A 110,658-nucleotide genomic window follows, 5' to 3' on the forward strand; every position below is an offset into this window, starting at 1 on the left:
TAGTTTTTTTTAAAAAAAATTATGATATATTAATTTTATCCTTTTCATTAATTATTTTTTTTTATAAGAGAAGTAGAAATATTATTACATATTAAAGCTTATATATCAATAAAAAAATTGATAAATAATAATTAAAAAAATTTAAAATGAGAGAAAAAATATTTATTTATCAATTTGTTTTAGCATGCAACAAAAAAAAATACATATTCTTAAATTCTTTAATATGGATAAAAGATGATTTTTTTAATATTTTAAAGAAATTATAAAATATTTATAAAGAAGATAAAAAAATATTATTTCCTTCTAAATTATGTTTTATAATAAAGATTAGAGAGAATATCCTTATTTATACTTAATTTTTTTAATAGTCTTATTAATTTAACTTTTTAATTTATATAATTAACAATATTTTATTTTAGTATGTATATGTATATATTTTTTAGTTCTTATAATTTTATAAATAATTTTATATTTTAATTTCTAAAGCAACAAATGACAAAAAAAAATCAGTATGAACATGTTTGGATAAAAATTTTATAAAATATTTTGTGAAAATAATTTTTTTCATAAATTAAAATTAATTTATTTATAAATTAATTTATAGAAGTTATTTTCTATTATTTTTAAATTTTCTTTTTAACTTATGAAGAAACAATTTTTAATTTATAAAGAAATTTATTTTAATTTTTTAAAATATTTTTGAAGAAATTTATGTACAAAAATTAAGAATAAAGTTGATTTTAGAAAGTATTTAAACTTTTTATATGTACTCTCATTTATCATATGCAGCAATGACGTGGGATTCATCGGCCCATCGTCATCATGTACAACCATTTAGCCTGAATTGGAACAGTCCCCAGTCCCCACATGATTGAGTTGTCCTTTTTCTTAGTTCTCTCTTTTATACATTTGATTTTGAATTGTCCACTGTTGTTTAAAATACATCCGATACTTTTTAGTTCAATTAATTAACTTGAGAGATATCTCAAGAACACGAGAGTCGTGCACGATTTGAGAATAAGATGTGACTAGTAATTTTGTAATTGTAAGATTATATTAAGGGCTAATTCCAAATCTTTATCCTTTTATTTTTTTTCTTTTAGTAATTTTATGGTAATGAGAAGATAGAAATATGATGACAAACTTTGAAAAGACACGAGTTTTGTATGAATAAGACATAATATATAAGATAACAATTTTAGTTGAGAATGCATCAATCAATCCTAACTTAAAATTGAAAATTAGAAGCTACATGTTATGACAATCATATAATTGAAGTATCTTAAATCAATCATATAAAACATATAGTGGGTGATATAAATCAAAAGATTGTGAGGGGATGAAACAAAGTATATTTAGTTTTATACATGTGTTTATTGAGAAAAAAAAATCATAAATAAAATAGAATATAAGATGATTTAGGTGATGTGGAGAGAAGGGTATAGGACTAGAGTGACAAAGAGATGGTGAGTTTTGAATCTGTAACTGATATAACGCATTGACTTTACTAAAATTTGTTAATAAAAAAATAATAAATATTTTATATTAATAATATAATCATTAAAAAAATAGAACAAAATCGATAAATATTTGATAATATACTTTTAAAAAAGGATAAAAAAATCAAATACAATTATAATATACATAAAAGTATTAGTAGCAGAAAATAAAAGTGTTGGAATGTTGTATTATAATAATTAAAGGAACTAATATTTTAAAATAATCAAATTAATATTATTTATTATTAATGGACCTTATTTTATCTAACCAAATTAAGTGAAATTGTTTGAGTACTAAAATAGATTTCATGGACTTAAAATGAGCAGTGTGAATGTTAGCTTATTAGAAAATAATAAAAACCTTTTAAGTTAATACACTTCAAGAATGTTATAATCATCAATATACTGACTTAAAAAAAATCATACTCTCTTCTTCACATGCGAACAAAGGCTATTGTCCAAAGCTTGAGGCATAATCATAAAGTTTAGGGTTTACGACAATTTATTGGTGTTTACAACTAACTGTCCTAAGAAACTGCAATAATTACTAAAGAATGTCTAGAATATTACAAATGGATACTATAGATCCAAATATTCATTCTATTAATTCTTAATAATTATACATGTAAATCATAAGACTTTTGTTATTCTAGGATGCAGTGTGTAGACATGTAAATTTTTGGCTTCCACAGAAAGAATAAGGAAATAAGGATTAAAATTTCTTTTAAAAAAAACCTTTGATTACTCGATGTAACCACTTCTTAAATTTGATCTTTAGAGCTGTGACAGGTAAGAATTACTCTGATCCTTCTAAATGCCATAAGGGCAATTATTTTAAGGCAATGCTATAGCTAATAACAGAACATGAGGCCCTTTGAAATGTGAATATCCCAACTTCTATACTTCAAAATTTTTATTGTACATGATCTCGATTTCAAATGAACATTTTCAATCCTGTTGCCTCTCTTGATAATCATCAAATAATATACAAATGATTTAGCATATTATTGTTTGTTTAACACTTTCCTTCAATACCGACCCAATAGTATGATGATTAGAAGAAAAAAAAAAGTGCTACTCAAAATTGAAAGGAAATATTGTTGCACAATTAATTATGAGAGGATTAGAAAATAATGCATCAGAGTTTAAGTGGAAAGAAATGCTACTAAGTTACATAAGGTGGCTTGTGCATGGACTGACTTAAAGAAGTCCATGTAAGATGACGTATTAGGTAATAAGAATAAGTATAATACGTGATTTTTTTAAATATTTTATATTAATCTTCTTTATAGTGGTCATAATGAGTTTAAATAATTTATATAACATTTAAGGGAGTATTAATATAATATTTTTCAAACATTTTTTTTGTTTGACATATTTTTTAAATAATTAAGAGAGAGTCTTTTTTCTTCTTTTTTTTTGTACAATTTCACGAAAGTCCAAGAATATCAAAATTTAAGAGAAAGAAATAAGATATATGGTAATAGGAAAGACATATATGCAGCGTTATAAGAAAAAAAAAATAAAGTTTTAAATCAAATGTTATTTTAAGTTAATTAATGTAAAATTAATCTCTTTTTTTTGTCACGAATCTTTGCTCTTTTTTAGATTTTTTTTATATCAAAACAATGATATTTTATAATTCCAAAGTCTAACTAATATTTTTTTTATTATATCTTTATTTAATAGATTTTTTTCCCCTATCATCTGTTCGCTTATTTTCAACGAGATAATGAAGTTATATAATAAGATATTAAATAAAAGTTTTTTAGTCTAAATTAACATTAAAGAACTAAATATTTGAAATTGAAAAAGGTTTTGTTTTTTTCATTTATACTTTCAATAATACTATTTTTTACAATTTTATGTTGTATTATTTTCTGTATAAAAAATTAATTCTCTCGAATGATAAGAATTATTTGACAAAATTAAAATTTTTCATCTTTTTCTTTCTTAATTTTTATAAAAGCTTAAGACCATACTTGTTATAAATACTATATGGTTTAATATTTAGGATAAAATACTTTTTTAGTTCTATAATTTTACTTATTTTACTTTTTAGTTCCTATAATTTAAGATAAATATTTTTAATTTTTATGCTCATCTTGTTTTAGTTAAGTAAATAAAAGAATTAAAAAGATTTATCTTAAATTATAAAAATTAAAAAATATATAAAAAGGATAAATATAAAGACTAAAAATATATATTTTAAACTATAGGAGTTAAAAGGTAAAATAAGTGAAATTATATGGTCTAAAAAAATGTTTTAACCTTTTTTTTAATCTAATAAGCAAGATTATTTATAATTTTACTTTTTTGTTTTGTTTTTAAATTTTTTATATTCCTTAAGTAAGTTTTCTAATTCTTTAAAAAGAACTTTTTATTTTTATCATTTTAATATTTGTACATTATTTATGACTCATATAAAATAATAATTTTTTTAATTCCTATAAAATATTTTTTATATCATATTTTTATTTCTTAAAAATCTAAAGTTTTGTTTTAAGGAACGATAATTTTTTTTAGAAATATCATATTTACATGGTATCGTATATAGTTGTAAATACTAGAGATGCTCACTTGAAGTTTTAATAAATAAATAAAAGAGCTAAAAATAATAGTTACAAATTTTAAAAATAAATAACAATTAAATTATAAAAATTAAAATTGAAACTTACTTATTTGAAAATTAATTATATTTTTACTTTTTTTATTTTTCAAATTTAAAATTTATGCTTTTATGTTTTAATCTCCGTAGTTTCAAAAAAACAACTATTTTGATTTTTATATATATTCTTTTAGTTCCTCAAACTTAAAATGTGTTTTTAATCCTCAAAAGATAAAAAATATTATTTTAGTCCTCAAATATTTAGTCCCTTAAAATTTGACATTCTAATCTCAATAATTTCAAAAATATTACTCTAGTCTTTTGTGATCATTGATAGCATAATTGATATTGATAAATTAAGACAATTTTATAACATTAATTAGCCTAATGTGATATTTTTACTGATAATTAATGATACTAATAATAATATAATTGACACTAATATATTAAGACAACTTTGTAATATTAGTAATAATGTAATTGACAGTAATAAATTAGGATAATTTTATAATATTAATTAGTTTAATATAATATTTTTACAAATAATAATACTAATAAAAAAAATTGTACGGCAAATTAACTAATGACATTTGAGCATAAAGACTAAAATAATAATTTTTATATTTTAAGAGATAAAAACACATATTTTAAATTTGAAAAACTAAAATAATAATTTTTTATGAAAAATATATTCCTAATAAAATAATTAAAGGTATATTTAAGTTTTTTAAAATATTCATTTGTAGATTTATATATAAAAATTGTAAATGTTCACTCAATGCATATTAATTTAGTCTTATAATTGACAAAATCCGTTATAATGGAACATATTTTATTGAACGGATCGGAATAAGTGACAGAAAGTTACTCCATACAGTCACCTGAACTTGTTATCATTTCTACGTTTCTAGAAGTTATATATATATATATATATATATATATATATATAAATTATTATTATATTAGATTTATGTACTATTGGAAAAACTTTACACTATCAATTATTAAAATCATATGTTAAATAAAATTTAATATAATTATTATAATAATCAGTAATTCAATAAAAGTGTAAAAGCAAATAATATTAAAATTAGTTTTATTTATTTATTATTATTATTTACGTGTTTATATATATATCATGGTACGTTCTACTTCAACCCACCATAGTGAGTATAAATTATATTTTGCCGACATGTCATGAAATATCAAAGTCCCACTAACATGTGACATTGTTGTCACGTGGGAAACATTTGTTTTCGCTATTCTAAATAACGCGTGACGAATGCAATGTGACGACACCAGCCCCGCTCCAATTATAATCAGAGAATTATAATCTATATAATACACTTATAAAGCTTAAAAAATATATAAATATTATATCGATAATATAATTCTTATAAAAATTAATAAAATATCACAAGTATATTTAAAAAATATAAATATATTTATGATAACAAATATAACATAATGATATAAATTTATAAACATATTAGTATTTTAACATGTATAAATTATGTTTTATATATAATTATGATTTATAATAAATAAATATTTTTAATATATAAATTTTTTATAAAAAATTTAATTTTAATTAGTTTAGTTATAATATAGAATAAATTATTTAAATTAAATTCTAAATTAACTTAACTTAGTATATATGTTAGACTTTTGATAATGTACCAATTGTCACAAATAATAAATGAATAAAAGTCTAAGTATAAAATTTACAAAAGCTTTCATAATAATTAATTAATCTAATTTAATATAAATTATAAAAAATATAAGAATTAGGTTTAGAACACATTAACTAAAAATAGTAATTTTTGTAATATCTTATTTTTTTATATAAAATATAATATAAGTATTTTATTAATAATTTTGTAATATTTATTTTATTGTAAAAGTTATTAAATATTTTATTTATTTATTTAATTATTTAATATATTTTAGAATATAATATATGGTATTTTATTAGAAGGTTATTATAATATTTTATTAAAAGGGAAGAATTTTGTAATCGTGATTAATATGTTTTAATTACAGAATTAAAAGGAGGTTACGAATTTAAAAAAAAAATAGATTTATGATCAAGTCCTTTCTAAGTTTTTATTATTAGGTATAGATTTCAAAGTTTAAAGAATAGGAGCAAGAAGGAAATTATCCTAGAGTCGTGCACTCATCATCTAATGCTTATCCAAGTAGTGGGATTGACCTCCAATCTTTGTGTATGTTATATGCTCATGTATGAAAGATTTTTTCCAATTGTATTTGTTTTACTTTTTATTCTTCTTGTACATAATTAATGACATGAATTATTTGAATGATTATCAATTTTGTGTTTTGGATGATAATTGTATGATCTGAAGTCCCTCTAAGTTCCCATGGAAAATCTTAAGGGAACTTGTTATGATGGTAGCGTAAGGATGGTGGTTGTATGTGTAAATTGAGAGATATAGGATGTTAATACATGTTATAGAACATTTTTACTAATTGAATTGTGTATTTTGGTGAAATGAGTAGTGACTTGTAATTCTGCATTTTTTGATGGATGTGGATTCTAATACGTCGCCAGGCACCACTTGGGACGCGTTGGGCGTCATCGAGGCAAAGAGAAAAGTTTTCTCTTGAGATCTCTCACATCAAGCATGAGATGACCCTCGTTAGGGGTTTCTTGTGACATTTCTATTGGACGTGAGCTGACTCACGATGGGCATGGCCACTCCAAAGACCTCTCGGTGGTGTTCTTGTCAAGCGTGGGCTTGGTCACGTTGGACATGATCCAAACAAAGACTAATGTGATCCTCTGGATATATCACACCGAGCATGGGATGTGTGTCCTTGTACGTCATTCTACCTGTGATTCTTCTATTATTCTTCTATTTAATCCTATGTTGTAACTCTTGTTATGACACCCATTCTACCCCAGCATATAATATAATTAAAATAAGGAAGAAATTCATTTATAACTTGAGTAAAACAGGTTCACATGTAAATCACTTATGAACATCCCATCAAATGAAAATAAATATAGGACATAAAATTATCAACAATTTTAAATAAGAAAGAAATAGTAAAATCAATTTGAAATATAAATTCCTATTCTAATCTCGTTGTCCCAATGTCACATTATCAAAGAAAATTCATCACTTCAGCTCTCGGCACTCAAGGTGCCGACTTCATCACTTACGCCATTACCTAAAATAAACCATCATCTATACGAATGAGAAACATAGGCATTTATATGTATGACATAAGAAAAGATTTCCACCCAAACATATAATCAACCTTTATACAATTCACAATAATAACCAATCACTATAATATTATCATTACATATATCTACCGACTGAAATCATTACGATCACATCACCATATAGCTCATGCATCATGCTTATGCTCACATCAATGCATATGCAATGTAACCTCTTAAGAAGCATCAACTCAAAATGTCACACAATGGGGGAACTTCATCAATATCCTCAAGCATCGCCACACATGGCCACACCATTTACATCACTTATGATCGGTGTCACACTATTAGTCACCACTAGCCAGTGTATAAATAATGCATCCCACACCGTTTACATTACTTATGACTAGTGTCACACTGTTAATCACCACTTATGGTCAGTGTATAAAGATGCATCACTTGTTAATCACCACTTATGGTCAGGGTAAATGTGTATGAAACATGCAACATGCACCCATGCTCATGTCAAGTCACCTCATCCATTCATCATTTCTATCCATGCCAATGCACAATTAATGATAAGCCACATCCAACCACATTTCCACTCATCCAGATACACACCATTTATACTTAATCATACAATAGTCACTAATGGACATCATACAACTCACAATCATCATCAAGATTCATCAATATATATAGAACATATTCATAGTTTGTGCCAAGCTCCACCAAGTTACGTCCGACTTTAAGCCATAACAAAGAGCACACAACAATTTCATGTCTGGTATAATTATAATTTTGCTTAATGCTAAGAGAAAACAGAGAGCACTAGGTCTCTCTCACGCCTGACGTCAAGGAGTCATGTCTGGCATCAAGGAGTCAAGCCTCGCGCCAAGGCCAAACAGAAACTCCCCAAAGTGGTCACATTCACCAGTATGAATGCAAACCTAGCGCCAAGGACTCAAGCCTGGTGCCAAATGCGTTTTCCAGAAACACAACACGAATAAAACATCCCAAAAACTCACAATCAATCATACAATCATCCTTTTACTAATCCAATTGGTCAGAAACACTTATGTTACCACAAAAACACATCATACAACATTAATTCATGAATTCACATATCAATTAACAATATCCCAATTTTTCAAGAACCCTAACCCATAGAGACATTTCAATAAATTCAATTATCTCTCAAATCAGCAATTTTACCAAATAAAACACGTTCACAAATCAATATAGAACCTAATTGGATCGTGAATTTTAGCTTCAGAATAAAAATAGAAAAATCTTAAGAATTTAGGAATTTCTCCCACTAATCTCTTGTAATTCCACACAAGAATTACTCATTTCCTTCCCTCATACCTTATTGTGATGATAAGAATAGTTTGATGCAATTTGAGACAATTCTAAACACTTTTCCCCAAAATATTATTATTATTATTATTATTAATTAATTAATTAACTAATAATATTACAAATTATTTTTCCCATAAAATTATTAGAACTTTTTTGTTTCATAAAAATATTATGGTTGTGCTTAAAAAATAAAAAAGCTATCTAATTTAAATCAAAATATATTTGGACTAGATTAAATTAAATTTATTTTTTAAGCTAAACTGGTTAAATTAAAGAGATTGAATCAAATACCCAAACATCACCTTAACCAATAAGAACCTTTGAATTTATTCACAAGTCTTCAAGATCTTCTACGACTAAAGATATGGCATAATTGTATTGCATGTGAGTTTATAAACTTAGCATTGACTTCAAGTCAATCAAATCGAAACGTTGAGAAAACGTGTTCCTGTTCCTAATCAAACCCAGAACAAAACGGTCTAATTAACACCAGTAACAAATTGACTAAATCACGAGTCCTAAACAATAATTGAACGTTTTGTTATTAAACTAAAATTTTTTGACTTATTTTATGTACTTTTACTAATTAATAATAGAGAATATGTTAAAAGAATTTAATTTTAATAAATTATTACTATAAATAATTATTCAACTAGAGTTCATGATCTTAAACATGTTATTTATTTATTTATTTATGAATATGCGTTAATTTTAATTTATGTAACAAAGTGTCAACTGTTTTTTAAAATTTGCTAAAATTTATAGATTTAATCAATTTGTTGAAAATTAATGATATGGAAGTTAGGTTGATCCAAACTTGACATGAACGACCATGAGTAGGTACAAAGTTGGGGTTGATGATAATCTTTAATTGAGTGTTGAAAAAGTGCTTATATTTAGAAGATAGATGACAAACTAACTTCATTTAGGACTTAGTTTATGCATGTAAATATTGTGGTTGATCCATACTCAAGTTCTACTATACTTGATGGTAATACCAAAACCTCATAATTTTAAACATTGACAAAACCTCATAAACCAAACTTTGTAAAGTTGTGTGCGTTTCAAGTGACCCATCATTATGTTAGTGGATCAAGTGACCTACAATTATTATCAATTCAATAGAGTTGCACCACTTAAATTGCTCAATGTTATAAAAGATTTCCATGTAAAATATATGTGACAACGAATTAAAGTTTTTAAGTTATAAGTTGAAACACGTTATTATGCGGATGATGTTAAGTTGTAATGTTGTGAATGTTGAAAATATTAAGATGTCTAAGCTGTGTTGATTTAACATATTCGTGTATATGTTGTTGTTTTATGTATAAATTTTATCCTTATTTTTCTTATGTTAAACTGCGATGATTGTATTTAATACAAGAGCAAGTCAGGAGTTGGTTCGAGAAACTACATGGAGGTGTGCGCGCGCACACACATATATATATATATGGAGAGAGAGGGAGGAAGGAACGATCCACTTACTTCAAGAGTAAATTTATTTAGACTTATTTCACTCAATAACTCATATTCTACATTAAGTTTTAACGATTCAGCCACTAAATCAAAAGTTTTTAATGCATAGGATAAGTTTACAAAGTTTTAAAAAATTTAAAAATTATTTGATACTATGTTTTATTAATTCAAATCAATATATAAAGTATTTTTATGATTATTCATCAATTTGAATTAATGAAATGAAGTATCAAATAATTTTCAAATTATTTAAAACTTCTTTATATATAAAACACAAACACACATGTGCACATATATATGTTGAAGCCCAGGTGTTAATGTTGTATGATAAACCTAAGGTAGATAACTTATATGTTGGTTGATATCACATTGTACTCGTATAATGATTTGTCAGGTGGTTGCACTTGGTGTCTATGTTTATCTTACTCATTTTACCTTTAATAAGATAACTCCACAATTAACAACAGAAAAATTTGTTATTCTCTTTTATTTAAATTAAATATGGACATGAATTGTCTTTTATATACTAATATAATATAATATAATATTCATATTCTAACTTAAACATGATAGATAGCCTATTCTAAATAATAAATTCATCATAAAAAATTGTCATACAGTGACATACAAAGTATAATATTACAATACTTGTCACTAAAAACTATTTTTACTAATATTATAAATATAATATATGTTGTTAAATCTCATTTAAAATTAACATTAAAATAATATATTATATATCAAATAGATATGAAACATTTTATTCAATAATTTAATAATGTAGATTATGAGTTCTAATTCTAGGAAAATAAAAAATAAAAAATTCTACACACTTTTATCATTTAATAAATCTCATATTTCGTCGGCATATTGGTACCTCACCACCAAAAAGTGAATTTGATATTTGCAGATATATGTTTCTCAAATATCTTGACCTAGTTGTGATGGAGCAAAAGAGTACAATTATATATGTACAATTATGTGGAGCAATAGGTTGGCCTTGGCGTGTCTGGGGGGTCAGTTTTAACTTGGATTTTGGTTGGATGTCTCCTAACATAAATATTTCTGGTCCATTGGTTACTTTTCATCTTAGACTACTTTTTGTGGAAGCCTCTTGTCTGAATACTCACATCAAGAACATGTGCATGCAAAACTCACACGTTACGTTTCTGGTCCATAGTCAAAACTGGACCTTTAAACAAATGAAAATGATTTTAGACACCCATGTGCTAGTCTAAATCTATCAAAATAATAGATATATGATGTAAAACATGCTTGAAAATCAGGAAATCCATTCGTGGATCACGTATTTGATAAAGTGGGTAGAATATTAGAATGTTCAAATATCATCGTTCAAAAACAAAAGCTTCATGGCCAAATTTCATAGTAATGTGAAATAGTAATTTCTCAACCAAATATGCACAGCTTCAAAGGCCTCTCAATTGACTTAAAAGTATAAGAGAAACTATTTTTTTCTTCTTTTTAATTAAATTGATAGGATGATAAGACACTTATAATATTATTAGATAGGATATCAATGATATGTTGGAATTATCAATAAAAACCTATTTAAAAGATTACTACTACACAAGCTGGAACAACAAACAATTTCATTCAATTACAACTATTCAAATAGTTTCTAAATGCTAGAGGATTTCTTTGGAGAGTTATCAACCAAATAAAGAAAGTAAGAAATAGAGTCATACAATTCAAACTCATACCCGAAAGGTGAAAACTAATTATGGTACAACTTAATTATTAATTATGCATGTCATGAGGCACAGTTGATATGTTGTGTGTATCGTGGGTTTCAAATAATTCAAATTTCTCTAATGGGTAATTATTATCTTGTTTAAGCTAATTGGGTATTGGGAAATAACTCCATTTGCTACTATCTTTGGAATCATGCGATGTCACATATATCCAAGGCAACCACGTGACACGTTTTTGAAATGGGGATCAACGTTGGAAATTGTTAGAAAAAGGGAGATAATGCTGCGTACCTTTTCCCTTCACATTGCTCATTCCAACAATTTTATGAAGATCATTTACTTCACTTTTCATCAAAGGATTTGTGTCTCACCAAATACGTTAATCTGACTCTCTCTATGATGGAGATATCTCAACATAATATCCAGTGTGAGAAGTTTGAATAATAAGAACTGACAACCGAACATGAAAGGCATCAAAACTTTGTAGGAAGGGTACAATTTTATTTTTTATTTTTTACGTCAAGATATATTTACAGGCCGAGCTAATATCTTGGATACATTAAAATTTATTTAAGAAGCTATCTAATATTTTAATAAATATTTTTCTATATAGTTGTACTTAAAATTAATTATCAACCAACCATATTAGATAATATATTGGTGGATGATGATTAATATATTAAACTATACACCTATCATGGAATATCGTGGAAAACCTATATAGAAGGGTATACTTATATAATGTTATTTATCGAAAAAACTAAATTATAGACGTAATTATTGTAAAATTAAGTATTAATAAATTTATTTTACTTAATAACTTATATTCAACATTAAATTTTAATAATTAATTATTAAATTAAGAAATTTATAATTTTTAAAAAAATAAAAAAATTATATAATATTTTGTTATAAAAATTCAAATCAATATATAAAATTATTTTAAATTATAGGAGAAATCCACCTATTCTAAGAATAAGCTTTGGTCGACCTATTTCATTCAATAACTTATGTTCTATATTCTATTTTAATGATCAAATTATTTAATTAAAAAATTTTAATCCATAAATCAAGTTTATAATTTTTTTAAAAATTAAAAATTATATAATATTCCGTTTCATTAGTTTAATTTGACAGATAATCATAAAAATATTTTATATGTTAATTTAAAATTATATAATAAAATCATATTATTTTTAATTTTTTAAAATATTTGTGAACTTTATCTATTCATTAAGAATTTTTAATTCAATAATTATATAGTTGAAGTTTGATATATAATATGACTTATTGAGTAAAATAAATCTATCAAAACTAAAATCAATCAACTCTTTTATTTTATTAAACTTAATTAAGAAATACTATAATAATTTATTACTTATTTATTTTAAAAAAATAAAATCCATTTCTCCCTCCTATCCATCATTCATTGATTTCTCTCCCTGTCAACTCATTTTCTTCTCATATTCATTTTTCATCCATTTCTCTCTCTTGGAAACGCATTCCCTCTTTTTTTCATCAATGAACGAAAGAAAAATAATCACTCTAGAAAAACGAGAGAAATGAGTGAAAAAAAAAGAGAAAAAATGAAAAAATAAATGAGTTTATTTATTTAAAAATAAATAAATAATAATTTATTATAATATCCCTCAACTAAATTTATTAAAGAAAAAAAATTGATTGATTATTTGGTCCAAAAATATTAATATAAATTATTAATATATTTAAATTAAAATTAAGATAAAAATACGATAGCAATTTCATATATATAATATAATATAATATAATAAGAATCCCTCAACTTTTTCAACAAGTTGCAATCACGCCATATGAAGTTTTACATTTTTTTTAATACATTGACGTAGTACAATTTATTAAAGTAAACTATACAATTTCTAGGGACAATGTAGTCCATGCACCCGAAACTTTACTTTCACCTTACTGACAAACAAGTTTCGAGAAAAACATATCGGGAAAATTGCCGTTGTGATTTTCAGTAAAAAAATTCTTTTTAAACAATCGACATAATTCAAAACTATTGAAAGTGTTATTTAAACAATCAACATTGAAAGTGTTATTTTTTTTTTCTTAATAACCTATACGTTTTAGTGCATGTTTGGTTTTTAACTCTAACGTGAATTTTCACGTTTGCTTGAAGCAAAAGTTTTTATTCTAAACCCTAAACCCTAAAATTGATATCTAACGTAGAGAGAGAATGTAGAATCATGTTTCAAAAGCTAATCCAAACATGTACTTATTATTTTCCTTCTATACTTTAGAGATCAACTCTATCTATTGACTGTCCACAGTTATTGCTTGAGGATTAACAAATATTTAAGTTTGGAGTTATTTAGTATCTGCATTGAATCATTATTTGCATTAGTTACATACTTAGCTTAATAAAAACACCTTTTTGCATGGAGTATTTGAAATTGTTAATTTCAGTTTCCCTTTGAATTTGTTACGCCTTCTTTTGGGTAAATTGAATGAAAGAAAGGAGCTAAACTTGGTTGGAGACGAAGAAAGAAAAAGATGAATTGGGAAGCTAAAAAGAAGAATAAGAAAGAAGTTGGTAGAGTGTGTCATGGTGAGGGCCTCTGCCTCATGAGAAATTTTGCACCAAAGTAACGATTTTGTAATACCTATTATACAACAGGTCTGTTATCCATAATTCAAATTTTGAAGCCCCTTATTATTGAGGGATCTTTTTCATAAGATACTGTACCAACCTCATCAGTATTATGTCGAGATCAACCGAGATCAATATATAGGTTCTTGTATATCAACCTTATTGGTATTATGTCGAGCTCAGCCAAGATCATTCTATACATTGACCTCGGATCTCAGGCTTATACAATGATTTACCTTATATTGATATGGTACATACATACGTTTTATCTCGGTTACCTTAACCGTTGACAGTTTATGAAAGGTAACCGTAAAGACAGTTACATCAGAAAAAGAGATAGGTATGTATTAATATAAATATAGGATGATGATTGATTTTCCCTGTTAATCTTCAGAATCCTTTTTGCAGGTACCCCAACAATTTTCGGAAAACATGGAAGGCGAACTCAGAAGAACCTTTAACCATTCATGATCTCATCAACCGACCTTATTCTGGTAAGAACAGATACCTTTGGCGTATTTCTTTTATAAATACCTTTTAGTTTTCATTAAAGGGCACACTAGTGAAAGAAAAACTTTTAAAATGGGTTATTTTTAACTTTTAAAATCAGTTCCCTAACCGACTTTAAAAGAACTGATTTTAAAAGTTAGATTTTTAAAATCGGTTAAATAACCGATTTTAAAAGTTAACTTTTAAGATCAGTTATTTTAAAAGTCTTGGCTTTGTAAAAATTAAACTGGAACGGGCCGTTCCAAGTTGTTAAAAAGGCTTAAAACTGTAGTTTGGAACGGGTCGTTCTAGCATAGTTTGGCATGAGTTAAAACCAATCCAGAACGGGATGTTCTGATTGCAGAACGGAGCGTTCTGATTGCTGAACGGGCCATTCTCATTGCAGAACGTTCCAGATTTGAAATTTATCCTGAATAAACCAACAACGAAACTAGAGACACGAGAAGAGCATGAGAAGACGAAAACGAACCCGCAAAAGTACCAAACGCAGGCACAGACGGTGACAAGGTCGTGCTCCCGGTGCCCACAGTTGAAGCAGTGGTGGTTGTCACCATTGAGAACAGCGACGCCGAAGACGAAAACGAACTCGGTGCCTTCAACCCTCCTACATCCCAGAAAATCAAAAACCCATTCTTTGGCTTGAAAAGAACCCTAATGTGGCCAGCTATAATCAAACAGCAACATACCTTATGGGAGACTTTAGAAAATGAGAGCGTGAGAGGGTAAAAAAAGGAATGGAGGGAAAGATCAAAGAGAATGAGAATGGAGGGAAATATAAAAGGTTTCTAACGATACTTTTAAAATCGGTTATTTAAGAACCGATTTTGTATACTACATACAAAATCGGTTCTTAAATAACCGATTTTAAAAGTAGCACTTTTAAAATCAGTTTTAAATAATTGATTTTAAAAGTAGTACTTTTAAAATTGGTCATAAAATAATCGATCTTAAAAGTACTTTTAAGATCGGTTAAAATTTAACCGATCTTAAAAGTATTCACATTATTTACAAAATTTCCACCGCGTGACTTTTAAGATCGGTCACCTTTTAACCGATCTTAAAATCCCGATTTTAAAATTAATTTTTGCACTAGTGACACCTTTTACTTTTATGCTTTCATAGATTAATTTAAGGTGTGGTTGAATACTCATCTACACATATTTTTATGCATTCAAATAAAAAAGCATGAGTATGGATTGATTGAATTGAACGTACATTTAACTATTCTAAACGGTAAAAGAAACATGCACTTAAATATTAGAAATTGACGTTTGAGTTCCTTTGATTCTTTAAGTTTTTCTTTTATATGTTTTCTTTATTTTTTTAATGGAGAGGGAGAATTAACATAAACATACTTGAGTAACTTTTTTTTAATCAAGATTTAATCTTACAAAATCTTAAAATTTTTATAAATTATTAGGTTATTTATTTATATTCAACTTCTGATCTAATCTCTTTGTAATTTATAAAAGTCAAGCGAATGATCATTGTTTTTTCATAATTTTATATATTATTTAAGATAGAATTGAGAAGTGAAGCTAAACATTGAAATCCTAAGAATTAGAATTAGACTTTAAACTATGGAAGTAAATTTAATCATTTGAGAGTCAACTAAATTAATATAGAACTCAATGAGAGTTTAATTGAATATAATTACCACATAAAAAAAAATCAATCCAATTAAATACATATTTGTATATCTTAAGAGTAAAAGAAGGATATCTTAGATATATTTTTTTTAAATAATGCTATCTTAGATTAATTAACCTCCAAAGAAAACTAATAAATACCGAATAAAACCTTTAAACCATTGTGCGAGTACTTTCATTCTTTACCAAAAAAAAAAAACCATTGTGCGAACCCCGAATCTTAAAAATTTTCTTTTATAATTAATTACCTTAAAACTCTTTTATCATCACATTATATTCTTAAATTTATTTACAATCAACTTTCGTAGTTTCTCTCAACTTAAATTCTAAACACTTAAAACCTTTTTTAGTTTAATTAAATATTAATAATTACACAATCAAACACGCAATTTATGTAAACTAAATAACTTATTACATGATGAAAACTCTATGCTTGCAATTTTTCTCTTTTCAGAAACCAATATTTTTGTGCTATCCAATTCTTTATCTTTTAGCAAATCAAGGGTATCCCCAGTATATAACTGTAGCCTGCAGTGTTAAAATGTTAACATGCTCTCTCTCTTCCAACAATAACTGTGTCCTGATTCTTGATCTTAATTCATCTACTTTTAACTTAAAATACGCATATTATTATCACTATGTTTTAGAGATAGAGGATGTCACAAATAATGTTAACGCATAAGAATGCAATTGAAAAGTAAAATCGTGATTTGTTCCCAAATGTTTGCATGTCCGAACACAATTATCTTTAGGATCATCATATGACCAACCTTTGATCTTCTAACATGTCTTAAAGCCTGAGCATCTTGTTTGCCCTTAAATTCCAGGAACTCCTCCAATTAATGCATACTTTTTTACCTTTGAGTTCCACCCTACAAACTAAATAATATGTTTTGTTAGTGAAAAATGTTGATTTGGTAATATTCTATGATACGAACAAAGCTCCAAAAACACGATATTATGAAGGCATGGACAACTTATAAACCTTTTACCCTCTAATAATTCAAAATCTTTACTCTCACTAGTGATAAAATTCACTTTGAGTATGATATATACCACTCTGAACAAACCGTAGCTTACTCTAACTAGTGATAAAATTCATTTTGAGTATGATACCATTCTGAACAAACCGTAGCTTCAAAAACTTGTTATTTAACATCCTACTTTTTTCAAATAGATTAAAATATTAAATAAATATTTTTTGATTAATTAATTGAAGAATTTGATATTATGAGTGATTTGATTTAATAATATGTATATATATATTTTTTATTTTTTTAAATTTAAATGTCTGAAGTTAATTAGTTGGACTTTTTACCGATGGATTACGTGTGTGAGAGTTATAATTTTGTTTAGGTTAAATACTTCTTTTGGTCCCTTACAATATTTTTTTATTTCAATTTAGTCCCACTTTAATTTTTGGTCTTAATTTGGTCACCAATAACTTAAATTAGTGCAATTTGGGACTTCTGTCCAAATGATTTAGACGGAGTTAACTGTTGGCCACGTGACATCTACGTGGATGCCACGTGGATGTGCACGTGAACGCAAAATTCTTGAAAAAACCTAAAACCAGAACGACCCGTTCTGAAACCAGAACGACCCGTTCTGAAACCAGAACGGCCCGTTCTGAAACCAGAACGGCCCGTTCTAAAACCAGAACGACCCGTTCTGAAACTAGAACGACCCGTTCTGGTTTTAGAACGGGCCGTTCTGCTTTTAGAACGGGTCGTTTTGAATGCAGAACGACCCATTCCAAAACGCTATGCTTTTTATTTTTTTTAATATTATATCTATATTAATAAATATATAATAAATAAAAAATACAATAAATTAATATTCATTTATGAATAAAACTAAAAAAAAATCAAATAAGATAAGACTTTCCAAAATATTTCTTTGATTTGAATTTATCCAGTTCAAAATCTTGATTAAAATGCCGCAATGTATTTCAAAAATTGAAAATAAAATTCAGGGTTTAGGGGTACCTCCTTAAGAACAGGTTGTTATTGTTGGGGTATACATCGTCAATGACTTTAAGGAAAAACACTGTTTCGTTTTATCCTTGACTGTATAGTGTCAATTTAGTAGTAAGTGGTTCACTCCAGTTTGACTAACAATGAAATAAAAATTGTTACCATTGTCCTTAGTGATACACTGCATCATCCTTAATGATATACTGTATAACCCAAATATTTAGCGATTGAAGTTATTAATCCTCATTAACAATATTACTAAATCTAGTGTTTGAAATGCTTTGTATTTTCCCTAAAAAAAATGCTTTGTATTTTGGTTTTTTTGTGCAAGAAATTCTGGACCAGAACGGTCCATTCTGAAAGCAGAACGACCCGTTTTGCAAGCATTGTTGATGTGTTAATTTTGGACCTGGAACGGCCCGTTCTAGGTGCAAATTTTACACACCAATAATGTAACCAAAACGGGCCGTTCTACTTTCAGAACGGGCCGTTCTAGTTCCAGGTGTATTCAAGTATTTTTGGATCCACCTACGTGGCATCTACGTGGCATCCACCTGGCATCCACGTGGCCACCAGTTAACTCTATTTAAATCATTTAGACGGAAGTCCCAAATTGGAATGATTTAAATTATTGGGGACCAAATTGAAACAAAAAATTAAAGTGGGACTTAATTGAAACAAAAAAACATTGTAAGGGACAAAAAGAGGTATTTAACCTTTTGTTTAATTACATTAGTAGTATTAGGTCTGCCTCGTACATGTGATCAGATCGTACATTATATGAAGAAGGAAGCGAATTGGCATAGTTGGAGACGAATTCAAAGAGTTGAATCTTGAAATTACCACCGATCAAGGTAAGGGAAAAGTGAAAATCTTGCTTCGAGATGCGAGTTATTTGTTAGGTAGCGGGATTGACTCTCAATCCCATGTTACACGTGTTTGTATGCTTAAGGGATAACACTTAATTTCTTGTTGTTGATTGTAATGTATATATATTTTTACATAACGTGCTTATTTAATTTCTAATATTTGATAGAGGCACATATTTTTATATTATCATATGAATGGTTAATTGTCAAATTTATTACTTTTTTTTATATAATAATTACTTTAAAATCTTAATTGGTTAACCATTTGTAGTATTATTGTATTATTAGAACTTAACTAAAGATTAAATTGAGAAACCACCAACATGAACTCAAAGAGACAAAGATAATTTAAAGTATAGACTAATTCTCCTAATTTTCCGGATAAAGAATGTGCAAACAAATTTCTTAATAATTTGAATTAGGCATATACTTAAAAAAAAACTTATTTGCGTAGCTATACCGAAAAGAATAATAAAAGTAAAATTGAGTATAGAATATAGAGATGTTATACATCTTAAGATGATTGGAATATTGAACTTCCGTGCCAAATCATTTGCTTCACACTAATACAATTTGATTTCTTTTTTTGGATTTGAATTTACTCTAAGTTTATTTCTTATTTCTTTTTTTTTTATTATTATTATTATTTGCTTGCATTGTTTCTTAGGAAACGTAACAATATGGAGAGTTTTTTGTCTTTTATTTACACTACGGTGATATTAACCATGTTCTTTCTTCTTTTTATATATTAAATTGAATACTTTGATCAATTAAATTGATGCATATATTTATAATTTTTTTATAATTATCACTATAACAAAATTGTCATATAGTGACAGATACCTTATAGTGACACTATATATGTTACTAAAAATTACTTTTACCCACACAATAACTACAATATATGTTGATATATTATTAAAAAGTGTCGGTATAAACTATAGTGACACATAAAATATGTTGTTAAATCTCATTCAAAAATCAACACTAAAATTGTGTATAACTATATGTCAAATAGACATATACCTAATTATATTGTACCTATAGTGACAATTTTTATATGTCATTATATGTAATATTTCTTGTAGTGTATAATTTATTTATGATCAGGTAATTTTATTAATTAAATTAGTTCGCATTATATATTCATAATACTTCTAGCTAGATTTTTTATAATTATCATTGTTTATAATTGGATATTTGAATTGGTGCGTGTTATCTATTGATAATTTTTATAATTTGTTTGTAATCATTAATCATTTATAATTGGATACTTAAATAATTTATTATTAGTTATTAAAAATCTAGATGTATGATGGGCATGTGAATGAAAGTCTAATATTAAGTTAACTATGTGAAAGTTTGGTGAATGACCCAATAGTGAGGAGACTTGTGTAATGTGAAATATGTGTGATGTGAACGCGATTTGTTGGTTGTATATGAAAGTGATATATGATGAATTGTGAAGTGGTAAAGTGATGGGTGATAAAATGTGATGTGTTAGGAATGATATGTGATAAGTGAATTTGTGTGGTAATGCATTGAGTTTTGAATACCATGCATCATGTGTATTTGTGTTTTGTGATGAGTACAATATGGAATATACCACTAGGGAAAATCCCCTCGTGTAAAAGCTTGGGGATAGTTTGGTTTGGGAAGCCTCAATATCGCTCATTGTATGCATCGGACGTATCTTATGCAACTCAATTATCTTGACGAGACCTTAGTAGTATATTTTTCTAGTGAGAGTGTTGTGATGGCTTGACCCGACATATATTCCTAGACTACTGAATCTTAGGACAGGGAAAAATGTTTTTATCAGTGCCACATGCATATAGATTATTAAAGTCTAGTCTATGTACAATCATGACATCTTGCTTGTAATTAAATTGTATTATGATTGATATCGTGATGGAATGAGATGTAAATCAAGTTTAATTATTGGTTATTATATATTATTTGTGTGTGTAGCTATCCGACCTTATTCTACACTACTCTGGTCAGAGTAAGATATGTTCTCACTCCCTTATTTTCCTTGTGATTGTAGAAATTTTCCTTTTTGGAGGAGTCTAGTTGATTGAAGGGGGAACTCTGATACCTATGATACTTGAGATATTAAATTATGTTTCATGCCTTTTGTTTTAGGAATTTTAGTTCTTTAAAGTTGTAATAGTTAAGCATCGATTTAGTTTTATTGGAGTTTCGAATGTATACTCTTTACCTTTGTTTGAAATCATCAAATATGATATTTTCTTTTATATTTTTTATATTATGCATACAGAGTAGAGAGTGTCACAATAGACATAGTCTTCTAAGTATTTATCCAAATTCTTCTAAATTAAATATTCATATCTTCTTTAAAATGTTAATGTTGAGTGACATAATTATAAATAACCTAAAGGAAGGAACTAGAAAAAAAAATACTAGAAGGGATAAAAATTGATCACATGAAAGATAAAATTAACAATGATTAAAATTATTTACAATAGTAAAACTCATTTGAGTTCTTAATCTACTTTTTATGAGCCACTGGATGCCATGTAGGGTTTAAAAACATTTTATATTACTTTTCTCAAATAGAAGAACAACTTAACTTCGATTCTTAATATATTTTATCTGAGTTTTACAATAGACACATTTTCTTCATCTTTTGCTACATGAACCTTGTTCATATATATGATTCTTATATAAGAACCAGTTATACACACTAGTAAGAAAAGACACTTCATGCATGTACTGAAAAATATAATAAAATAAGTAGTTATTATATTTTTTTCTTTTTATTGCATTAAAAAACCAAAAAAAAAAATTTAATGGGCTATTACTTTTTAGGAGTACAATAATATACATAGGGACAAAAAGTTATACTTAAAAATCGAAATAAAAAAGTAGTTACTAAAAAAAAGATATTACCTTTTGTATATTATATATGGATAATAATTCATTGCACTCCAATTGTGAAAAAAAACAAAAGAATCATTTTTTATTTTAAGAAATCATATAAGAGTCTCTCATCAGATATAACCTAATAAAATGTTTGTTTAAAAAAAACATATCATACATGAAAGTAAATATAACTATTTTTTATATTAGAAAATACATATGAAAAAATCTTTGTAGATATCAATATTAGGATATTTTTAGATTCTTAATTTGATAGTTGTAAATTGTAATCCTAATATATAAGACAATAAGAGATGTTTTATTTTTAAGTTCATTAAGTTTTTTATTTAATAATTTAATAGTGTCAATTTGTGTAACTTAAGAATCTATGGTGGGTCAGATTAGATTCATTTTAATAAACTCATCCAAAAGTGAGTTTGGTGAGATTGATTCATGTTTACTGCTCTACATTACTAAATTTGTTGGACAACAAGAGAACTAGAACCTAAAGATGTAGAGCAGTTCAAATAACAAGGAAAATTAGAGGAGAATTAATGTGTAAAAAAAATGAAACTAGACTAAAAATTTAAAGTTAGAATTTTTAACTTGTAATTTGAAAAGTAAAGATATTTTTTTTATATATTTTTAATTAAACATTATTTTTCAATATGTAAAGTAATCTATAAATCGTTTTAAATTTAAAGATTTTTTTAAATTTTTAAAGTAAATTTTTACTTATTATAAAGTAAAGTGGAGCCTAAACTAAAAAGTAAAGATTTTTTTTCTAATATTTTTTAAAGTAACTAGTTCAATAACTTGGGTGTAACACCTTCTACCCCTCATGCATATCACATAATATAATATAAAATTGAATTACCACATATAAATAAATAAAAACTCAAACTCCACACAAGTAGAAAGAATCACATTGGTAACATAAATTAACTTGCAGAAATAGCAAATTACAACAGAACTAAAAATTAAACTACTCAAGTAAATAACATGAATCAAATCTTAACTACTCTCCGATATTACATGTCTTATCAGAGTAACCCAACATTAATGACTACGCCTCATCACCAACATTTTCAACATCATGCTGATGATCACCTATAACAACCACAAAAAAACAATACCAAGAAAAAAGAAGTGAGAAACATCTCACTCTGATTCACAATGTAGGAATGCAAACCGGCTAGTCAAATACAAACAACACATACAATAGTATATAGCATACATAGTTACACATTATCATAATACTTAGTGCATTCATCAACAAATAGAATTATAATGCATAAGCAATGGACACGTATTACATGTTATCATGCATGTGACATTAGTAAAAACATCATACTTGTGCATTGCAACTAACAATACACTAGAGTAGTCTAGAAGTACATGTCGGATCACACCCTTTGCGCACTCTCACTAAAAAGGACATACTATCAAGGAGGATATACTATCAAGGTTTGGTTGGGATAACTAAGTCACACAAGATACATCTCATGCTCACGAGACTAGGACTAAGACTTCCAAATCGAGTTATCACAAAGATTGGTTTCCAAGCTTTTACACAAGGGACCTTCCTTGGCAGTGTATTTCATATCGTACCCTTTAAAAACATTTTATGCAAATGATGCATATCAAATAGTCTCTATGCATTACATTCACATGATCTCACATGTAACACATTCATCATGTCTCATTACTAATCACATGCCTTCATATATTCATCAACAAAGTTTAATTGATATCCACATCAACATTACAGTACAAGAATTACATCATTGAAATTAATAAAAGATCAACAGGGAATTTCCAGGTAGGATGACGCCCAGCTACAAACGTCTTACGCCCAACGCGATACTTCTAAAGGACCACATTGGTTTCTGTCTGAACCGTGCCTAGCATGACCGAGTCTACGCCTAGCGAGAACACCACCGAGAGCTCTCTAGAATGTTCACGCCTGATGAAATTTGGTTCACGCCTAGTGAAAGTATCATAGAAAACCTCTAGAGCTTTTGTGTCCGGCGAGAGTCATCCCATGTCGAGCATGAGAGACCCCGAGAGAAAACTTTTCTCTTTGTCTCAACAAAGTCCGACGCACCCGAAGTGGAGCCCGACGACATATCAAAAATCTCACATCAAAAAATGAAAAAATTACGAGACACACTTATTCACCAAAATACACAATTCAATCGGTAGAAGCTTTCCAAATCACATAATAAACATTTTGAACAACATAATTTATGCATACAATTTCATATTCAGACAATATCTTTATACAACTCCAATGCATTCCTTTAGAATTCCGGTAGGAATCCACAGAAACATCAAAACACACAATCTAGAACCCAATTTTGAAAATTAGTAACACATACATACAATTCACATCAATTAGAACATCCAAGGAGAATAAGAATTAAAACAGATACAATTGAGAAAAACCCATCATACATGAACATTCAACAAACATAGGGTCAAGTGCCAATTTCATTATCTGACACAAACCCACATCTGGAACAAAATTTCTCACTCTCCCTTACTTGGATAAACTCTAGACAATGGTGCAAGACTCTTGGATGATTTCCTTCCTTTTCCTATTCTCTAAACTTTGAAACGTGTAGACATAAAAAAGGTTTAATCAAAAAACTTCTCCTTTTAAGACAAAATCTAACCTCCTTTTAACCGTCTAATTAAAATATACTAATCTCAATTATACTGACAATTCCTTCCTTTTCAATAAAATATTATATTATCCTTTAATAAAATATTATATATCATATTCTAAAATATATTATATAATTAAAATAAATATTTAATAGTTTCTATTTATAAAATAAAAATATCAAAATTATTAATAAAATATTTATATTATATTAGTGGGTCGAGATAATTCGTGTCTCTATTAAAGATAAAATAAAAATAAAAATTAAGTAATAAAAATATATTAGTCTAATTGATGTAATAATTAATTCATTAATTTTAAGTTCTTGAATTTGACTAAAAATATTATTTCTTCTAATCTTTTAAAATAAATAGATATAATGATCAACAAAATATGAAGATCAAGATGGTTACTAAAAAAAATATTTTTTTATATATATTAATATAGATTTTATAAAATCATGGAATGTTAGGTTAATTAGAAGTGGAGCTCCTTTTAAGTAGTGAGGATGGACAATTTTTTTATTTTATTTTTGGGTACATTACAATTAGATAGATAGTTGTGCGAGAGGCGCTGGTGGATTTTTTTTCTTTTAAAATTTGTTTTGTTTTACCGACAATTGGGAAAGTGGTGGCAAATACTTTTTTCTGGGTGGGATTGTCCTATGATATATATATATATATATATATATATATATATATATATATATATATATATATATATATATATATATATATATATTATCATGCGACATATATTTTATACTCCCTCCGTTTTTCTTTCATAGTCGTTTAAGGTTTTGCACGGGAATTAAGGAAATCATTGATATTTTAGTTTTCAAAAATATTTATTACTTACTTTTCTATTTTACCCTTCTTTTTTTTTTGCATTTTTTAGACTGTTGAACTACTCCATTAAATAGTTGTCATTTTTTTTGTTTTTTTATAGTATTTTATTGGGAACATATTGCTCTTATAAATGCACATTAACTTTATATGAGTAGTTAGAGAAAAATTAGGTAAATATTAAAAATAAATACACACATTTTTCAGAAAACATGTATTAATTATCAAGGGTAAAAATGGAAGAAAAAAATTAATAACTCATTGATTTTAGTAATATGACAATGAAAAAAAAATAACAAACTCTGATAAAACGACTATGAAAAAAAAACGGAGGAAGTATTGTATTGTATTTGAATTAATTATGCATATCTTTCATAGTTTTAAACAATTTGTCCTTTTATTTGGGTGTTTTAATAAGTTTTACCTAAATTTAGTCATCTCTACAATGCACGTGATAATCCTTATGACGAAATATTCTAGTCGTTTCTTATTTAATTTATAGAAATATTAGATATGTTTAAACTTTAAAGACGTAAAATTTTGTCTTCGCCCTCCCCACCAATTAAATTCACCAATCCATAAATATTGAATCTATTCATTCCTTTAGACTATAATCATGATCAAGATTAAATCGAATTTGTTCTTCCTCTCTTGAATTGCTATTTAACTACTGCATGGGTGCTATGCCACATCCTTCGTTGGTATATATTCATTAGGGATAAAATCAATTACTTTTCTTTAATTTCATTGTTCTGTTCAACACAATCGAAAGCCACTTGATCAACAAGCACATATATAAATTCTTATGCTGCCGACATGCCTTCAAAAATCAGTGTGTGGTGAGGAAATGAGGATTGTATGTTTCAGTGCAGATAAGTCTTTTGTGAGAGACCAATAATGTTGTATGAAGGTTGTGATAGAAATACATATCCAACTTTGGTCTCTTTTCTTTCTCATGATCTTTTAAGTTCGTACTTCATGTGACAAATGATGTCGTGTGAGAGAGAGACTTGATGTTTACAAAAGTAAGTGATTTTCATGTGTTTGCATTGACTTATTTTTTTATCAAAAAACTTTATAGTCAACAGAATTATAATTGATTATAGAAAAATAAGTTATACAATAACATTAGTATATGCCATCATTTAATCTCATCACAAATTATATGATAAGTTTATTATCTTTTTAAAATTAATTTTTATATTAAATATAAACAAATATTTTTATGAGAGAATTTTTAAGGACTATTATTCTTTGATATAAGTGTTTTTAGAAATTTTTTATTTTTTATTCTAATTTTTTTTTATATCAATTTAAATATTATAATTTGTAAATTACTCCGTTTTTATATTATTGAATGTAACGAATAACTCTTAATAGAATAATAAAATATATTGTTAATTTTGAAAAGTCAATATGAAAATGATTTTTTTTCTTCCAATTTTATCAAGAAAGCTGTTATGACATAAACAATCTTGGATTACTCCTGTATTTAAAGTAATTAGCATAATTAGTTATGAATTAAATTTTAATATTTTAAAATAAATTGTCAATAATTAAAAATAATTTAGTATCATAATATAAATTACTTATCTGAAATATAAAATATAATATCAATTCTTAAAAATATCTATTTATATAAATTTTAAATATAATTTATATGTTTAATATAATATTTATTTTCATATATGATTTATTATAAATTTTAGTTATATATAATAAATATATAATCTATAGAATATACATACTAAAATACTAGTATATAACTAAAAAATCATATAAATAATTATTTTTTTTTATCATTTGACAATTAATATAAAAGTACCCGCATATTGTCATCAAATTTTTAAATCAATTATATATAAAGTTTTGGTTTAATATATCATTTTGTTATTAATTTTTGAAATTTTAAATTAAAGAAAAGTTTGTAATTAAGTTGTTTATTTTTTTAATTTTTATAATGTAATGTCTAAAATTAAAAGTTAGTCTACAATCTATAAATCTTCATATTTGAACAGTGATATTAGATTATTGTTTATACCATCATCTACTATATCTTTCATAAGTTAATCTCCACTTGGTAATGTTTTTAATGCCACTAGACCTAAAAGTCTTAGACAAGCCTTTGAAAACTGGCCAAACCCAAAAGTGGATTTTGGGACGTGGAATGATTAGCATGTGTTAATCACCTGCACAAATTGTTTGGTGCCTTTTGCAGTCAAAGTCGTATTAGCATATTGATCAATTCAATAATGCAATAGGATATGCTTAATTTAAGCCACAAAAATGGTTTGATGGAGAATAAAAGGATGTTTACTTTATAAATTTCACATAATTTGTGTGGTAGTTTAGATCCCATTAAGACCATTAAGACCAAGTGAATGAACTTACGTTGCATAAAAATATACATATCCTAATTAATAAGTAATAACACGTGTATCAACGGGAAACAATCATATATTAGTCACGTTTTGTTTTTCAAAATGGAATGGGAACGATTTGATTTATAATATTTCTTATCATGCGTTGCTATTATTAATTAATAACTAGTATTTTAACATTTAAAATGCACAAGCATATATTTATTATATATAATTAAATTTTATAATAAATTATATATATAAATAATGTAATATTGTACTTAAGTGATTGGGTGAAATTTCACCAAAAAAAAATTGATTGGGAGAAAAAATTATAATAAATTATATATATAAATAATGTAACATTGTACCTAGGTGAATTAGGTGAGTTGTGAGAATCTTTGACTAGAGGTTCAGTTGGTCTTGAGAGAAAAAAGTATATAAATTTTTTGTTTAATTGATCAGAGCTTGATAATCTCTTGTTCTTCAAAATCTTAGAGAAAGAATTCTAGAGAGAGAGGAGCTCTAATATGTAGCTTTCTTCTTCTCTCCTTCCTTTTAGGTTCCTCGATCTTGTGTGTGAGATCCGTAACTCGGGAGTTGTGGATTCGAAGATTGGACCAAGAATCAAAGAGTTGGCCTAGTGTGGAGCTGTGAGCTTGAAGCTCGAAAACTCATCTTCTCATTCATTCTTTGTTCTCAATTGCTTGGAGTCGAGGTATGGGAAACTAGGAAGAGTTTTAACGAATAGTTGAGTTGAATGGATTGTGGATTGCATGCGTTTAAGTGTTGAAACTACATGAATTTGGGGTTGGTTATGTTGAACTTGAGTAGTACGTGGTGTTCATGGGGGTGGAATTGGTGATTTCTTTGATTTGGGGTTGCATGTGCTGTTTTAGCTTGATTTTGAGTTCAATATCTATGGAGTATTAGATACTTTGCATGTCTTGAATTTTTTATTTTTCAAGAGTTTGGGGCGATTTTTATGATTTACATTATGCAGAAATCATTGTCACATCGAGCATGCCTTTGTGATGCTGGATGTTGTTCCAACCAAAAGTCTTTGTCTCGACCATGTTGGGAGCAAGATTAGTGGCATGCAGCGTGAAAAGGGATACTCACCTTGAGTTAGAATGGTATAGAACATGGTTTGAATGGCATCAGATGTGAAAGCATGGGGAAGTTACTGCATAAACAACGTTGAGTGCCACTAAGGCGACGTCAAGCTTGTGTTAGACATAGGCTTTTTTTTTCTGATATGAGGTCAGGCATGGGTTTTCCACGCTAGGCATGAGGTCCTAGGGGGTCTCCACCTCATTCACGTCGAACGCAATTTGGATGGTGTCAGGTGTGGGCAAGGAAAAGAGCTCTCTGTCTCGATGGCACGAGGTATGTTGTGCCAGGCATAGAATGCCTGGAAGATGGTTGTGTTTTGAAATGTTGTATGATGATCATGAGTAGATGTATGAACTCTATTGTATGTTATATGAAGTATGAAAGCTATAAATCTATATATGTTGATTGGATATGACATATGTAGATGTTTGTATGGTGTTGGATGATGAGGAGTATATGTATTAGGGATGGCAAAAATACCCGTACTCGCGGGTATCTGTGGGTAAAATCCGCTACAGATAATAAATGGATAGGCTAATTGGGTACCCACAGATAATGGAGACGAATAATTTTTTATCCTTTTATAAATGGGGTGGGGGCGGGTATGATGATATCCATACCCGCGGGTACCCGTTTAATAATATTTATTAAATATCCTAATTATTCTTGTTCCACATAATCCTAAAGCTACACTCTCATCTTATTTTCTTTCCATAGAATTATGTTGGATGTAAATTGATTAATTTTATAGTTTTGATCAGACCAATATGATTTATGTATTTTAAGTTGTTTACTTACGTTTGGAATTATGAGATTGAATTATTGTAGCTTTGTGGTATGAGATTTTCGCATACTTGTGTAAGATTGATGTATTCTAAGTGATTGATTATCTTGTATTTTTATTATTATTTCAACAAAATTAACGTTAAATACAAATTCAAAATTAACATTGAATTTTTATTTTTAATATTTCAATGACATTAAATATAAATTTAAAATTATTTGTAATATAATTTTTTTAATTTCTTAAAAAATTGATAAATATCCATGGATATCCATGGATATCCGTGGGTATTCAAAAAATTCATGGATACCCGCTTAATGAATACCCGCGTGGATATGGGGTGAGTATGGGGCCAATTTTCATACAACGGGGCGGGGGCGGGTTTACTATTACCCGCCCCCATGGGGCCCCATTGCCATCCCTAATATGTATGAATAATGTTATTAATCTTTGCATGCATTGGTTGGACGTGATGTATATAGATTATGTTTGCATGAGGTGTGGATGCTAAGAATGCGATATGACATTAAGGCATAATTCATTAACTTAAGACTTGAAGAGAGAAAATGGTTTTTGAAATATGAAAGTCCCATATAGGGAATCTTGGAGTGGCGCTCAAGTAGGACACTATTGGAAAATCCTCCATGAGTAGTTGTGTCTCTTAGAATGGGTTTTTGAAGTATGTTGAGTCTCCTCTAGGTCTTTAATTAGTGGATGAGTAAGGTAAGAGGTTGAGGGTTACAACCCTTAACCAAATACCTAGAAAGATTACATGGTTCCTTGAGTATGGTCAGTGGGCTAATTAACTCTACATGTGACTTGGTAATACATGTTAAGGTCGTGGTATGCCTATACCCAATTGAACCACTCCTAATGATGGAATCAAACTTTTCTAGTGTAAGTAGCGAAATTCGAGGAATCATGTTGTTAGGATTGGTGATCCAATTTGATTGATGGGTTTATCTATTCTAAAAATGATCGTGTTGATGGGTCTATCTAGTCTAGAGATGATCGGATTGATTCTGTAGGATCGAGTCACATAGATTACTCTGTTGTTAGGAGATCTCCGTAGATGAATACAAGACGTATTGTCAGAGGTGTACGCATACGATGCACGTTGTGGTGTGTTCATATGCATTGTTGGATGTCTTGTTTGACGTGACTTGTATGAGATACATCTTTCCTTAAGAGTGCTTAGCGTTCATGTATGATTGCAATATGATGTTGTATAATATAAAATTATTAATACGCTTACACGTTTTTGAGTTCTAGATTACCCTTCTATTTATATGTAGTTTGGACTACGATGAATATACGTTGTATGGGAGTAGATCAAAGTTAGGCTGAAGAAGTTATTGCTTAAAGGTTGACGATACGTATTGTTGATGTCAGTGCTACTAATTGTAGCTTGTATAGTGGTACTTGATAACACTTGGACATATGATTATTTTGGGATTATTGTATATATGTATTTTACTTTTATATTCATGTTCTATATATATGAATGACACATTCCCTCCTTTAATCTTGTATATCCTAGTAATATAGTTTTTGCTACTTTTAGTGATTTCACATAGTGTAGCGATCATGATGGATTGTTACAAATAAATATTATATTAAATATATAAATTATATTTAAAGTTTGTATAAATAGATATTTTTAACATTACATTATATTTTAGCTAAATTTATGATAAAATTTATTTTTATTTATTAAAAATATATTTTAGAATATTAATATTTAATTTATAAACAACCATGATAGTTGTTTGTTTTAATATGGGAGTTGATTTAGAGTTTTATATTGGGTTGATGGTTAATGTATTTAAATTTTAGGTTTATTATATATTGTTAAACTAATGTGTGCGTTTTGCCTGCAAGAATTATAACGAAGATATCAAAGTTCAAACTTAAAATCGTTTTTATATTATTCCAACTTCTCGCTACTACATTAACCCTAGTGATTATAATTAGAGTTAATCACCTATACACTGCCAGTGTAAATTTTTTTTACACTGACAATGTATACACTACAACAAAATTTGTTATTAATGACAATTATTTAATGACAATAATTTAATTGCCGCCATATATAAAAATATTAATGGCTAATATATAATAGCCATTAAAAATGTATTTATATTACACTAAAGTTTACTATTAGCGACAATTATTTACTAGAAATAACTTAAGTCTCACATCGATTAGAGATAAGATAATTAAACAGTATATAAGTGAGTAATAACTATCGCCTTACAAGTTCATTTTATAGGATTGACTCCTAATTCACTATTCTAAATTGGTATCAAATCACCCATTGTTACCAAGTTCAATAGTGCTATAAAATAATTAGAGAGCAACTTTCATCTTATAAATCTCACACATCTCTTAAGAGACAAGACAATTAAAAAATATATAAATAAAAGATAACTCTCATCTTACAAATCCCACATCAAGTAGAGATAAAAAAGTATATAAATTATGAATTTAGAAAAGGAAATTATAGGAATAAATTATTTAAAGTAAAGGAGACAATTGAAAAAAATAACTTTTAATAGCCTTTAAAATGGCTACTAGAATTGCCACTAAAAAAATAAGTTTTTCTGACAATTTAGTAGATCTTTACCGGCATTTTATATAAATGTCGGTAATAGTATTAGCGACACTGGATACACCAACTATTATTTAAATGCTGGTAAAAAAATAATAATCATTTATATGACCGCTAAATAATAAATTAATTACCACAAAAAACTAATTTTGGTATAGTGATATAACCTCCTTAATGTAATATTCACTTCTAATACCTCAAAACTTGGGTTATAATATATATATATATATATATATATATATATATATATATATATATATATATATATATATATATATTACATATAGCTCATCACATCTCATTATCTCACTACTCAATTCTTATTTCTCATTAACTCATGTCTCAAGTTTCATCACTCGAGTCTCGATCATGTGTCGGTTTTTAATTACAAGAATAAGCCCAACCAATTCTCATCATTAACCCTCAAACATCATAAATATAAAAATTCATAGAACTCGCGCTTACTGTTGACCCTTCCATTCTTAGCGACTTAGGCACAGAGAGTAACCTTATTCTATGCGTCTCTCACACTTGGCATGAACCAGCTCATACTTAACGTCAAAACAATTGTTGTTTAGTGTTGTCATGGAGCCTTAATGAATGATTCTTTTATCTGTCTTCTCCTTTAATATTTTGAAGAAGATTCAAGAACTCATCAAAGTTCAAAAACAATTTAGAGAGTTCAAAGGTATAGGTTACTACTGCCTTATTTGGTTGTAAAATGAATAGCCTTCCCTTCTTATGAATTTCATTTTCAAATGATTCCAAACCAATGAGGGGAGCAACACTCTTTAATAGTACCACACTTATTGAGTCTACAACAACATGGCTGGGTCATTTACGTACCACAACCTTATTTGTGGGAAAATATCATTTTTCTACCCATTTGAAAGGAAGAATAGCAATAAGAAAAAACTTGGTTCGTTGAATAAATAGAAACCACAAATGAAACTTCTAGAGTTTTTTGAAGGACAGAAAAAAACATTAAAAGGGATATGGAGTGTGTAGCACTAGAATGAAATGTTTGAAGCTAGAAGATAAAGGAATGAACTATATTGCAGCACTGAAGTTTTGAAACCATTTCGGCTATTGTTATTGTCAACTTCAAACTTGTGGGCCTGGCCCATAAATAAATAAGTAACAAGCATGTCATCCCTAAATAGCAGAAGTTAGCCCATCGCTTAAGAGCAAGCCATTAACTTGGTAGTAACTATTCTGAAATCAACATGTTCCCAAAGTGAACCCAAAACTATCAATTATTCCAATCTAAACAATATGTATTGAAAAAAATCTAAGTCTCACATTAATTAGAGATAAGATGAATATGTAGTATATCAGTAAAAAATAACTCTTACCTCACAAATTAATTTTATAGAGTTGAATTAGATCCAAATTTATGTTCTAAGAATATGTGTTTGATAGTTTTCATAATTAGTTAACCCACATCAACCAAATGATCAAGTAGGCTCAACAACAAAAACACACCATACACCCACAATGTATAATAGCAAAAAACCGAAAAGAATCAAATAATCATTAACAAGAATCAAGGAAACAAAATGATCACATATCATTTTGTTATCCCAAACATAACACCTCTTTGTGTAGGAGGGAATGCAATATGTAAAAGGGATTCACCCAAAAGAAAGCATGCCCTTTTCTATGATCTATTCACCTCTAGATTCTTGCTGTTAATAACTTGAGTACTAAATCCTCTTACATGTGATTCTTCCACCATCATTGATCTTGGGAAAACGAAAAAAAGTTCATCACATTCTTGAAAATTAGCAATACATAAATTCCATTCCGTTGAGCTTGTGAAGAGCATAAGGAAAAATGAGTTAGAGGTTTGATTTTACTACTCGTATTATAGTTTTTGTATCTCCCTTAGAAAAGCAATTCAATTCACGTAGTAGAGGACTTGTGTATTCACCCCTTATTCCTTAAGTAAGAAAATTTGATTTCTCAATTCGTTGATACATAAATTTCATTAAGAGAATAAATCATGAATCTAAAAGCTCATTAAATAACTATTCGTATTCGTAAGATGTAGCAGTTGAATTGTTCAAACCAATTAGGAAGAGTGCATTCCAATTTCTAGTTGAGTTGAGAATATAATCCGAAAATGTGTTCATAAATTATAAAATTCGTGATGTCAACAAACACAGAATAAACCAATGATGAAATAAAATTCAAAGTGATATTAAGAATAAGGAAGTATAATTGCAGTTGTTCAATTCACCTTCGATAAAAAAAGAAAAAAGAAAAAGAAGAAGAAAAAAAAAAAGATAAGTAGAAAAACATAAAAAGAGAAAAGTCAGACAAGTGATTGGCTAGAATTCTTGTTCTTATAATAGAATTTGTTGAGACAAATACAATGATGTATTTTGAGCACTATTGTTACTCGAACATTATAATTAATTACTGAACTTTATTTTGAGATTTATGATACATGAGTTTGTAAATTGTGAAACTTTTGGTGAATTTCATGTTTTTAATTAATTATTCTTCGTATGTGTTAATAGTTTTTTTTTACTTTAATTTACTTATTTCGCATTTTTAATATTTTATTATGTACACATGTTTTTTATTATAGCCATCAGGCTTCTACCCTAGTATGCAATGTAATCTACAATGTTTTTGTGTTGTAGATTTTTGGCGTGTCATCATTCACCATTACTAACACCAGACAACACTAACAATTACATACAAAACTGTCTCGAGTAGAAGCAACACTATGATTTGCCCTACAAGTTTGAGTTTTTAAGTCCAAAATTGATAACAAATATATTAAATAACATTGTCATCTTCAGGTCCTTTGAGTTTAAACAATGGCCAGAATACATGGTATTTCCTAGCTAAAAATATAAAATAATATATAACAAATATGATAAAAATAAATAAATAAATAACAAGACTCATTGTCTATGTAATGAAATTCATCAAATTAAAAAAAGTTCAGTTATTAAGATAATTGTGCAGTGCTCTTCATGCTAGCAAATCATCAACCAAGATAGGGAATCACATCATTAGTCTCAAAACGCACGTTGCAAATGTACGAGTGCTTGGTTAGTAAGAGTTTTTTTGTCTCATTGCCGAGCCTGATTCCAACTCTTACGATATTACATTATTGGCATAAATTACTTTGATGAAATAAACTAGAAAAATACTCTCCGTTTCAGCGAGGATATCTTGAGTATTAACATGTAGGCACAGTTTAAATAAATTCGTCCACAAGAACTTAAAAAAATAAAATAAGTTGAAGTCAATTCATGCCCCTTAACTTACAGAGAAGTTAAATGAATCATATTTCTAAATTTATCATCAGTTAATTTTAATTTATTTTTACATCATTCGTTATTTTTTTTCCACATGTATTTATTGAAATATGTAGTCAAGACTTGGAAGGATGGGCTTCAAAACTGCGCAAACGGGAAAGCATATGAAAAACAAGAGTCATACTCATTGAAGTTAAAATCTTTTAGGCCCATTACAGCATATCATTGTCATGGATCAAATAGATGAGTCCATAGGTTCACGAGTGAGAGTGATTCCCAGGTAGCTCCTCCTAAATTACTAGACCTGGAAACACTTGAATGAGAGGCAACGAAGTGTTGCATTGATTTGCACCATTTTTCTTTTAATTTTTTGGTCTTCCTAGCACTCACGTAGTGCAAGTCTAACGATGCAATAAACCTGCCACTCTTTGTAGGTCACGTAAGTAGCCGACATGATGCCCCCACAAATACAACATATCTGCAATGCATAGTTCCAGAAACCAGTATATCTACAGGCTCACGCTACGAGACAAGCAATATTAAATGTTGCCAGCATCCCAGAGAAAACAGAGTCCTGAATACGAACTACAAGATATTCGCACTTTGATAAACATATTCTGACTGCACTAAACAGTTTTGATTCAACATTGTCAAACCAGAAGAGAAGGCAGGAGTGGTTAAAACGAGTGGAATCATACATGTCACACCATTGGCTCCAAGGCACCATGTTTTACACAAGTAACAAAGTGCAAGTTTGGTGCACTCATTCCTTCGTGACTCGCACAGCACCAAGTGGAAAGGAACCAACCCATCTAACGTGGAACCAAATAATCATCACAAAGAAGCAGCCAAGTCCATATTGTTGGAGGAATATTACACTATTTCGAAAGGCAGATCGAATATAGGCAAACACTTAACTACTCATTTCCTAAGTTTAAAGAACCGTCTTTCATCAACTTTAAGCTCAAGCTATTGAATCTCCCACGTGAGTAATGCCTAGACGCTTTTCTCCAATCCGTTCCCGTTTTCATCATAGCAACAAATTCATCATAGCTGATACGGCCATCCTGCAGGTGTTCATGAATTTTAGAGGGTAAGATTCCTCAAACAAGACTATATGTAAAGAAAAAAACTTTCAAATATTCACCTTGTCCGTGTCTACTTCTTGGAAGATGTCATTTGCCACATCTGTACAGTCATCTGCTCCGTCTTCCATCAAGGCATTCCGTAGTTCGTCCGGTTCAATATACCCATTCCCATCTTTGTCAAAATAGGAGAAGGCCTTGCGAAGATGCTCGTCATTAGCCATTCTCTTTAAATGAAGGGAAACAGCAACAAATTCTCCGTAGTCTAGTGTTCCCTTACCATTATTATCTACCTGTTGTCAACATACAATGATTCAAAAACAAAACTCACAATTTCATGCTAAAATATTTGTGTTACTACCATTCAAGCAATGGTCTAAAAATAACAGGAAAACAGGGCGGCATATGAAAGGAAAAGAAAAATCAACAATATGAGGATAAAAAATGCCAACGATTTTATAATGTAACTGAACAAGCCAAATAAAAATGATAAATAAAAAATATATTAGTGTTGTACCCCATGCATTTCAATTCATATTTGCATGTTGGTAAACAGAGATGAAATGTTAGCCAATTTATAATGCAGCATGAAATGCTGCAAGTAGCAATTTTTGAGTTTAGCCGCAATAATTTAGAGGAACAAGGGAAAGTTAGCCATACTCACAGCTTCAATAAACAACTGAATTTCAGACTCAGCAAGCTGAGACCCAAAGTTTCGAAATCCAGCTTTTAGTTCTTCAATGGAAACAATGCCATCATTATCATTATCCATTTTCTTGAACATATCTTTGATGTCTTCAACTTCTTCATTGGATAAGAAATCAGCAATGACCTGTTTTCAAATGAACAATCTAAGCTCTGACATACAGCAAAAGCACTAGCTTAAGATATCACCAGCGATGCAGTGAACTAACCCTAAGGGCTTTTCTTTTGAATCTATTCATCATTGAAAATTGCTTAAGCCTTGATTTGACAACATCTCCAAGCGGAACATTGGGAGCCTTCTTAGCATTTTGAAGCCACGGGTGCTCTGCAAGGCAAGAAAAACAAGATGAACCTCATGATGTGTTCAGATAAGTCAAGTGACATAATTACACGTAATTTATGTTGAAATTATGGGGTTTAAAATATAAAGGGAGGAAGAGAGATAAAAGAGAATATAACATTGAATTGATAATGATGATATAGGTGTTAAGAAAGCCAGATATGTCATGATGGTAGAACAAACCAATGAAGGAAAAGACCAGAATAAAGAACACAGCCGACAATTGACTGAAAGACACAACAGCTGAACTGTCTGAAACACATCAGTAAAATGCACAACAAAGACTAAGACAGAGAAGGAGGCAGTAGTAATGAAAAACACAGTCTGATGAGGGCTGAGCTTGATGGAAGGAACAACATAGTGAAATGCCAAAACATGCCAGAGGTTTGACACTGTAGGACAGATGATTAATTTGAAGGAAGAATCATGAAATTAAAGTAGAGCTCCAAATTTTTGGGACCTCGGCAGTGGAGTGGTGTGACACATACCACTCTAATACCATGTTTAAATTATGGGAATTTAGGTATAGAGTAAGAGAGATGAAAGAAAATAAACAGAGTTAATATTAACTGATGTATTACATTGTGATAGGATGTTCATAAAATATCCATAAAACTCGAACATTAACCGTTACTCTATACCTAATCACAATCCTAGCTAACTAGAGAAACAAATAATGATGAAAAAATATGATAACTAATCCTAAGAGATGATAAGGAAATGAGAAAACTAATCCTAAAGGATCATTTAACATATTCTAAGATATGATAAAATATTTTCATATATTCTAAGAACTACTTGTTAGAATTATATGTCCATACATAATCCTATCTCCATCAAAAACAGATCAACTTCATTTCACTTTAAATTTTAAATTCAAGAAATCAAAGTTACAAAGGAAAGAGAGCTTTAGGGATTTAAAATATAAAATACAGAGAAATTTGTCATAAATTAAGCCCCCCAAGTAAAGAAGATTGTTTGATTATCTGAAACTTAAAATCCAAAAGGAGAAAGTTTTCAGCATTTTCTTACTCGCTTTATCTTTAGAAGATGTAAAACAAATGACACTAAATCATATAAGTGCTGAAACTTTCGGCATTTAATTAAGATTTATAAATGCCACTTGGAGTAATATGAAATGAACATGGAAAGAAGGAAACGAACGTACCAAGCACTTGTTTGGCAGTTAATCGAAGCTTAGGGTCTGGTTCTAACATTTGCCTAACAAGGCTTTTAGCACCTTCAGAAATACTGGGCCAAGGTTCCCGTTTGAAATCTATAAGCCCTCGAAGAATGGCCTGTGCAACTCCTTGCTCAGATTCTGCACAGAATTAACATCAACGTAAAAAACAGACTTCTTATAAGCTGATGAAATAATAAAAAGACCCAAGCTCTAAAGCACAAAACTCATGTATACATGAACCAAATGAAAAGACAACTTTGCACATTAAAACATTGTCTGAAAGCTTTAGTATGTGTAAGCCTCAAACCAAAAGAATACAAGCATTAGGACAGAAAACGGGGGAACACATGAATGTTCATAGATGCCAATGCATTTGTAAAAGAAGGCATGCATAAAGAGCATTGCAGGAATATAATGATTTATGAATGCAATTACCAGCCCAAAAAGGGGGAACGCCACACAATAAGATGTAAAGAATTACTCCTGCACTCCATATATCTATTTCTGGTCCATAATTCCGCTTTAGCACCTCTGGAGCCATATAATATGGACTTCCAACAATTTCTGAGAATCTCTCACCTGGAAATTTTTATATTTCCCACAACACAATGGAAAATAAGTCAGACACAATATGCAATGAAAATATAAAGTTGAAACATGAGTAGACAGCAATAACATGTACCACCGGACAGCAAACCATCAACAAGGCATGGTATATGCTCAACCTTAAAATTAATGTCTATACTCTAGTGGTGGGGATAAGCAGACAAGCTGTGTTTCCCAAGAAAGTGAGCCAACATTAATGGCCATTCAGTTTTTTTTATGTTTATGTTCCAATAAATATGTGCCCATCATGATAACAAAAATGCCACCTCGGTTTTATTTTGTTTCCTGTTTTCAAAATCATTAAAACAATTGTTCTCTTAGGTTCATTTTATTTTTCTTTCAAAATTGTTTGTAACAACTTTGAAACAATTTTATAAAACAAAATGTGTTTGATATATATATATATATATAGAAGAGGGATCCGTTTACTCCAGGAGTACGTCTACCTAGACTTAGTCCATTCAATAATTCATGTTCTACATCAAATTTCAACGATCCAACGTTGAATTTAAAATTTTTAATGTATAAATCAAATCTACAAATTTGAAAATTATTTGATACTTTGTTTCATTAATTCAAATCAATGTATAAAATAATTTTATGATTATACGTCAATTTGAATTAATAAAATAAAGTATCAAATAATTTTCAAGTTTTCTAAAAATTTACAGATTTCATCTACACATTAATTCAAATCAATGTATAAAATAATTTTATGATCATACGTCAATTTGAATTAATAAAATAAAGTATCAAATAATTTTCAAATTTTTTAAAAATTTTCAAATTTGATCTATACATTAAGAACTTTAAATTTAACGATTGAATCGTTAAAATTTGATGTAGAACATGAGTTATTGAACGAAATAAGTCTAGGTAGACTTACTCCTGAAATAAACGGATCCCTCCTCATATATATATATATATATATATATATATATATATATATATATATATATATTACAGATTTTAGTCCATTTTCAAGGAAGGGATATGGCTACTTTAAAGAAAGGACTGTGTACTTCAAAGGATAAAACAGAGATATAACTGTTTTCTGGAAAATCAACAGTCAGATAATTTAATACCTATGTATTTTACCACAATTTTGTGATTTTGTGATTAACCATCCAGCCGTTATTAAACAACATTTTACCCTATAAAGTGTATCATTCACTTTAAAGAAGCTAAATCCTTCCAAAAATTAGCTCAGAAACTAGCCCTAAAAACCTATTTATTTTCTTAGAAATTAGCATTATTTTAATGCAAAATTTCATAGAAAATTTAAGAAATCACAAGACATAACCACAAATTAGAAACATTTCCAGTGAAGCCAAAAGTTAATCACACTTCTTTTGGGAAATGTGAAAATGAGGAGAGGACAACCGTCACTTCTTCTTTGTCGATGGATCTACTAGAGTGAGAAAATGAAGCAGCTTTAAACAAATTCATATTTTTTGAATTCCTGCACCAATCACCATTACCATAAAGCTCTAAAAGGTACCCTGCTAAATTGTGGCACCATAATGTTCGCACAAATCCATGAGGTAAGCTTTGGGAAAAGGGTCTGCTGTTTGGGAAAAGAAAAAAGAGGGGGGAGGGGGAGCATGAAAAAAGTATGGACCTCTTATTATTGGAAAAGAATTTTCTTGTAGCCATGAAATAGGAAAAATTGGAAGAGACAGGTTGTTTTCATTGTGAATCTGCAATTAATGAAATACTTTATTTACACAATTGTCACTGCCAATTTCCAGTATTTCTGGAAGAAAGGTATGAAAGCGTTTTCTTCCTTCTGATTTTTAGATTGAAGCTTCGAGAATAATGTTAAGAACTGATAGTAAAACTACCAATCATCCAAATAAATTATCTTTTACTTACTAAGATTTTTTTTTTAAGAACTGAAACCAAACAACCCAATACTTTGTTCTTTTAGCATTTCAATCTCAAGAAATTGAAAATGAGAATCAGAAGTAAATTAAGTTGTTATTATTGTAATTATCACATAGTAAAAAAAAAAGAAACCAAACACCCCTTAGTAAGTAGTAACTGAACCCCACAACATGACCCAGTACTTTGTTACCAATTGTGGTAGCAGCATCCATAAATGTCCGAACAAAATAGACAAATATGCCAAATTGATTTTTCATTACATGCCTTTCTTCAATTAATAACTGTAAAGAATTATAGGTTTATGGTGAGGGAAGAAGAGAAAGCAAGGGACAAAAGGATAACTATAATAACACTGAATATTATTGATGGATTATAATGTTTTACACTAAAACAATGACCTAATACTCTATTTATATGACTTAATTAGGTCAAGCACCTGTCCAGCTAGCATAAGCTTAAGCACTTTCCGCAAGCTACTTCTCACTAAGCATTAAGCTTGATAGTTGATACAAGTAACAACCCATAAACTAAAAACAAAGAACTGCAGCCCATCTTCACAACAAAAATAGGAAACCGGTAACCCCCTTCCCCTTCCACAAATCCCACCAAATCACAAATCATGGCAGTGTCATTAACAGGAAAGCTCCTAGCTTCTCCTCCATGGTACACATCCCAAGCAAATGAGATAGTTGAATTAAAATCATATAAAGAAAGAACAACCAAACATGGCATAAAGAGCTAGAACAGTAGTTCATCAACCAAATATAGCAAACCCAAGCCAAATCTAGGCAGAACAAATTGCCGACCAAACATTGCTAGATATGGTTGCTCTTGTCACTTTTGATGCAGCAGCCAAACTTGGCACCACTGGCCATCCAAATGCAGTCAGCAATGACAAGTTTCCTCCTCAAAGACTGGTTGATACAACACCCTAATAAGACCTAAATATTCCAAGAAAGAAAAGCAATATCTGAAGCAGAAAACAAGAAGAAAAATTGACATTGAAATTAATATATAGCCAAAAACTTGACAGAGCTCCGGTCATCATAGCCCCAGCACTTACACCAGTCCTAGTCACAGCCCCACCATGGCAGCTCCAGCCACCCATCATACCACAAAACAAGTCCAAATGTATACTCACTCCAGAATCCAGATATATACACAGGTTTTGGGATATTGCCACTGCCGCAACAATAGATACCAGAAGTCATCCAGTCAACAGAAAATCAACCATCCTATACAGGGTAGGCTACGATCTTACCCAGAGGTCACTGAGAGAACCATCAATTATCAATGAATCTAGAAACACCACAAGCAGATGCCAATCACCCAAGCTCTAGTGATAGCATGTCGTGACCCACCCTTGTCAATTGTTGCAGCAGAAGAGAGTCACACGAAGTAACTCTAGATTCGACCAACAGCCTCTTCAAGAATAGATTCTGAGTTAGAAACAGGCGAGAACGAACAACCAAGTTTGATGAACTCAACACGAGAAAGAAGACCTCCTTATAGTGGATCATACAGCTCTAATACCATGCTAATTGAAAAGAAAAGAGAGTGGTAACTAATAACACCGAGTATTATCGATAAGACGTAACGTGCCACCCTAATAAAGTAACTTAATGCTCCCATACGCTACTAATTAGGAAAGTACCATGTTAATGCAAATGTAGTTATTGCTGATCCAAGTAGCAATAAATTCCACACTTGATGCCACATTTGGAAACTGGGATTAGTGGGAAGGGAAAATAAAAGGATTGACACAAAATCAAACACAAGCAGACACTAAATCAAGGCAGCCAATAAGTTGGGAAGCTGAGATCTCACGAAGGGTAGACAGTGGAAAACCTAACCGTAGCAAACCGAAGCATACTAAAGCGGACAGGAAGAGAGTGAGGGAGTACCTGGCTTGAAGAAAATGGAGAGGCCAAAATCAATGGCCTTGAGCGGCGAGTTCTCCTTCTTGTTGGCGAAGAGGAAGTTCTCGGGCTTGAGGTCGCGGTGGATGACGCCGTGCTTGTGGCAGAGCTGGACGACCTCGACGATGGTGCGCGTGACGGCGGCGGCGGCGCGCTCGGTGTAGTGGCCGCGGGCGACGATCCGGTCGAAGAGCTCGCCGCCCTCGCAGAGCTCCATGACGAGGTGGACGGCATTGTCGTCCTCGCAGGCCTCGCGGAGCGAGACGATGCTGGGGCTGTCCGGCAGGTGGCGCATGATGGCGACCTCGCGGCGGACGTCCTCGACGTCGACGGCGGTCCGCAGCTTCCGCTTGGAGATGCTCTTGCAGGCCAGCAGCTCCCGCGTGTCCCTGTCGATGCAGAGGTAGGTCACCCCGAACTCCCCCCGGCCGAGCTCCCGGTCCACCAGGTACCTGTCCTCGATGTTCTCCTTGGCCACGCCCGCCAGCACCGTCATGGGCGCCTTCTGCTTGGCCGCCGGCGGCTTCCCGTGGTCGGCGTTGGAGAAGGTGGATTTGACGTCCTCCCGCGCCACCGCGGCCGGAGATCTGCAGCAGTTTCCCATCGGATCGAGGAGGCTTGGCTAGCTTCGCACTCTCTTCTAGGGTTTCACGTCATAATGCTGCTGAAACCCTAGCTCTCTTCTCACACTCTCCGATTCAACCACTCTCACTCTCTCTCTCTCTCTCTCTCTCTCTCTCTGCGCCTCTTCGCCTCTACGCTTACGGCTGCCGATGCGCTTTTTTAGGAGCCACGCCACCACCACACTCTACTCCCCCTTTCTTCATTTATATTTTCAACCGTCTTTCACTTCCCTTTTTTTTTACTTTTCTTTTTCCACTCATGCAATTAATTACCAAAATTATGGATTTTCATCAACTTAATTCTTTCATTAATCATTAATCATTATTACTATACCTTAACGGTTACATCGCATTACAATCCAATCCACTTTCATACTTCAACCCCCACTTTTCACAATTTTCTATGTCCAATTCTTGCCACGTCATTTCTATAAATATATATATATATATATTTTACACTCTAGTACTAATCGCAATTACTTAACTAATAACTACAATCATATTTTATATTAAATGAAGTATTTTAATTAAATGAATTTCTGTTATAAACTATGACATACTTTTTTTTTATATACTGAAACTATGAAATACATGTGTTAACTTAGATATCAATAATTTTGAAGCGGAAAAAGTAGATATTACTTGTCAGTAATATTTTAAAAAATAAATTAAAAGATATGAATTATCCAACCCACAATATCTCAGTATCTCTGCATACTGCCATTGTATTTACGTATGCTAAATTTTGTCTTTTATCTTACAAGGTATCTGAAAGTCATTTTTAACTGTATGGTAAATTATGATCAACCAACTATGCTATCTTGAAATATCATATGATAATTTGGAGACTTATTTCCCCATTTGTTTGTTATTTATCACAAGATATAGTGAAAAGTTATGCTTTACTTTTTTTTTTTTTTCATTAATCATATTATGCGTATTTTTTTAACTTATTACTACATCAATCTATCATATTCAGAACATGTTTAAAATTTATTTTGAATTTAAATTAATGTAAATTTTTTAAAAACAAGCATATGTAATTTCTGCATCAATTATGAGTAGACATAGATCACAAAATCATATCCAAGCATACTATCAATTTGTCCATTTAATTCTTTGAGAACTTGGTCTACCTGGTGTTATGTACTATACATAGTTTACAAATAAATAGTTAGTGGTGAAGAAGAAATATTGTTATAGGACAAAATCAATAATTGAGATTATAGTTTAGCAAATAAAAAATGTTTGATGCAGTTAATTAAAAAAATTCCTTCCAATTAGCAGCAGACAGTTTGTTGACTATTGAGAATGTGACTATACAAACAACATTCTAGCATTTTAAAAATAGGGTTTTTTTTTTTACTTTAATGGGCATGTGCACACGTCCCTAAAATAAAGATGGTTTACTGTCCTAAGTACCGGAAGCATCTCTTAAAAATAATTACAAAGTGAAACATACATGTCTGTATTTATGAGAAAAATAAAACAAAGTAAATGAACATTGGAAATCTCACCTGGGTCCAATTGAGACTAGGTAGGCATCCTAAATCTTAAAAAATATTCTATTTTACCAATTTTATACCCTACCAATTATGCAACTTTTTAGAATTACATTAAATTTTATGTTCATTTGAAGTTAATTACATGCTTAGGGAATATTAATTTCTCAAAAATAAGTTTCAAAGTGACAAAAAAATAAACAATTCTTTTCTTCAAAAAATAACACACATATTATTTAATCTTTTGTTTAAATATATTTTTATCTCTCAAATTTAAGATAAATTTATTTTTAGTTCTTTAATCTTAAAATTGTTGTTTTTAATATTTGTAATTTTAAAAAAAAATTATTTTAATTTTTATATTCAAATTTTGTTATGAAATTTATCAAATATTATTGCATAAAATTTACATATTAGTGTCCTATTAATAAAAATGTCATATTAAATCCGGTTGATATTACATAATCATCGTAATTAATTATTTTTATATATGTTATTGGTAACCTGAGAGACTAAAATAAAATTTATAAAAATTATAGAAATTAAAAATAATAATTTTAAATTTAAGAGATAAAAAATAAATTTGTCTTAAATTTGAGAGACTAAAAACACTTTGAAACCTACTTTTTTTAATTAAAAAAAATCAAATATGCATTAAATATATGTCATTCTTGTGTAACATAAAAAGGGATATCTGAGAAAATTGAGTCCAGAATTGTAATCGAGTAAAAGTTGAAGGCATCAAGATTAAGTTGAGTGCAAAATCCAAGAACAAAAAAAAAAAGAGAGAAAAAAGAGTGCAAAAATAAAATATAAATAAGAAGAGAAGATGCCATGTGCTGTCTCTTTAATTTACAAACACATGAAACCAAAGGGGACCTTCTTGTCTGTCTTCTTTCTGTGTTTGTTTCTGTCAAAGAGCAAGTGAGTGGGTCTCATGGGGCATCTCTACCAACCAGCTTTTCCCATTCTATTTCTGAAGTTGCTTGCAGTTGTTGTTGTGCTTCTTTTAGAAGCTGCACATACTTGTTGCTAACCCTTAGATCACACCCTGAAGAAAAATAAAGGCTATTACCAAATTATGAGTCACTTGAACCTTTTTGTGACCAAAGCTTTATTATATTATTGGGTCCATTAATTGGGGAACAAGAGTTATTATGTCCTGTTTTCTATTGATTATCTTCTCATTGGAAGCAGAGAACAAAGACAGATATCGCCAAAGAACTAAATAATAGACGACAAACTTAGACACAAGAAGGCCACATAGACAAATCTTATTCAGATTTGATTCTCTATTCAATTTAAGTACTCAAACAAAACAAACTTATGGTTTAATCAATGTCATCACATGAATGGAATGAAAAATAGATATTAAGAAATTAGTGATTGCCAATAGAGTATAAAACTAGTCATCATGCAAGGGAATTTTGGTGCATTTGTGAGCTTAATTTGTAGAACCTTGGCATTTCAAGCTTGACATTTCTTATATAGAACCTTGTCATTTCAAGCTTGACATTTTCATATGTACAACTTTCCATTTGAGTGTTGTTGTCTCTATAAACAGATAAGACAATGAGTGTAGTACACAAATTTTGAATTAGTAAAGAAGGGAAAATGAGTAAGAGAGGTCAGAAAAACATGTACAAGGAGCAACAAACTTTTTAGCAACATTGGAGCTTTTGATTCAAATTTTTAATTTGCCATGGTTTTCTTTGTTGCTGACTAGTTTATATTAGCACCCTTTTAGCCAAACCAAATCATTAGATATTTCTCACATGCTTTGTTAGGCTATTCATCAATTTGCTGATCATCTTGCTAAATTTGGGGACATCCATGATTCTTCTTTGTGCAACGTGACCGAATACTCTAGTGGAAATAGGTTAATTTTCTTCTTCTCCTAGCTAATAAGCTTGATGTTTATTTCTTGATAGAGTAGTATCTCCTTTGCTTATCTTGTAAACCAAAAACCAAATTGTTGATCCACGGTTACCTAATTTCAGAGTAATTATGAATACAATCTAGAATAACTTTTTCTCATTTTACATTAAAAAAAATTTCAAATCCATCCATTCAAATGAAGGAACACGTGTTTAACCCAAAAAAAATAAATAAATTAACTATTTCAAGAAGAATTTATGCTGACCATATTACATATTGCTTACCAATAGGTTGTTTTAGTAAGGTTCTATTTAAAAGAGCTTATAATTTTTTTTTATTTACCTTATTATATAAATATTTATGAGAATGTTTAGATAAATTTATAAAATATCTTATAAGTAGTCCAAAAAATATTTTAAATTTATTTTGATAAGTTGTACGGTATAATTTATTACATAATTTATGAAAGAATTTATTGAAAAATATTCAAATCCAAATCCTAACAACAACGTAAACAGTTCTTATTGTTATTCTTTTTTTTTGAAGCATATTGTTATTCTTTTTATTCTTTCACTAAAAATTAGTTATATAGTTTTTCATTATTCGTTTCAAATGTTTTCATTTCTCCTCCAAAAAATTTTGCACCTCTTTCTTTTTTCTCTTTTACAATTTTTTTATCTATTCTTCCCAAAATCTACATTCCCTAATTATGAAAAAATCTCATAATATATTTTCTCCTAAAATAAAACACCTAGAATAATTTTGTTGTTAATATTTATACAATAATTTTTTAATCAATTTTATAAAATATATAGAATTAATTTTTAAATTTTTAAATTTATGTTTGTTAATATTTAATCATGATTATTTATAAGACCGGATTATCTTGCTAACCATTTAATTATAAGTGACCTTAATTTAAGCATAAACTCAATTCACTTTTTGAGAAGTAGGACCCTACTCAAAAAGAAATATCTTATATTTTATTAATAATTTTATTTTTTATAAGCTAAAATTAGATGAATAGTGTGACTAGTATTTTTTTTATTTTTAATATTATTGTGATGTATAATGTCTTTTTTAAAAATTATTTAGTTATTTTCATTTTTTTTATTTTATTTCCCGTTAAAAGTTAGTTTGTAATTTTTTAATTTTTAAAATGAAATAATATCTTATAAGCATTTAAATAATAATACATTTAAATAGTTTAAAATTGTACAAGTGCTTGTTAACATGTATATTCAAAGGCAACAACTTATTGGATATTAAACACTTACCACATAAGAGATTTTTAAATAAATTATTTATCCAAACAACCCTAAATATTTTATACATTAAAAAAATTAAAATATTTTTATAATATCATTTAATGATAAATTATTATGACAGAAAGTAATTTGCATTAATAATTCAACACTTGATGCTCTCAAATTTGATTTCATATGTAATAAAATAATATTTGATTAGTAGAAGTTTAGAATTTAGGATTTAAAGTTTAGGGTAGAAGTCATATCTTAAAGGTACACATTAATATTTATTATAAGTTTTGGAATATTGCGTGGATCACATCCATAAAAAAATCCAACATTTAAATTATTTGGTCAATAATTGAGATTTGACTAATAATTTTATACTTATCATAATTTTGATAATTTTGATATTGATTGAAAATTTTTACGTTAACAATAGTATATAGAAATTAAATCTTTTGAATCAAATCTAAATTCTAAGTTTGTAAGAGTAAAATAAGTTTAATTAATCTTTTGTCATTGTATTATTAATATAAAATTAATATTTATTAACTTTGTAAATGATTAATATTTTATTAAAAAAAAACCCTTTACCGGTCACTTTTATATATTCAAACTATTTTAACATGTCTTGATGTTGTCTGGGATCTATTTTGATGCAGTTTTGTTCGGTGCAAATCCAAGATATATAAATGATTAATTAATTTCTAGCTAACTCGTAGAAAATGGTAGAGAAACACATGTATACCCTACTTTAGGCTAATTAATTATGAACTGAGATCATAAAAATTGTGCCCTTGTCGCTAATCCTAAAAGTTAGAAGCTATATTCATCGAGAATTATAATTATGTAAGGGCTACTAGAATTTCCTGTATTTCTCTCTACTACTTTATTGCCATCATTATGTAAGTTATTACTTGCATTGTGGTAACTTGACTTTCAAACAATGATAATTACCATACTAAAGAATAAAAGTAATGCGAGAATATCATTAGTCGTATTTTGCTAACTTAAAAAGAAAGACATAAATATATTTAAAAAATAAAAATAAACAAAAAAGGAAGAGGGAAAGACCTAAATCAATGTTGTGAAATTAACAAAGATAGTGAATTTATCAATTTTGCCAATATGATAGCAAGAATTTTTTTTTTTTTTTTTTTAAAAGTCAAAGAACTAACATGGTTCACCTACTTAACATCCTACATCACGGTAAGAATCAACACAAAATTTAATATGAAGAAAAAAGGGTTATAATGGTTGAAAAATATGACAACATAAACATATTGTTTCAACCGGCATTATGCCTCAAAGAATTCTTTCTAAAAATATGATATATATTCAATCTGCATATTAAAAACTCAACAGCATAGATCAACCGACATAATAAAGTTTTCAAGTTTAACTAAATTATGTTTTCTGTATTCATATGAACTATACATTTGGATGTAGAATTTTACCATTCATAGTAATCACTGCAATTGTCTCTGATGAGAATACCCTTTAATCCTCTTTTAAACTAAATAAAATATATATCATGCATACTAAACACATAGATCACTTGATGTTAGATATTGTGATCTATATATATATAATCTTATCAAATATATACCAAAATTTCATGATACAAAAATAAGAAATCAAAAATCATTTTTATCTAAAAATTCCTTTATTTTAGAAAACTATTATCACTTCTAAAGATAATTACTAGCTTCATTAATGTGACTGTCAAGTTGATATAGTGATTAGGTGATTTGTGTTTATGCGTTGATAGAATAATATGGTGAACCAAATTAATCTCTAGCTTAGTGGATTAAGAGATATATGTGACAGAAAAATATCAAAAGTTGATCTCCAGAAGAAGCTTAGAAGTGAAGCCCTCCTTTTATATAACTTGGTTGTTTGTAATGATAGAAAAAAGAGATGGGAATGGTGCAAAAGGCCTTTTGTCTCCTTCAGCTCACTAGTATTTCCAAAGACTATTTGTTGGTTGAAAAGCAACCACTATAATTGAAACTTGGAGATAGAATATATAATGCTGTTTGGTTAAATTGTGGAAAGATCATTTCCACAGGATCAGCAGGTAGAAAGTCTTCTTCATGCAAAACATTGTCGGTTCTGGAAAGAAACTTCATTGCACGCAGTTTCAACACTAAACAAGCCATGTCAAACTAAATACTGTTTTGTGCATTATGTTGACTAAAGTTATAGTTATCAAAATAAGAAAGGTAAACAGTGTTTTAAATTAATTCCTTAAGCTTGTTTTAAATGATCTAGCTATTTGCAACTTTTAACATTATCTTTGCATATCATTCCTTTTTAGTGATCAATGATGTTTCTGAATAAGCATATATCTGAAACTTGAAAACTCACATTCTCAGAATAATGTTTCATTATTTGATTTATTTTTTATCTACTCAGTCAAGTAGAATACAGCAAAACTTTCTCTACCAAATTTATTGTAAATGTATTGTTAAAATGCAAACTTGGAACAATCTCCTCTAGCTGATCTAAACTTTGGGTGGGTGGGTGTTGTCCCATTATTTGAATTGATTATAACAAAATACCATTCTTAATTTGCAAGGAGATTTGGTAATCTGATTACTACAATAAATTAAGTGCAGAGTTATGCATGCCTCTAAGAATTCTAAGAATTTTCTCCAATAATGATATTATTTATATAGACAAAAAAGAAGGTATATAATTAAAGTCCATTTTCAGGTATAGAAGTAGCTAAGTCCAGCCCACATAGTCAATGCAAAGCACCCGCAAATCCAATAGGCAATGATTGAAAATGAAGTATCAATGTGTTGCACGAGATGTGGAAATATTATTGCATAAAAAAACTATCTAAAGCCCAAATGTAGTAAAATAAAACAGTAATTTTGATTTTGTATCTATTCTTAATTAGAGTTAGGAATATGGATAATAAATAAACTCGTATATTTAAAAAATATTTGAATTTATTTTTATTTTAATAAAAAAATATAATTTATTAAATATGTATATAATTTTTTCTTTATTTTAAATTTATATTAAATAAAAATTAATTAATATAATTTTGTAATTATTATTCTGTGTTGAAATTCTTGTTATTTTTTTATATTTTTTTAATAAAATATTTAATTAAATTCTAGACAAAGTTAAATGTATCAAACAAAGACGAAGATAAGGACAAAAATCTCATACTCATTAGATATGATAATAAGAACCGAGAAAGATATAATAAAACTCATACTCAAAGATAATAATAAGAATAGAGAAAGATACCTTAAAACTCGTACCCACCCCCATACTATTGATATTCTTATTTAGAGCGAGTATAAGACATACCATTTTGGTTTTTATAATATTTTTTAAAAAAACTTATTATTTATTATAATTATAAATTATTTAGTGAGTTCACTAATGCTTAACTTTTGTCGGAATGCACAAAGTTTTGACAAAGAGTTCCATGTGGTCATGCAGCCGATAGAATGCAGAAAGTTTTCACATGTAAATGTGCTCATGTTTAGGGTGGATGGACTTATAAACGTGAAGTGTATGTGTAAAAGAATAACATATAATAATAACCCAAATCAATATATTATACATGTGTGAAAGATTCTATCAAGAGTTGCACATGTTGACACTTATCTTCAGGGTAATTTTGAAAATATTTAACAATGTTTTTGTAAAAGAATATAAAGACGGGACGTAGAAAGTTATGATTAGATTTCATTAATTTCACATTGAGTTAAGCTAATATGAACAATTTTATTATTGACGTGAAATCTAAAAGTCAAAGCTAATATAAACAAATATTCTTGCCCCTGTCGCATCTCATGAATTCGAGGTAATATTTATACTCCTCTTCTGTTTTATTTATATTATTATATTTTTAATAAGTCATTTTAGGTTAATACAAATAGTCTGAAAATCACGAATTTGACACTTCATCATTATTAAGATCATATTTTGATGAATATACTCGAGAAAATCTTTTAGTAATAGAGGTGAATTTTTTTAATAAATTTCTACCAATTAAAACTTGAACTTAGAGTTGACGAGCATACTTCAATTTAACAAATAAAACTTAAAGTTAATTTAGATACTATCAAACTTCGATTAACTATCAAATAGATAGTGATATTTAATCTAAAGATCTCAATATGTCATTGACTCTTTATTTAGTAGCCTTAAAAATACAATTCCTTATCTACCATCTTATAAATAAAATAAAAAATCTTTTAATAATTATAACTGGACCATCTAGGCCGGATTCCGACCTGACCCTCTCGGTTTGTACGCCGACCACAACCCTGACCAAACAGCTCGCTTTCTACGAGTATTCGGTCAATTCCCGACTGGGCATCCTTGTAGGACATCTATCGGCCTATTCCCGATATCCCTTACCCACTATGGTTTACTCGGCCAATGCCCGACTACACCCCAAGGCTCTTAACCTTGTCGGTCAGGATCCGACTCAACATTCTCACGTTTATCAAAATATCTTTGAAATAATAACGGTTATGAAATTCTCAAATTCTCGGGACCCAGGAGGCCCACGAACTACAAACTATAAAACTTAAAACCCTAGAGCTAAGTGGACAGATTACACTTTTGAATTCTCTGGCTTTGAGGCTTGACCTAGGAAGAAACCCTAGTGCACCCCGTGGCCGGAACATTTTGGCGCCCACCGTGGGGCTACGGTGAAACTCTTCCTACGCCCCAACTCATATAGAAGAACTAGCACTTTACCATGGCGAGAGGCGGCAACAACAATAACGACTCACAACACCCTACCATGGAGGAGATGATGGCCATGATCAATGGCTTAAGGGAGGAGAATGCGCGGTCCAGGGAGAGAGAGGAGGCCATCCAACGTGAAAACGAAGAGATCAGGAGGCGCGCAGACGAGATGCAGGCTAGAATAGCGGCCAATACCAGGACGGTGGAGGAAGACGTCATGATGGAAGTCCCCAGGGATTTCCGACCTTTCTCGGAAGCCATAGAAGCCGAGATCATCCCCAAGGACCATCGAATTCCCCAAGTCGAGCCTTTTGATGGAACGCAGGACCCCAGCCAGCACTTGACGAATTTCTGAGCTCATATTTTGATTTGCGGCGGGAGCATGGAAGTTCGCTGTAAGTTGTTCTTGGGCACGCTCAAAAAAGCCGCCCTTGATTAGTTTAGCGGTCTCCCTGACCGGTCCATCACTGACTTCGACGTCTTCAGCCGGCTCTTCATGGCACAATTTGCCGCTAACAAGAAGAAGTCGCCGATCATGTCGGATTTGTTCGATCTCAAGCAGCAGCGGGAAGAGTCGTTGAAGGACTTTCTGCAAAGATTCAATGAGGTCGCCTTGAGGATAGCATCTTTGGATGAAAGGATGCCTGTCATCGCATTCTAGAAGGGCTTGAGGTCTGGAGCTTTCGACATCGTGCTGGAAAGAGCAAATTGCCAGACGATGTCGGAGGTGAGAGCCTTCGCACTGAGTCACATTAAGACGGAGGAAGGGCAGATCAGCAAGAGAGCAGCGGAGAGCCGAGAGGCAGGGGGCAACAATAAGGAGGGCAACAAGCATCTCCGACCGCGGTCGGATTGGAGTAAGCGACGCGATCGTTACAACACGAAGGAGGGTAACTACCGGCAGGCCGATCATGTCGGTCGGCCAAGGGCCGAGTGGACACGCAACAGGGAAGAAGAGAAGTTTACTCCAATCAACATTCCCAGACGGCACATACTGCATGACGTCAACAGTGCGTCACTTTTTGAGTTCCCAATGGCGACTAACCGACAGTTAGGACCCTATAAAATCGATTGGTGCGAATTTCATCGGACCCATGGACACACTACCGAGAATTGCTTCGTTCTCTGTAGGCAGATTAAGCGCCTCATTAAGGAGGGACGTTTGAAAAAGTTCATTGCAGGGAAGCAGGAGGAGGGCTCGTCCGACAGGCGACATAGGCGTGAAGGAGAAGACACGAGAAGAGGAAGGCGTGAAGGGAGGTCTCCCCCGAGAGATCTTCCGGAAAAAAGTACAGAGACTCACCAGCAAGCTGTCCATGGAGACTTCAACACTATAGCGGGGGGATTCGCTGGAGGAGGCCCGACATCAGCAACACGGAAGAGATACTCTTGGTCGGTGTTATCGGTCTCAGATTGGGCGAGACCCGCTCGGCCAGGCATCACGTTCTCGAACGCCGACTTTGAGGGTGTGTCCCCCCATGAGGACGAACCTATAGTCGTCTCGGCGATAGTCATGGGTTACAATGTGAAATGAGTGTTGGTGGATCAAGGCAGCTCGGCAGACATAATGTTTTGGGAAGCTTTCGTCGGGATGAAAATTCCGACTGATCGTCTTATGCCATATGCAGGTACGTTAGTTGGTTTTGCAGGTGATCAGGTAACGGCCAGGGGGTACACCGACTTGGAGACAACCTTTGGCAAGGGAGATAACATGAAGACTATCACTGTCCGATACCTGGTGGTGAACGCCCAGTCGTCCTACAGCATATTAGTAGGCCGACCTACACTGAACAAGTTGGGAGCAGTCATCTCCACACCCCACTTGAAGCTGAAGTATCCTTTGCCCAGCGGAAAGGTTGGGATCCTCTGTGTCGATCAAGAAGTCGCGAGGAAATGCTATGAGGATAGTTTAAGGGCTAGGAGACATCTATATGTGACGCAGGTTGATCGAGGTGTTCAGTCGATCGAGTTAGATCCGAGGATGATTCACTTCGATTCCCGACCAGCCCCGGCGGAGGATGTGAAGGAAGTTAGCCTGGCCGAAGGCAAAACGGTCAAGATTGGTGTATCTCTGGCTAAAGAAGACGAGGAAGGGTTGCTGACTGTGTTGAAGAGCAACGTATCGGAACAGTTCATTCATCGACCCAGGACACTCCTTTCAATTTAGTGTATGGAACAGACGCCATGATCTCGATTGAAATTGCAGAGCCATCAGTACGTACTACAGCCTTTTCTGAGGAGGAGTCCGACCAGGGAAGACGAGTGGATTTGGACTTGCTCGCAGAAATAAGAGAGAGAGCAAGGATAAATCAAGTAGCAGCCCAGAGAAGAGCAGCCTTCAAGTACAATACGAAAGTCATCCCAAGAGACTTTGTCGTAGGAGACCTCGTGTTGAAGCGTGCTCAGCTAACCCAGATGAGGAACAAGTTGTCACCTAAGTGGGTCGGCCCTTATAAAATTGATGATGTGGTCGGCAAAGGAGCTTACCGATTGAGGACATTGGATGGAGGGATGATTCCGAGAACTTGGAACGCGACCAACTTACGTTTCTATTACAGTTAGTTTATTCATTTGTAGAAGGTGCACTCTTTTCCTAACTCAGTATTTTTTCCCCGTAAAGAATGAGAGGGGTTTTTGCTGAGAAGGTTTTTAACGAGGCACCACAATCCAATAATTTGTCTATTTAATGAATATCATTATCCCTCATATGATTCCTTGACATTTTTTATACATAATAGAACTAAACTCGTGATTGATCGGTAAAAATCCGACTGAGCGAGTATAAATAACTCGAAGACAAACTCGTGATTGTCGATAAAAATCCGGCTGGGCGAGTATAAATAACTCGAAGGCAAACTCGTGATTGATCGGTAAAAATCTGACTGGGCGAGTATAAATAACTCGAAGACAAACTCGTGATTGATAGGTAAAAATCCGACTGGGCGAGTATAAATAACTCGAAGACCAAACTCGTGATTGTCGGTAAAAATCCGGCTGGGCGAGTATAAATAACTCGAAGACCAAACTCGTGATTGTCGGCAAAAATCCGACTGGGCGAGTATAAATAACTCGAAGACAAAACTCGTGATTGTCGGCAAAAGTCCGACTGGGCGAGTATAAATAACTCGAAGACAAAACTCGTGATTGTCGGTAAAAATCCGGCTGGACGAGTATAAATAACTCGAAGACCAAACTCGTGATTGTCGGCAAAAGTCCGACTGGGCGAGTATAAATAACTCGAAGACAAACTCGTGATTGATCGGTAAAAATCCGACTGGGCGAGTATAAATAACTCGAAGACAAAACTCGTGATTGTAGGAAAAAGTCCGACTGGGCGAGTATAAATAACTCGAAGACAAAACTTGTGATTGTCGGCAAAAGTCCGATTGGGCGAGTATTAATAACTCCCAAACTAAATCAAGAATTGGGCAACACGACGCACGACTACAATTAACACAGTCAGATTTTGGGCGACTTCTTCATATGAATAAGCTTAAATGTTAGCTTGCCATGGGATGCTCGTTTTCCCAAGCGAAATTTTGGCGATCCAGAAACACACAAGTCGGGTAAACTACGATTCCCCTAAATAAGTTTTAATTTTTAAACTAGACAAGTTCTCATCCATTATTCGATTCGGAATTCGGATGACCGTTAGGGCCAAAGTTCCATTAGTAACTTGGATGACCCGATATTCCAAGTGTTGCATGAGTCGGAATTCAACCGATGGTTTTATATAAGTCAGAATTCGACCGATTGTGTTGAATCAGTCGGTTTTAGACCGATTGCGTTCACAATCTTTTCAACTGAAATATTCTACATGTTTACGTAATTTCAATGTGTTGTACCAATCGGAATTCGACCGATTGTATCCACAAAATTTCATCTTAGAAAAATCTCAATGTGTTGGTGTCAAATTGGAAAATTTCTTACATATTTATGTGAGTCGGAATTCAACCGATGGTTTTATATAAGTCGGAATTCGACCGATTGTGTTGAATCAGTCGATTTTCGACCGATTGCGTTCACAATCTTTTCAACTGAACTATTCTACATGTTTACGTAATTTCAATGTGTTGTACCAGTCGGAATTCGATCGATTGTATCCACAAAATTTCATCTTAGAAAAATCTCAATGTGTTGGTGTCAAATTGGAAAATTTCTTACATATTTATGTGAGTCGGAATTCGACCGATTGTATTCAAGACCTTTCATTTTTAACTTAGACAAATTTCAATGTGTTGTACCAATCGGTATTTGGACGACAAGTTGCATTAAGGTTCAATTCTTAACTTAGAAATATTTTCGTCATATTCCAGTCGGTAGTTGGACGATTAGTTGCATCAAGGTCCAATTTTTAACTTGGAAAAATTGTCATCATTCCAGTCGGTATTTGGACGACAAGTTGCATTAAGGTCCAATTCTTAACTTAGAAACATTTTCATCATATTCCAGTCGGTATTTGGACGAAAAGTTGCATTAAGGTTCAATTCTTAACTTAGAAATATTTTCATCATATTTCAGTAGGTATTTGGATGACTTATCACGCCAAGGTTGAATTTAGTTTAGTAATTTCTTATCACTTTGTTCCAATCGGAACTTGGACATTCACAACAAGTCAAGATACAGATAAAACAAAACATATACTTCATAGATGTCTCAAAATAGTACGACAAAATTCATAAGGCACCACAACAATAATTAAAAAACAAGAAGAAAGGCATAGTTTCTAAGAGTGAATTTAATCGTCTTCCGGGGGGCTACGAGCTCGCCATCCACGATCTTTTTGAAGTAACCAAGGCCTCCAAGGTTAATATCGGCATGAAGAAACTTCACTTGACTCGTCACAGCGTCAAACCCTTGCACGAATTTCTTCAACGAGTCCATTTTAGTGGCGTGAAGGTCAACCTGCAATCTTTCAGCCTCAGCTTTCGCCGAGGACAGCTCGCCTTCAAGAGTTTCAGCCGCGGCGACACTTTTGTCTCGGGCAAGTTTGATTTCTTCAAGCTCCTTCTCCAAAATGGATCTCTCGGAGGCCCAAACTTTTTTCTCGTCATCAAAAGCACGCCGACCCTCGAGTAGCTTATCTCGCTCAGACTTTACCCACTGAAGATCTGCCTTACCTTTCTTCAGGATCTCTTCGAGGGAATTGATTTTCTTCCCCTGCAATTTGATCTCTCGGGCCATTCCTCAAACTTTATCTTCATTAATGAGTGACAAAGTGGAGAGACGATTAGTTAAAGACTCGACCCCTTTCGCAATCGAAAAAGGGCTCATCTTTTCTAAGTCCTCTTTATCGCCTTCAAGCAGATCGGTATGGTGAATATGAGACGAATGGTTGAACTTTTCGTCCCAAAAGGACGGAGTTTTCCCTTGGTCCGTGTCGTGATCGATGGGCTCCCAGTTGTCCCCAATGCACATACTCAATGTCCTCTCGGCTGACTGAACCTCATCATCCTTCTCAGCTACGCCGACTGCAATCTCGGTCTCCAAATTCACAAGTGAGATCGGTCTCTCGGACTCACGACGACGTTTGAGAGAGCTTTCACCGAGTCCTTCCTTCTGAACTGGAGCCCCACCCCCTATGGCCTTCTCCACCGTTGGATTGTCAATCCTAGCACCCTTGGAGGCCTCCTGTTGTTTCCACAACTTCCTCATCTCGCGGTTACTCAAACTCGCCATTTTATCTGCATAAGGTTTAAATACATGTCATCATTACAAGGAAGCACAAAAATCAAATAAAAATAATATTAAAGGTTATCGGTGAGAGACCGACTACCTATATAGATCCTCAATTCACTGGGTCTATTTTCTAAGTCTAGAAGCCTAGTGGTGTTGAAAATCGTTTGAAGCTCCTCAAGTTTTTTAACGTCCTCTCGGTCTTCCTCGGTGACCTTCTCGAATGACAGACCACCATAGGATACCATTCGCCGGTTCCAATACAGAGGGTATCTTTCGAGCAAATTTTCATTACCAGGAGTACAACGAAGTCGAAAAAATGACTTCTTAAAGTCCTTGTAGGACGACTGGAACAATGTCAAAAGCCCTCGGCCATGAACCCCACCAATGGACACCCAACTAGTACGCTTGCTCACTCGGGATTCAAAAAAATAGAAAAATTTTATCTAAAGTTGGAGTAATGCCTAGACCTATACACAAAATTTCAAACCCTCGGACAAACGCCCAACCATTTGGGTGAAGCTGTGTCGGGGCTACATTCAGTGCCTGAAGCACTCCTTTTTCACACTCGGAAAGGGGCCACCTCACCCTAAGTTTTGAAATCATGGTAGTGTAACAAAAGGTAAACCTCTCGGAGGAACCCCCTTTGACACACACGGGCTCCCTATTAACACAAGGCTCACAAATAATCACACTCTCCCCCTCCTCACAAACCACGTGTTCACTACAGAAGCTATCAACTATGGCCCACGAGTTTATACAAGATTCGCAACGCAAAACATCGTCTTTCACCCAATCATACAGTTCCCCATAATTTATGGAAGCCATTATAGATGAACAAATTAACTCAAAAAACTACTCAAGGTTTTCTTTTTCTTTTTCTGCAAAACAAAAAAGACCAACAGGTTTAAATAGACGCGTACCTAAGGGCACCCAACAACTCTTCCTCACTCAACAACTTCACCGGAGCGCCGCAAACCACCGTGGACCACTGAAAATGACCACCGCCAAGGAGATGCTAAGTCCTAAAAATGGGAGAGGAGAAAGCAAAGACCAAAGCAATGGAGAGCCCTGGGTATATATAGGCAAGGGAGGCATACCAAGGAATCCACCTTTCGAAAACGCAGCGTTTAATGAAGAGACTCGCATTCAAGAGTTACGACGCATGCTGGGAACGTTACAGCTTTTGGTTAAGCTCCCCATACGTTTCAGGACACGTGGCACCACTGTCATCGTTTCTCTAAAAATCCACCCTGCAATAAATGCATGACTCCTTGACGCGACACGAAGGGACACCACTTGGACTGCTTCTCGGGAACGTCCCAAAATTTGGCTCAGAATGAATGCTTGACCTAATAGCAAGATTTCTCGGTAGTATGTCGACCACTACCCAAGGCGCAAACCGCGACGCCTATGCCTGAAGCCCTCTCGCCTTATAGGCTCAGGGCTGGAAGGCAAGTGGACCATCCAGGTCGGATCCCGACCTGGCCTTCTCGGTTTTCTTCACGTGCGAACTACGACGAATCCGACCTGACCCTCTCGGATTACTTCGAGTGCAAACCACGACGACTAGGCATCAAGCCCTCTCGCCTTATAGGCTCAGGGCTGGAAGGCAAGTGGACTGTCCAGGTCAGATCCCGACCTAGCCTTCTCGGTTTGCTTCAAGTACGAACTACGACGACTAGGCCTCAAGCCCTCTCGCCTTATAGGCTCAGGGCTGGAAGGCAAGTGGACCATCCAGGTCGGATTCTGATTGACCCTCTCGGTTTGTACGCCGACCACAACCCTGACCAAACAACTCTCTTTCTACGGGTGTTCGGTCAATTCCCGACTAGGCATCCCTGTAGGACACCTATTGGCCTATTCCCGATATCCCTTACCCACTATGGTTTACTCAGCCAATGCCCGACTACACCCCAAGGCTCTGAACCTTGTCGGTCAGGATCCGACTCAACATTCCCACGTTTATCAAAATATCTTTGAAATAATAACGGTTATGAAATCTCCAAATTCTCGGGGCCCAGGAGGCCCACGAACTACAAACTATAAAACTTAAAACCCTAGAGCTAGGTGGACAGATTACACTTTTGAATGCTCTGGCTTTGAGGCTTGACCTAGGAAGAAACCCTAGTGCACCCCGTGGCCGGAACAATAACAATTTTACATTACCTAATATTTTGTGAAAAGACAAGTATACAAATAACATTATTTCTTATAACTTATGAACTTACGCATTCCTTTTTTTCTTTTTTAAATACACCTTTCATAGGCATAATCACTCATTTTTACTAAATTATTCTTTTAATCTCTTAAATTCAATTTTTTTTGAAATATTTTAGATGCTTTGAGGTGAAATGATTTATTTGAATGAAAAATTTACATAGAATTTAAAATTCGTACATTTGTGAAATTATTTAAAATTGTAGAATTTCAAATTATTTCAAAAACAAAAGTAAGAATTTGAAATTCTTTTTCCTCTTTTTATTCATATCTCTCTCTCTTCTCTTCTAAAGTTGACATAAAAATTAATATTAGTTTTTTTAATTATTGAATACTCAAAATTATTTTTAAACTATTAAATATTATCTAATATTAATTTTAAAAATTATTAAATATTTTAAAATGAGCTAATATTTAGTTTTATAAATTTTAATCTTAAAGTTTTAATACGTGTGTGTTTAAAATCAATTTACTCATGGTTGTCCTATCCAATTTCAGAATGAATTTTTTTAAAAAAAATTAAATTAATTTATCTAAAAAAACATTTAATAAATACTACAAATTAAAATCAAAATAATTCAAAATTTTAAAAAAATTTTATTTCTATAATTTTTCATTCAAACACACTATAATTTTCTAAAATGTTGTAATGTGATTTTTACTATCCAATTAAATTGAAACTAACAATGTTAAATTCTTGTACGTAGAATATGATAAGAAAATGACATATATTGCCTACATGTACAAAAATATAATGTGTTAGTTTCGGTTAGTAACAGAATAAAGGCAGTATAATAAGCGATGAATAATTCACTGCATTTCTCTCTTGTCACGTTACAAGGAATAAAGAAGGCCTATATATAAGAAAATGTGCTACCTAGGCTGGCCTTATAGAATTTGTACTACCCCAATAGAAATAAGGCAACTGTACAAAGAATTAGAGGTAGTGGAAAAATAAGGAAAATGGCAGTCGGGTGTTGCAGGGACGACAAAAGCAAATAACAGAATTGCAGAAAAGGAAATAATAAAGTTTGTAGAATTGGTGATTTGTCAGCTTCCTTCTAGAAGTCTATTGTCTATATCCTTTGATACCCCCCGCAAGCTGGGGAGCAAATGTTTATGAGACCCAGCTTGGAACAAATACAACGAAAGGATTGAGGACTTAAGGCCTTAGTGTATATGTCTACTAATTGCTCAGTAGAGGATATAGGAAGCAAGTGGATGAGTCTTTTTTTAAGTTTCTCTCTAACAATGTGACAGTCTATTTCTATGTGTTTTGTGCGCTCATGAAACACAGGATTAGTTGCAATATGCCTTGCTGAATCATTGTCACAATATAGAAGGGATGGTTGCTCAAAAGGAACCTTAAAGTCTTGTAAGAGGTAAGTTAGCCATTAGATTTCACAAGTGGAAGAGGCCATTGCCTTGTACTCAACTTCACAAGAGCTCTTTGATGTAGTGTTCTGCTTCTTTGACTTCCAGGATATAAGGGAATTTCCAAGGTAAATGCTGAAACCAGTGACTGACTTCCTTGAGTCACCACAGGTTGCCCAATCACTATCACAATATGCCTTGATATGAGGGATGCTATTTGAAGGAAAAAATAAACCAAGACTTGGGGCTCCTTTAATGTATTTTAGAATCCTGATTGAGGCAGTGTAATGAAACATTGTAGGCTTGGCAAGGAATTGTGCGAGCTGCTGAACAGAGAAAACTATATCTGGGCGAGTATTTGTGAGATATATGAGTCTTCCAATCAGACGCCTATATGCTAGAACATCTCTGAATGGTTCACCTTTAGTGGATGACAGTTTGGCAACATTGTCAATTGGCGTGGAAGCTGGCTTACAAGCTAAAAGACCTGCTTCTGACAATAATTCTAGTGCATACTTCCGTTGATTCACCGTTATTCCTTTCTTGCTTCTGGCCACTTCAAGACCTAGAAAGTATCTTAAGTTTCCAAGGTCTTTGATTTTGAATGTGTCATCTAGTGCTTGTTTAATTCGATCAATCTCCTCCTTATCATTTCCAGTCAATATTATGTTGTCTACATACACTAATAAGGCTGTAAAAGATCCTTCAGAAGAATTGATAAATAGGGAGTGATCATTCATGGATTGGGTGTATCCAACAGAGAGTAAAAAGAATGACAACTTAGCAAACCATTCTCTCCCAGCCTGTTTAAGACCATACAAGGCCTTTCTCAATTTGCACACTTGTCCTGGTTGAATGGAACTCAGTCCAGGAGGAGCAACCATGTAAACATCCTCTTTCAATTCTCCATGTAAAAAGGCATTGTTTATGTCTAATTGCTTTAATTCCCAATTATAAATGGAAGCCAAGGATAGAAGCAACCTTATTGTTGTCATTTTTGCCACGGGAGAAAAAGTTTCAAGATAGTCAATGCCTTCAGTTTGGGTGTATCCCTTTGCCACTAACCTTGCCTTGTATCTCTCAACATTCCCATCAGCTTTGTGTTTTACTTTGAACACGCATTTGCATCATATGGCAACCTTGTCCTTTGGTAGAGATGTAGTTATCCAAGTTTGATTTGACTCCAAAGTAGATATCTCACACTGTATAGCCTTTCTCCAACAATCATGCTTGATGGCCTCTGAGTAGGAACTTGGCTCAATATGTGAAGAAATAGACATGACAAAGGATGAGTAAGTATGTGACAGATTATTGTAAGACATAACTGAACAAAGAGGATATTTAACCTTTGAATATGTACTGGTAAAATTAAAATTGCAATGATAATCCTTTAAGTACTCAAGTGACTTCCTTGGTTTGGTGCTTATGCGGGTAGGCTGAAGGGGATTCTGGTGTGTGTTAGGTTCTTCCTCAACAATTTGTTCTATTAGTGGGTTGCTTTCTGGTGGTGATTCAGAGTTGTTCTCGTGATCATTGTTGCTGGTGCCATTTAGATTTTGATAAGGTACAGGCTCAAGTTATGATGGCTGATTTGTGATGGGTTGTTCTTCAATGAAGTGGTTTTGATCATGAATATGGGGGCTGTTAGTTTCATCACTAGTGACCTGTTCTTTGTGATAAGGAAAAATGTGTTCATGAAAAAGAACATCCCTGGACACAAAAATTTCTCTAGTGTGAATATTTAGTAAAACGTTTCCCTTTGTTCCCTCTTTAAACCCAAGAAAAACACACTTAGATGCCCTTGGATCAAACTTTTTCCTATTAACAGATGAGGTGCTTGCAAAACATAAGGACCCAAAAACCTTTAATTTTGTGAAATTCGGTTCAACTTTGTATAGCACTTCATGTGGAGAAGAATAGTTTAAAACAGGTGTGGGAAGCATATTTATTATGTGGGCAACATGTATTAAAGCATATGACTAATAAATTTTTGGCAAATCATATTGTATCATAAGAGCTCTAGCTACATTCAATAAATGACCATGTTTCCTCTAAACTATGTTGTTTTGTTGAGGAGTATTAACACATGAAGTTTGATGCATTATTCCTTTATTTTTAAAAAAATCAGCCATGAAGAATTCAGTTCCATTATCACTCCTTATTATTTTTATAGAAACTTCAAACTGAGTTTGAACAAAAGTAACAAAGCTTATGAGCATGAACAGATGGTGTTGAATATGGTCCCCAAAGGTCAACATGTATAAGATTAAAACATTTTTCAGATTTAGATGTACTAATGGGAAAAATGAGTCTCCTTTGTTTTGCATAATGGCAAACATCACAAACATATGACTTATCTTTTTTAACAAAAGGGAATTTACTCTTGATGACATCAATACACTTATTTGAAGCATGTCCTAATCGAAAATGCCAAAGAGTTTCAAGATCACTAGTAGTGAAATTAACAGTGCTAATAACATGTGGAGGTGGTTTAGTGGACTTGAGTTGTAGTTTCTGATATGAAGGAATCCTGAGTACATAAAGTCTATCTTGCATTTTAGCTAAACCAATCATCTTCAAGGAGTTCTTGTCCTGAATCTGACAGTAACCAGAATTAAAGGTGAGAATACAAGATAAATTATCAGTTAATTTTGCTATTTAAAGAAGATTAAAAGAGAAATAAGGAATGTAAAGAACATTGTGTATGACATAATTCTAACTTAGAAAAATAGTCCCAGAATACTCAACAATGACTTGACTTCCGTTTGGTAACTTTACATACACAGGGTTAATTTTATGATATGAAGTAAAATAAGCTAAGGATGAGCAAATGTGATCTGTAGCACCACTATCAAGGATCCAAAGGCTAAAAGGAAGAAGAGATTTGTTACCATTGTGAGCTGATATGTTTATGGATGTGGAAGGAATAATTGAGACTTGATTGGAGACACTACTACTAGATGGAGATTGCTGCAAGAGGGCTAACAGTGCTTGATATTTGTAATACCCATTTTTTTTATTATTAATTATCAATGGCATTTTCGTAAATTTTATAAAGGTATAGGGGTATTCTTGTAATTTTATTACTGATGGCATTTTCGCAATTTTAAAAAAATTTAAGGGGTGTTTTGGTAACTTGGAACGGGCCGTTCCAAAAGCAAAACGGGCCGTTCCAAGCTTAAAAATTATACTAAATTTTTTTAGTGAGAACGGGCCCAGAACGGGCCGTTCCAACTAGGAGAACGGGCCGTTCTGACTTTGGAACGGGCCATTCTGGAGGGAGAACGGGCCGTTCCGGAAGGAGAACGGGCCGTTCTGGATGAGTCTCGGAACGGGCCGTTCTGATTTTAGAACGGGCCGTTCTGCTTTTTGGGAACGGGCCGTTCCGATTTTGGAACGGGCCGTTCCAGTTTAAAAATTTGCGTACATTTGAAAGATTCGGAACGGGCCGTTCCGAATTCAATACGGGCCGTTCCGGGTGACTCTGGTTGCCTATAAATAGGGGCAGGGGGGTGAAAAAAAAATATAACTGGAGAGAAGAGAATCCTAGAGAGAGAAAGAGGAGAGAGTGAGAAAGAAAAAGAGGGGAGGAGAAAAGAAAAGAGGAGAGAGAAAGAGGAATCTAGTAGAGGAGGTTCTACCAGGGGAGAGAAAAGAGGAGGGAGAAGAGGAGATTCTGCCCGAGTTTCGGTCCTTGCTTAAGGAGAGAGGTGGAGGTTCTGCCCGAGTTTCGGTTCTTGTTTAAGCAAGAAAGAGGAGAAGGTTCTGCCCGAGTTTCAGTTCAGGTTTATCCAAGTAAGGGTAGTGCTTATAAAATTAATCTAGTATATATGAGCATGATAGGAATAGTATAATTTTAATATGCTATTTTATGTGGAGATTTTCATTTCACATAATATAATTTGGATCAATTGATGGTTGTTTTGGATATTTAATTATTTATATTATTATTATATTGACAAATTGGCATGGTTATGGTTATGTTTAATTATGGAATATGCTATGTGTATGTGGTTTGGAAAAGTAAATAGGACTTAAAGGAGTAAGGTTATGGTATGGATTAGATCTCTTGGTGAGATCAGGATATAATCTTTGGAAAAATATGGAATTTGGGAATCCCATGGTGAGGATTCCAATGTGAAACTTTTCCAAAGGTTATATAATAAACCACTTCAGATGTTAGGTGGATTCTGAAGTACTCCTTTAAGTATTCTATTTGCTACCGGTATGGGGGCAAGGCCGAGTCATACCGATGGATGAAGTGGCCATGATCACCAGGGTTACGTGACGACGCAATCCAACTGTATATTTTCCATGAGAGGTTAGGCGTGGGACATGGGTTGCTGACATGTTTCACCGTATCAACACTTGGTTTGGATGGTGTTGAGGCCAACATTTGGTTTGGATGTGTTGGTTACATCATGGATTATACAGTGGTGTGACTTTGTTTTGGATATGGAATATGTATACATATGGTATGGATTGTATACATTGGTTATGGATTATTTTATTATCATAAAATATGTATACATTGGCATGGACGTGTATACATTATATTTTGGGTTGGTCTATATTTAGCTTGAAAATGACTTGTTGGTTTGGATAAATACTGTGGTTAAATATTTGTTTAATGATATTTTATTATGATGTACTATGATTGGTTTTATATGTGCTAACCCTTATATTTCCATGATGTGGACTGTGATGATCTCACTATGTGGGGGAGCAGATCAGGTATGAGGCTTTGGGATAACAAGGAGTCTTTTGGATAGCTGCTTTGAGAAGTGGCTAGGTTTAGAGCTTGACCAGCACCTAGGGTGTCTTATTTTGATGTTTTCATGACATTGTAATTATATTATCTTTTTGGATTACTGTATAACTTTACTAAGGATGATGACTCTGCTATAGAAGATTATATTATATATTTTGGAAACAATTTATATGTTATTGTATAATTACACTCTAGCGTAGCTGGCTTTTGCTCTATTTTCTTTATTTTATATTATTTTATTTTGGTTGGTTATTGATGTGACGGCCTAGGGTGGGTCGTTACAATTTTGGTATCAGAGCTGGTCGAGTCTCTTTAGGGTTTGTGGGAAATGGTCTTGTTATGTTTCTATTGTGTGGAAATGAAATTTTTTTTGAAAGGAATTTCTTATGTGTTTTAGTGTAAACTCATGGGTTCCTTGATCTTTTATCTTTATTAGGATGGTTGGTAGGGGAAACCATTCTCATCCTTCTTCAGGTGTAGATGAGCGGCAGATTGCTCAGGCTATGGAGTTAATTGCTGCTGCTATTGGACAACAAAATACTTTGTTGACTCAGATGGAGACCAACCGGGCTGCAGCTGAAGCAGCTAGGACTGAGATACCTGATGAGTATAGAGGCTTGTCAGAGTTCAGAAAAGGGAATCCTCCTCAATTTACAGGTGTTAATGGACCTGAAGTTGCTGATCAATGGATTGAGGAGATGGAGAAAATCTTTATGGTGATGCGTTGTCCTGAGGAAAGGAAGCTAGTTTATGCTGTTTATATGTTGGTGGGTGAGGCTAGTTTCTGGTGGAAAGGTGCTCAAGCTATGATGGAAGCTAGAGGGGAGGTGATAAATTGGGAAAATTTCAAAAAGGTATTCCTAGAGAAATATTTTCCAGATAGCGCCAGATATGCTAAGGAAGTTGAATTTTTGAGATTGCAACAAGGAAATATGTCAGTACAAGAGTATGTGGTCAAGTTTGAACACTTGGCTAGGTATTATTCTCAAGCTATCACTGAAGCCTGGAGATGCAGGAAGTTTAGTGAGGGTCTAAGATTTGAGCTGAAAAAGACTATTGTCCCTATGGAAATTATGGAGTTCCCAGTTCTAGTTGAAAAGACAAAAACAGTTGAGAGATTTGAAGGAGGAAATAGAGTGGCAAAGGGTCTAGAGGGATCATCTGGATTTGGGAGGGGGAAACATCCTCAAAAGAGACCATCTCAGTTTCAAATTGGAAATGCTAATAAGAAACCGATGGGGACTACTACCACAAGAGATGTTCAGAGTATTAGATGTTATATCTGTGGAGGCCCACATATGATGAAGGAATGTCCTACAAAGAACTATACGTGTTTTAAATGTGGCAAGGTGGGTCACATGGCTAAAGATTGCAATGTCAAAAATATTCCAGCTAGAGAGAACCAGAAAGTGGATCGGCCTACTGCAGCAGGTCGTGTCTTTGCTTTAACAGGTGCTGAAGCTGAAACGACATCTGAGCTGGTAAAAGGAAAGGGCAAAGCTGATGGTAATGATATTTCTATTTTATTTGATTCTGGTGCTTCACATTCTTTTATTTCTTATGAATGCGTGGCAAGGTTAAATTTAGTTGTGAGTTCCTTGTGTGTGGATCTAGTTGTTTCTACCCCAGCTTCAGGGTCTATTTTGACTTCTGAGGTTTGTTTGAGATGTCCAGTGGAGGTGGAAGGGCGTTGTTATAAAGTGAATTTGTTTTGTTTACCTCTATCCGATTTGGATGTGATTTTAGGGATGGATTGGCTTTCTGCCAATAGGATTTTGATAGATTGTTCAGAGAAGAAATTAATCTTTCCTACTGATGAACAGGAGAGATTTATTTCTAATAGACAGGTGGATGGGTTGTTGAAGGATGGAGCTCTTGGGTTTATGATCTTATCTTTTATTAGTGTAGAGAATGAAAAGTTGTTGAATAGTATTGATGTTGTTAGAGAATTTCCAGAGGTTTTTCCGGATGATGTTCCGGGATTACCACCAAAGCGAGAGTTAGAGTTTAGTATTGATCTTATACCAGGGGCGGGACCAGTGTCCATTTCTCCTTATAGAATGGCACCAGCGGAGTTATCTGAATTGAAGAAGCAGGTTGAAGAACTTTTGAAGAAGCAGATGATCAGACCTAGTGTATCTCCGTGGGGAGCACCAGTATTATTGGTAAAGAAGAAGGATGGTGGTGTGAGGTTATGTGTGGATTACAGGCAGTTAAATAAATTGACAATCAAGAATAAATATCCATTGCCAAGAATAGATGATTTGATGGATCAGTTAAGGGGAGCTACTATTTTCTCCAAGATTGATTTGAGATCTGGATATCACCAGATTCGGGTAAAGGAGGAGGACATACCAAAGACTGCTTTCAGGACTCGGTATGGCCATTATGAGTATGTTGTCATGCCTTTTGGAGTGACGAATGCTCCAGCTATTTTCATGGATTATATGAACAGGATTTTCAGACCCTTTCTGGATAAGTTTGTGGTGGTGTTTATTGATGATATTCTGGTTTATTCTAGATCTATGGAGGAACATAGAGAACATCTGAGGATAGTTTTGCAGGTATTGAAGGAGAAACAGTTATTTGCAAAATTGTCAAAATGTGAGTTTTGGTTATCTGAAGTTAAGTTCTTGGGTCATGTGATTTCTGCACAAGGAATTGCAGTTGATCCTACTAAGGTGGAAGCGATTTTGAGGTGGGAGCGTCCAAAATCAGTTACTGAAATTAGAGGTTTTGTGGGATTGGCTGGCTATTATAGAAGATTCATAGAAGGATTTTCTAAAATAGTTATGCCTTTGACACAGCTGACCAGGAAGGATCATCCTTTTATATGGACGGAGGAGTGTGAAAGGAGTTTTCAAGAGTTAAAGGAAAAGTTGACTTCGTCTCCAGTGTTGATTCTGCCAGATCCTAATAAATCTTTTGAGGTTTATTGTGATGCATCTCATCAAGGTTTAGGATGTGTTCTTATGCAAGATAGACAGGTTGTGGCTTATGCATCTAGGCAGTTAAAGACTCATGAACGAAATTATCCTACCCATGATCTAGAGTTGGCTGCGGTGGTTTTTGCTTTGAAGATTTGGAGACATTATCTCTATGGAGCAAAGTTTGATGTGTTTAGTGATCATAAGAGTTTGAAATATTTGTTTGATCAGAAAGAGTTAAATATGAGGCAAAGGAGGTGGATTGAGTTTTTGAAAGATTATGACTTTCAGTTAATGTACCATCCAGGTAAAGCAAATGTGGTGGCAGATGCTTTGAGTAGAAAATCTCTTCATATGTCTTACATGATGGTTAAAGAGATGGAGTTAGTAGAGAAATTCAGGGATATGAATCTTAATGTTGTGATTGCCCCAGATTTTATTAGTTGTGGTATGACTACCATAACTAGTGATTTCTTGGAGATGGTGAAACAAAAACAAGTTCAGGATACGAGATTGAATAAGGTTAGAGAGTTGTTGGGTTCTGAGAAAGCTGAAGGATTTGAACAAGATATGGATGGAATCTTGAGGTACAAGGGTAGAATTTGTATTCCACAAGATAGGAGTATGTTGCATCTTGCATTGTGTGTCAAAAAGCTAAAGTAGAACATCAAAAACCAGGAGGTTTGTTACAAATGATGGAAGTGCCAGAATGGAAATGGGATAGTATAACCATGGATTTTGTTGTTGGATTACCAAGGTCTGCTAAGAATTGTGATTCTATTTGGGTGATCGTGGATAGATTAACTAAGTGTGCTCATTTCCTTCCAATGAATATAAAGTGGTCCTTGGAAAAGTTAACTCAATTGTATATTAAGGAGATTGTTAGATTACATGGTGTGCCCTCCAGTATCATCTCTGATAGGGATCCTCGTTTTACATCCCGATTTTGGCAAAGTTTGCATCAAGCGTTAGGGACTAAGTTGAGGCTCAGTTCTGCTTATCACCCACAAACTGATGGGCAGTCTGAGAGGACTATCCAATCTTTGGAGGACTTGTTGAGGGCTTGTATTTTGGATCATCTAGGGAATTGGGAAGAGATGTTGCCTTTGGTCGAGTTCACTTATAATAACAGTTTTCATGCAAGTATAGGAATGGCACCATTTGAGGCTCTGTATGGGAGGAAATGTCGAACACCTTTGTGTTGGTTTAAAGAGGGAGAATCAGTGATGGTGGGGCCAGAGATCATCTTACAGACTACTGAAAAGGTGAAACAAATTCAGGAAAGAATGAGAGCTGCTCAGAGTCGGCAAAAGTCTTATGCAGACAAAAGGAGGAAACCTTTGGAGTTTTCAGAAGGAGAACATGTGTTTTTGAAAGTAACTCCTACCATAGGTGTGGGAAGAGCTATCAAAGCTAAGAAGTTGAATCCTAAGTTTATTGGGCCGTATCAAATTCTCAAGAGGATTGGACCAGTGGCATATCAGATTGCATTACCTCCATTCCTTTCTAATCTGCATGATGTGTTCCATGTTTCACAACTGAGGAAATATATTCACGATCCAAGTCATGTATTGGAATCAGAGGCAGTACAAGTTAAGGAGAATTTAACTTTTGAGAAACAGCCAGTTTCAGTGGCAGATAAGAAAGTTAAACAGTTGCGAGGTAAATCTATCAATTTGGTGAAAGTTATTTGGGATGAGATTACTAATGAAGCTACTTGGGAGTTGGAGGAAAGGATGAAGGATCAATACCCATATCTCTTTTAGAGTAAGTGAATTTTCGAGGACGAAAATTTTTGTTGTTGGAGAGAATTGTAATACCCATTTTTTTTATTATTAATTATCAATGGCATTTTCGTAAATTTTATAAAGGTATAGGGGTATTCTTGTAATTTTATTACTGATGGCATTTTCGCAATTTTAAAAAAATTTAAGGGGTGTTTTGGTAACTTGGAACGGGCCGTTCCAAAAGCAAAACGGGCCGTTCCAAGCTTAAAAATTATACTAAATTTTTTTAGTGAGAACGGGCCCAGAACGGGCCGTTCCAACTAGGAGAACGGGCCGTTCTGACTTTGGAACGTGCCATTCTGGAGGGAGAACGGGCCGTTTCGGAAGGAGAACGGGCCGTTCTGGATGAGTCTCGGAACGGGCCGTTCTGATTTTAGAACGGGTCGTTTTGCTTTTTGGGAACGGGCCGTTCCGATTTTGGAACGGGTCGTTCCAGTTTAAAAATTTGCGTACATTTGAAAGATTCGGAACGGGCCGTTCCGAATTCAATACGGGCCGTTCCGGGTGACTCTGGTTGCCTATAAATAGGGGCAGGGGGGTGAAAAAAAAATATAACTGGAGAGAAGAGAATCCTAGAGAGAGAAAGAGGAGAGAGAGAGAAAGAAAAAGTGGGGAGGAGAAAAGAAAAGAGGAGAGAGAAAGAGGAATCTAGTAGAGGAGGTTCTACCAGGGGAGAGAAAAGAGGAGGGAGAAGAGGAGATTCTGCCCGAGTTTCGGTCCTTGCTTAAGGAGAGAGGTGGAGGTTCTGCCCGAGTTTCGGTTCTTGTTTAAGCAAGAAAGAGGAGAAGGTTCTGCCCGAGTTTCAGTTCAGGTTTATCCAAGTAAGGGTAGTGCTTATAAAATTAATCTAGTATATATGAGCATGATAGGAATAGTATAATTTTAATATGCTATTTTATGTGGAGATTTTCATTTCACATAATATAATTTGGATCAATTGATGGTTGTTTTGGATATTTAATTATTTATATTATTATTATATTGACAAATTGGCATGGTTATGGTTATGTTTAATTATGGAATATGCTATGTGTATGTGGTTTGGAAAAGTAAATAGGACTTAAAGGAGTAAGGTTATGGTATGGATTAGATCTCTTGGTGAGATCAGGATATAATCTTTGGAAAAATATGGAATTTGGGAATCCCATGGTGAGGATTCCAATGTGAAACTTTTCCAAAGGTTATATAATAAACCACTTCAGATGTTAGGTGGATTCTGAAGTACTCCTTTAAGTATTCTATTTGCTACCGGTATGGGGGCAAGGCCGAGTCATACCGATGGATGAAGTGGCCATGATCACCAGGGTTACGTGACGACGCAATCCAACTGTATATTTTCCATGAGAGGTTAGGCGTGGGACATGGGTTGCTGACATGTTTCACCGTATCAACACTTGGTTTGGATGGTGTTGAGGCCAACATTTGGTTTGGATGTGTTGGTTACATCATGGATTATACAGTGGTGTGACTTTGTTTTGGATATGGAATATGTATACATATGGTATGGATTGTATACATTGGTTATGGATTATTTTATTATCATAAAATATGTATACATTGGCATGGACGTGTATACATTATATTTTGGGTTGGTCTATATTTAGCTTGAAAATGACTTGTTGGTTTGGATAAATACTGTGGTTAAATATTTGTTTAATGATATTTTATTATGATGTACTATGATTGGTTTTATATGTGCTAACCCTTATATTTCCATGATGTGGACTGTGATGATCTCACTATGTGGGGGAGCAGATCAGGTATGAGGCTTTGGGATAACAAGGAGTCTTTTGGATAGCTGCTTTGAGAAGTGGCTAGGTTTAGAGCTTGACCAGCACCTAGGGTGTCTTATTTTGATGTTTTCATGACATTGTAATTATATTATCTTTTTGGATTACTGTATAACTTTACTAAGGATGATGACTCTGCTATAGAAGATTATATTATATATTTTGGAAACAATTTATATGTTATTGTATAATTACACTCTAGCGTAGCTGGCTTTTGCTCTATTTTCTTTATTTTATATTATTTTATTTTGGTTGGTTATTGATGTGACGGCCTAGGGTGGGTCGTTACAATATTGCTCGGGAGTGAAACCAATTTGCTGTGACTGCATTTCTACCTTCAGACCTCTATAATCTTGTCTTTCTGTTGCCAGATCAGTATTTTAAAGAACTGCATTAGCATGGCCTTGATCATGGTTCTGATTTTTAAACTTGAAATGCGGTGGAAAACCATGCTTCCTATAGCATGTATCAATGGTGTGTCCTGTTTTCCCACAATGGTTGCACACTTTTGTGTTGTTACCCCGACCATAGTCTGTCTTATTTTGAGGCATATTGCCTCCTTCAGAACCATTACCTCTTCCAAAGTTGTTTCTGTAACCTTTGCCAGCAACAGCCATGGCCTTTGGATGGTTGGACTGTTCACCAAAGATCTGTCTCTCTTGCTGCACTACAAGGGAGAAAACTCGATTCAAGGATGGTAAAGGATCCATCAGGAGAATCTGAGTTTTTACAGTTGAATAATTATCATTAAGTCCCCTTAGGAACCTAATCACTTGATCTTGTGTCTTATATTTTGTAACATTACCAAGAGCATTGTAGGTGCATTTAAAGGCACATGAACAAGCAAGCAATGGCCGGAAGAGATTGAGCTCATCCCATAGTATTTTGAGCTTTGTAAAGTAGTTCGTAACACTCAACTCTCCTTGTTTAAAAGAAGAGATCATGTCCTGGAGATCAGCAATACCAATCATATCTCCCTGCGAAAATCTTTCTCTGAGATCATTCCATATTTCGAAGGCATTATCCATGCAGATAATGCTCTGAGCAATAGAGGGTGACACTACCTTGAGTATCCAAGAAACAACCAGCATGTTAGCTCTCTGCCATACTGAGAACAATAGGTTGGTGCAACTGGGAACTTCTATGCTTTCATCAATGAAGCCTATCTTGTTCTTGGAGATGAGACTCATACGAAAAGATCGAGACCAATGATGATAGTTTGGCCCTTCAAGAAGATTTGGGACAATGAGAAAGGATGGATTATCTGATGAACTAACATGATAGGGTGAGCTAAGGTCCTGTGAGGGGTCATTGGCTCCTACCATATGCGAATGTAGCACCTAGAGCTCTGAAAAATCAGAGCTCTGATACCATAACAGAATAAAGGCAGTATAATAAGAGATGAATATTTCACTGCATTTCTCTCTTGTCATGTTACAAGGAATAAAGAAGGCCTATATAGAAGAAAATGTGCTACCTAGGCTGGCCTTATAGAATTTGTACTACCCCAATAGAAATAAGGCAGTTGTACAAAGAATCAAAGGTAGTGGAAAAATAAGGAAAATGGCAGTCGGGTGTTGCAGGGACGGCAAAAGCAAATAATAGAATTGCAGAAAAGGAAATAACAAAGTTGTAGAATTGGTGATTTATCAACTTCCTTCTAGAAGTCTATTGTCTATATCCTTTGATAGTTAGACAAAAAATACCACATTTCACTGTTTACAAAATTAAAAGACCTCATTAGATCTTTTAATAATAAAGAGAACAAATTAAATAAATTGATCAAACAAACAAATAATTTAGTCTTCGTAATATAACTAATCCTACAAGAATCTAACATTTTTAATTCAACACCTTTATAAAAGTTACTAAATGGATTCCACTATAATCATCTCAGATCTTTAAATTTTAACAATAACTTATTTATTAAGTTATAATTATATTTATTATAAAATAATTAAATTATAAAAAATAATATGTTTATTTGGCTTAAGAAGAAACTTTAAGATACTATATGAGTGTATAAGAAAAAGAAAGTATGTAAAATTATTAGTAGAAATGAGAGAATTAGATAGATTTAATTATGTAAAAAAAAATTATGTGAGTCATATATATATATATATATATATATATATATATATATATATACATGTTAGTATACAAAATTATAAAAGCTTGAATTTTTTATTTATTCATTCATCCAACAATATAAAAGTGTATGCCAACATAACAAGGATTAAAGAATCATACATATAAAGTTTCTATATGTCTTTCTTCTTGGATTCATTGACCAGAGAAGAAAAAAATCAACAAAAGGACGATCCATAAAAATAATGTGCATGATTTCATAATTCGGATCATATCAAAAGTAGTCCCATTGAGTAAAGCATAATAAATTAATTTTATTTTTAATTAAAAATAATTTGATCTTTAAACCTTATTTGCAATGATGGCATTTTGACTTGATCGACCTCTCACAAAGAATTAAAAATAATTCGACTTGGTCTCTCTTATCAACTAATCAATTTTAATTTTTTTGCTTCATCAAGTCTTCTACTTTAATTTTATTCTATTTTAACTACCATTACCAAGTCTATTGTTTTCTCATTACTTTTACTTTTTGACCTACCACTACTATTTTTTTCAATATTCAACCACACATGTTCTTGTTACTCCTTCTCTTGTCACATAAGTTTATTATCTCAAGACTTATTATATCTTAAGATCGAAATTTTTGCAATCAAGAAGTTCAAGTATGAGACAATAAATCCTGGAAATAGTATTACCACGATTGAGTCTAATTATTTAAAATTACAAAAGGAAAAAATACAAACTACCATTTGACAAAAAAGTATATTACGTGTGAAATTAAATTTTTAAAGTCTTCTGTACGATTCTTTGGTCTTAGGTAGGTGGTGAAAAAATGGAATAGTTTAAGAAGATGTATATAAGTATATATAAAAAAAAAAAAAAAAAAAAAAAAGAGGAATAAGTCCACACCCTAACTGTGGGAAAAATTTGCTGATGACCAAGATGGACAGTGACAGTTCAATTTTTTGTGAATAAATTATAGTTTATGCATACACTTAATCCTTGATTAATAAAAATGTGTATGATTTTCCAAGTTAAAACTTTTGACATTGGATGCAAAAGAGTCATATTGTGATTGTTATATGGTAAGTCTTCTCCGTGCATTAGTATTTTTGTTGTCGTACATGTGATTTGGTGCATGCTGATGCTATGAAGTATTAATTAGCATATTATGGGCCCACATGGGTCAGAGTCCATTTTGAAGTCAAGTGTTTTGGATTGGATCCTTTGAGCCCTTTTCTCTCTCTCTCTCTCTTAGTATTGGCCCACCAAAGGCTCCATTCACACTTTCACTCGAGACATGGTTTCTTTTCCACACTTTATTCCATATTAGATATCCCATAATATTTGTGGATACTAATTGTTAATTATTTTTGGTACCCAGATAATGTAGATTGATTGACAACAAAAAGAAGGAGAGTATGAAAAGCAGGAGAGAAAAACCGACCATGACATGGGATGAGAAATGAGAATGATGGGTATGTTTCAGAATTAGCTGTCAATTGTACCAATAAGGGAGTGAGGTACTATGTTAGATCCATATTATTGATGAACTTTTTCCAATATTAAATTTTCAAAACTGAAGATAAAATCAAGATTTGTCTAAGTTGTCATGGATTTATGTATCAAACAGTGTTTTAGATTTGTTATTTTTTATTTTTTACTCTTCTTGTGGAGTTGACTTAACTAAGTTTTTAATCGATTTAAAATGAATAAGTTTTAATTTTCATTCTTATATTTTTTCATTTCGTTAAATTTTGGAATGAGATTTTTATTCTTTATTAATATATGATTATTGTTAACTATTTATTTGTGTTATTATAAGATTAAATAATAATCTAAATGATACTCATAACTATATAATATTATGTCAATATGTAATTTTTTTTAAAATAAGTGATATTTATCAACCTTAAAATGAATATGAGAGACTAAAAATAATAATTTTAAACTTTAGAGGGTGATGACAAAAAGAAATACAAGGACCACAACAAATTTTGCTTATTTTAAATATGGATTACTTGAGTTCTCATGTGTATTACATGAGGTCACATGAGAATATGGATGACAACAAGACAAAATAGATGTAAGTTTTAATATTCATGTCTCCATCTTTAAGTTTATATTTTATATCCATTCTTGTCCCCAATACTTAATGGATATATAATTTGTATTCGCTTAGAAATTAATTGAATATTTTCTTTTGTAAAATAATATATTAAAAAACATAAATATGTAGAGTTGCAATTACAAAATTATATTAATTAAGTTTTATTTTACATAATTTCAAAAAAAAAAAGAATTACATAAATTTTAAGTAAATTCTATAAAAAAAAGTAAACAACTACACATAATTGAAATTTGTGATGATGAGGATGGATATATGACACAAGTAAGTGTATACTCGTCTTGATACTGAATATAATAATTAAAATTACTATGTTTCATGGTTATCATGATTGTTTCTATCATTATTATTTTTATCGTCACCAATTACAACCACTACCATTTCTTTGTTACTGTCACCACATCATTATCATTATTATCATTATTATCATTATTATTATTATATCACTATTATGTTTATAATTGACATTGTCGCGATTACTATCATGTTCACATTACTATTACAGTCATGATTATCACTATTTATATTATTATTGTCATTATTGTTACTACATTTAATGTTATCATACTTAATAAATTTATTCTATATATTGATATGTGATCAAAAGAAATTTTTTTTATCCTTTTGATGCATATTCTTTATTTGTCTTTCTCTCTCTTTCTCTTTTTTAATCAAGCATATATATATATATATATATATATATATATATATATATATATCAGGATTATATTATTTTATAATTTGAAATTATTGGGAGTTAAATAATAAAAGCACGCCTGAAATGGAGAGCAGCCTAATCTAATCAAATATGAAACCACTACAATTAACAATTGGCATCTCTTGCACGCATCAAATTCAAAACAAACCATATCCATTTGTTTGATAAAAATAGAGGAACCAAATGTCGTTTCAAGTTATATATTTTGCTATCTTGCACAAAAATAGCATATCAAAGAAATCACCCACCACTTTCTCGGGTGGAATTTTTCTTATCAAGTATAAATGCAAAGATTGTTTGGAACCATGTAATAATTATACGAAGATGCAATTACAACTATGTTGGAACACAAAAAAATATTAATAAAAAAAAGAGAAAGAATTATATTATGAGCATTAATTGAGCTGTTTGACAATAATTCTATGACGAGATTGCTAACGTAAATGAGAAGTCTCCTTGTACGTGTCTCTTTCTATCTCTTGTCGATTTCTTTCTCACTTCTTTGTACATCTCTCGTGACTACTGTCTAGGAGAGTCTAAATGCTACAAACCTTCATGATATGCTTGACCTTTTGGTTCCTTATCTTGGCTGCTCTATAATTCTCAAAACTACGCGTTGCCTCAATTTGCATATATATCTGTGTCTGAACATGCATATTATGATTGGGATATGTTGCAGCCATAAATTACATATTTACGTGGTTTTGTTTCAGCCGTAGGAAGAACACGCAAGAAATATCACATTAATTAACTAGTTGGGATCAACAAGTTGATAGTATAGAAATGGGTATGATTACTTTAAGAAATGTTTGGTTTCAAATTTTGTAAATGAAAAAATGCAGGGCAGATTCCACTAAAATTTGTTGAAGATGACACACACAAAAACACATATACTTATAATAAAGAACAAGAGAGTGAAAACTAAGTGAAGAAAAATTTTAAACCCTAAACACTTATATTACACGTGACTACTTATCTTTCTTATTAATGAACAAAAATATTATAAACATATATTTATAAAGTACACTAGTAGATAATACAAACATATAATGTTGTTAGACTAAGATATATAAATAATATTTACAAATTGTATCATCAGATTATACTATCAAATTATACCATTATAAGATACATGCATAAACTAAATCTTTAAACTATATGTACAAACTAAATACACAAACTATATACAAACAATATATGTAGACTATACTTTTGAATTACAATACTCAACATTTCTCTTTAATTCAAATATTTCAAGGACATAACTCCTAACATCTCCCTTAACTCATCGAATCTATCTGCCTTCAATAGTTTAGTAAAAAAATCCACAACCTATAACTCAGTACTATAATAGACCAAGTCTAGATTTCCTTTACTTACTTGGTCTCTTTTGAGTTTTTCCGTTAAGGTTAGCTTCTCTTCTTGTGAAATGTAATGAAATTCCTAACCACGAACTCAAAGAAACACAGCAAATGCACTAGTCGTTCAAGTAATATAAATAAGATCATATCTATAAGGACTAGATAAGGAAATAAGCATCTAATGACTATTAGTGACTAAAGAATGATTCCATTCTATAATTTGTGATGCATATGAAAACAAATGTTATAAACTACTTTAAAACTACTTTTAAAAGATAGTTTGTGTGTATGGAAGGGATAAGAAAGGATTGTGTGGAATTGTGAAATTGTGAGGGTTAGACTTCACCGAACTACACTCTTATGAATTCATTCTTCTTTTGTTCAAACATTGTTTAGTCAACCCATAAGTATACTTAAACCTAATTCCTTAGAGAAAGAGCCTAGGAACATATATTGAATATCAATCCCTTAAGCATCTAATATATGAACCTGCATTAATGACTAGGGTTTGAGACTACTAATGGGTCAAGCTTCATTCCTGGATACAATTTCCATTAGGTATTTTGTTTCAAAGCTAGATGTAAGGGTTATTTTCCAACACCCAATGAACCCTATATCAAGCAATGGGAGATAAATTCAAAGCAAGCATGAAAAATAGAAACACAATAAAATAATGAATGAAATAAGCATTTATCATTGATAAGATAGATAATACATAAAAGTTTAGTTGGTTACATCTAGCCCCACAAAAAATGGGTAAAACCACTCAAAACTATGAGGGCAAATCAAAAATAGAGGTGGAAGAGAAGATGGAAGGAATCCAAGGAAAGACCCACACACGACATGGTCCCAAGCACCGGGAATCCCCTCCACAGCTCCTAGAAATCGCTCCTTGCGTGAATGAGGAAAAAACCCTAAAAGATGTGTTCTAAAAGAAGCTGGATGAGTTGGGTCAGGGTTTACACGCCCGATGCAATGTAATTTTGCGCCCGATGCAATGTAATTTTGCGCTCGACGCAAACACCTTTTAGAGAATCTCTGCCTCAAATTGAGCCTGGCACATGTACATAAGCGTTTGATGCAATAATGAAATTCAAAGAGTGATGCTCCCTGTCTTAAGCATGCCCAACGCAATAACACGCAAGCCCGATGCAAATTACTTTCTCCTACCTCAGCCCTTCATTTTTGGCTCTTTCAAACTCTAATCCTATGGATCCTCAACATCAAAATCTTCTACTCAATACCTATACAAAAAATGAGGTGTATCAGGTTATTGTTAGATGATTTTTTGAAGTTAGTTATATATGCACAAAAAAATGAATTAAAAGAAAACAAATATTATGCAAGATTGAATAAAGGAGTTGAATTTGCTTAACAATTTGTATCAAAAAGTAAGTAGAAATGGGACTTAACAGTCTCTAAAGAAATGAAACTTAGTATTTATATGTTTGCTTCTTCATGTGCAATTGGATTCTTGGCCAAGCTTATAGATGACTTGTTGTCAACAAACAATTTTATTGGTTTCTTGTATTCAATGTTTGACTCTTCAAGCTGTGATTCCAACCATAAAATATGGCATTCTACTTGTGAAGAAGCTATGTACTCTCCCTCACAAGAAGATAAAACAACCACACTTTTGCTTCTTTAAATACCAAGAAATTGTTGCATTTAGAAAATGAAACAGGTAACCAAAAGTACTTTTTCTGTCCACCATGTCTCAACACCAATCAGAATCTGAAAATGCTTTAATTTATGTCACACTACTCCTTTCTCTTAGTAAATAATAAACCAAAATCTTGTGTTCCCTTCAGGTGCCTTAGAATTCGTTTGGCAACACTTATGTGTGAGACTTTTGGATCACTCATAAACTTGTTAACCAACCCAACTGCAAAATTGATGTTAGACCTATTATTACACAAAAATCTGAACGATCCCACAATCTTTTTGTACAATGTACCATCAGCACATGTCTTTATTTCTTCTCTTACCAATTTCCTATTTGTCTCAACTAGGGTCACTACTTCCTTGCAATTCTCCATCTATAACCTCTTTAGCATCTTCGAGATATATTTTTTGATATAGAAAAACACTCTCATTAGTATAAACAACCACCAGACCAAGGAAGTAATTAAAAATTCTCAAGTCATCATCTCAAATTCTGACTTTATTCTCCCCTTGAGTTCCTCAATTTCAAAGTTATTATTGCTTGTAACAAGAAGGTCATCCACATATGAGCATACCAAAATCTAATCAACATCATTTTTCATCTTAACATATATCCCAAACTCCATTAAAAATTTCGAGAATATCTGTTGGTGCAAGAAAGCATCTATTCTCTTGTCCCAAGCCCTAGGGGACAGGGGCTTGTTTCAAGCCATACAAGATTTTCTCAACTTGTATGCTATATGTTCTCTTTTTTCACCTTAAATCTTGGTGGTTGCGACACATACATCTCTTCCTCTAGTGAACCATTGACAAATGCAGATTTCGTGTCTAATTTAAACAAAGGCCAACTTCTAAAACTAGTAATAGCAATTACTAACCTAATAGTTTCAATTCTTGAAATTGGAGCAAATACCTCAGTGTAGTCCACTCTTGCATGTTTTGAAGAAAGCCTAGCAACTATGCTTTGCAATTGAACCATCTACTTTCAACTTTAACTTAAACACTAACTTCACAACAATTGGTTGCTTTATAGTTAGAGGATCTATAAGCTCCAATGTATGATTCCTCTTTATAACATTAATTTATTCATTTATATCATTTTTCACTCCTTTTGTTTAAAAGTCTGCTATGACTTTGTTGGTTTTGAGTCTACCATGAAAGCCAAATGCACTAGCTCACCATCAGGCAAAACAACATCATCTAAAAACACTTAATGATCTACAAGTCTACTTGATGGCAATCCCATCCTTTGTGATCTTCTCTCTTGTTGTTGCATTTCAACTTGTTCATCCCCTTCAAGTTCAAGTTGAACATTGATGCCTGAATCTGATTTATTTTCTGAACTTCATGATATTGTCTCATCTACGTAAAATCCTGATTAACAACAACCTTCCTCTGACTTGGATTGTACAACTTGCACGATCTTGTTGGGTGATACCCAATTAACATAAGTGTTTTACTTTTGTCATTCATTTTTCTCCTCTTTTATTTTGGAATGTGCTTGTAACATAGGGAACAACAAATTCTTAAATGATTAACACTTGGTTTCTATGCTTTCTTGGTCCTCATTCTCCTTGTAGGACATCTTTACAATACATATGTTGCAGTAGATACCACCTCTCCCTATAGTAATTTGGCATTCCCTTTCCTTTTAACATACACCTTACCATATTAAGCATAATTATATTCCTCATTTTAGCCAATCCATTATATTGAGGGGTATAGGGAGCAATTACCTCATGTTCAATACCCTTCCTCTAATAAAAATCATGAAACTCCTTAGAGTTATACTCTCCACCTCCACCAATTCTTAGAATTTCCAATTTATAGTCATTTTTCCTCTCAACTAGCGCACAAAATTTCACAAATACAAAAAACACATCAATCTTTTCTTTAATCGAATACAACCACACCATTCTAAAACACTGGTGACGATGACGATGATAGTGATGGTGTGGTGATGCCACCAACGCTATCGTTGCCACCATCATCATCACTATCACATGACAACGATGACGATGACATAAATAGTGATAATAGTAGGAACATTGTCATCGCATAACCATCGTTATCATTAATGTTTCGTTATAGCTACCACCACTACTGTTGTTGTCACTGGTGATGAATGTGGTGGCAACAAGGACAACAATGACAAACTAGCGATGACAGTGGTGATGGTGGAGGTTACAATGACGGTCAACAGTGATCTTGATAATTTTGTCTTTCATTGGTGATGGTCATTCACCAATTGAGTCTTTTAATTTTGCTAACCTTCTTTTGTATTTAGGTTAAAACCATTCCTTGTTGTTGCACATGCTAACACAAATACCATCAAACAAAACTTTCTTCACCCATGGCCTACATGAGGAGCATTGGAAGACAATGAAAATGATGCCTTCTTCAAGCGTCTTAAGGTAAATTAGCTAAAAAAATTGACTTTTTTAATTTGATTAACTGCACTTTACTTTCCCCCTTATTTTATTGAATGTATTCTAGTGTTTATTCTAGGTGTAATATAATATAGGATATGTTTTGCACTTTGATGTTGTTGAACCATTGTGTCATTACGAGAACCATTCACTAATATGCTAATAATAGTATTTTATTTATGTATGTCTCTCTCTTTCCTGGAATTGGTGCTATTTGAACAAAGTAATTAGGTACATGTCTTCAAGTTTGGATACTTTTTTTTACTTTGATCATTTATATATGTGTGACAGTCATCTCAATGTCCCATTAGAGATTGTTATTTGGAATTGATAAGTATATGTAATAAACTAATAATTGAAATAGATGAATGAACTACATAAAATGTTAACATTTTAATAATAAATATGTATGCCCTCTATAATTTTTATTAATCACTATAATAAATTGTTAGTATAAAGTGTTAACATGAAATGATCATTTGGAACATTATAACCAAGGCAAGATCATTCTGAAATAGACTGCTTTGCTTTACAACTAAGACAAAGTCATTTAAGTTAATTTAGGTTAGGTTGGTTACTTGTTGCATGTAAAGCAGGTTCTTCCTTTAAATATGTTATCTTATGTTTAAGCTTATAAAGTGTATAGTGTACTTTACTTGAAAGTTGAAACAAGTCTTCTACAATTTTGAAGTTCTAGGAAGACATTTGTCAAGTGGTTTCTTATCTTAAAATTTGTGAATAGATGTGTGTGGCTTCTATTGGCTTAAGAAATTTTCCTTAAACTTGGCTTAAGGAATTTGCCTTAAAAAAGTCTTTGAGAAGATATTTTACTGTTATTTTCTGTTTTCTTCAATTAACTTGGCTTAAGGAATTTTCTTATTTTTTTTACTTTATTATTTTGTATATAATATTAATATTAATGTGTTGCTGCTTGATGTAATTAATATCACAAATTCACAATGTCATATCCTACATGTGGAGAAAAAATACATACTAGAAGTATGGTGGAATAGTATATATCAAAAACTTGCACGATTTTCGTACTCAAGTAGTAACTCTAATCAAATGGAGTATGAAGAACAATCAAATGGAACATTGAGAATTTTCATATTGGTTCACCTTCAACAAGCCACTTCTAACTCAATCCCAAGTATTCTTTTACTTGCCTCTTTAGGAAATTACCCAAGTATTATTTAACAACAAGCCCCTCTAGACTTAATAACCAAGTATTCTTTTACAGTCAATCTTTTTTAGACTCAAAACAAGTATTTCTTAGACAAGCCTTTTCATATTCAACCTTACAACAATGGTTATGAAGATTACACAAGTGTTGTATTCATCTCACTTAGAAGTTATACAACCAATACAAAAATAATGAGTGTTTACAAAAAAGAATAGATTTACAAAGAGTATATTTCTGTACAAAATATATGTATCACTTAAAATCGATGTCTTTATTATGTAAAAATATGTCTATCTTTCTTGTGCGTTGAATTTTCTTATATAGTAGCTCGGAGAAGATGACAATTGTAATACTTTGAGTCTCACTCACAAGTTTGCTTCATCTGTCTTCATCGTCTTTCCTTGTGATAACAGGTTGTCTTTCGACTCATTTAATGCAAACATTAATTGTACTTCACCAAATGATAGCTTTTATCTTATTAAATAGGCTACTTATCATATTTTCACACCAAATGAAGATTATAGAGGTAATGTCAGCATAGTACAACAACAGTAGTAACTTTATCTACTTTTCTCTATGATTTCAAGGACCTTTGTCCTTGGTCTTGACAAAAAGTATGATCTTGAACTTTTTAACAGATTTATAAGTTTCGAGATGATCTTCTAGTTTAATCTATTAAGGAATAAAGTATTCAAAAACCTTTGTCGTTGATCTCAATAAATAATTAATAAACATTTAATGTATATGAGACAGACTGTATGTTTTGTCTGGTTTTCAACATCTTATAGACGATTTGTGTCTTACATTTCATTTGATAAGTTTTACAAAGATATTTGTGGACATTTTCTCTTTATAAAATCTTTTTTTTATTAGCATTAAAACTCTAAGTTTAAGGGATTCATGATCATCTTTTGACTTAATTCATATTTATCAATTCTGTTCTGACATCATTCCTCCCAAATTGAAACAAATCTAAACCTTAACGAAAAAGAATATTAAAAAAAAGGAAAAAGAAACACCTAAGAAAAACTTGGAAAATAGGGTAGAAAGAGTGACTAGTCCCTTCCTTGCAATATCGTGAACGTAGAAAAGGTCATAGAGCTCAAGACGCACAAACGTTACGAACGGCGATGAAAGGAGACTCAACGATGACAATAAGAGACGCAGTGATTGGGAGTAATGTCGTGAATGATAGAATGAGTGAGTGATCCCTTGTAATAGAGCATGAGATGCACAAATGTTGGAAATGATGTTAAAGCAAATACAACGGTAAATGATGACAATGGGAGACGCAATGATAGGGAGCACGAATAGTGGCATGGGCATGAAGGAAAAGAATAGTTAAAGAATGAATACAAACATGAGGTATGAAGGAAAACCTTATTTTTTTTACATGAAAACACAATGCATCTATCAACAAGTGTCCTTTATATAAATTAATAGATAACGCTTCTATACACAAGTGTTGCCTATTTTTTTTTCCTTATAAAACACTTTTTTCAATAAGCGCTATAATATTTTTGTAAAAATTAAATTAAATAATCAAAGGATAACATCTTTTTCATTAAGCACTCTTTATATAAAATATTATAAAAAATACTTATGTATAAAAATACTCTCTATTTAATTTATTTTCTTTAGGGAATACCTTTTTGAAAAAAATGCTATAACATTTTTTAATAAATAAAATAAAATAAATAAAAAATAACATATTTTTTTAAATATCATCTATTTAGAATCTTATCATAGCAGTTATTTAGCTAAAGAATCTCTTGATATTGCATGTTTTTATATACAACGCTTAATTAAGCACTATGTGGCGTAAGCTATTACCACTCTTGGGGTATAAAAATGAGATACAAGCATATATGTTTCAAACTTTCCAATTTCTACAGGTGTTTCCATCTCTGCCTAGTTCCTACTCTTGCAGCATTGGTCCAAATTAAACGTAAGCAAGAGAATACGTAGGACCATAAGCCAAGATTTAAAAAGAGCGGGTCAATCACGTTGTTACCCACTTCTCTTCATCACAAAAGGAAACTAAACAACTCATCAAAATCTCATATTTATCATATATATATATAGTAATTCAATTCTTTCTTTTGTAATGTACTAGCTAGTGTACAAGAAACTCCGGTGTACGGTCAATATGCAACACATTTTAATATTTCAGTCAATATTTTTTTCCTTCAAAATAGATCAATTGTATATGTTGATGTTGATTTATTCATATTTAATAAGAATATTTTTTCAAAATTCTTTATTAACATTGTGCATGTCTTTCATATTTAGTGCAAACAAACTTGCGCTTCACATGAAAATCATTGTAATCATTATGCATAGGAAAATTTGCTCTCACTTAGCGTCTAAATTCGTAAAATCTTTATGTTATATGGTGTTTAGCACGGCGAGGTGTACTTAATTAGTGCCCAAATGAAGTTAATTTCCTATGTATGACTCTAGTTCTTAGCATGGATAAATTTATCGTTTGTGTTTGAATACCTAGTATTTTTTATGGGTCACGTGTCTTGTTTAAACACATCCACTTTTAGTGATAGAGGAACAAAGATTAACTTTGTATTTTAGGGAGTCTTGCACTTAGCGTGTGAGAACTTCACTCTAAGTGCGATTACAAGAAAATCATCAATTTTGAGATTTTTAAAGGAAAAGAAAAACTCTCAATAAAAGTGTTTAGTTGTTCTCAATTTGTTTATTTAATACATATTTATCTATGTTGATTATACTCAGATCACAAAAGCTCGTAACTAATTAATCCAAAACACCACACCACAATAATCTCATGCCACAGTCCAAGAAATTAAATGGCAAGCTCAATTCTAGTGAACCTTAATTCAACAAGATCATCAATTATACAAACATAATATATAAAAGCAACATTAAACAAGTCATTCAATCAATCAAAACAACAATGAAATTTCTCAAGATATTCACAATCATCCATAAAGTGATAAAGTAAAAACTTACGGGATTGATCCCAAGAAATATTTATTTTACTTAATTATTATGTTTAATAAATTAATTTTCTCTGCATAAAAAAAAGTAGGTGTTGTTCCTATATGATAAAGTTTTTTTTGGAGTAAAGGTAAAAAATTGTAAAATAAAAAAATAAAAAGAGAAAGAATTTTTCATTAATCTTACTATTTTATTATATGTTTTTTTTCATTCTTATTACTAAACACACACATCAAGGTTGAGTTGATGATACTATATTTTTCTTCAATAAAAATATTTATTATTCTTTTTTTGCTTCAACTAAAGAAAAATTAAGGATCCATCATTGAGCGAAATTAAGAGGGTAAAACAATGATTATTTTTTTTTGAAATCCTTATTCCTCAACTTGCAATTTTCACAACATGAAAGTTCTAAGTGGCAAAATAAATAAAAGAGTATTAGGTTTAGACCTCATAAAATTCTTAATTAGTTGAGAAATGTGTGCTTATTTAAGCCAAAAATGTTAAAGGAAATTTCTTTTACATTAAAACCCTTCTTATTTTCTAAAATTCCTTTTTAATTTTTTTGAAACTACTTCTTAATTGTAAAATCGTATTTTTAAATTGCTCACTAATCTCCCAAAACATATTTATCAATTAAATTTCTTATATTACTTTATTTATAAACAAAAAATTTGGAGTGTTAATTACATTTTACACCATTCTATCATGAATCTCATTATTTGTACAAATCTCAAAAAACATATTACAAAATATTATTATTATGTTTTCTGAAAAGGAATTTCATCAATACAAAAACTTATTAAACGATTAAAGTTAAGACAAAACTTAGACACAGTTGGTATTATTTTTTAATCAGAATTAAAGTTTTACTTTGATAATACATAAATATATATTAATAAAACTTGTATTAAATACAAATGTATAATAACAAAGTAAAATTTTAATTTTGATTCAAAAATAACACCAACTATATCTAAAAAAGTGTATCTAAATCTTTTCTTCAAAGTTATTATTGTATTCACATATAATATCCTAAGTGCATTGATGTTAAATGTATCAATTTATACTATAGCGACCTGTCGTGGCCGTTACACTACGAAACAACACTACACACTACTAGAATATATATATTAAAATAGTATAATAAAATATTTACAACACAAGTTTCTAATCAAGCAACCAACAGCAATCAATTATATACAACAAAGTATGCTACTATAAGGTAGCCTACAAAAAAAATACCCATCTTCAGGCACCTCCTGTGGCCTCTAGCAGCTATCTCCCAGCCTATTCCTGCCTTGCTCCCATACAACGTATGATCATCGCAGTCCAAACTACATGGAAACATGCAAGGGTAAGCTAGAGACAATAAACAACTCATAAATATCAAATATGAAAGACAATTATATAATCATCTTCACATCCGACACAAAAGATAAACAACACATATATTATACATCTTAACATCATTTCAACTTGATTGCACATATCAACGCTGTATCAACACTTCAACACAACTACTGTACAAACCATTGGAATAGTTATCATATTCATCATAACAACAACCAACACATGTGTTACACACCTCTCAACAACACATGTTTAAAACAACTTACAACACAGGTAATCTAGCGACACTAGCATCATCATCAACTTGTATACAATTAAGCAACTTACAACATAACAGCACTATCATCATCCTCAACAGGATCAACATACAACACAATCACATTTTAACAACACAACAACATAGATACAACTCTTATCAATAACAAATCAACTCATCAACAACTTATGCATCGTCACGCATTTCAATTCGGAGATCTCCAATAACTGAGGTTGAGCAGTCTAGGTGGCATAAACCCTACCGAAGTCAGCGTTTGACCTATCTCAACCAGGTCAGGTATAGGACATCATTAGGAACTCCGAAGAGAACCAGGTATAAACAACAATAGGCGATTGCTCAGGTGTGCCACTTAGACTCGGAGGTCCAGTACTATTGTCAGGACAGAAGGGTTTAAGTATGAGCCTACCACGACCTTGGTTAGCATCACCAATCCACATATGGAGTTAGCCCACCCATTGTCCTCCAAGTACCACGCACCCTCCAGTACCTAGTCAAAGACTACATCTCTAACTAGATACCTTACTCAAATTGGTCATTCAACCATGGCATGAAATATACAACTATTCTCTAACAACTTAACAACATAGTCTACTAATAACATCTATATAAATCACACACATCTACACACTTCACATCATGCTTCTCACAACTCACAATATTATCATCATGCACTTCACAACTTTCAACTATATCATCTCATCATATTTCACAACATAAACATGTCCACACATAACATATAGCAACTTTATCAACTTAATTTCAACATGCTTCAACAATATCATAGATCAACACACAACTTGTAAACAACTTCATTATACTCAACATGCATCTCTTCATTTCACTTTCTACTCATCATACATCTCAATGTAATTATACAACTCCATATGAGTTCCTAAACTCACATACAACCAAACAACATATAATCTAGCTTCCCTTACCTGAAAATTGGCTCAGAATAGCCAAGAACTTGAGAAGAAGTAGAATTTTCTTTCCGAAGCTCAACCCGAAACTTCAATCCACCCAAATCAAGCTTTCTAGTCCAGAGTCTTTCTCTCTAAAACTTCTCTCTAAAAATCTCTCCTTCTCCTCAACTGCACAACCTCTATTTATAGAAGTCTGAAATGGCCAGTACACGGCCCGTTTCAAATCCGGAATGGCCCGTTCTGGGCTCCTTCATTATGTGTAAAATTCACATGCAGAACGGCCCGTTCTAGCATGTCTAGAATGACCCGTTCTAAAATCGAAATGGCTCGTTTTGGAGTTGAATTTAACTCACAATGACTATTTTAGAACGGCCCGTTCCAGTCCAAGATTCATAGGCCTATTTAGTAGTTTAGAACGGCCCGTTCCAGTTTGGGAACGACCTGTTCTAGACTACTAAATCACCAGTGTTTTAATAGTTTGGAATAGCCCGTTCCAATCTGGGAACAGCCCGTTCCAATCTGGGAACACCCCGTTCCAGTCTATTAACTACTTTACATATACTACATTTTTTTATTTGTTTTTTAACAAATGAAAGTTAGTTTTTTTTTTAATGTGCTAACCATTTGTGAACAATTGTTGTAGTTGTAATCATGTTAATTATACTCATCCTGACTTAACGGTTGGAAATCCTTCTCATAGTTGGAGTCAAATCCATCTTCGAAATATTTTGCTCTGATCTCAATTGAATGAACTAATCACGACCAAGGAAAGGTGAAGAGAACTCCAATTTATGATGACTAATTTCCCATTGGACGTGCCAAGCAATTGTTGTTGGCTCTAAATTTGACTTATTATTAGTCGTGTAAACAATCAATAACCAGCTAGTCAATTTCCTCGTAGGGGATTGACTCGAGAAAGAGACTTTGATCGATTTGCCATTAATTGGATTCCAAATCCACTCTAAAAAGCTTTTTATCTATCGTGAAATGAAACTTAGCTAAATTACCTACTCTTATGAAATTGTGGGTAGAAGTAGTTTTGTGAATGACTAAAAAACAATAAATTAGTTATAAATAAAAGACAAATTGCTGAAAATAATATATTTGTTTTAATTAGTCAGAGACCTTGAATACATTTTTTTCCCGCTATTTATATAGGCTTACAACTATTGGTAATTTTCCCTATACCAAACTACCCGTTACTCACGTTTTTTGGAGATTTTGGGGGCTTGCTATTTTTCTCATTGTCGCCCTAAAGTAACTACTTCTAATTACTTCCCATGTTCAAATATTCAATGCATGATCGAATTTGAATTCATTTTTAACCACATTATTGGTATCGAATATCTACTACTAAAAATAGTAATTAATTTTTGTCAAGAATTTACAGTATTTACAAATTAATTTTTGTCAAGAATTCACAGTATTTACAGAGTGAATATTCTTCTTCTAACATAGTTTATTCTATACTTAAATTTAGAATTTAAATCTAAAACAATTTGATTAATGAACATTAGTTATTAGCACCCCGTGCCAACCAGTGTTATGAAATTGGTTTGGATTTGGGTATTTTAGGATGTTATTTACATTGGGAACATCAACCATACATTAAATTAGTTATTAGTATTTTTTAGCACAATTTTATTCTATATAAAACATATTTTTAAAACACAAATAAATGAATATTGATCATAACATTATATTATGAATATTTAATTTATTTGAAATTTATTGTGTTTAATCATTAAAATACTATTACAACATTTAATGGTTAAAATTTAAATTTACACTAAAAAAATTGCTTGGAAAGTATAAGATGATTTAAAGTTTGACAACCAAATGATCGTTTGCCACCTAGTTTGCAAAGCACGATGCATGTACTCTATACGTGTCTAATATTTAAATAATCAGATTTAGTTTGCATGCAAAATGGGTAAATTAATTATACACATTATTCGGAGGAAAAATGAAACAGAAAAATAAATACTCGACTAATTTTAAATATGCATTCCTTTTTCATGGCCTCCCAACCTGCAATGTTTTTCGTTTTTGGGTGTTCTATCCTCTTTTCGTGTGTAAGAAATAAAGTAAAGGGAGAAAAATTAGGTAAAGTGTCGAAGATTGTCTCCCAATAAACCCTAAAGTAGGATTGGTGAACTAATTAATAAATGTTAATTAAATCATAAATAAGCATAATAAATCATAAAATGTCAATATGTCTTATTATATACTTTTGTTACCTTTCAAATCGTCCTTTAATTAAACACTTCTAAACAATACGTTCACACGATGCACTGTATCTTAAAAAATATTCTTTCAAGTTTCTTTAGTCATCCAAATAAAAAAAATTTGTTTTTGTTTTAATACATCTTTGAATTACAATTTCAAGTTCTAGCTAGCTTAATTAGGGTATTGAGTCTGACTTTTGCATATATTTTAAAAGAAAAACTGTCACTCATAATTAATAACCTTATTTAATTAAATAAAATTACCACCAATAAAATATATATATACATACAAGTTATGGAAAGAATTTTTTTTTTTTGACATGCTATATTTGCTTGGTTAACATTAGAGAGGTGGAAAATTATGCAAATGGTACTTCTGGATCTCACAGACCATGACATAGTCCATTAAATCCCCATTCCACGTGGTTTTGGGTTCTCATGAATGACTATATATTTATTTAAAACCCCAAAATTCTGACAAAACTTATTCACTAAGCTATATAAAAATGGAACTTCAAAGTTTCCAATGTCTGCTATTATTTTTGTAGCAATGGGCATAAGCGTGAATTTTAAAAGAGTGGGTCAATCACGTTGCTACATGGTCCTCGTCATGGCAAAAGGAAATTAACCAAGCAACTTCTCTCAATTATTTCATCTTTATCCATTCTTGTCTTTCGTACTCCACGGGATGGTCAATTTCCAACAAATATTCTTTCCTACTCTTTCCATTAATATTTGTTTATCATGTTTATTCATTCATACAGAACTAATTTAAGTTCAAACTTAATTAATTAATTATATATATAATTATTTTGACTCACCCAATTATATAGTGTTAAAGTGGGAGCTAGTGATATTATTTCTCAAAAATCAATTGTATATGATTGCTATTTACTCATATTTAATAATAGAATAATTTTAAATCATAATATAATTAAAAAATTAGGATGAGAAAAAGTTGTATAAATGTATAGTCGTAAAATGTGAATATAAAACCAGCTTTGGGATAGATTCACACGGGAATTGGAATGGTACATTCGATTGTTTGTCAAAATCACAAAAGTGAATTATCTCAAAACATATTAATTTGATCCACTTTTTTTAATTTTTTATTTTATATTTTATAATTGATAACTATTATAAACAATGTGATCCAAAGAAATTGTTGACCCACTACCCAAAGATGAAGAGAGAAGTATTATTTTCAATTGAGGTGGTTGGTTAAACTTTTGTGAATAATACAAACTACATAATATATTTTTAACCAATAATACGATGATTATGTTCTAATAACAATCCAATTGAATGCATAATATATGATTCTAATTAATCAACTCAATTGGATCAACCAATATATCCATGGGAAAATACCCAACATGATAACAAATATTTGAAGCAATATAATTAGTTAACAAAGTTATGGAAAAGAATCGTCTCCCATTCTATTGATCAATAGGTAATTATATACAAGTATACAGGCTAAATTATCTCCCTCATATCTTTGATATGATTTGGCAATATTCTGCAATAAAGGAGAATTAAAACCAACAAAATATACGCCAAATTAAATATTCTAATTGAGGAAATAATCTCAAGAATTATGCATGAGAGCATAACCCGTATATCATATCCCATATTACCCTCCCTCAAGGTGGAGCATGAGGATTACGAATGCCCAGCTTGTTAAGCAGAGTCTGAAATTGATGTCGTCCCAAGGCTTTTGTAAGGATGTCGGCAAGTTGCTCTTGTGACGGAACATATGATGGTTGAATGGTGCCTTGGAGTATCTCATTACGAATGAAATGACAATCCACTTCAATATGCTTTGTCCGTTCATGAAAAACTGGATTTTTCGCTATATGCAAAGCAGCCTGACTATCACAGTGGAGGTGCATAGGTCCTTTATGAGAAATGCCTAAATCAGCCAGTAAGCTCCGGAGCCACTTAAGTTCACAACAAGTAGTAGCCATAGAACGGTATTCTGCTTCAGCAGATGAACGAGAGACAGTATGTTGTTTCTTGGTTTTCCAAGATATAGGAGAGTGACCCAAGAACACAACCCATCCAGTAGTTGAACGCCGAGTTAATGGACATCCGGCCCAGTCGGAATCACACCATCCATGTAGTTGGAAATCAGATGTGCTTTTGAAGAGAATTCCTTGCCCAGGACTTCCTTTGAGGTATCTCACAATTCGAATGGCTGCATTCCAATGTTCTTCACGCGGTTGTTGCATGAATTGCGACAAGGTATGAACACAGTAGGACAATTCCGGTCTGGTAAAACACAAGTATATGAGGCGCCCAACAAGGCGTCGATACCTGTCAGGTTGATCAATGTAGCGTCCAGTGGCGAGTCCAAGTTGATGATTCTGCTCAAGAGGTGTAGCCATGGGCTGTGCACCAAGCAGGCCTGCTTCTTCAATGATGTCTAATGCATATTTACGTTGACACAAAAATATTCCACTTGAATTCCTTGCAACTTCTACTCCCAAAAAATATTTTAAATGTCCCAAGTCTTTCATGTGAAAGCACTTGCTAAGATATTCTTTAAAGCGTTGAATTGCAGCGGAATCGTTCCCACATATGATTAAATCATCTACATATACCAGAACCATCATTTGCACTCCATGGGCAAGAAGAGTAAAAAGTGAGTGGTCACAACCTGATTGACGGAATCCAAAGTTTATCAAAGCAGATGATAATTTGGCAAACCAACAACGAGGGGCTTGCTTCAAACCGTATAAAGACTTTTTCAATTTACAAACATGGTTCGGTTGAGAAGCATGAAAGCCCGGAGGAAGCTTCATGTAGACATCTTCATGTAAATCACCATGAAGGAAAGCATTGTGGACGTCCATTTGATGCAATTCCCACTTCTTTGTCGCTGCAACAGCAAGAACAAGGCGAACCGTAACCATTTTGACAACAGGGGCAAATGTCTCAGTATAGTCAACCCCTTCTTTTTTATGATTCCCGAGAATAACCAGCCTCGCCTTGTATCGCTCTATCGTGCCATCTGAATTATGCTTGATCTTGTATACCCATTTACAACCAAGAGGTTTCTTCCCATCCGGTAGAGTTTCTAGAGACCATGTTCCATTGGCTTCTAGTGCATGAAGTTCTTGCTGCATTGCAAGCCTCCATTTGGCATCTTGCACTGCTTCAGCATAATGAATGGGTTCTTGGGCTAGAGTAATAGCAGCAACAAACCTGCAATGCTTTTCAGAGAAATTTTCACAACTTATATAGTGAGATATAGGATAGGGAGTACCTGAAGAATACTGTGAAGTGGATTGACTTGGAGATGGACTTAACTTCTTTATGGTGTGAGTTACATACTCACGTAGCTTCACGGAAGGCAATTTGGTACGATGACCTCTTCCTAGTTCCTCCAAACTGCTTTGACGAACAAGCTCTAGTGAGTCAACATTACGAGTTGAATTATTTCCTTCTTCTACGAGCTCATCACTTCTCTCACTGTCTAAGGCAACAGTTCCCTCCCTCACTTCAGAACCTACAACTACCTCATTGAATGTATTTTCTCCCATCCTTGTGTCATTATCCAAATCATTATCATCATCATTATCCAATGTATCGTTCATTAACGACGAATCCACAGATAAATCATATTTGACCCCAGCTGTAGGTGTGAAAGGAAATTCCATTTCAAAGAACTCAACATCACGAGACACAAAATAGCATTGAGTATCTAAATCAAATAATTTCCAACCCTTCTTCCCATAGGGGTAACCCACAAAGATATACTTTCGACTTCGACTAGCAAACTTATCACCATGTCTATCCAAGTTGTGTGCATAGCATAAACAACCAAAAACTTTTAAATGCTCATACATGGGAGCTTGACCATACAACATCTCATACGGTGTTTTTCCAGACAACACTGGAGTGGGAGTACGATTAATCAAGTATCCAGCTGTTAAGACACACTCACCCCAAAAAGAAATAGGGAGATTACCTTGAAATCGTAGAGCACGAGCAACATTAAGAATGTGTCTATGCTTTCTTTCTACTCTTCCGTTTTGTTGTGGGGTTCCTGGACAAGATGTTTGAAATATTATCCCGTGTTCATGAAAGTAGTTTCTCAAACATGTAAATTCAGTACCATTATCGCTACGTAGCACTTTAATCTGTTTACCAAATTGTCTTTCTATTAATGCAAAGAAATTTAGCAATGTACGTGACACTTCTCTTTTATCAGAAATCAAATAAATCCAAATAGCACGAGAAAAATCATCCATTATTGTCAAAAAATATGAAGCACCACAAGAAGAGGGGGTTCTATAGGGCCCCCACAAATCACAGTGTATTAATTCAAAACTATCACTAGCATTATTTGTACTTAATGGAAATACATCTCTAATTTGCTTAGCCCGTAAACATACATCACATGATTTGTTCTTTAAAATACTGTTATCACACCTCATGTTGGAAGCTAATTTAGTGACCTTGAAAGAAGGGTGCCCCATGCGTTGATGCCACAGATTAAGTTCGCAAGTTCCATTAGCTTTGTGTGCTTTCTCACTTCGGATTCCTTTAAAGAAGTAAAGTCCATCTCGTTGTTCACCCACTCCAATCAGCATCTTCGAAGTGCAATCCTGCATAACACATAAGTTGTTAGTGAAATAGACAACACAATTTGTTTCATTTGTCAATTGAGAAATAGACAACAAGTTGCAACTCAATGTTGGCACATAAAGCACATTTTCCACTTTCAATCCTCCATCAAGTGTCACTGTCCCTTCTTTGTTTGCCATCAGTTGTTTTCCATCTGGAAGTCTCACTGGACACCCAATTACGTCTCTCAGCCCACATAATAAACTCAAGTTTCCTGTCATGTGGCTAGAGGCCCCTGTGTCTATGATCCACTCACTATGTTTACCTGTCATTTTGTCACTTGTGGTTCCTTTGTGATTGTTCAACAAATCCTTTAGAGTTTTCCATTGTTCAGATCTTAGTTCACTCAATGCTTTTTCATTAGTCCCATTGGTTTCTCCATTCACTTGCATTGCATTTGCTCGAAAACCTCCATTCAAATTTCCTGAATTATCTTTTGCATGCAAGTCATACGGTGAAGGTATCTTTTTCACCAATTCGGTCTTCTTCTCGATCTCAGCTTTATCCATGAGAAGAGTTTTGTCACACGTTCTCACCGAAACTTTATACGCTCTGATACCATAACAAAGTTATGGAAAAGAATCGTCTCCCATTCTATTGATCAATAGGTAATTATATACAAATATACAGGCTAAATTATCTCCCTCATATCTTTGATATGATTTGGCAATATTCTGCAATAAAGGAGAATTAAAACCAACAAAATATACGCCAAATTAAATATTCTAATTGAGGAAATAATCTCAAGAATTATGCATGAGAGCATAACCCGTATATCATATCCCATATTATTAGTCTAAAAAAAAACTTCAGTTCAATTAGTCGATCCTTATTAGATTAAATTTAAATTTAATTAACACTTATAGAATAATTATGAGAATATAATTATTTTAATTTTGATGCATAAGAAATGGTGGTATGAAGTTAAATAAGCGTATGTGATGATGAAAAATATCGTGGGTTATAACGACCCACGTGTGTTAATACGAGAATTTTACATTACACCAACCTTCACATTCAAATTTGAGAATATCTCTGTGGGACTGCAACGTATCACGTTTTTATTTGCGGAAAGGGACGAGGAAGCTACTGCACTTGGACTCCTATAAAATTCTACCATGCTCCACGCCACAATTAATGCATGCCTAAATGTTTTAAATCTATCTACCGCCATTTCATTAACCATTATAAAAATTTAAATATTTTCATTTCCAAATAACTTTGTTACTTTATTTTTAGAATTTTATAAGAGAAATAAAACAGATATTTCTGCATTATAATTAAAATCCACGAATTAGCTGACATTCATTAATTAATATTACACCCAATGAACTTAAAATTAGAATAATGGGTGATATATTTAAAAGTGATAATTATCTAGAAATAATAAAGCATGTCGGTAAACATTGATAAAATAGCAAGAATGTTATAGAACCTTGCACACTGATTAATTTCTATTACACGTAGTGTCAAAATCAAAAGGCTAAACCGTTGATCAAAGTCTGAAGAAGAGGCTCTAGAATAGCAGAACCGGTAACGTTCCAAGTTAGAGAGGGTCCACCGGTTTCCTCCACGTGGACGGCTGTGGTTGGTCATTCACACGTCGGATTTCACAAACCAGAAATTCGCGTATACATCATAGCAACCAAAGGCGTACACATCTCCCTCTTCCCTTAAGAATAATAATAATATTCTATTTTATACATAAAAGTATAGATCTTATATAAAGTGGGGTTATGAGTGTAACTAAAAATCTTATCAAAGTGGGGCAAGTACTAACTTTCTACTATCTTCTCTGTAGCTTGAATTTAAAATTCGGATCGAACTGGCCGGTCAGACCAGTTAAACCTAATTTAACCGATCTAAATTTTAAGTTGGATCGGTTATGCAGTCGACCCGTTTCAAACTAGATTGAACCGGACAGTTTTTTGATTTTAAATATTTGTTTTATACATATTCTCATATTTATATAGATATTAATTAAATATTTACTCATATAATGTTTTAATATTTAAAAAAAATTATAAGTATTTACAAAAAAAATATTTTTAAAAAATATTTAATAAAATATTTTAATCATATATTTTAATTATTTATAACAGTTTTTTTAAGTTATAAAAATTGGAAAATAAAATCTGCATAAAAAAATTTAAAGAATGTAATTAAAATTCAAATAAAATCTGTATAAAAAAAAAGTTTGAACATTATAAAATTAAAATTTTGACATTTTTTATAATTATACTTATAACAATAAGTGAATTTAGAAATTAAATTTTAAATGTTTAATCTCATAAATTTAAAGTTTAAACAATAATTATTAAAATAAAATATTTTAATTCATAAATTAAAATAAAAGATAATGAAATATAATACTTAACTATTATAAAACTAAAAGAAAATTTAAACAAAATCATATTTGCAAGAGTTTAAATAAATTATAAGTCAATAAAATCATGTTCAACACAATCTTGAAAACATCCTAAGAATTAGAATATTAGCAAGTTTAAAAAGTCAATATATTTATAAGGATATTTACATAAATTAAATTTTAATGGGCATAATATGCCAGTATAAAAAATACTCATACCCATTATTCACTAATATCTATTTACAATATCTAGTTTTTACTCATTTTGGATTTATCCATAAAAACTTGTAGATATGAGATTTTTTAAACATATCTAGGCATAATTTAATCTTACAAAATTGACTTATAAGATAAGAATTGTCTTCTACTTACAAACTTATTTATTATTTTTTTTTATATCTATTCAATATAAAATTTCAATTTTTTTTCTCAATAATAGATTAGAACAAGAAACAATTTCATATAAGAATATAATTAACCACTAACTTCTTAAAATTTTTTCAGTTAAATTACATATTGTTTATCTATTCCCAACACAAGTACGTAATGAAAAGTTCAAAACACGATAAAAAGGAATTCGATCTTAAAATCTTGTTAATAAGATGTTAGTGGTTAAGCAGCACAACTCTTGTGAGACATATATGAATAATAATATAAAATGAATATATAAATAGATAATAATGGTAATGTAAGGTTTTACTAATCAAGAGTTTAGTTTTCCTCTTTTTGGCTATTGTTAGGTGAAATGAAATCTGAACTTAAAGAATTTTAATATGTATTTATCCCTTAATGGATATTGGAGTTTATTAATTGTTAGAGTCTTTTGTTGGAGGAATGTTGAGGAATTATTTAAGCAGTTAATTAACAAATGATAAAAATCCATGCACATTATTTTATCGATCACAAGAAATGTACATGAACATAAGCGACGAAACATGACCATTGACCAGATGCAAGTTATGGATAATAACGTACGGATCAGACAAAAGAAAAAAATTAATTGGAGTTTCTAAAATATGTTCAAACCCAACTAAAGCTTATACTTTTTCGTGTTATATTTACAAGTCTTTACAGGTTCTGAATTAAGTAATGATCCGGTTATATAAGAGATGACACTGTTAATTAATTTTCCTTATTTTTACTAGTTAAAACTTATTATTAAATTTTATTTTTCTTATTTTTATATCTAAATTTACATTCAGGAAGTGATAAACAATTCATAATTTTACTGAAAATTTTTAAATAAATTAATAGTTACATAGAGTTTTGTGTTTTTATTTTAATCTAAATTTTTAACTAAAAAAATTACGTTATATACGATCAAATTGAGTTGAAAACTAATTCAAATATAAAATTTAAAACCAAAGTGATACATCTTATCATGCAGTTTCGGATCAACCGACACATTTTGTAACTTCGATAAATATTTGAACACTAAATGAAAATAAAATTTATAAATGATTATATTGAATTTGAGTTTGATTTTATTTGTTAATGCATTTGTATATCATCAAAATTTAAATAATAACTACAACATACTTAAATTTTAAATGACTTTTTATTTTAGAAGAATTTTCAAATCACTTAAGCATACATAATTAACTAATAATATAAGTTCACATGACTCAAAATTAAAATCTTATAATCACTAATACAAAAAGGGTAATTTACATTTATTATTTTAAATTTTTTATGTCAGAAAAAAGTCTGACGTTAATGCGGGAGACGTAAATTTTCGTTGGTTATGATAGCTAACGTAAATTTACGTCGGACATTGCAAAGACCTGACGTAAAAAAGTTGTAAACAAAAAAAAAACATAACGAGTACAAGCAGAACAGGTCGTTCTGTTTGGAGAACGGGCCGTTCTGTTTCGAAAACAGGATGTTCCACATGATATTAACTAATATATCAACAAATGATGATCCACCCAAATGCGAAGAAGAGAATAATATTAACTAATATATTAATAGATCAATACATACATTTATTTTCAACAAATTAGCTAATATATTAAGAAAGTATTTTTCAAACTAACTTCAAACATTAGTGGAAAAAAAACTTTTAAAATCGATTATTTTTAACTTTTAAAATCGGTTATTTTTAACTTTTAAAATCGGTTCTTTAACCGATCTTGAAAGAGCTGATTTTAAAAGTCTAACTTTTAAAATCGGTTAAACAACCGATTCTAAAAGTTAACTTTTAAGATCGGTTGTTTTATAACCGATCTTAAAAGTATGGCTGTGGAAAAAAATTAAACTGGAATGGGCCGTTCCAATCTGATTAAAATGCATAAAAGGTCACTTTTAGAACGATCCGTTCTCCCAGGGAGAACGGCCCGTTCCCCTTGCAGAATGGGCCGTTCTCCTTGCAGAATGGGCCGTTTTAGGTTTGAACCCAAACTGGACCTACAAAGAAACCAGATATGAGAAAATCATGAAAAAACGAAAAGAGACACAAGAAGAACATGAGAAGACCAAAATGAAAACGAAAACGACAACGAAATTTACCTTATTGGAGACTTTAGAAAATGAGAGCTTTAGAGATTAAACAAATGAATGGAGGGAAAAATTGAAGATAATGAGAATGGAGGGGGAATATAAAATATTTCTGACGATACTTTTAAAGTTATTTAAGAACCGATTTTGTATACTACATACAAAATCGGTTCTGAAATAACTGATTTTAAAAGTAGCACTTTTAAAATCGGTTATAAAAGAACCGATCTTAAAAGTGGCACTTTTAAGATCGGTTATAAAAGAACCGATCTTTAAAGTACTTTTAAGATCGGTTAAATTTCAACCGATCTTAAAAGTGTTCATGTTATTTATTACAGAATTGCCACCGCGTCACTTTTAAGATCGGTTACCTTGTAACCGATCTTAAAACTCCGATTTTAAATCCAATTTTTGCACTAGTGAAACGCGAGCCCAATGCAATCGGTCAAAAATTCAAAAACCACTCAAACGCCCAAATGTACACTCAGATGCAATACACTCAAACGAAATGTTAACTTAGAAGACTCGTTTTGCACATACACTCAAAGCTCTGTTGTTTAAATATTGACTTGCGTGCAAAGAAGAAGAAGTGATGCGAGAAAAATTTGTAAATATTTTACATCGGACCTCATTGGGGCCGATATAAATTGGAAAATTTACGTCGGACACAAGCTATATCTGACGTAGATTTTCAAATTTACGTCGGTCTCTATGAGGTCCAACGTAAAAAACTTGATTATAATTTCGAAAATGCCACTATATTTTTTTAACGTCAAATTTTTTTTGTTCAACAAGAATACAGTGACATAAATTCTATATTTTGTACTAGTGAATATCTTGTACGTGCTAGCTGGGAAACAAGAAAAAGCCACAGAAAACTATGAAAAACAGTGAAAAAAAATTGTTTACTGCAACTAACTAACATCCAATACAATTATTCAAATACTACTTACATATACTGAAATCATTAAACAAGAAAGTCTAATGGGATCAGAGAAGAAAAAAAACAAAAAATAAAAAGACAGAGACAAAGAGAGAGAGGGGAGAATATATCGCTTTAACTCAAAGTTTTGGATTTTGGAAATCCATGCAAAAGTAAGATATAAATCTGGGGGTTACATCCTGGGTATTACGGTCGCCAACCCTTTCCTATGTCACCCTCCCACGAGCGCAGATAAAGAACGCGCACAAAGTTAAATAAAGCATTACACAAAACACAATGAAACCTAAAATAAACAACCTAACTTTAATATTTTCTTTAAACATTATATGCTCATTAGCTATGTATATACTCTAGTACCCTTTTTACTCGTAATTATTCTGCTCAGAATTATAAAATAATGTGTATTATATTTGCAATACTGCAGATAATTATACTTAAAAAATACGCAAGATATATATACATGATAATAATTAACGTTGTAGAATTTCAAAACTATTTATATGTATAAAAAAACTTAGTTAGTCATAGACCGTAGTGGTCGTAGAGGATAAAATAAAAGGAACCGCGGAGTGAGACTTTTCGTGTCAGCGTGACGAAACTTTGACGCAATGTGAACGCTAATAAATAAAGGGAAAAAAAATTAAAACAAAAGGGAACAGAGAGAGAGAGTTTCCGCGTAGATAGATGAGACTGTGATCGAGTTTCAAATTTATTTATTTATTTATTTATATATTTAAAAATGCTTCTAAAAGAGAACAAAAAAAGAAGAAGAATTCAATTTTTTTAAGCATTGCACACATAAGAGACACAAATTTGTGGATGAAATGTCTATTTTAGCTTCCACGAGTTGTTTAATTTTGTTACTATACATATATATAACTTCAATTTTTGGACTCTTAAATTTCTTCCATGAAATAAAGAAACACTTTGCCTTTGTACACCTAAGCCAAAGAAAATCTCTCTTCTTTATTACGCGATTCACACCTTATGTTCACACCACACCTCCACCTACATATATATTCTTCTTCTCTTTTTCTCTCTCTCTCTCTCCTCCATAGCCAAAATTAATTAACACACTCCTCTCAATAACTTTTTCTACACCTCCTCCTTCCCTTCTTCTTCTCCTTCTTTCATATTTCATTGGAGTCTCTCACTTTCAATTTTCATGGAGGGTCATCATCTCCATCACCATCATCGACAACAAATACAACAACACCATCACCACCCTCATAACATCACAACTAGTGTCAACGTGGATGTGACGGATAGGTTCCCCCAATGGAGCATCCAAGAGACAAAAGAGTTCCTCGTGATCCGTGCAGAGCTGGATCAGACTTTCATGGAGACAAAGAGGAACAAGCAGCTTTGGGAAGTCATCTCCAACCGCATGAAGGAAAAGGGTTACCATAGAAGTGCAGAGCAGTGCAAGTGCAAGTGGAAAAACCTAGTTACTCGCTATAAGGTACTATTTTTATATTCATGTATAATATATTAATTACATCAACCCAATTAATAAAATTATTCATATTCATCACATATATTAGCTTATATAGTTTTTGGTCTTTAATATCTCGTCAGAACACCACGTGTCTGTGATCCCATATGATAGCTGGTCTGAAATTATTATGTGTCCATGGTCTTGTTTGAGGTTATTATGTGTCTATGAATTCGGTTGATATTTATCTGACTTGTTTTTCAAGAGATTCGAAAAAAGTAACATTAATCACAAGTTTAAAAATATGTATATTTTAAATAAAAAAGTGGGTGCTGGTGTTGGTGATGTATTCTCATGGGTTTTGTGTAGTGATAGTAGTATATTTTTTTGTTGTTGAGATTTAAAGGGATGTGAAACGATGGAGCCAGAGGCGATGAGGCAGCAATTTCCGTTTTACAATGAGCTTCAAGCGATTTTCACAGCGAGGATGCAGAGAATGTTGTGGGCTGAAGCAGAAGGAGGGTCCAATAAGAAGAAGGGGGTGCAGCATCTATCTTCCGAGGAAGAGGAAGAGGGCAATGAGGAGAGTGAGGGTGATATTCATCACAAGGGTGGTGGCATGAGCAGAAAGAAGAAGAAGGGCAAGATGGTAGTTGGTGGAGGAAGTGGTGGTGGTGTTGCCAACAATAGTAATTTGGAGAGTTTGAAGGAGATAATGGAAGAGTTCATGAGGCAACAGATGCAAATGGAGGCACAATGGATGGAGGCATTTGAGGCAAGGGAGAATGAGAGGAGGTTGAAGGAGATGGAGTGGAGACAAACCATGGAGGCATTGGAGAATGAGAGGATGATGATGGATCAAAGATGGAGAGAGAGGGAGGAGCAAAGAAGGATTAGGGAAGAAGTTAGGGCTGACAAGAGAGATGCTCTAATCACAGCTTTGCTCAACAAGCTTAGAAGAGAAGAGATGTAGTAGATAGTTTGTTTGGTTAGATAGATAGGTAGCTTTTATGTGTCTTTCTTCATGAAGCAAAGCTTAATTTAAGAGGTTTGTTCTTAGAACTCTCAATTTATATATATTATATTGGTCATTAATATATACACTTTAATGGTTCTTGTGGTTAGTTTTACCATCTTATCATATATCTCCTCCTCTTGATTATTTTACCTATCTAAATCAATGAAAAGAATAAAGACAAAACAAAACAAAACAAAAGGTTTAGTATATTCTTCTTTTTTTCCTTTTCTTTAAAGACAAGACTTAAATAAAGTACAATTGTTTTTTAATCAAAATTAAAATTATACTTTGATTATATAAATAAACTATTTCATAAAATGTCAACAATGATAAAACTCTAATTTTAATTAGAAAATTATGATCCTATATATATTATTTTTTTTTCTTTTGGTTTAATTTAGTTGGCACTAGGCAATTGTGTTTGTATTTTTTTTGGGTCATGAAAAAAGAGAGGACCAATGTTGATGATTGAGAGAGGACCAATGTTGATCCCAATATCAAAGCTTTCATAGAGATTCTATTCTAGTAGTAGGTGTAGATAGAGAGAGAAATATATATAAAAGAGCACAATTTGCAGTTCCTAACTAACAACCGAAAACGGGCAAAAGATCCGCAAAACATGTCCACAAGATAACCCATCATAATGTCTATCCATATGTGTGGAGACGCACAATTTCAAGGTTCGCTAAAATCAGTCACTGTACACAAAGTGATTTACATCTACTTTTGGTTATTATATATAAACAAGAAAAGAAAAAAGGAGTATATTTTGTTACATATATGCGTGATATGTATATGCTACTCTTCCATATTTTTATCCGTATATTACACATGGATCAAAAGCTGAAATAGGGTTTTCAATTAAGTGATGAATTATTTGTCGATTCATGTTCTTGAGGGTGTGTCGGTGAAAGCAATATATCCCAGCCGTGTGTCCCGGTTACGTTGAAGACAACGTTATGGTTCAAATTGGGCACAACAATAAAGTGAGATGTATAGATATGATTAAGGTTTATATATATATTGTAAATTTTTCTAGGAACATTTCTAGAAGAAGAAAAAATTAAAACAATTTTTTTCATCAATTAAAATTAACTTGTGTAAGTTAAAAATAAGATCTTAGAGAAATTATTAGGAGAGTTTGTACAAGTTTATTTCAATTTTTTCTTTATATTTTTCTCTCTTAGAAATGTTTTTTTTTTTAGAAGAGGTTGAATAATTCTTTGAGCATCACCTCACATATAGTGGACCATATATCATATTGTATATAATGGTGAGGATGTACAATTAAAGTCTAGCATATTTTTGTGGAGGAAAAATAGAGTGAGACAAATGGATGAAAAATTGTACAAATATGTGGCTTGTGCGTGTATGTTATGTAAATCTATTTTTCATAATGGTGTCCAAGGACTTGATCATTATGTATTGGTAGACCCTATATATAGCCAGATTAATTAATACAAAGAAAAATCATCAGTTTAATTACCTTCAAAGTTGAATCATGATGGATGCCAAAGCCTAATTTGTATGCATGCCCATGAGGTTTTTAATTGATAGCTAGGTGATTTCGTTTTTGCATGCAAGAGTTCATATTCCCCAATGGTGATGACATTGACACTGCATGTGAGAGAGCTAGCGCATGATGATCATTTTCCAGCCTCAGGTATGAACTTGACTTTAAAGTAGCAACACAACACATTATTTTAGCCGTGTCTTCTGTGATAAATTGATTTTTAATCAATAGAATAATTTAAACATAAGAAAGAAAAGATCGCACAGATCAATGATAGAAAAAAGGAGACGTTTGTAATCAAAATAGAAAAGCTAAGATTGCATGATAACTTTTTGTCTTTAAATTTGTCTATGCGTGCGGTGTGTAGGGTATATGCATGTTTAGTTGTTACATATCTACGTTATAGATCTGTAAATTTCTTAATCAAATCTCTCACATTAAAACCGATCGACTTTAGGGGTAGAATTATTCTCAATGACATGTACTTACACAACTCACTTACACGTATTTAGTATTTTCGGATGTATGCAGGAACTTGAGTTAAAGAGGAAATGAAAACAAAAATCTAATCACAGTTTATGGTGGCACAATTTTGTGGATTCACTTTGCTTTGTGATATTTATTTCTAAATGAGAGTTTGTGAATAATCAAGTACACTATCATATTTTATATACTTTAAAAAAAGTTAATTGAATTTTTTTATTTATTACTATGTGGAACTTTAATAATTTCAAAATGCAGTTATATTCTTTTTATATGCATTAGGATGAAATGATTAATAACTAAAGAAACAAAAGCTAACACGTATGTTTTTCATCTTATATATATATATATATATATATATATATATATATATATATATATATATATATATATATATATATATATATATATATATATTGCATTGATTTTACAACTTAAGCTGATATCATATTTTGATTCTTAAAGTTGAACTGGGATTTGATTATTGGATAATTTTTTTTATAAGAACTTATATATACCCGTGAAGAAAAAATAATTTTATTATAAATTAAAATTAGTTTAAAGTATAAAACTAGTTTGTAGAAGTTATTTTATTTAATTTCTATAAATAAATGATTTTATATATTTTAGCTTATGAGAGAATTTTTTTTATAAATGTTTATGAAGAAAATTATTTAAATAAGATTATAATTAAAAAAAGTATTCATGAGACTGTTAAATTAATTCTGCCATGAACATTTGGAATTTGATATAATGCTTATATAGACATATAGAGAAAGAAAGTGAAATACGAATCACTAATATGAGAACAATTAGGTTTGATATCATAATTATACATAAATAATAAAAATTAAGTGAAATTTCTAAAAAAAAACAACTATAGTCAAATGATGTATTAAATTTATACATAAATATAATTACCGTTATTAGCAAAAAAATTGATCAAACTTGCAGGTTTCCTTATCGGCGAAGGAATTACAAGAAAATTCGACTCCATATTATTTAGAAGTAAAATAAAGAAAAGCACTGTATATAAGCATTATTCATTAAATCAACATGTGTGAGTGTGAATGAGAAAGGGTTCCAATTTTATTAAGCATGTGATATTGAATTCAATCCTAAGATTATGTGTAAATAAAATTCTACAGGGAAAGGTCTTTAGCATTTAACTGTGTTTCGAGAAACTAATATATATATATATATATATATATATATATATATATATATATATATATATATATGTTATGAATTAAAACTAGCTAGTTCTATGGATAAAATTCTATTTGTGGCAATTTTTCCCATCAACAATCAATATTATCGTTTTTTTCTCTTTCGATTTTGATAAATCAAATTAAACCGACCATTTGGATATGGCAGGTAGTTCATCATAATTATTCTAACGTGGACCAGAATAATTAAATTCAGGTAACTAACTTGTGTTTCAACCTAATTAATAAAGTTTGTGTTGATCATCATTCCTTTCTCTGTTCATACTTAATTTTTAACAAAACATTTAGAACCATACAAGTTTGAATGCGTTCTTAGCTTATTAGGTATGTTTTTCCTATTCTTGCATGATTATCATAAAAATGAAGAACAGAAGGGAAATAGAAAGAGATATGGATTTGTCTCAGCTGCATGTCTCGTCTATGTCTGCCTGGTTTAACTTTTGGTCTATACTTTGTGGGATATATTTCTTCCTTTTTCCAAATAATAATAATAATTATTATTATATTTCTGTTTTCAGTAAAGTCATTTTTACTATACAAAATGTTTTTTCTTTTCTTTCTATTTTAAGTGGTTTTCCCCGATAAAAGAGTACCTTCATACACCAAACAATTTCGAATAATTTTTCAATGAAAACGATTTTACTGTGATTAAGGTGCGTCTAAATTATTACCAATGAAAATTGTCTCACCATAGAACGTGTGTATGTATATACGACATAGGATGTTTTAAGCAAGAAGCTTATTAAAATGTGAGATAAAAATATTAATAATAAATGTTTACATTATGGTTAAAAATAATCACTACAAGAAAATTGCCGTATAGTGACAATAAGTGTCACTAAAAATTACTTTTACCCACATAATAAATATAATGTATATTGGTATATTGTTGAAAAATATGGGTATAAGCTATAGTGACACACAAAATATGTT

General features: G+C 31.7%; 5 protein-coding genes across 12 annotated transcripts; 2 read left to right on the plus strand and 3 right to left on the minus strand.

Annotated features, from left to right (window-relative positions):
* Window positions 1-36,585: 36,585 nt before the first annotated feature.
* Window positions 36,586-44,581, minus strand: CPK13 (calcium-dependent protein kinase 13). Its single transcript, XM_020349212.3, has 7 exons — window positions 43,736-44,581; window positions 39,774-39,917; window positions 39,324-39,476; window positions 38,025-38,140; window positions 37,775-37,942; window positions 37,173-37,403; window positions 36,586-37,092 (listed from the first exon to the last, which is right to left on the minus strand). Exons 1-7 carry the CDS (start codon window positions 44,352-44,354, stop codon window positions 36,943-36,945), a joined length of 1,581 nt encoding a protein of 526 aa, XP_020204801.1. The 5' UTR covers window positions 44,355-44,581; the 3' UTR covers window positions 36,586-36,942.
* Window positions 44,582-63,021: 18,440 nt separating this feature from the next.
* Window positions 63,022-63,996, minus strand: LOC109790109 (putative mitochondrial protein AtMg00810). Its single transcript, XM_020349213.2, has one exon. The coding sequence runs from the start codon at window positions 63,994-63,996 to the stop codon at window positions 63,022-63,024; it is 975 nt and encodes a 324-aa protein (XP_020204802.2).
* A 1,417-nt stretch (window positions 63,997-65,413) lies between these two features.
* Window positions 65,414-72,569, plus strand: LOC145956921 (uncharacterized). Its single transcript, XM_083072827.1, has 2 exons — window positions 65,414-66,796; window positions 67,731-72,569. The coding sequence occupies exon 2, from the start codon at window positions 68,210-68,212 to the stop codon at window positions 71,360-71,362; it is 3,153 nt and encodes a 1,050-aa protein (XP_082928953.1). The 5' UTR covers window positions 65,414-66,796; window positions 67,731-68,209; the 3' UTR covers window positions 71,363-72,569.
* A 2,087-nt stretch (window positions 72,570-74,656) lies between these two features.
* On the minus strand, window positions 74,657-75,601 carry LOC109790110 (retrovirus-related Pol polyprotein from transposon RE2). Its single transcript, XM_020349214.1, has one exon. The coding sequence runs from the start codon at window positions 75,599-75,601 to the stop codon at window positions 74,657-74,659; it is 945 nt and encodes a 314-aa protein (XP_020204803.1).
* A 29,375-nt stretch (window positions 75,602-104,976) lies between these two features.
* LOC109791851 (trihelix transcription factor GT-3b) lies at window positions 104,977-110,106 on the plus strand. Of its 8 annotated transcripts, none has more exons than XR_014433305.1 (4): window positions 104,977-105,509; window positions 105,889-106,530; window positions 108,058-108,163; window positions 109,874-110,106. XR_014433305.1 is itself a non-coding variant. In XM_020351202.3 (2 exons), the coding sequence occupies exons 1-2, from the start codon at window positions 105,213-105,215 to the stop codon at window positions 106,453-106,455; spliced, it is 864 nt and encodes a 287-aa protein (XP_020206791.1). In that variant the 5' UTR covers window positions 104,977-105,212; the 3' UTR covers window positions 106,456-106,606. The 8 variants fall into 8 exon arrangements, 1 of the variants encoding a protein (XP_020206791.1); XR_002239065.3 differs by having other exon boundaries at window positions 108,085-108,163; XR_014433306.1 differs by lacking the exon at window positions 109,874-110,106 and adding an exon at window positions 108,545-108,722.
* The last annotated feature ends 552 nt before the right edge of the window (window positions 110,107-110,658 follow it).

Source organism: Cajanus cajan, chromosome 4 (genome assembly GCF_000230855.2).
Source record: "Cajanus cajan strain Asha chromosome 4, NIPB_CcT2T_4, whole genome shotgun sequence".
In the NCBI taxonomy this organism is placed as follows: domain Eukaryota; kingdom Viridiplantae; phylum Streptophyta; class Magnoliopsida; order Fabales; family Fabaceae; genus Cajanus; species Cajanus cajan.

Bases quoted from the DNA above. Each gene is read 5' to 3' on its own strand.
- CPK13 (XM_020349212.3), bottom strand. From the start codon at position 44,354: ATGGGAAACTGCTGCAGATCTCCGGCCGCGGTGGCGCGGGAGGACGTC. The intron at 38,141-39,323 runs GTACGTTCGTTT...CTTGCCTTGCAG, and splicing joins AACTGCCAAACAAGTGCTTG to AGCACCCGTGGCTTCAAAAT. The intron at 37,943-38,024 runs GTTAGTTCACTG...ATTTGAAAACAG, and splicing joins TCAAAAGAAAAGCCCTTAGG to GTCATTGCTGATTTCTTATC.
- LOC109790109 (XM_020349213.2), bottom strand. From the start codon at position 63,996: ATGACAACAATAAGGTTGCTTCTATCCTTGGCTTCCATTTATAATTGG.
- LOC145956921 (XM_083072827.1), top strand. From the start codon at position 68,210: ATGGTTGGTAGGGGAAACCATTCTCATCCTTCTTCAGGTGTAGATGAG.
- LOC109790110 (XM_020349214.1), bottom strand. From the start codon at position 75,601: ATGGTAGGAGCCAATGACCCCTCACAGGACCTTAGCTCACCCTATCAT.
- LOC109791851 (XM_020351202.3), top strand. From the start codon at position 105,213: ATGGAGGGTCATCATCTCCATCACCATCATCGACAACAAATACAACAA. The intron at 105,510-105,888 runs GTACTATTTTTA...TGAGATTTAAAG, and splicing joins ACCTAGTTACTCGCTATAAG to GGATGTGAAACGATGGAGCC.